This window comes from Mastacembelus armatus, chromosome 22 (genome assembly GCF_900324485.2).
Source record: "Mastacembelus armatus chromosome 22, fMasArm1.2, whole genome shotgun sequence".
Classification (NCBI taxonomy): domain Eukaryota; kingdom Metazoa; phylum Chordata; class Actinopteri; order Synbranchiformes; family Mastacembelidae; genus Mastacembelus; species Mastacembelus armatus.
Window position 1 is genome coordinate 20332659 of NC_046654.1, and position 144179 is coordinate 20476837.

The following is a 144179-nucleotide window of genomic DNA, read 5'->3' on the forward strand; positions in this document are numbered from 1 at the left end:
ACACCATGCATCATTGTTAATAATTCAATTACATATGATGGTTTATATACTACACTTTCTCTGTAAACAGGATTTTTGTTATTGTAATTGTAGAGTGTGAACTATCAAACATTTTGTGTAACACAATTGTATTTTTAGTGGAATATGATAAAGGATTCTTTGAAAAGGTAATTAGACACCATCTGATCATAGTGATGATAAATGTCTGTCAGAAGAATAAGAAGCTGCAACTTCTGACCCATCCTTTAATTGTAGTGTTGGCGGAACTGAGAATGAATGATATGGCATGGCATCATCCTCTTCTGCTCAGTCTCCTTCAGGGTTGGATGCCTACTTTTCTTATTTTTGGCAAGCAACACAAGGGCCAGCTTTTCTCACTTGCTTCATGCAAGTGGTGAGCAGCATTCCAGGCCCATTTTAATCAAAGCTATATGATTACTTTGGATCATTATCAGTAGATCATTATGTTGCAAGGTATCTGCATAACTAAAAAAATTGCCACATGCAAGAGTTATTTTACATTGCAGATATTGTGAGTGACTCTTAACAGCATATCTTTCATTGTTTTGTTAATGTATTATGCTTTCAGATGAAAATGCCAAATGCAGACACAGCAAAGGCTGTGGTTCTATAGTTGTTTTTTTCCATGGACCGGGGCATTATGAGTAAAAAACATTATCTTGGAGCAATAAAATGACTCATATTTTCAATGTTATTGTGAATAATCTTAATAAAGTTACATGTTATTAGAATGTCTGTCTACCAGAATGGACCAACCAATAACGTATTAAAAACTGTAAAAATGTTCTTTTCCATGCTTAAAAACCATGCATATACATAAAAACATGTTGTAGTTACAGATTGTTCCTGTCGAACAAAGAACACATTGGTGGTGACAGGGCAGCACAGCTCACATTATGCAGCTTTGTTATTATGGACATGTGGAATTATGGAAGACACTGATCAATTTGCTACATACATACATAAAGTCACAGAAAAAGCCCACACATGACAAACACCCAAACTGTGACAGTAGATTGCATCATGCTGTTCTTGCTGATATATCGCTTAATACACAAGCTCTAATCTTAGCATGAGGGTGAAGGAAACAGCACAGCAATAAATAGTGCTCAACATTATACACCAGATCTAGTGTTAATAGAGTTTAACTGCTGAAATGAAACTGCTCTGCACTGCAGACATTTTATTTGTGTTGTATTTGAGATAAGATAAACTTTATTAATCCCCAAAGGGATATTCAGAAATTAATTCAGATTTCTGCAATATGGTAATTCTGTTTGAATCTCTGTAAACAATAAAATAACATCTTGAGAAAATTTGCTGCAATTAGACATGCTCATTTTACTTTGCATCTTTAAACAGACAACTTGAGAGCATTACTTTGATTTGTGGATAAACTGGGAAACATGAGGTAAAGTGATTTCCCCTGATAACACAATGATCATGGGCAGCTTCACTATGGCTGGTTACTGAACAGTCATTTCAACTGGAGCTGTGTGTCTAGTTTAAGTGAATGACTGGATTGACTTGCAGTTTCCATTGCGATGCATGGTTTTTATAGTTCCCAGTACTCCCTTCAGCAACACATTGAGACGCTTTGGTATAACAACCACCCACCTAATCCCACCTAAAAGGTTGAACTTAATGTGAACCCACCTCTCTATGTTATAATGGTACAAAACAGACATCAGCAGCTACTGACACGCAGCAGATTTTTCTGCCCTTTCAAATTAGATGAACCGGAACAAAACACACAAAGTGTTGCTAAATGTACTGGACTTCTTACTTCTTGATAAATATACCTTATTATTTCTTTATGCAAGAATCTAGTGTTCTCTGGTGATTTGGATTTGGTGCTCTCACCACTCTGGCTAGTGTTTGATTCCCATCTGGGGGAAACCTATTTGGATGAGGAGGATGGCAGAGACAATTTCTACATATCACATCTTGGACAGAAACTGGTTGAACACCTTCCCTCTAGAGGGTGCTACAGAACTCTATATGCCAAAATAACCCTGTGCCATCACTGACCAGTTAATTAATCTATGTTTGGATAACAGAATACAGCAAATACCAGTGCAATAATTTGTAAATATAACAATACTTATCTCATAGCTCTTTCTGTACATAACATATTTATATTCATAGTATAGCTTCTTTCATCTCCTCTATTCTTATTTAAATTCATACATTTCTTGCTGACTACAAAGCACACTGAGAACTGCTATACCAGTCAAATTCCTTGAATGTCTAACATACTTGACCAATAAAGCAAATTCTGATGCTTATATGCGTTCTAGAGATCTATAAAATACAGAGTAATTTTAAAACATGCCATCTCAGAGCTGAGAGTGTTTTCATAGGAACAATCACTGATGACCTTCACACTAAGCAACCTTCTCACCTGTCGTTTTGCATCCTGGAATATTCAAATATGTCTGTATTGCAAGGGATCATAGGCACATTGTAGTGTTGTTTTCAGAAACAGTATTGTCAGTGTAAGTAGGGAAATAATTTTGTTCTGTGGCACACTACATTGCATTCATTTGCACTGGTGGTTTATTGTTCCTAAAGTGAACATGTAGATCAGGAAACTGAACCACAAACATAATACCCAATAACTGAATGACCTGACCAAGCAACAATTTAAAGAACAATGGTCAGGCAGTATAACACTGTACATTGTGCCATGTGATTTAACAGGAGACTGTATATTTCTGCAAAGGGTTTGTGCACTCTGCAGCTCATGTTGAAGGTGCAATCAAAGCATGAAAACATAAACAGCATGCATGGACATGATAATAAGGAAAACGTAACAGCTTTTTGTTTTAAAAATGAATCTTAACAGCTAAGTGTATTCTGTTGTTATATGAGGAGAATATTCAACATCCCAACAGTGTCAGTGAGTCATGTTTATCTGACTTGGTTTGATTGCTAATCACACCGGAATTGTTCTGTGATAACAATCACAGACTCTGAGTAGTCCTCTGAGGTGTAGTGTGCCTTTAGCAGACTGCTACAGCTATCTTTGTTTTTCTTTGTCATTCCAAACCTATGAGACTATAACCCATGAATGCATTCCAAAGAGCTGATTCTAGCTACCAGAGGAGTTGTACAAATCAGTTCTGGCTATTTTTAACATCTTGACATTGAGAATGTAGGCTGATCTGAACCCAGCTGCTCAGTGAGTCTCAAAAGGTGCCTGTCTGGCAAACTGATAAAATGTAACAGTTCCTCTGGGATTATTCTCTGTATTTGAACAAAATACCATATGAGTATCATACTTACTTGCCTGTTCAGAGAGTTAAGTTAGCCTTATTACACAAATTACCTCCCAAAGTGCACACACACCCAGAGCAGTGGGCAGTCATTGAGTGGTTGGGGGGCCTAGTGCCTTGCTCAAGGGTTTCACCTATTGAAGGTGGACAAGGTGCTGGCTACTCACTCTATCCCACCGACAATTCCTGCCAGACCTGAGACTCAAACCTGCAATTTTCAGGTTATAAATCCAACTCTCTAGCCATTAGGCCATGACTGCCCCCAAGAAGAAATTAGTATTCATTTGAGACTGTTTATCATTCTTTATGTTAGTCTGATTTTAAAGGTAATGTACGTGCCAATATTTGTCACATTATGGTTAGCTTTTGTGATAAAATGTGACCCTGATGATGTGGCAGGCAGGGTATGAACAGTATTTTGGCTTCACTTTGGCACGGTTTGAGGGTGTGATGATGTATCATCTATCTTTATCTACAACTTAACTTGAACCACAGGCCAAATAGCTCAGCAGACATCATCACATGTACACTGCAGTCCAGTCAGCAACATGTCCAATATGGCAACCAAAACAAAGTATCATGTGACGTGTGGTCCATTTCCATTATGCAGTTTTAGCACTGCCCGGCTCTACTCTACTTGACTCGGCTTTGGTCATTTTCCATTACAACTGGGTACCACCTCAACCTGGCCGTGGTTGTCACCAGGCACGGAAACGTCTGTACCTCCTTGTAGGACCATGGTTTTGTTTTGGTGTAGCATTAGTCATTTGCCTAACTAAAGACGATAAAAATGAAAAAACAATTGGTGACTTTTGCCAGTTTTTAAAAATGGCAGGATTCTTGTCAGACGCAGATGGACCAGGGGCAGACGTTGTGCTCATGACTCTTCTAGTGAAATGATTCCTTGGCCAATCAGTGCTCTGCAGTGTGCTGACTTCACATTTAATATCGGTTCAGGTCGCTTGGAACCAAGGAGGTATTAAAAAGGTAACCACTACGAGGTACTATCTCTTAATGGAAAACCCTACAGACCAGGTGGAGTCAAGTAGTGCTAGTGGAAAAGCGCCATTAATGATGTGGGTGAAAAACCTCTATTTGCTTAATGTTTTAGTGTTTCAACATCACTCACATTGTTGCATCTTTAGATTTATAAATGAAGCCAACTTTGCACACATCACATCATCAAATTATTCTATGAAAATACAGAGTAACGTCCAAGGAGGTAAAAACATCACTTATTTGAAATCCTTCAGAAATTCAATGGAATCATGGGTCTTAGGGTGCCACATAGAGTGCCTTTATCAGTTCACAGTGGTTCCTGATGTGGTACCAGGGACCCTTGTGAACATGCAAAGATACATACTTGAGGATCCTCTATTTTCAGCGCAATTTCTGGTTAGGTTTCCGTAAGTGTGTTTCAGGGGTCTTCAAAATTCAAAATACCTGAATAATCGCAGCACTCTTAGACAGTTCACCAATAAAACTGAGGTTTTACATTGAGGCATTGTTCAGCAATAAAACAGTTCGTCTGTGAAGTCAAACATCTCTACTGCCTCATCAAAGCAAGGCAGGGGTGGGGGTTGGCTCCATCGCCGTAAGAGCAGGGGGCATGACCGTCGATGTGAATGAGGACTAGGATGACGTCAGGAAGCCAATGTCAACAATGCAGCTCCTGGCGGAGAAAAGGCGTTACATCCGATGGCATACACACACAGACACATACACAGTGGACTCCTCTACCGCACACTGCCTGATGCCTACGGTCCGTCAGAAATGACCAGTTTGTCCGTCTGATGTCTGCAGAGATACAACACAAAATGTGGACTCTCTTATTTGTGAGGAGCTGAACCCAGACGAGAAGGAAAAGCGGGTAAGTCCCCGCTTTACAAAGATAATGAGCAACCATTTCGCCTTACTACGGCTGGATGAAACAAACTGTTACGTGAGCCTCTTGTCAGTCTTGTTTCTGCCAATTTGTCTGCCTACGTATTATTCCTGACTGTGTGCCTGTGGAGTGCCTGCTGGTGTTCGGGCAGGTTAAGGAGGGTTGCTGGTTTGGTCGGCGGCGTGCCTTTAGCTAGGCTTTGCTCCGAAATGTGTTTACTCCACAAACGTGCCCATAGGGCCTATTACATGGGGAAAGTAAGTTACGTGACTAACAGAGTACGTGTGCATGGACTTTTTGGCAAACCTATTAGATTTTCCAACATCAACTGAAAAAACACTACAAAAAGGACCAGTTAACTCTAAGACCAATGTAGGCCATTAGAAAGGATGAACCGTGACAGGAGCTGACTGATGATGTATGTCCGCGGTGTGGCGTGTCAGTGAACGAGCCTGTTTGTGGTGACATTGTGACAGACCACACGCACCACTTAACGTTAATTCGACGCGGAAGTTGCCGCTCTACATATTCTCGGCTATTAACTAAACACCACCCGAACGCTTAATGAGACAAATACTGCCACAACTGGGGCACGCGCTGCTGTCATGCGGGGGGAAGGTAGGAGCTGCAGAGGGACAAAGGAGACAGCGCCTCCTTATTCCCGCCCTCAGCTCCCAAAACAGTCTGTTGAGTAAGCACACACACCGCGGAGTACAGGATGTTTTTACGGACCTTCTCCTGTCTCAGCACCTCTACATCCCTCTATGTCTCAGAATGAGCCGTACGACTGCCATTCGTCCATATTACGCTACTAGTCTTCTTTCAATGTAATAAAATAAATGTAAGACTTGGTAGTATTTTGCTATTCAGATAGTAACCTTTCATTTATCTGTTGCCTACTGTTAAGATAATATGACAAGAGTTAGTGGTTGTTTTGTAGCCATAACTTGTTTAATTCATCGTGGACATGCCTTTTTGTGAACAGATCATCTCTGTTATGCTTTCATCTCTCTCCACCTCATTTATATCACTATCCCAATGGAAGTAGCATCCAAGTATTTGCAGCCAGCCTGCTTGTAATGGGATGGAATGACTGTGTGTGCACTCCTCTATCTCATGGTTTACATAAAGTTCAGCTGTATGGAACATGTGAGAGGTGACTGAGGGCAATGAAATTGAAACCACCACCATTCCAGCTGCAGACAATTCTTGAGCAAAGGCTAATGAATTATTTCTCCACTATTAATATTGGGCATATTAGGTGAAAATGCAGAATTATTAAAGGAACACTTCAGTTATCAAGGTCTCTCTGGGGTCGATACTGGCCATTTTGTGAAAAGTTATATTATGTATCCTATGGAGAAAATAGCTCTAATAAGGTCATCAGGGTAATATTGGCTTGGGCTTGGAGACTTTAGAAACATATTTACCTGGCTGAGCAGGTCAGGCAAAAGATGTTCTTGAAATGATTATTGGTAGGGTAAGATATAGCATTTTCAATCCACACCAAGGACTAAACATCAGAAGATTTTGACCATTAGTGCTCAGAGTTTTAAAAAATCTCTTGCAAGTGCCCAAATTTTATGGAACTGCTGCTGCCACTGGATGGTTCTAGATTACGTTTTTAAGAATTTAAAAACAAAACAATTAGCTAACAGTTTAGTCTGAAGCTGGCACGAGAGTATGCATGTGCATGGTAATCAGGGAATGTCCCTCTGGGGACTGTAATTATCTTTACCAAGTTTCATTGCAACTGACCAGTAGTTGTTGAATACGTTATTCTAGATAGGTAGGTGGGTTGTGGCACAGAAATCAGTTGTTTACAAGTGAGTTTGAATAAGGTAATTAGAACATGTTTATAGACAGGAAAAACACTGAATTTGGAGATGCTGTGTGCATCTGCAGTATCTGGATTAGTATTGCTAAATTAAAGGACAGTTGGTGGTTTGCATCCTGTAAGGAGTGTGAAATTGGTTTTCTATGGTCTGTGAGGAGGTGAAAATAGCTTTTTTTCATCTAGCTATTCTCACCACTATATCAAACATGGAAAGGTAACCAAGAAATGAATCAAATCAATAAAACCTGATCTGTTGGTGACCTGAGCACTCGAACCTTGGTTGAGTGACAATTAGGCAAATATTTGGCTTTTTTTTTCTTGACAAAGAGTTTGAACTAATTTAATATATGAATTGCTGATGACTAATTTTTAGATTCACTACTCAGTTATGATGGTCCATATCACATACGCAAACGAGAGAAGATGAAGTCATGAAAAGTGAAGCACAGCATAGAACTGATTTTAATGAAAAATCTTTCTGGGGTCCTTAGTTTACACTGCTGTTCCTCATTCTTCTCTTGGCCAGTGAAATAAACAGTCTTGTATAATGGATTTTTTTATTCCTCAGTTTAGGAATTCTAAATAAATAAGTCTTGGTGTGAGAGATCTAAGCCAACCCTCACCCCAGAAACATAAAGCTCTGTAATTATCCAGGTTCCTTTAAACTCATAAAGGCTCTACAAATACTAAAACTTGTTACAAGTTGTTAAAAAATCTCTGTGGTCCATGAAAAGAGCTTGTTTTCCCCTTTCAAAGTGTTATTTTTTCTGCTGCTGTGGAACTGACAGGCAACTGATACATAATTGACACAGCAGCCTGGTGTATTTGTGCACATATGTGCAGGTGAAAGGAGCTGTTCAATAGCAAACTTGTGTCTGTGTGTATACATTTTTCCAACAGTGTGAGGACTGAAATCTGTTTACACTTTAACGTCTGTACATTTGTTCTTGCTACATGTCTACTTTTATCACCTTTGCCTCAGCGGTCTATCATTCTGGAGGATGGGTGTGAAACAACATTCTGTCTCATTCTCATTTATTTATCATGTGATAGGCTTCACTCACTTACTAATTCTTGGATTAAGCTCAGAAATAGTACCTCATGAATTACTTTGATATTATGAATTTGGGTTTTTACACTACATTAGGAGTATTCATGTAGCGAATGTTGGGATTTAAAATTTTTTTTTTTTCATTTAAATGTACTAGTTTGAGTTTTTCCATTTAAAGGTTCAGTGTATAAAATCTATCAGCATCTAGTGGTGAGATTACAGAATGCAACCTTCTGAGTGTCCCTCACACCCCACCCTCTGTTTCCAGAAACATGGGAGGGTACAGTGTCATCACTTTTAAAACAAAGCACGATTTTTTGTGTAAAACCAGTATTTATTTTGTCCCTTCAGGGCCACTGTATAAACTTGGTGACACAACATGGCTGTTGTGTCTGTCTCACCTGTCACCTCTCTTCACAGATACATAAATAAAACAACCTGAAACTCAGTGAATAGTTGCCTCAAAGACATGAGAAATACAGTGGGTACGGAAAGTATTCAGACCCCTTTAAATTTTTCACTCTTTGTGTCATTGCAGCTTATGACTTATGACCATGTGATATTTCAGTTTTTCTTTTTTAATAAATTTGCAAAAAATTCTACATTTCTGTTTTTTTTCTGTCAAGATGGGGTGCTGAGTGTACATTAATGAGAAATAAAATGAACTTTTTTGATTTTGGCAAATGGCTGCAATGACACAAAGAGTGAAAAATTTAAAGGGGTCTGAATACTTTCCGTACCCACTGTATATGTATAGAAAGCTTGAAATGTCTACTTTTAAATGAAACAATACAAGTTCAAAACAAATAATCTCTTTTTATGTAATCCGTATGAAAGTAAGGAGCGGTATGGTTTCTCCTGTCTCACCTCATTATAGCTAATGTGATCTCCCCTCGCACTGAGCGCACTGTTCATATGGAAATAATCGGAGGTGAGCCAGGTAATTATGTACACGCCCCCGAAAAATCGCATAAAACGTCAAGCTTCATCATAGAATTTACTGTCCAGAACCGAAGAAGCACTTCAGATGGTCCTGGACAGCAATGAAGACTTTAGTTTCTCATCAGAGGAAAAACGCGACTCAGATGACAAACATTTGCATTTGAAGAGCGACTGGACCCAGTGGAAGATATAATTCCTGATGAGTAATTCCCTCTCAGCCACATTGCTGATTGAAAGGGTGGTTATGCAGCTCATTTTGTGGACCTTTGTCTTCTCAGGTGAATCACATGATTATTCATGATCATGCACGCCTTCTTGCATATGCCCTTTCTACAAAAAAAAAGGCCTTAGAAAAGTCTCATCAGTGTATTGTTTTCTGTAAATGAGTGAACAAGATGATTTTCACATCATTTTGAAGCAAAAACTCTAGGCTACAAGATCCAGTTCTCAAAAGTGTTGTGAACCAATATTCTGTTTGTGTTTTATGGTCTTATTTCAGTGACTTAAAAATTTTAGTTTTTCACTAACCATGCATTTCTCAAAAACACAATCATGTATAAACATGCTTCTCACATATTATTGTAGCCCAGTTTGTGCTGATTACAGTCAGACTTTAGCCATTAATATGTTTAAAAGCAACTGAAAAAAGCACAAATGTTAGGGCATGCCAAAACTTGTCCTGGGCCCCAAAACCCCCTCAGACCCCAGAGGGTTAATAAAAGAAATGCAAAAGAGCATTAAACCCCTTTTAAACATAAGCCCAATTCCATTATTAGCAAGCACTTGGCAACAGTGAAGAGGAAAAACTCCCTTTTATCAAAAAAAAAAAACTCCAGCAGAACCAGGCTCAGTTTGGGCGGCCACCTGCCTCGACCGGTTGGGGTGAGTGGATAGAGGAGAGAGAAAAGAACAGCAGCAATAAACAACAAATTTTATTCTATTTGCATTTTTATTATTTAATAGTTTTCAAGAGTGTCTGTAGGTAACTTAGCTACCGTGACCAAGGAATTTCCTGAGTTTATCTAATCTAATCTCATCTAAATAGACACTGCAGGTTGGTGGGGCCAGTAACTGCACATCAGAAATATACAGCTCCAGGACCAGGTACACCTGCAGAAGGTACAGAGAGAGAGAGAGAACAAACTACAGGAGAGAGAAGGTACAAAGTTTGTGACATAGTGGTGGCATATACACATGAAGGGGACAGGACAGGGACAGGGCAGGAAGAGAAGGATAGGAAGAGAACAGAGAAGGAGGGAGAGAAGAGGAGAGAGCAGCTCAGTGCACCGATCGGGGGTCCTCAGGCAGTCTAGGCCTATAGCAGCATAATGAAGAGTTGGTTCAGGTCACCTGAGCCAGCCCTAACTATAAGTTTTATCAGAAAGGAAAGTCTAACCTTATAAGTATAAAGGGTGTCTGTCTGGTTTCCACAGGAGAGAAGACTGATAGCTAAAGGCTATTTTACTTTTAGAAACTCTGGGAACCACATTGGGATGATATGGTACTATGAGGTCTTTAAGGTTTGAAGGAGCTTGAGCATGAAGGGATTTATATGTGAGGAGAAGGATCTTAAATTCTATTCTGGATTTTACAGGGAGCCAATGAAGAGAAGCTAATATAGGAGAAATATGATCTCTCTTGCTCGTTCCTGTCAGGACTCTGGCTGCAGCATTTAACTGGAGGTTTTTTATGGAGTTACTGGGATATCCGGATAGTAATGAGTTACAGTAATATAGCCTTGAGGTATTAAATACATGGACTGTTTTTCAGCATCATTTTGAGACAGGATGTTCCTAAATTTGGCAATATTGCGCAAGTGAAAGAAGACATCTCTAGAGATGATAACTCCAGGGTTTTTCACAGTAGTGCTGAAGGCCAGGGCTATGCCATCTAGAGTAGCTATAATTTCAGAAAAGCTGTTTCTGAGGTTTTTAGGCCCAAATACTTAAAAGTTTAAAAGTAGAAAGTTACTGGTCACCCAGGCCTTTATGTCCTTTAGACATGCCTGAAAATGTGGCTAACTGCTTTGTTTCATCATGTTTCATAGCTAGATACAGGCTGATTGTCATCTGAATAACAAAGGTAATTAATACAATGCTATGGAACTCCATTACTAACTTTTGTGTGCGTGGAAGGTTCATCATGAACATGAATAAATTGGAGTCTGTCTGATAAATACGTTTTAAAACAATTTAGCACTGTTGTTTTAATTCCAATCACATGCCTCAGTCTCTGTAATAAGATTCTGTGGCTGATAGTGTCAAATGCAGCACTAAGGTCTAGCAGGACAAGTACACAGATGAGTCCATTATCTGAGGCTAAGAGAAGTGTGTTGGTCACTATCAACAGTGCAGTTTCTGTACTATGATGTGCTCTAAATCCTGATTAAAAATCTGAAAATAGTTCATTTCTATGTCAGTGGTCTGATAGCTGCTTAGCAACAGCTTCAAGGATTTTAGAAATAAAGGGTAGGTTGGATATTGCTCTATAATTACCAAGGACTCCTGGATCAAGCCTAGGCTTTTTGAGTAATGGCTTGCTTACTGCAGTCTTAAAAGCCTGAGGCATGAAGCCTGTTACTAGTGATAAATAATAAAGATGAGCCAACTAATGGCAGGATGTCTTTGATCAGTGTAGTTGGGATGGGGTCTAAGAGACATGTTGATGATTAAGAGGAAGCAACTGCTGGCATGGGAGAGAAGCAGTTTAAACATAACTGAGGTCTTAAAAAATAATTCAAGAACTATTGTAGAAGATTCAACTGCGGCAGCTACAGGTAGCTGATGAATTTCATCTCTAATAGTTGTGATCTTATTTGTAAAGAAACTCATAAAGTCATCACTGCTGAGAGCTAATGGAACACTGGGCTCAACAGAGCTGTGACTTTTTGTCTGCCTGGCTAGGGTGCTGAAAAGAAACCTGGGATTGTTCTTACATGAAAACATGAAAATTCATCAAAACAGTTCCACTCACTTACCAATATATTAAGATGTGTCTGTCTATTATTAGATTACCTAAGTGGTACACAGCAAGTTGTATTTTCAGCACTATTTTTAAGATGATGTTGAGCATTGCAATATATTGCATTATATATTGGATACCATATCAAATCGCATCGTACCATACCACACTGTATCGAGGTACATATGATATTGTGACATCCTTAATGATATCCAACCCTAAATAATATGCAACTCTGGCTTTATAAGGAGCTTTTTTGTTATGCTATTGTTATGACTGTTTATCTAGGCTAGGTAAAAAGTTTGTAGAATGCCACTTCCTTTTGAGCCTTTGTGATACCTGCTTTAAAGTTACGTGAACTGTACCATGGAGCTGATCTCCTCTGATTCACTCATTTCTTTTTCAGAGGAGCCACAGTATCAAGCGCTTCATGCAGTGAGGCTACAGCACTGTCAACATGATCAATTTGGTAGGGAGTGGGATTGAGGCAGCTGCCCTCCACTGTGTTGGCACATGGCATAATAAAGATGGAATCATTTTCTTAAATTTATTATCAGCATTGTCAGATAAACACCTACTGTAGTGAAATTTTCTTCCAAACGCTGCATGATCCATTATTTTAAATTAAAAAGTTATTAAAGAATGGTCAGACAAAAGAGGATACTACCACAAATAATTGTTCAATTTCGATGACATATTTCAAAACAAGATCAAGGGTGTGATTAAAACAGTGCGTGGGTTTATTAACATGTTGAGAGAAACCAATTGAATCTAATACTGAATTAAATGCAGTGCTGAGACTATTATTTTCAACATCTACATGAATGTTAAAATCTCCCCCTATAATGACTTTATCTGAGTCAATGGCTCTAAGGAAACTGCAGAGAGGCATTTAAGACTAAGACTCTGCATCCCCGTCCCCATTCTGTATTGTCAAACTTTAGGTTGGCTAATAAACTCTGCCAGATTTCTAGATGAGATCCGCACCATCCAAATTTGGATGGATGCTGTCCCTCGCTATCAGACCAGGTTTTCCACAGAAAGTTGCCCAATTGTCTATGAAGCCCACATCATTGGACACTACTTAGACAGCTAGCGGTGGAATGACTGGTCACATTGCAGAGGGGTCCAGAGAAAACTATGTAGTCTGACATTGTTTTGGCAAAGTTACACACAGACTCAACCTCAATTCTAGTGACCTCTGATTGCCGTAACTGGGTGTCATTGCTGCCAATGTGAATAACAATCTTACCATATTTATGATTAGTTGGTTAGTTAGTTTATTGTCCCAAAAGGGGTTCAGATTCTGTATATGGGAAAAAAAACGCCATTACACATACATACATTGATACACATAATACACTGCAGCCAGCAGCTCAAATTTGACTTGATGTGGCTCTGGCCCCAGGAATGCATTTGACTATGGTCGCTGGAGTCTCTAACTTCAGATTTCTGATGTGGGGGAAAAATGTTTAGAAACGTGAACGAGCAGATGATGAACCGTGGGCTTTTGCTTAGCAGTATGTTTCCGTCAGACCGTCACTCAGGCTAATTCTCCAGGCTGCTCTGGAGCTGCCATCAGACAGCTAACAGGCCCTGGGCTAGATGGCTCCACACCCACTAATGGAGCTAGGCTAGCTGGCTTTTGATCAAAGATCCTCGTCTACAAAGCTACCAGGACATTACACTTATTACAGGTATCATAATAACTAAAAGAGACAGAGGAATAACTAAACATGTGACACATGAGAGAGAAACTCTCTGGCATAAAAACTCAACTGTGAGCTACGAAAAACTTTCTTCAATGCATTGCAATGTCATCTGGCAAGAATGTTGCTATCCAGGTGGAGATCAAAGCCAAATGGCGGTACTCTGCTAGAGCTATGCCCACTTTGGCTGATTTCACATTTGGCAAAATCTGCATTGCTCAAAAGGAACAGCAAATAGCTGTTTTTGTTCACTGTTTATGTTTTCGGGCTGGAAACATGAATGAAGACCCTCACATCATTAGACTCAGCAATAAACAACATACAGACAGAAACATGACTGTGTGTGGGTGCAAGCAAAAAATATAATAATAATGTTGCCCATCTTTCTGAGCCTTAACTTTATTAATTGGTATTGGGTCATTGCAAAAATCTTAAACTAATTTAAGGTTTTCTAAAAAGAGCATAATGTGCAAAGCTACTGCCACTTTTTGTGTTTTTGAACAGCTATTGTTTGGACTTCTGAGAGACACACTGGAATTTCTGATGAGACAATCTGTCCATAAGTACACCTTTGCATCCTCACCCTGTGGAGGATGTTACTGTAAATATTTTATATTAAACTTTGACAACACACCATTATTATCCAATTGCAATTTTCAATAAATAAAAAAATCTCAATCCATAGTACCAACAACAAATCCAGACATGTTTTATCCCCACTCCCAGCTCTAACAGCCCAGATTATTGCTGGGATTTCTTCTTTGTCTGGTGCATATCTTTGCCACAGATTTGAAAAACCTTCTTGCAGTGTTTGGTACAATCTGGAGGGCAGGAGGGGCACATGGTGAGATCACAGTCAGCTGCTCTGGCATTGCCTAAACTTGCATATTCCATGTATGGGTTGCAACAGTCATCTCATCTCTGCTTAGCTAATGCATAATATGTTTATCTCACAGGGAATGTTATCAGAGTATCTAATGGACAAGGTCAGGTGTTACACACTCAATATGACCCCTGACCGATTGTTATTGTATTTTGTTGCCAGAACATGCAGTAATTAAGGGAAGGCACTGAACAACTGGTACCCTAGACATAACTGCAAACAAAAATAAAAACTAGGATAGGATTCTAGAATTGAAAGAGATTAAACTGTTGTATTACAGAAAAAATAATTAACAGCTGGAAGAAATACCCATCACTCATCTGCATCCAGCTTTTAAAAATAGGATGTGCTTCTTTCTTCTTTCATATTTCTGTAAGATGAATATATTTGTTCTGAAAAAGTAAACATTTGAATGTATCCTCTTGCACACAAAACTGACAAACATTTTCACTATAATTTATAGGCAAAACAATTTGTTAAAACTGGGGAAAGAGAAAACATAGATTTCCATATTTCTGGATGGCAAGGGGTATGTAAAATGCAGCTACCTCTCCTACTGTCCAATGTGGAAAAAAAACTCCAGTCATTATCTCCAACTGATTACTTAAATTTGCCTTGGAATACCTTTGTCACACCTTAACAAAGCAGTATTATGGCAAAAATGTTTTCTGTTTCCTATTTAAACTAATTAATTGGGAATGCCTCAGTGCCCCCCCAGAAAAGCTGGAGGACACCAGGGAAAAGGAAGTCTGGGCATCCCTGCTTAGTCAATTGCCCCCACGAGTAATTTATAATAAGTAAATAATAAAAAGAAAAAAGTTAAAATATATAAAAAATAAATAGATTAAAATATAAAAAGGTGCAATATAAAAATTAAATCAGGCAAGGTAGAAGAGACACAAAAACTCAGGTGCAGGCTAATTATATGCCAGATTAAAAAGGTGTGTCTTTAACAAAGATTTAAAATGGAGAGGGGCAGGTTCTAATGTACAGAGGGAGGTCATTCCAAAATTTAGGGGTAGCAACGGAGAAGGCACAATCTTAATTTTTAGGCTCGACGGGGGAACTGACAATGGGGGTGGTGAGAGGCCACATATCTGAAATTAATTGTGAGACCATTAAGAGCTTTCAAAACAATCAGTATAATCTTAAAATCAATTATGTATTTGACTGGGAGCCAATGGAGTTTTTGTTTGTACCTGTTAAAAATTTTTTTACTAACTATGGCTAGACAGTTCTGGACAGTGGCCAGGGAGTTATCAGTTGCAGAGACCGGTAAATAAGCCTCAGTATCATCAGCGTACGAGTGGTAGCAAACATGATACTTTGCCAGAATTGAACTCAGGGTTGAGCATGTATAATGAAAATAATAAAGGACCTAATATTGAACCTTGGGGTTCTCCCAGTTAAATAAGAGGTGAACCATTTTAGTGCAGGTCTCTACAGACTGACAACATTGTGGAACTGTTTTACAAGAATGAGGTGGTCGATAGAATTGAATGCTGTACTGAGGTCAAGTAAAATGAAGTATGGCGCAGGAGCTGGAGTCCACTGTGAGAAGGACGTCATTATAAGCTTTTAACAGAGCAAGTTCAGTGCTTTGATGAGTGCGACTGAAATATATCCAGGATATTACTGATTAATAAGAGATGAGATCTGTAGGATCACTATCCTCTCTTGAACATTTCCTCAGGGTCCAGATTGGGCTTTTTTAGCAGAGGGTGCACAATAGCTTGTTTAAAACATTCTGGAACAACTCCAGTTGACAATGAAATATTTATAATTGCTAAAACCAAGGGATAAATGTAAGCAAAAACATCTTTGAAAAGCTGTGCAGGTAAAATGTCCAGCAGGCAACATGTGGCTTGGACAAATGAGACAGTGAAGTCTGTAAAGTGGCAGATTGCACTGAATATTTCAATGGTCAAAACCTGGGGGAGAGATTTGTGCTTTAATGTTCGCAATTTTATTTGTGAAGAAGTGTTTAAATGTCTCCTGTTTAAAGGATTTTGTTGAGTCAGCAAGGCCAAAGTGCAAAACTGGAGGGTGTAAAAGAGTGTTAATCGTCTGAAAGAGGAATTGGGCCTGATACACCACAATCAATGATCTCCTGAACTGAAAGTAAAACCAGATGATAAAACCAAATCTAAAATGTGACACTTCTGGTAAGTTAGACCAGGTATGGCGTGGGTAAAGCGTCTAATATATATAAAAACCCATTAACCATGGGTTTAGAGGGGCAGCATACATAAATACTAAAATCACCTAAACTAGTACTATATCACTACGAGAACACATAGAAGAGAGTGGATCAGAACATTCTTGGATAAAATTAGTGTTCAGTTTGGGACTCAGGTGCCCATACAATGGGTATTGGAAGGTCAGTTTTTAGAAGTTGCACCTCAAATGTTTGGTAGGGATCACAAGGTAAGAGTTTACATTTAAAACAGTACTTAAGTATGGTGGCTATGCCCTCTCCATGGCCAGAGGACCTTGGGGAGTTGAGGAAGCTGCAGGATGGTGGACAGAGGTCAAGGAATGGAGATAAGTTACCAACATTACGCAAAGTCTCTGTGATAAATAAAAAGTCCAAATTATAAGTAATGAAAATGTCATTTAAAACATGGGTCTTGTTCAGTACACACCTGGAGTTCAGGAGGGCAAATTTAAGTACCACATATCATAAGTATATGATATGTGGTACTGATGACATTTAGATTGACATCTCTATAGAGACTGGGTGGATTAGCACTAACAGATCGGACTGTGGTTTTAGCTAGTAGAGGTCAATAAGACCGATGAATGGGAATGGGCTTTTAAGATTCTAAAGGGTTTCTGTCTGGTAAGTGGGTTAATTCCAATGAATGCATGAATCTATGGAGATTTATTCTTTGCAGCTAGCCTGCTCCAGAGCAAGGTAACAATCATAGTAAGAATTATTCTATTAGAAATGATTTACAGTAAGAAATGTAATTCTAGCACTGAAATCACTTGTGCACATCTTCATATTCCCTGGCAACAGAAGACTCCTCCACATCAAGGAGTTCTTTATGAAGGATTGATAGTTAAGATAGTTAAAATAGATCTAATTATCATATTATAGGTTAGATAAAGTAGCTCATATGAAAATAGATAAAATAATAGATTAGATTAAATGGATACACATTTTTTTTATCTTTACAACTCCTGACCAAAACTGTAAAAACTTGTAAATATTCTATTACACCAGAGTACAATATGTTTCCACCCATCCATCCATCCATTTTCTATACCCGCTTTTCCTGGCTCAGGGTCACGGGGATCTGCTGGAGCCTATCCCAGCTCTCTCTCGGGTGGAAGGCAAGGGTACACCCTGGACAGGTCACCAGTCAATATGTTTCCCATTGATTTTATTATATTTTTCTATATTTTTATGACTATATTTAATTTTTTATATAATTATTGTATATGACTCTGTGGCCCTGCGATGGACTGGTGTCCTTTCTAGTGTGAACCCCTGCCTTTCAGCCAAAGAGAGCAGGTACAGGCTCCAGCAGATCCCCGTGACCCTGGTTATGAATAGGCAGGATGGATTATCGTATGTATCTAGAGATTGCGTAATGGCAACTGGACTTCTAGTTTTTAGGTCAAAACGTTTCACTACTCATTCAAGTAGCTTTATTAGTCTAAAAAAAAGCTGGTATGGAATCTCAAATTTATCCTTCAAGTTGGTTTCATTCCACCCCTAGCCCAGATAACCTCGTTAAGTGAACTATGTAAATGGTGTGGAGCGTAGACATGTAATGGGACACACCTGGGCAACAAAACACACCTGTCAGTCACATGTTCCAATACTTTTGCTCTCACGAAAAATGGGTGGATTCAAAGAAAAGGTGCAATCTTCTAAGTTGTGTATCAGATACAGATGTAAATACAAGCTGAAATGTTGATTTCTTGTCTCATATTCATCTTTTGATGTCAAACCCAAATGTTTTCAGTTTACAACAAAAATAAAGGAACTGAAATTATAACAGACAGACTTCTATGATAGATTAGGAGAGAAAAGTAAGAACTGTGTAAGCAGAAAAAAAAAAAGCTGTAGCATGACATTTTGGGCCTGAAACATACTTCACACAAGTACACAAACACAGATGCTTTGAGCTATACAAGACTGGTTTCCATGTCTAACCTGAAAAAACAGACTGTGCTGGGAACCCTCTACACCCCACTTCCACTGGAAACAGCCATGTTTGCCAGCCTTTCTCTTTACACTCCATTGCAAGGTCTTGGTTTTTTAGGCTCTTCCTCTCATGGGCCTCACCAAGGATAACCCTTTTGCCCTGCTCTGACCAGATGACTGTATCAGGCCTCAAGGTAATCTCGATAGGGTTGAAATTTAAACTCCTTTCCAGGTCTGTTATCATCTCTCGCCCTTGTGCGCCCTGACGGATGTTAACTCTAGTTTTCCTTGTAACAAGTGGCGGTTTCCCTGGCCGGATGAACTGCAATGGTGTTACTTGTAGATTGTGTGGTTGTTGTGGTCATGCCACCATCTGTACCTCCCCCAAGTGACGGCTGTGTGATATCCAGTCAGTATGTGGGCAAGTGTGCCTCTTTTCCAACACAGTTTCCATAGTGGGTCTTCCCTCAGGCCCCACCCCAATAGATTACCTGGAGATGGGAGTGTGAGACCTCAAGAGGAAGCTGTGGAATGGTTCCAGCCTCCAGAGTTCTATCGACGAGACTCTCCTTTCTGGGAGATGCCATGTGACCACAGCAGTTGCTCCCTCCACCTCTGCAGCTCCTTAACACCTCATTCTCTATGACTGCTCCCCATACCTCCACTTCTACAGCGACTCCCCCCATCATTATTACCTCTACGGCTGCTCTCTCCACCGTTATTACCTTTACAGCTGTTCCCTCCACCATTATTACCTCTGAGGCTGCCCCTTCCACATATTCAGTCTCCTCTGTCTCTCCAGCTGCCCCCCCCCCCCAACAAATCCCTTTGCCTTCTGTGCCTCTTGCCGCCTCACTTCTGCATGGACCATCTTTGCAGACATTGCCATTGATGTCTCTCAACTCCAAAGCGATTTCAGCCTTCAGAATTGCCATGTCTGATACCCACTTTCGGCCTATCCTTGTGGTTATTGAGCTGCCCTGATCTGATGTAGATCCCCACTGCTGTGAAGCTGGGAGGGATGCTGAGCCACTGCCTCAACTTTCCTCTCCACTTCCTTCACCACAGTCATTGGTATCTCATAGACTGTCAGTAGCCATATCAGCCTTGGTAGCAGCCCATGCTGATAAGTCCAAAACTTGAACTTGCAAGGGAGCCTTGACCTGTTGATCCTCTTCAGCCACTCCTGTGCCTATTTTTCAGTGGTGGTGATATTGGTCCAATAACTGAGGGTATCACATACCACTTTCACAGGCATTTGGTGGGGTTTTCCCATGTTGGAGGGATTGCTTAACCTTGGGCTTGGAGGTTGAATGCCTCGGTCAATTTCCCCTCCTTTATCATCATGCTTCATGCCTTCCTGGGCTTGAAGGCCACCCAAGTCTTCAGGACAATCATGAAACTGTTTTGCACATACATTGGGAGATGTTGCCCCCTTTGGACTGAGTTAGATCACCTGCACCATTTGTGCACTTTGATTATGTACACCGCTGAAAAATGTTTGGCCTGCCATTATAACATGTGTTTATGTACTTGTTTGAAGTATCTGTGTAGATTCTCAGTCGTCCAGGGGACGTTATCTAGAGGTTGAGTCATGGCAACTGGACTTTCAGATTTCAGTTTTTCCAATCACACAATAGTTCTCGGACACCACCCGAGAAAAAAGTTCTGCCCAGATGATGTGTCGAGAACAAGCTCCGAGAATTGTCAAAGCAGGGCTGCAAGAATTTTTTTTTTTCTCGCAGCCATCTAACGCTAGTGGCTACTCGACAAAATTACTATAAATATACACATATAAGTGTTTTTGCTATATAAGTCACAGGACAAGCCAGAGGATTTAAAAAAAAAAAGAAAAAGCGACTTATAGTTCGGAAAATACAGTATGTAAATTCCTGTATCATAGGACTATACACCCAGTAATACTACCATCTCTAGTTCCCTTTGATAATAACACTCATTCTCTAATAATGCACCCAATCTGAAATTTCTAAAAAAATATCACCATTGTGACTTGAACATGACAAACCAAAAACTACAGAAGAAGTTAATTTATCATATATTATTCCAATAAAAAAAAGATTGTCAGTCACAATGTGGTAATCTCGACAAACTAAAATAAGTGTTAAAAAAGCAACAAAGGTGACTGAGAATGTGGAGTGGAGAATTTACATAAAGGAGAAGAAATCCTGTAATAAACTCAACATGCTGTGCCCAAGAGGTTTATCTATGAATTAATAACAGGATATTAGAGCAGGATATTAGAGCAATAATACAATAATCCATCCATTATCCAGAGCAACAAAGGTGACTGAAGAAGTCTGAGAATTTATGTGGAATTAGGCATTCTGCGATTCGATTTTGATTTGGAGGCCCACGATTTGATTCAAGAATGCATTGTTTTTTAATCATATGTTTATATACAGTGGGTACGGAAAGTATTCAGACCCCTTTAAATTTTTCACTCTTTGTGTCATTGTAGCCATTTGCCAAAATCAAAAAAGTTCATTTTATTTCTCATTAATGTACACTCAGCACCCCATCTTGACAGAAAAAAACAGAAATGTAGAAATTTTTGCAAATTTATTAAAAAAGAAAAACTGAAATATCACATGGTCATAAATATTCAGACCCTTTGCAGTGACACTCATATTTAACTCACATGCTGTCCATTTCTTCTGATCCTCCTTGAGATGGTTCTGCTCCTTCATTGGAGTCCAGCTGTGTTTAGCACTCAAGGTTCCTAAGAGCACAGTGGCCTCCATAATCCTCAAATGGAAAAAGTTTGGGACGACCAGAACTCTTCCTAGACCTGGCCATCCAGCCAAACTGAGCAATCGTGGGAGAAGAGCCTTATCCATATGAAAATCTTGCTACTTTTAAAACATCTGCAGGAATGAGTGATGAGAATCAATTTATCATTTTTTAAAATATGATTTTATTAAAGTGACAAACTGCTTCACAATTACGTATGCAACTCTGCTTTTCAAAAAGTGCCAGTAACAGCTATTTATAAAATATAAATAAATAAGAACCTTTCTCGAACAAAAACTTTTGTTATGAGCAAGAAACCCTGGGACAAAACTTGCTGTCAGAACAAAACAGCAAAACAAGTACATATAATTTAGAGTGCTGGTATTGCTGTCTCAGCAAAAAAACAGGCGTTGTTGTATCTTGGCTCCAATGTGTGTACCATAGCATGGAACCACAGGTTTTCCACAGCTGAATACGGAGTATTTTGCAATAAATGTTGCAATTGATGTTATTTTCTTCGCTCTTTCTGAGTTCAGAGAAATAGTGGAGATTGCATCTCCTTTGACAGCAACTGGTTGCTTTTCATCCAGCTCAGGTAGGAAACATGGTGGAAAGGTGGTTTCTCATGATCGTTGTGTTGCCAAAAAATGTAATCTTCATCTGACACACCTTACAAACAGTGTGGCTCTAGTCCAGGTCCCGCTTTCCTTCTGATTCAGTTTGATAAAATCTGAAATGTCTTCAAACTGTAGCTTTTAATGAAGCATGCAGCGCTCGTATAGTTTTTGTCTGTACCACCATTTTCTCATGTAGTTCATATACATAAACATACGAGCCTAAATGTGCTTGTGCAGTAGCACATGCGTGTGGGCCATTTGTAGTCCGGTAGTGTCTGACTGGTGGACTTTATTCAAACAAATAATACAATTTTATCAACTTTTCCGCATTGATTCAGAATTGTTTTAAAGTGAAAGGTGATGCATCTAAAAAATTATAATTTTTCCCACCCCTAATAGTGAGTTGAGGCATTTTTAGACCAACAAAACAGTTGTCCAGTGATTCCTGGTGAATTTATTCAACTAGTTCAACCAGGACCTGGATTTCACTTCAGAGTTTGAGGCCAGCAGCACTAACTAGATGAGGTTTTTTTCTGCAGTTAGCTATATGCTGGCATTTAGTCTTTTGTGTTTTGCTGCACTGTGTATCCTTTTTTTTACTATTAACAAACACACTCAGGTTTAACCGTGAAGTGGTATGTAAGTAAATCAATACACTGCAATACTCCAATTCAGTTCATGAGCCATTGAGCTCCCTGTATTCAATTACTACTCTTTTATTATAGTTCTCCCATTGAGTAAACAGCTTATGGCAAATAATACACTATGAATATTAAATTATTACAATTTTAAATGAATGAAATTTCCATGTTCAGAGTTTAACTCATTCCTGTGTACAATTACATTTAAAGCCAAATTTGTGTTCTTTTCTGTCTTAAAATAACAGTTTTGCCTGTGTACTCACACATAATGTCAGTTTGTTTTATGTGTATACAGTAAAAGCTAGACCTGCTCCATGCTTTAGGAGCTACTGGGGGTAGACATCATCCACAGGAGTATTATCAGCTTGTGTGCTCTGAGGACTTAAGCACCCTGAAAGACCTTCTGAGGCTCAGTTTAAGTACACTTCCCTGCAGCTGGAAGCTTGACAACAGTATCATGACAGCACATATATTATATATAGCCCTGAACTCTGAGTTGATTAACAATGAGATGGGAAACTCTTTAAGTTTTCGGTTTCAGAAATGATCATGGTTAGTTCAACCAACGCTCATTTCATTAACTCTGAGTTAACCAAGGGCACAAGGACTATAAAAGCCACCATCAGTGGAACTCAGATACAGCTGAAACTTTTAGCAATAGGCTACAGAAGAAAAAGTGGTGTGAAAGTTAGACCAACAAAACAGTTGATATTTGTTTAGGTGCAATCCAATGAGCGAAAAGCACCTGGCAGCAAGTCAAAATGAAATATACAACAATCACAGGCCTACAAACAGGCAAGTTAAGTGTACTGTATGGACTCATTATATAATTTGTTTTAAGCATAATTGGCACATTAAAGAAATTAAACATTATTTAGTGGTTTTATGTCAACATGCAGTGGCCTTCATTCCAAACACAATGCAGTTCCAACACATATGTTAGAATTCACCCACAATCATCACGGTCCTCAGAATTTTATTTCATCTTTAATCTCGACACATCCCAACATTATTTTCGACATGCAAAATGAAATCTTCCCTTATGGTCTTAATACTCGATTGTATCTTGAGGTGGTGTGATTAACAGAATGACATGTAGGGTAAAAGCTGACAATATTGATGGGGAACGAGAAGGCAGAAGACACAGAATACTGAGGTCAGCTATTCAGGATCTATAGATTGTAACTTAGTAGCTGGTTAAGCCTGCATGTGTGCACATGTGCACGGACACACAAACACACTTCTAGATTTGTGAGGACACTCACCGACATAATGCAATACCTAGAGCCTTGCCCTAAGTTTAAACATCACTAAATGCCAAACCTCAGTCCTTACCCTAACCTTAACCTAAACCAGGAGTCTGGAAAAGTGAGAACTGGACTGCTTAAACTGGTCCTCACAATGTATGGCCATACAAGCATACATAGATACACAAACGCACACAGGCAGACATTGCTGTCCCCATTTTCTGTTAATACCAACACATATGTCTTCCAAGTTATATATGGTTGAGTGGCTGGCACTGACACTGCTGACATGACCTCAAAGGTCATTTATCAGGATCTCAGTGACCACAGTGCAAGTGAGAGCTTCTCCATAGCTGCTTTGTCAGTCATTGTTATTATAACATAACATAATTATAATTTATATAATTTATATTATAATAATAATAACTACAATATAATTTTAATTATATTTTTTAGATATTTTAATTGATTTATTTTATTTATAATACATTATATTTTATATTACATATATGTATATGTATGTGTATATATTATATTTTATTTCTAATTAATGTATTTTATTTTAATATATATTTTTTATATTAATAAATAATATGTATTGATGTAGTATATTAATCATAATTATTATATAACATAACAGTCATAGTCTGGAGGCTGTGGTAGAGAGGAGGATGGTGGACAAAATCAACTCCATATTGGATAATCCTGCCCACCCACTTCATGAGGAACTGTGGTGAATGGGAAGTTCATTCAGCCACAGACTAATTCCTCCTTAAGCCAAGACCGTGAGATTCAAGAAGTCTTTTGTGTCCACGGCCATAAGACTATAATTCCACCATATAAACAATAACGCACACACACACACAAACCCAAAAATACCCCTGCTGTAACAATTGAATTTTCCCTTAGGGATTAATAAAGTACTCTTCTTCTTCTTCTTCTTCTTCTTCTTATATAGGAGACACTGATGTCATGTAAGTATATTTCCGGAGCTTGGATAGTCCCAACCAAGGACTGTTAATGCAGCCAGGATTGTACTTGTATCTTTAGTTGTGAATGGTTTTGAGGAAATATCTTCCTGAGATGAAGTTTCAACTTAATTATTTGCATGACTTCTATCAGTTTGCATTGACAAGCAATCAGGAATTTTTCTGTAGATCGCATATGATTTGCCTTTTATTTTGTGTTTCTGCTTTAATGATTGGAAGAGGAAATGATCAGTCTCAGCTAAGCTAATTTATCTTTTAGCTCCCATCATAAAGATAATATATAGCACTTAAGACTTGTAATTGGTGTTAGCTGACATAACTAAGACAGAAATGGGCTGGTCTGACACACAGGTATTTCCATGAATGCCCTCTTCTTCTTGTTGAGGAGGCCTTTAATGTCCTTATTTATCCATGGCTTATTATTGTCTGCCTCCTGAACCCAGATGCCACAATCTCTACTTTGTCTCCAATGATGGAAACAGGGACTGGGGTCTTCCTGCTCCTCCTAAAGTCCACCACCAGTTCTCTGGTTTTCTTGATATTGCACTTTAGACAGTTGTTGTTACACCAATCAACAAAGCTTTTTATCAAGTGTCTGTATTCCTCATGTAACCCAGTGATAAAAAGAAATAGATAAAAACTAGTAAACACAAGTTCATTAGAACATTAGTATTAGTAAATAGTGTTAAAATATGGTAAAAACCTGTGAAGTAGCTGCATTGTGTTTTAGCAACATTATGAGCAACCAATGATGTTATTTAGTGTGTGATCTCATATTAACCAATAAGGTTAATTGTCCCGCCCTTGAGCCGGAACATCCGGTTTTGCGTGCCTTACGTGGTGTCAGACATTTACGAGCTTCATGCGGTCGAGACACACCGAGCCGGAGAATTTAGTGGACGGAAAAATTGAGCTGAAGGAAGGCTGTGAGCCAACCGAAGCTTGGAACCTACACCATTGTCTGTCTAGAACGTATTTGCCTTGCACTGGTCAGGTTTTTTTTTGTGTGTTTGGATCCAAATTGAAGCTACGCGGCACAGCGAAGGATGGACATCTCTCCAGTACTGGATGGCGAGCCCAGCCCAAGGACAAGAACACAGTGGTAGCTAATGACTAACCAGGTTACCGGACATTGGACTGAGAATACTTAACTGACTCTATCAAAAAGAAAAACAACAAAGGGACTGAATTTAGTAATTTTTTTTATTTTTTTTTGTTTACATGCGCGCTAACTCATGAGTGTTATTTTTGTTGAATGTTGGAATTTTATGTCAATTGAAATGACAACAGTAAAAGTCACAGTTATCCCCTCTGTGTGTTGACTGTTCCATTGCAGTTGCTCACCTTTCGGCTCCCACGAACCTAGATAAATCTGATTGGGCCCACAATCATTTCCTGGTATTGGGTTTATTGGGAAAAATAATTAGAAACACCATAGCACCCAGTTAAAGAGCGTAACAGACATTGAGTACACGCTGTCAAAAGCGGTTACACTCATCGTTATTATTATTGATGCATCCAATGATTGAAGAGTCATTAGAGAACTTTTGGAGGTGATAGGTTCCTGAGTCGTAGCGGAAGTCTGAGGTGTAGAGCGTAAACAGGAATGGTGCCAATACAGTTCCTTGAGGTGCACCAGTGCTGCTCATCACCACATCAGATATGCAACCATCTAAGCGAACAAACTGTGGCCGCCCAGTGAGGTAGTCGTTGATCCACTCCACCATGTCTGCGGGAACTTCCATATCCTGCATCTTCGCATTTAGCAGGTGAGGCTGAATAGTGTTGAAAGCACTTTAAAAGTCAAAGAACATGACTCTCACAGTGTTGCCCTGCCTTTCCGGATGGGAGTATGCTCTGTGCATTAAGAAGATGATGGCATCTTCCACTCCAATGTGTTCTTGATATGCAAACTGCAGGGGACACTTGAGACCTCAGGTGTTGCAGGACCAGTCTCTCAAACACTTTCATGACATGTGATGTTAGCGCTACTGGTCTGAAGTCACTAAGGGTACTGAGACAGATTCTTTTTGGTAATGGGACAATACAGGAAGTTTTCCATAACTTAGGCACCTTTTTGAGCCTCAGAGAGAGGTTGAAGAGTTTCTGAAAAACCTCTGCAAGCTGTCCAGCACACACCTTAAGTACTCTGGGACTGATCTCATCTGGTCCTTTTGCTTTGTTGGCCTTTAGTTTAGCTAGTTCCTTCCTCACCTGTTCTGTGGCAAAGGCTGGGCCTGTGTATTGTCTTGATGAGGAGTCAGGTGATGAGGGCAGGGGAGGAGTTGGAAGTGAGGTATACTTCAATGTTGTATGGCTGCTGATAGAGGAGATGGTATCAGTGGGCAATGGGGAGGCAGCATTGGCAGAGATGTTGGGTGGGGGGATGTGAAGAGACCCCAAGGCCTCAGCTAAGGTGGTGTAGGGAGGAGGGATGGTGTGTGAGGACAGTGGATCAGAGTAAGAAGCAGAGGTGGTGTCAAATATATTAAAGAACAGGTTAAGTTCATTAGCAAACTTTGAGTCTCCTTCCACAGCAGTGTGTGACTTCTTATAGCCAGTCATTATTTTCATCCCATTCCACACCTCTTTGATATTATTCTGTCTCAACTTGTGTGGTAGAAATTTCAACTTTGAGAGTTGCTAATTCTCAGAAAACAACCACAAGTGTGATGAATCATCTCAGGTTTAATCACGGGCCCGGAGAGGACGTCCTTGCAGGAATCCTCTGACTCTGTTTTACAACACCAGGTTTATATACTGTTGAAAGTTTCTCCTGAACTTTCCCCGAGTGTGTTGATGGAGGGTTAAGAAGAGACGGAGTGAAAGGTCAAAAGTTCACACACTATTTATTTTGGCATACAGAGATATCTCCAGAGACCAGCTCACCCGCAGGCGGTAGAGAGATCTGAAGCAATGCGGAAGTAACACAATAGAATACTGTTGACCACTGCCCACAGGTACTAGTACTTTTCCACTACTGGCCACCGCCTTAAGTTACCAGTACTTTCCATTCACAGTAGTCATTTGTAAGATGTGGCCACATTCCACAATTCCCCCTTTTGGGCTCTACTAAGAGCCCACCCAATTAAGCCAAGGTGAAATCCACACAATTGATTGTCTAAAATGCAAGTAGAAATTTTGATATCCCCCTTTTGATCTCCACTAGGAGATCACATTGTAGTGAGTTTCACCACATCATTCTCCTCCTGCTCGTCGTCCGTACCCGCAGACAACAAGGGCATCAGGACCTTAGGGTCCTGTTTCTCAATGGTGGAGGAGATGAGGCGGACCACTAGGGAGTGCATACATGGAATGAAGCAACACCCATAGGCAACCAAAATACCCACAAAAACAGCAATAGAAACCAACAAAGACATAATAAGGTTCTTCCACTGACCAAACATACCAGTCATCCATTCTTCCAAGGGATTGTCAATACCAGAGTGCTCGTGCATAGTCTGAGAGAGGGTCCTCAAACCCTCTAAGGCTTTCGTGACCGACCCATCTGGAGCAGTGTTATTGGGAATGAAGGTACAGCACATGTCTCCGAACACTGCAGATACACCTCCCCTCTCGGCCAATACCATGTCCAGAGCCATACGATTTTGCACCGACATCAGTGAGGTTGGGCCTACCTGTTCAGCCAGCCCTTCCACTGCATCGCGAGTTAGATTAGCCAATCTAAGGACATTGTAGTGCACATAATTAATTCGGTCCACATTCTTATTGGGTGTAATTGGGAAGATTGCCGAGACAATTGGGATGTTTTCGAACCCAGTTGCAATTTGGTCCGCTAATTTATACTCATTGGGAACTCCGCGGGGTACACCAATGGCATCCATGTAGGTGGGAGAGCCCACCGACAGATCGAAATTTGGAGTGGTACTGGTGACGGATCGTCGGGCCAAAATATGACGTCTCCGGCGTGCAGTTAGTGAGGCGGCCCTTCCAACTTGTTCAGTCGACTTTAAACGATCCCCTACTAGCACTAAGGGAGCTCTAAGCCTTACCATGGCGCATGTTCCTGTGCTGGAAGCTGGAATACGGACTAGGAGACGATGTCCCCTACAGTAGTAATACAAACCTGCTCGGGCCCACTGTCCCAGCACCGAACCATTTAGTGTGCGGTTGCACTAGTGGGGTGGTATCCGCCCTAGTCCAATGGTTGGGGATGTGTGTAAGATGTTGAAGTATGTGTAAGAGCCATTACTTTGATCTGGAGTGAAAGGACCTGTCCTAGTGGCATTATCTACAGGCGGGAAGATGCTGGCCAAAGTGGTACAATTGGCCGGAGTGGCTTCCTGGGTCAGTCCTAGCATACACCGATAACCCCATTGGTCCTCTGGATACAGAGGTGCAGGTTCAGTGTGCAGGTGAGGTCGTGCTGCAGCACAGGCTACACAATTGCCAATATTTTGTTCTTTTGCATTTTGCGCGACCCACGATAGCCACAGGTTATCTTCAGAGTACCCTGTAGCCAATTCCACAATGTCCAATGGTTTGAGGGTGGAGTAATCTACAGTGACCACCTTGTCGTTTGAGGGTAGCCCTAAAGACTTTGGAGTGGCGACCACCGGGGTGTCGGTGGAAGTCACATGAGGGACTGGGTCTTGGAAATTGAGGTATCCCAATAAGTGCTGGGATCCCACAACCCTGTGTATTTGGTCATGTGTCCCCATTCGCATGGTCCCCCTGTGTGTTTACGCCCTCTGGCCTCACAGTCTTGGACTGAGGCTGGAGGTGCACATAAATATACATCATAACCTCGCCACTTCCATGGGCCGCCAAGGCAAGCTATTACTGAGCACAGATCGAAGTGGAAAAGTGTAGAGGCACCTCTAGTATAATTTAGAGTCAATTTGGCTTTACAAGGATATCCTTTCACGAAGTTGCGTCGTCCCCTGGATACCTCTGCATGGTCAGTGGAGAGATCAATCAATGTGAAACATAACACAGCAATCAGTGCCACAAGGGTAGTAAGGACCCCTAAAACTTTCCAGGGACCAAAAAACATTTTGCAAATATAATACTCCCTGAATCTCGGTGTAAGCAAACAAACCCAAAATTAGCAAACTCAACACACTGTCTACTAAAAATCTCTTCTGTTCTTCTGGTGCAGCTCAACCGAAGGTTGGAGGTTTGGCACACCCCTTGGCGGAGAGGGGCGCTACTTTCACCCCCTCCCTTCTGCTGCTCCGCTGCTGCTCTTCTTTCTTCATTATTGAGGGTAGACTGCCTCAATACCTGACCCATACTTCGGGGATTATTCTGCCCCTTTCTGAGGAGGGTGGTGGTTCACCTGGGGCACACTGAGACCAGTGATACCAGGTGTCTCCTTTCCCCTGTAGCCTGACGGCGTGCGATGTTCTCTCTGTGACTTCCTCTTGATGACCTTCAGAAGGACCCAATCGACTTCCGGTGCCGTCTGCTGCTTTCTACCCTCGTTGCTCGCCACCTGATGGAAGAAAGCTGAAACGAGAACTTGTAGAAGGTTAAAATAGGCCCTGGCTGACAAACCTTCTCCTTCTTTTATTCCCACAGGGCTTGTGGTGTGTGGCCCTGGGAATGGTCTGCCAGTCTGTAGTTCAAATGGTGTGAAACCTGTAGACTGGTTAACAGAACATCTAATAGACATGAGAGCAAGTGGTAAAGCATCAACCCAGTTCAATTTGGTCTGTGCACAGATTTTAGCCAATTTGGTCTTGACAGTTCTATTCATTCGTTCTACCTTCCCCTGGGACTGGGGATGATACACTGTCCCAAACCCATGTTTTAGACCCATCATTGCCTCTACCTCTTGTAGGTCTTGGTTTTTGAAGTGTGTCCCTTTATCTGATCTGATTTTCTCTGGGAACCCATGCATTGGAATGTATTGATTTATCAGACACTTGATCACCGTTTTACTGTCCTCTGTCTTAGCAGGCCAGGCTTCTGGCCACCCTGCAAAGGCGTCCACACACATCAATACATACCTGTGTCCTCGGACTATAGTACACATGTCTGTGAAGTCAATGATGATTTCCTTACCTGGTTTTGTGATTAAGGGATACCTACAGAGTTCAGGTCTGACTGTTGGCCTAACGTTGTATTGGGAGCAAATCTTGCACTCTCTAAGGAGCTCCTTCGCCATGTCCTGTAAGTAAGGATGCCACCATTGCTCCAAGTTTCTCATCATCTGGGCTGTTCCCACATGACTTACCCCATGGGCTTCCAACAAGGCAGTCCTCCTGATCCCGGGAGGCAGTATCGGGCGACCATCCGGTCCCCTCCACAGCCCTTCCACTTCAGTGGCTCCTCTTTCTTTCCATAGCGTTCTCTCCTGAGGGGATGTCCCCTTTTGTAATCTTTTGAGCTCCTCCATGTTAGGCTTGTCCCTGATTTCCTGTTCCACGTCCAATAGCATAAGTTTTACCTGATATCCAGCTGCTTCTTTTGCTGCCTGATCTGCAGCCTGGTTTCCCTTTGCTGTTGTACTGTTGGACTGGTCATGTCCTTTACACTTGATCACTGCCACTGCTGAGGGTTCCAGCAGTGCTTCGGCCAATTCTCTCATCTCCTTTTCATGTTTGATAGGTTGATTTGATGCTGTTAAGAATCCTGCTCTCAGCCATTGTCCTAGTTCCACATGAACTGCTCTTGCAGCATAGGCTGAGTCCGTGTAGATGTTAACTCTGTGTCCTTTTCCTAGTCTCAGGGCAGCAATGACCGCCATCACTTCTGCTCTTTGTGCTGACTGTTGACCTTCCAGCTTCTCTGCGACTGTCACACCGCGCTCCCCATATAAAAGAGGAAACTCAGCATGACCAAAAAGGGATGGTTTGAAGAAACAGCCCAGCAATCCGGAGTATGTACAAAAAGTGACATTTATTAACAAAACTAACAAAAGCAAACCAAATCCCAGGTTACAAAACAGGAAAAAAAGTGCCTTAAAATTGCAGCCTCACAGCAAGCTGTCCTTTCTTTCTTTCACCTATCCAGACTACCTGGCCTTAATACCTCACCTCCACTAGACCATACCAACTATACCGGTGTCCCTAGGGTGAGCTCGGTTACCTTTTACCTTCCCGTTACCTTCAATCCTAGCCAATATATCTCTCCCACCTATTACTCCATACAGCTACCACAAACAAACAGTGTGATGCCTACAACTCTCTTAGATGTATACATTCTAAATTTCCCTACAACTAAGCCCCCTACCTTAACTCAGCTACGATTGCCTACCGATGCACACCTGCCTCTAATTGGGCTAATTGCACCCCCTACCTTAACTCAACCACCATCCCACCTGACACTGCCCCAAGGGAAATTCCATTCCTCTCCACCAGGCCCTGCTCCTGAAAGTATAAAACACATAACTCAAACAATCACAAATAAATCCGTTAAACACAATTAACATTTAGGAACTCCCGGCCTAATGAAAAGGAGGTAACCTTTTCACAGCGACTCTTACCTGAAAGTCTTCTCCTATCCATTCCACCACAGTGTACGCTGCTTTCAGTCCCTCCTTCTCGTCCCTGAAGCAGCACCCATCTGTATACATTTCTCTTGCTTCTTCCAGTGGAGTGGCTTGCAGGTCTGGCTGTACTCTTTGCTCTTGTTGGACTCTTTCCACACACAGATGTGGTTGTCCTGATCCCATTCTATCGGCCATGTTGATGCCTTCATGGGTGTAAGAGATGTGTGGTTCCTCCAACACCTTGCTCAGCCTCTGTTGCCTGAGCGATGACAGGGTAAATGTTTGTGAATTGACATAGGCCACGACGCTGTGTGTTGTGAGGATTTAGAGCGCGTGTCCCATCACAATATGAGCAGTTTTCTGGATAATTTTTGCCACTGCAGTTGCGTGCTGTGTGCAAGCATGATGTCTTTTTTCTGTGGTGCCTAGCATCACACTGATGTACATTAGTATTCTTCTCTCTCCCCCTTTTTTCTGGAACAGGACGCCATTGGCCACGGCGGCCGTGACAGAAACATCTAAGAAGAATGGCAGAGTGTAGTCTGGTATGGCCAAATCTGCAGCTGTGGCTAGAGCTTGTTTGAGTCGAATGAAGTTCTGTTCTGCTTCAGTGTTCCAGTTCAGGGGAGCAGAGAGGTTTCTCAGGCCAGTTTCTTTGACCATCTGTCTCAATGAGCTGGTGAGATTGGTGTAGTCTGGTATATAGGAGCGGCTGTACCCCGTCAGTCCCAGGAAAGAAAGCATGTCTTTGACCAGCAGGGGCTTGGGGTGGTGCAGTACGGTGGATCTGTGGGCCAGAGACAGCCCTACACCTTTCTGAGAGATCAGGCGTCCCAAGAATGACACCTGTTTTCTGCACACTTGGAGTTTCTGTTTGCTGACCTTAAAACCACGTTCTGCCAGGGTCTGCAGCACGGACTATGTGGCCTGCAGACAGGCAGCAGTGGTTGGTGCTGCCAATAAGAGATCTTCTACATATTGAATCAGAGTGGTTTGGTCCGGTAGCTGGAAGGTAGATAAGGAATGTTTTAGCACCTGGTTAAAAATACCTGGTGAAAGAGCAAACCCCTGCGGCCCTCAGATCTTCCGCTAATGGTAGACAGAAGAAAGCTTTGGCCAAATCTATACACGTGAACCAGCTTTGCACCGGGTCAAGGTTGGCCAGAGCCACATATGGATTTGGAACTGGAACTGTGGGGGTAGTCAGAATATCATTGATGGCTCTCAAATCATGTGCCATGCGGTACTTACCAGTACCTTTCTTTTCCACCGGGAGAATGGGAGTGTTCCAAGCTGATTGTGAGGGTTCCATGACACCTGCCTTTAAGAGGCCCTCAATGGTGTCACGGATACCCTCTGCAGCCTGCTGCTTGTGTGGGTACTGATAGACCCACAGGGCTGGACCCCCACGTACCTTGAAAGTGACTGGCGCACAGTCAGTGAGTCCCACGTCCGTGGGTGACTGGGCCCAAAGTGATTCTGGCAGCTTGGCCAGCATATTGGCAGTCAAATGATGATCTGTCTTCTCCCTCCCATGATACCTGGAGACTGTGTGGTGTTCCAGCATAGCTGAATCAGTCGCCGTCAACTGAATACAGAATGTTTTGATGTTGGGAGCGTACAGTACCTGCGGGATAGGAGTGGGTCTCCAGTCGGTGTGAGCCAATGCTCGTTTCAGGATTCCCTCTAGTTCTTTGGCCTCATGGTTTGGGTGTAGGGCGAGAGATACATGTGGTGCACTGTCCTCTTCCATTCTGAACCAAGGTATTTGTGCCGGAAGCAGCTGCACTGCTGCCACAACCCCCTCTGGGGCCACATAAATGTTCTTGGTATCGACACTCCAGGAGTCTCCTTCAATCCGTTCAAACTCTTCCCTGTACCAATCGGTTTGGAGCCTATCATAGAAGAGGGTCACATGGAGATGGTCCGGGGGAGGAACATAGGGTTCGAGGAGCGAGATCCAAGGACGCCCCTTCTGGTAAGCAGACCAGATACCCTTCTGGTCATACCGATTCTGGGCATAGATTGGCCTCATCCTCCTCAGTGGGTTTCAACAGGAACTGTTTTCTTTCCCACGTAGGATGTCTAGCACATGGCAACTGCGTGACGTTCGGTAAGTTCACAGTCAGTCCTTCTTGGGAACAAAGAATAGTCGCCCCTAGTTTGATTAATAAGTCCCGGCCCAAGAGGTTGACAGGGGTGCCTTGAGAGTAGATGTAGGGGTGACGAACACACTGGTTACCCACTTGGGTGAGCAATGGAAGTGTCAGCGGCAGAGTCTGTTTCTCCCCCGAGAAGCCCATAACAGTAGTCTTCTGAGTCGACAGCGTGGATTTCCCCGTGGCGTTCAATGTGGAGCAGGTGGCTCCAGTGTCGACCAGGAATGACAGATCTGTGTGATTGACCCTTACGGACAGCAGAGGATCTGCCGTGGTGATGCTGCTGTCCGGGTCTCTCGGTGGGGTGTGTCATTCTTGATAGGACTCCTCCCAGGCGGCAGGAGGTGCCCAATCCATTACGGGCATGTTGTGTGCCGCTAGGCCTCCTCGCCCACGGTGAAAGTCAGCACCCTGTCCCCCTTGGGCTCGCCCTCGAGCAAAATATCCTCGGTAAGGACAGTTTTTGATCCAATGGTCTGTTCTGTCGCACAGGAAACACTGTGTTGAGCCTCCTCGTGGCGGACCTCTTCGTCCCCCGCGACCTCTCCACCCGTTGCCTCCCCTCGGAGCTCCCCTGTGTCCTCCTCTGTTCACCGGAGAGCGGTGATGCGGCTCCCAGGGTGGTATAGGGAACGGGTCAGGAGTGTCCTGAGCATCCATACCCCATTGCCACATTATCTTTTTTGTGTCGTCGTTTTTATCTTTCTTCTTCTCAGAGTTCACCCTTTGTCTGGCCTCTAAGAGTTGTAACTTTAAGAGCTGATTTTGGAGCTCCTGGTTTTGTTCCTCATCTTTTTGCATTTGTTGTTATATGCGAGTGAGGTGATGCAACAGATGTCTCTCCCACACCACAGAATCGGCCCCTTGTAAGTCTGGGTTATCACTTATTGCTGTCTTCACCTTCTCTGGGACCCCCTCCAACACCGCTTGTCTGTACCACTCCCTTTGGGGTCCTGGTTTGCCAGGATGGCACCCCGTCTGACGCACCCACAGCTCCTTACTTTGGTTCAAGAAGGTTCTAGGATTGTCTTTACTGTTCCAATTCAATTTAGGTACTGCTGCTGAGTTCGGTAGAGGGTATTTTTCTCGAATCACTCGGCTCAGGTCACCAGCCCACTGCGCAAAGGGCTCCTCATCTGGTCTACGGAGGGTTCCCGCTGCCCTCTCAATGTCACGGGCATCCATGCTAGTCAGACACCTCTGAATGACTGCTCTAAAATCTCCCAAAGCCAATCTTTGTCCTGCAGTCAGCCTATCCAATTTGCCAAGTCACAGTCCTCCCCCCTCAGCTACAGGGGGAAGTTGAGCCACCAAGGCCTAGACATCCCTAAGTCCATACGGCCGGTATTTGACCTGTCCTCCTGAGACCAGTAACGTTGCCTGCAGACTGGGCAGACCTTCTCCGTCGTCCTCTGGGTCCTCTAGATCCCTGCTCGGCGCGAAGTGCCTCGCTGTCAGTCCCCGCTCCTCTTCCCGGATGGAGTGTGCCGGTGAGGCTTTGGATTGTGTTTGTGGCCATGACCTTAACTTTTTCCGATACTCCTCCCTTGTTTCAGGACATCCCTTTCGGGTTCCCTTCTTGGCCTGATGTCCAGGAATTGGGAGACTGTGAAAGATCTGTTTTCCCTCTTTTGGTGGTTCTGGACGCCATGATCCCTCTGCCCGAAGCATAATGTTGCTTCCAATCGCCTCTCCTTGAGGTGTAAATTTCAATAGGATCTCGCGGTCTCCTTCTGGAGGGCCACTTTGTTTCAGCAGGCCACAGGCTTCCCACTCTGCTAAGGAGTCACCTCTTGCTTCCCCTTCCCTTCGAGCCCTGTCTTCAAACGGGTTGGTCTCCTCGGAGTGATCGGGGAGCTCGGGCGTAGTTCGTCCACTAGTGATCGAGGGCTCCGTAGTTTCCCCGTCACTCAGGTATCCTTTTGCGGCTGGAGTGGAAGACGGGGCCTGAGTCGTTTGGGGCACATCAGGCACGTGGAGCTCTCCCCCTCTGATGTCTAAGACCGGATACGTACTTGGTGTCGAGGGTGCTGTTGGGCTACTTACCGAATAAGGGGGTGGTTTCTTTTCTGAAGCGGGGCTCACTCCTTTTTTCCGCTCTGTGTTCTTGTGTAGGTGTTGTGTACTCTGCCACCACAGGGCAATATTGGTCCACTTGTTGGCTTCTGCCTCTTCCTCCTTAGCCTTTTGTTTAAATTTGATTTTGCTAAAGGTTGAGGCCTTCTCTCCCTCCTTCTTGGCTTCTTCTGCCCGATCCTTATGTTGTTGAGCCTTTTCCCAGATCCATGGAATCATGGCGTTGCGATCCTGTGGAGTCTTACCTTTTTCTTTGATCAAATCCAATAATCTATTTTTGTATTTCTCCATTTCCTCTTTAACATCCTTTCCACAACTTGTTAGTCTGCCTGCAGACAATGTCGATGCCACTTGTGTCTCCAGTTTTACCCATTTCTCAGCTGGGCCCGATCCATCATCCTTTATCTCGCGATCAGTGTCTCCAACCATGGTTTCAATGTTATGCTTCTCTGAACTGTAGTATTCTTCCGTTACTCCACCAGATGGAGCAATTTTCTACCTTCTATTGTACTACCTTCCGCCGCCACAAGGGGCAGCCACTTCTTCTGCACTCCTGTCTGGCTCCACCAGAGGGAGCCCAATTGTAGGTGGAGCCTTGTATTACTTACCTCACTCCTACTTCCTCTTCATTCCTCAGTCTGCTCGAGCTCTCAACCCGAACACTTTTCTCTTTTCACTTACCTCTCTCTGTCTCTCACACCAAATCTCAACCCATTATTCACGTTGTCCTTTTTACACACTCAAATACCACTTCTACACCCAGTCACAACCTCACTCTTACTCTTCTTTATACTTATATTATACTTTATTTACTTTATCAAACTTACTTTATTTATTTATTTAAGGTGACAATGTGTTTAGCAGCCGATCCAACATGGCACTGTCAATCTTAACTCAAGACCGATCTAACACGTTATAACTGCAATTCAACATGCAGTTGTATTTACCCTTTTATTCCAACTGGTATTTTATTTACTTGCAATCCAACATGCAATTTTATTTACTTGCAATCCAACATGCAATTTTTCGGGGTCTCCCAAGCTCCCCGGGTATTTCAACCCAGCTCATCCAGTCCCCTGTCGAGGACTGGTGGGATCCGCCACGACCAAGAGTTAAATACCTTGGTCCGCCGATCCAACACGGCACGGACTCACATTCCACAGTACACTTTTTAATATTTATGATATATTCATTACTTCAGGTTTTTATAATTTACCTTCCAGTCCGTCAGAATTTATTACCAGTCTGAAATGCACATCGACAATCCTCAATTTAGATTTGTTCAATTTAGCAGAATTTGAGTAACAGGTTTCTGCTTACCTTTAAGTCTGGCGCCGAGAGTGGATTGTCAATGTGTTCCTTCAGGCGGCCTGTCCAATTTCCTCCATCCCGGACGAGCCCCCAAAACTGTTGAAAGTTTCTCCTGAACTTTCCCCGAGTGCCTTGATGGAGGGTTAAGAAGAGACGGAGTGAAAGGTCAAAAGTTCACACACTGTTTATTTTGGCATACAGAGATATCTCCGGAGACCAGCTCACCCGCAGGCGGTAGAGAGATCTGAAGCAATGCGGAAGTAACACAATAGAATACTGTTGACCACTGCCCACAGGTACTAGTACTTTTCCACTACTGGCCACCGCCCTAAGTTACCAGTACTTTCCATCCACAGTAGTCATTTGTAAGATGTGGCCACATTCCACAATACACTTTGACAAGAAAGGGGTGGACTAATCTTGAACAGACTTTGTTTGTTCAGGTACTATCTTCAGTCTTCTTACCATCAAAGAAACAAATTGTTGACAGTTATTTACAACCTTCTACCCTAAAACACTAAACCAATAAACAGATAACCACATACCATGAATGGGTCAAGCAAACATTCAACCCCCACATTGGTTTAAGTCTCTTCCTTGTCTCTTGCCATGAACGCCCTCTTCTTCTTGTTGAGGAGGCCTTTAATGTCCTTATTTATCCATGGCTTATTATTGGAGAAACAATGAACTTTTTGGGATGGAACAACATTGTCCTCACAGAAGTGGATGTAGTCTGTGATGCAGTGAGAGATGCCTTCGATGTCCTCACCATGAGCATCCATAAAAAGGTCCCAGTTTGTAACCCTGAAGCACTCCTGCAGGGCTTCCTCAGGATCCTTTGACCAAACTCTCACATACCTCTTGGTAGCAGACTGTTGTCTTACTACGGGCTTGTATGTTGGTACTAAATATATTAAGTTGTGGTCTGATCCACCAAGTGGGGGGAGCGCTGAAGAGCTGTATGCCTCCTTCACATTGGCATAAAGGAGATCAAGAATCTTATTTTCTCATGTTGCACATACTGTTTGAAGTTGGTCAGAGTTCCCGAAATACTGACATGGTTAAAATCCCCATTAACCCTCTGGGGTCTGAGGGGGTTTTTGGGGCCTGGACAAATTTTGACATGTCCTGACTTTTGTGCTTTTTTCAGTGTTTTTCAAACATATTAATGTCTAAAGTCTGATAACACTGTAATCAGCACAAAATTCGCTACAATAATAGAGTGGGTACGGAAAGTATTCAGACCCCTTTAAAATTTTCACTCTTTGTGTCATTGCAGCCATTTGCCAAAATCAAAAAAGTTCATTTTATTTCTCATTAATGTACACTCAGAACCCCATCTTGACAGAAAAAAACAGAAATGTAGAAATTTTTGCAAATTTATTAAAAAAGAAAAACTGAAATAATCAAAAGTCAAAAATCAAAAGTGATGATTTGTTTTCGACTTGAATTGTTTCACTCAAAAGAAAACATTTCAAGCTTTCTAGCCATATAATTCTTATTTTTATGAGCCAAGTATTCGCTGAGATTCTGGTTGTTTTATTTACGCGTCTGTGAAGAGAAATGGCAGAGACAGAAAAGTCCGAGAGCGCACCGTGTCGGCTTTCTTTATTTAAAAAAAGCACAACGTTTTGTTGTTATTATGATGGTATACCACTAAAACTAGACCCTTTACAGATTTGAATGATATACTTCTTTTATCTGTACGATCAGAAGTGACGGAGTAATTTAAGTTTGTTTCGGCCTTATCAGAAAAAGATGCGTCAAAACGCGCCGGCGCGTGGGGGGTTAATAGAGGGCTTTCTATTGACATTGCCTAAAAGAAGCATGTACAGGGTGAACAGAATCGGTCCTAACACAGAACCTTGTGGAACTCCCTAACTAACTTTTGTGCGCGTGGAAGGTTCATCATGGACATAAACAAACTGGAATCTGTCTGATAAATAGGATTGGAACCATTTTAATGCTGTTCCTCTGATACCAGTCACATGCTCCAGTCTCTGTAATAAGATGTTGTGGTCAATAGTGTCAAATGCAGCACTAAGGTCTAGGAGGACAAGTTCAGAAACAAATCCATTATCTGAGGCTAAGAGAAGATTGTTGGTAACTTTTAACAGTGCTGTTTCTGGACTACTGCTCTAAATCCTGATTGAAAATAGTTCATTCCTGTGTAAGTGGTCTGATAGCTGCTTAGGTTCATTCTTCTCCTTTCCAGCGCAAACCTCCACCTCTCTAGATTTTCCTCCACCTGCTCCCTGCTCTCACTACAGATGACAATGTCATCTGCAAACATCATGGTCCACAGAGATTCCTGTCTAACCTCATCTGTCAGCCTGTCCATCACCACAGCAAACAAGAAGGGGCTCAAAGCCGATCCTTGGTGCAGTCCCACCTCCACCTTGAACTCATCTGTCACCCCTACAGCACACCTCACCACTGTCTTACAGCTCTTATACATGTCCTGCACCACTCAAACATACTTCTCTGCCATTCTAGACTTCCTCATACAAAACCACAGCTCCTCTCTCGGCATGCTGTCCTACGCTTTTTCTCAAAGCAAATATTACATCTGCGGTACTCTTTCTTGGCATGAAACCATACTGCTGCTCACAAATGCTCACTTCTGACCTCAGCCTAGCATCCACTACTCTTTCCCATAACTTCATTGTGTGACTCATTTGCTTTATTCCTCTATAATTTCCACCACTCTGCATGTGTCCCTTGTTCTTAAAGATGGGCACCAGTACACTTCTTCTCCATTCCTCAGGCTTCCTCTCACTCTCCAAGAACTCCAAGTCTCCAAGTCAAAAACTTTACTGCCACCTCTCCTAAACACTTCCATACTTCCACACGTATGTCGTCAGGACCAACTGCCTTTCCACTCTTCATCCTCTTCAATGTGTTCCTCACTTCATCCTTACTGATCTTTGCTACTTCCTGCTCCACTACAGTCACCTCTTCTACTCTGTGCTCTCTAACATTTTCCTCATTCATCAACTCTTCAAAATATTCCTTCTATCTTTCTATCACACTTGTGGCACCTGTCAACACATTTCCTTCCCTGTCCTGAATCACCCTAACCTGCTGCACATCCTTCCCATCTCTGCCTCTCTGCCTCGCCAACCTGTACAAATCCACCTCTCCTTCCTTAGTGTCCAACCTATCATACAAATCCTCAGACGCCCTTTGTTTGGCCTTTGCCACCTCTACCTTCACTTTACGCTGCATCTCCCTTTACTCCTGTCTGTTCTCTTCTGTCCTCTGTGTTCCACTTCTTCTTAACTAACCTTTTCCTCTTAACACACTCCTGAACTTCCTCATTCCACCACCAAGTCTCCTTATCTGCTTTCCTCTTTCCAGATGACACACCAAGTACCCTCCTACCTGTCTCCCTAATCACTTTAGCTGTAGCTGTCCAGTCATCTGGAAGAACCTCCTGACCTCCCAGAGCCTGTTTCAGCTCCTCCTTGAAAGCGACACAACACTCTTCCTTTCTCAACTTCCACCATTTGGTTCTCTGCTCTGCCCTTGTCCTCTTCATCTTCCTCACCACCAGAGTCATCCTACACACCACCATCCTTTGCTGTCTGGCTACACTCTGTCCAGCCACTACTTTGCAGTCACTGATCTCTTTCAGGTTGAAACATCTGCACAAGATGTAATTAACTTTTGTGCTCCTGCCTCCATTCTTATATGTCACCCTATGCTGCTCCCTTTTCTGGAAAAATGTGTTCACTACAGCCATTTCCATCCTTTTTGCGAAGTCTACCACCATCTGTCCTTCTGCATTTCTGTCCTGCATACCAAACTTACCCATCATTTCCTCGTCACCTCTGTTTCCCTCACCAACATGTCAGTTGAAATCTGCCCCAATCACCACTCTCTCACCACTAGGGATACCCTGAATCACCTCATCCATCTCCCTCCAGAATTTCTCCTTCTCTTCTAACTCACATCCTACCTTTGGGGCATAACCACTGACAACATTCAACATCACACCTTCAACTTCCAGCTTCAGACTCATCACCCTATCTGACAGTCTCTTCACCTGCAGAACATTCCTAGCAAAATCCTCCTTCAAGATAACTCCTACTCCATTCCCCTTTCCATCCACACCATGATAAAACAGCTTGAACCCTGCTGCTAAGGCCTTGCTACCTTACCACCTGGTCTCCTGAACACACAAGATATCCACCTTTCTTCTCTTCATCATATCAGCCAACTCTCTAGTTTTCTCCTCTCCTTTTTTGACCAACAGTAGTCCAGTTTCCATTGGCAACCTGTAAGTCAACAGCACAAGTGGCAATCGTTGTTAACCCGGGCCGTGATTGATCCGGTATGGAAGTCATATTTGTGATTCACATGTTTGATTTAACTTAAAATTTTATGTCGGATGCCCTTCCTGACACGACCCTCTGCATTTACCCAGACTTGGGATCGGCACGTGAAGACACTGGATTATGCCCCTCTGTTGTTGCATTAAATTCACCAAGTCTAATAAAGATGAGTCTTTAAGCAGTCTAGTCGGGATTGGGTCTAAGAGACACATTGATGATTTAGATGAAGCAACTACAATGTAAATTCAGAGAGATCTCTGGGAGAGAAGCAGTCTAAACATAAGTTAAGTTATTACCCTTATTAGGGTCCCACAATTACATTACCACCCAAAGTGTACACACCCAGAGCAGCCATTGCTGCGGTGCCCAGGGAGCAGTTGGAGGTTTGGTGCCTTGCTCAGACGTAGTTTTGAAGATGGAGAGAGCACTGGCTATTCACTCTGCCCCACCAACAATTCCTGCCAGTCCTGATACTTGAATCCACAACTTTCAGCTTACAAGTCCGACTCTCTATCCATTAGGCCACGACTGCCACTGCTGAGAGCTAAGGGAGTACTAGGCTCAACAGAGCTGGGACTTTTTGTGAGTGCTGAAAAGAAATCTGGGCTTGTTCTTATTTTCCTCTATCAGTGAGGAATAGTATGCAGTTCTGGCTTTACAGAAAGCTTTTTTATATGTTAATAGACTGTTTTTCCAGGCTAGATAAAATTCCTCTAAATTTGTCGAACGCCACTTCCTTTCCAGCCTTCGTGATGCCTGCTTTAAGGTACGAATATGTGAACCATACCATGGGGCTAATCGCCTCTTATTCACTAACGTCTTTTTCAGAGGGGCCACAGTATCAGGCTACAGCACTGTCAACAACATGATCAATTTGGTAGGGAGTAGGATTGAGACAGCTGCTGTAAGCGTGTTCGTTTTCTGCAATGAGGACTCATCACAGTATCTCAATTTAGTAGATTTATTTGCATTGAAGAATCATCAGTATGTTCATGGACCTCTCCTTGTTCAGAAAGTCTTTCCAAAGAGAAGATCCTATCCTTAACATTATACAAACTTATATATGAAAATGTGTGACTATCTGATTGGTCTAGATTGGTGGGGAGTAACCATGGTTTTAGCTCTCTCTGTTGGTGCGCAGGCTAGTCCCAGCCTCTTGGCACTTTCTTCAGCCAGTCCCGTGCAAAAGTGCCCATCTGTGAAATCTTAAGAATTCTTTACTGACAGTTTCTAGGTACTCCTCATACTGAGGTCATCTGACTTGTAACGCATGTTTACTAAGACAACGTGTTCCTGGATGTAGCCACTTCTGCCTCTCTATCTCTGTTCCTATTTACTCTATGCTGCACTCAGGGTCACTTTCTTTTGCAAGCAGTTGATACAGAGCATATAATAACTTCTAATCCCTACACTGCCCTCCACTGTGTTGGTACATGGCATAGATGTAATAAAGATGGAATCATTTTCTTAAACTGTTAACTATTAAATGGGTGGGTGGGTTTATTAACATTTTGAGTGAAACGAATTGAATCTAATACTGAATTAAATGCAGTGCTGAGACTATTATTTTCAACATCTACATGAATGTTACAATCTCCCAGTCTGGAAATTCAGTTAAAAATTCTGAGGTCCACAGGTCCACAATGACAAGTAGAACTGGTTTTTGGTGTTTTCCAGTTTGGATCTGAGATGTTAAGAGTGAGGCTCTCAAATGAGTTATAACTGTTCTGAGGATGAAAGTTTAATAATAAGTTTGAGTGGAAGATTGCAGCTACTCCTCCACCTCGACCTGTGGTTCAAGTCTCAGGTCCGGCAGGAATTGTCGGTGGCAGAGTGAATAGCCAGTGCCCTGTCCACCTTCAATACCACAGCTGAGACCCTTGAGCAAGGCACTGGACCCCCAACTGCTCCCCGGGTGCCGCAGCATTGGCTGCCCACTGCTCCGGGTGTGTGTGTTCACTGCTGTGTGTGCGCACTTGGGTGGGTTAAATGCAGAGCACAAATTCCAAGCATGGGTCACCATACTTGTCACTTTCTCTTTCACATATTCATCCTGCTGCAGCCAGGTTTCAGTAACGCAGAGTAAGTCAATTTGGTGATCAGTTATCAAATCATTTACTAATATTTAATAATCCACTGTTTTTCTGTTCAATAAGAGGAGTGGTTTTAATTTTTATGAATAACTCCTCTTCTGTTAACTTCTAATTTATTTGATTTATATGTTCGAGGGGCAGACACAGTCTCTATGTGGTTTGAGAGGGATGACAGCTCTAAGGAAACTGCAGAGAGTCTCTGCATCCCGGTCCCCACTCTGGATTGTCAGACTTTAGGTTGGCTAATAAACTTGGCCAGATTTCTAGAGATGAGAGAGTGGCCCAATTGTCTATGAAGTCCACATCGTTTGGTGGACACCACCTAGACAGCCAGCGACAGAACGACGACATGCAGCTAAACATCTTCATCCTCTTCAACGCCTTGCCCTAACAGGGTTGGGTAGCTGGCTTTGGTTCAAAGGTGCAGAGCCGCGCTTCCAAATCAGTGATCCTCGCCTCCAAAGCTAGCAGAACCTTACACTTATTACAAGTATCATTATCACAAAAGGAGGCAGAGGAATAACTAAACGTGGCACACCAAGCACGAAAGAGAGAGGGAGAAAAGCCATATTGCTAGCTAGCTAAGCTAACTGGTAGGCTAACGAGCGCCAAGTCTGCAAATAGCAATAAAAACCGGTCAAAATAGAAAGGTACTTGACTAGTACTGGAATCTGTAGCGGTTAATGAATTGTTTGGAGAGTTTAGTTAGTTTTTAGGTGTGTTAGACTAAAGCTAGTCTGTTGCTGATCTGTAGACCAACACAGAAAAAGGTAGAGACCATCCTGGAATACACTGACCATCTACTTCACAACATCCTGATGGAGCAGAGAAGCAGCTGCGGTGGACGACTCACTGTGCAGGCAAAGACACCTGACTACTGACTTTTCTCACTACTGACTGACTAATTAACTACAAGACTACGTGAATTTCCCTTTGGGAATCAATGAAGTTTATCTTATTTTTATCTTATACTAACTCACATGTGCAGCAATTGCATTTATATCAATCAACTAACTTTAATTTACCCTAACTGAATTTTGGTGACTTCTCCATTTAACAAATACACTTTCACACCTGTTCATACTTACACTCATGCACACACTACATATAAGCACCACTCAATATCCCACAGACACCATCAAATGAAAGTAAGACATAATCAGGGCAGAGGAGAAGGCAGAAATCGGTGGAGGAAAGTAGGGCATACATTGAAACTGTAGACCCACACACACAGAGTGGAATTAGTGAATTGTTAGTGGATGTTAATTAATATGTGTGTGCAGCAACTCTGGGGGAAGATCCCTGCTTGGTCTTGGGTTCTGTTGCTCCTGTGATGAATAATTTACTGGTTGATTCTACTCTGCCTCTTGGGATAGACTGTTTGGGATGTATTTGTGTATGTGTGTGTGAATTTTTGGCAACCTTTGCTCTTCTCTCGCTGTCTCAAGGGTTTTAATTGCCTTAGTTGTGTTTGTTTGATGGTTCTGCTGGGTTAAATGTAGACTAACAAATCCACTGAAGGGTAAATTGCAGTGCGGACAGCTGCATAATGGGAAATACTGGCAGTGCCACTTGAACAGGAGAAAAGTCCTGCTGCTTTGTGCCTGTTGACTGTGAATGAGAGCTGTATTTAGTCATTGCAAACAGTTTGTAGTGGACAAGCCTGCAATATATTGTGTACTATGGTGATACAGTGCAGTTCAACACATCATCATTAGGCTCGAGCCCCCACCGAAGGTGACGGCAAGGGATTATTACAACTGCTCAGTGGGCCAGGAGTGACTAACCGGGTCAGAGTCACTAACAAACCACTAAACACTGACCGTGACCCCACCATGACGTAGGGATGCGCAAGAGCTTTCAGAAAATATATATATTGCGGGTGTCATGGAAATGGTTATATTGTTATTGTTAGGATTATTATTATTATTATTCATGTTCCATAACGACCTTGGCGGGCAAGGGCCGTTCATTGCTGTTTGCGGCTATATTCACTGTTTATAATTTCATAAACATCATATGATGGCATACTCCCACTGCACCCTTTATGTAGCATATAGTATTCCTATGTTTATCATTTGTTACACGCCTAAAACATTTGCATATATTTTGTAGAACTGGCTAAACAGTAAATGATGAATGGTGTCATATGTGCCCAGTTACATTCTAAAGATGTTTGCTGTTTGTCTCCTCTCCTTCGATACAAATTTTACACTTTGGGGATTATGGATATGAGCTAAATGCCTTTCAGCTCAGTCTGCTACTGAAACATGCCAGCCGATCCTCACACGTATTAACACACAGACCCGAGAAGATGATGAAACCACTGGTAATGTCTTGTTTACCAAAGCCCCTCAACTGTGTTTTGAAAGGTTTAAACATTGTGAGAAGGGGAAAGGCAAAACATGGAGAAGCCTAGCTTTAAATGTCATAGACTTAGCTAATTCAATGAAAGAAAGTGAAAGAGGGAAATATGGAAAGTGACAAATGTTTACGCAATTTCCCAAAATAATTTCTGTATATTGCTATAGTGCTACAGTACTCACTCTAGAGGTGGCTCTCACATCTAATCATGTTCACAGGCATGTTTAGCTGTTAATGGAACAAACTGCACAATACTGTAATGACAGCACTTCTTGTCACCTTCACTGATTTTAAAACAGTCTTTCACTCATGAAATTATAGTTCTCCTGTTTCCTAACAAAGGTCTGTCCGCTTTGGTCAAGCACAAGATATGAAAAAGCTGTTGTCCAGATTTCTGCTACTCACTCTTCTTTTATATAGAATTATGCAATTTTAGTCATGCTACTTAATATCCAGGGCATCTATCAAGACAGCAGTCCATTCTTCCAGTGATATGCAGTATTTCTATAGGGTAATCTATAATCTAAGTACCTCAAGTGTATATCTGGTATTTAGTTTGTTGCATGTTATTATAGGCTTATTAGTTGATGTTTGGTGTAAATAAGTGTGATAACTGTGTTTATTTTCTTTTATTTAGGAAAAAGTGAACCTTGTGCATGTTTTTGGTTGTAATCACCTAGTCTACAGTATAGTGATTACAACTATACTATACTATATATTACTACAATAACATTACTATTTTGGTAATAGACAGAACAGACAGAAATGTTAGTGAATGCATGTATTTTACCTTTCTTTTGTTTCACCCTTCAGCATGGAATAGCTCAAAAAGTGGGTAAATATTACAAACACCATGAAAAGCAGTAGAAAACTGACTGAGCCTTAAGTGTTCCTGAGGGATAGCATGAGATGATCTACAATGCAGCAGTGATTGCCCTGTGGGCCATAAGGAGAGAAGCCAGCAAACTACTTCAGCAAGCCCCCAGTGCTGTTCTCTGTATATTCAAAAGCTATGAATCAGCAGAAAGCAGCCCCCTATATGCCTTCTAAAGCACACAGGCACACACACGTGCCCAGGGCTGATGAGACAGACAGACTGCATACTCAGCTGTCTGTGTCAGGGCTTTATGTACTACAGCAGTGAAATGAAACACATTGAAAAGCCTCTGGATAAAGCTGCCTGCAATCAAATGTAGAAGGCTACTCTATATCTATTGTATCCACTTCTTTATCTCTCTATAGAGCTACATGTGTATATAGACATTCACATATCTGACAGCATATTACAATTCAGTGCCATAACCCTGCAGTGAATAATTCACTCTCTTATGTCTTTTAACTGTTGAAATAGTTGAGACTCTGTCAGTGAGGTGCTGAAGTGTAAAGGCTTTGCTTTTCACTATGTAAGCTTAACATTCTGGTGGAGGAATGGTAGAATTGTTATGAAATATTATAATATCAAAGGTTCTTTTTTCTGTGACTGTTGGTCCAAAACCAAAAGATAATTATCTTTGGTCACAAGAATCATCACATCCCATCACAAGAAAAAGAAAAGCAACAAATCCTCAGCATGTTCAGCATTTTTGCTTGTTGAATTTACATCTACTGAATAATTGCCTAAGAGTCGGGGCTCTGTAGTATAGTAGTGCATGGCTTACAAGATATTAATCACTCTTTTTATTATTCACTTTTAAGACCCATAGATTTGTCTTTATATTTGTCTTTGTCTTTATGTCTTCCCAAATGCACTCAATATTTTTGGCTGTGTTATCACTGATGATTGGTAAGGGCCTGTCAACAGTTTCACTCCACTGCAAACGTTGCATGAAGTGATGGGGTAAACTGAAGATTGTGATTTATTCTGAATTTGAAGTCCACAGTGTTACATGCCAGAGTTTCGGTGAGAGGGAGTGGATGGTAACACATACAGACACTGAGAAATCTTTGCAGAGTCTACATTTGGTAGAATTTCTGAATTGGAACAATTGTTTCCTTTTAGCAGTCAATTTGTCACAATGAGAAGGTGGCTTTTACATTCTCCTTCAAAGAGTACACTTATTTAGGTAGCTGATGCAGTATAACTTCTTTCTGTCTTCCTTCTGTGCAGGCCGCTAGAGGGAGTTATGTCGACAGGCAAAGAGCAGGATGGTGAGGCCATGGTGCCCCTGTACGTCTACGAATCCAAGGTCCACTGTGCTAACGTACTGTTGAACCTGGAGGAGCAGCGGCGTCAGGGCATCCTTTGTGATGTGACCATACTTGTGGAGGGTAGGGAGGTGCGTGCACACAGGGCTGTCCTCGCTGCTAGTAGCCGTTACTTCCTGCAGGCTCTGCTGGGGCACAGCAGTGAAGTGGAGCCCATCATTAACCTGCCAGACAAGGTAAGAGACCACAATGAGAAGGGACAGAAGACCAAGAACACACTCACATACTTGCAGGTCAAAATGTAAATGTTATAGAAAGGGCAAACTTTTAATTTTTTTAGGGTTAGTGTTGTTATAGGAAATGCAAGTAATATGCAATATGACCCAGTATTTTTGAATCTTGGACCATACAAAGGATAAATATCAGAATATCTCAGACTCAGCTCCTTCAATTCTGACCATTTTGTGTGTGTGTGTGTGTGTGTGTGTGTGTGTGTGTGTGTGTGTGTGTGTGTGTGTGTGTGTGTGTGTGTGTGTGTGTGTGTGCGTGCGTGCGTGCGTGCGTGCGTGCGTGCATGCGTGCGTGTGTGTGTGTGTGTGGGCTAGACTGCAAAGTAAACCAGTAAGTACCATTAAGCCAGTATTGACTACTTTCAATTCAAATCTTTACACACCTGGTCGATTGCTTCATGAAGTGAGTGTGACTGCTTTAAGACAATCGAAAAAGCATATTCTTTGAACCCTGCTGATAAACAGTACATATGAGCAGATAATCACAGCTGCTAGAGTTCACTCAGAGCCACTTAATAAATAGGCCTGGACTGGCCTAAATATCCTGTACTATGTTTCACCCAGGTGGACTTGGTCCCACAGTCAGGTCTTCGTTCTTGAAAATGAAGTTAAAGCCTTTGATGTGTGATTGGCTACCAATGGAAATAAGCAGGATAGTTTGCATGGGAAGCTGGGGTGGGAGGATGCACTCAGCTTCACAAAAGTACTGAGCTTACTTGACCTTCGTTAGATGAAAACCACAGGTAAACTGCAGGGTTGACACAAACTTATATAAAAACATGTTGGGTATAAATATTAATGGCATTGCCCTGTTAGCTGCTGCTGCTTCTCTACACCAGCGGAGATGATCAGGGAATAGCTCCTGATCCCACTTGCTGGAATTAACATATAATGCCCCAGATCTGTCATACTGATTAATATGGCTCTGTAACTACCTATACCATAATAATTCACACCTCTACCACTTTACAAATGACTCCATGCCTTAGTGACATGGCTTGATTGTCTAAATCCTCGTTGTCTGTTTGCACATCCTTTCATGAATTAATGGGAATTATTGTGGCTCAGAGCTAAACAAATCTGGGTGTGAAATGTATGTTTTCTGGACTAAGGAAACTGTATTGCTGCAATAGTTTGAACATTTGGGAAAGTCCAATAAATCATTTTCAGGTGCTTTAGAATTATTTACCTTTGTGGAGACAATTATTAGAAGCTCTATATACTCATGATGTTAAGTAATAAATGAAATAAAGTTGTCTTCACTGACTGCTGAACTACTTATTCTTCCCTGCACTTTTAACTGGAAACAGGGATGCATTTGATTTTTTATATTGCAATTTGAATGTTGATGAAGATGATTATTACTTAACTGGTTTTATTTGAATAAAAGGAATAAAATCCATGCCATTGGTATATGCTAGTTTTTTTATTTTATTTTTTAATTTATTATTATTTTACCAGGAAGTCCTTTGCGATTGAATTTCTTTTATGAGGGAGACCTGGCCAAGATGCTCACTAGTGCAGAGTCCTAACAACAACAGACAACACAGAATGTGATAAATAGAATACTCTAAATAATAAATATGCAAATATGTTACCAGGGTAACATAAACAAGATATCATTATTTAATATGCATGTAATGTATATATTATATTTACAGTGCTAAATTGAAAAATGGCTTGCTAAAATGGAATTCGAATCAGAGGGTGTAATGATCACTGGTCTCATTGCACTGAAACAGCTGAGCCTCTCAGTGCCATTTGATGACAACAGCTATACAAATGGAAAATGTGTTTCATGAGAAAATCATGTTGCATAAATGGTGTAGAGCAGACACACCATTGTACAGTTATGACAGAAATAAACATTAAGAAATCAATCTCTACATCTTGTTAAAATGTGACACAACTGAATTAGAACAATAATGCAGTACAAAATTACATAAAATTCCCCTTGGGGATTAATCAATTTATCTTATCTTATTGTAAAGTTCTCTCTGCTACTGTGGGATCATCTGCCGCCTGTAATCCACACTATATAAACCCATTCTTCACCACCGGAACAATGGGGCTACTCCAAGCACGATGAGATTTTTTTGCTACTCCAATCTTCAACATGGACTCTAATTCTGCCTACCCTATTTTCCTTTTGTTCCCTGTACAGTTGGTACAACCGTGAACACGCCGTCAACCCCTGCTGTGTCTCAGTGTAGTGTTGTGTGAGCGGGCAGAGGAGAGAACACGATTGCAAAATGCTGCTGCATCGCGGCATCATCTGCTCTCTGGGCTGGTGAGAGATGGCCATGACAAATAACAGAGGTGTTTTTTGGAACCTCTGGCCCAAGCTCATCCGTCTTTCACCACGCTCACCAGAAAGACTGACTCCACCTCTCTCCATTTTTTCAGGAGGTTGAGGTGGTAGATCTGCGTGGCTCCACCTCTGTCCTACTGTGCAACCTGATAGTCCACATCTCTCACTCTGTGTGATCATGAAGGGTTCTTCTCACTTGGTGAGTAATTTTGAACTGGATGATGATAGCAATACCAACACCTTATCTCCAGGTGAAAATTGCCTAAGCTTCGTTCCCCTGTTGTACAGGCACTGTTGCCGCTGCTGGACCTGGAGCAAATGTTCATGTGAACTGAGCAACTGCATGTAATATTGCTCTCAGGCCCATCATGTTCCCTATGTGTGTAAGACATGAACGTAGTGTCCTGATCAGTCTCTCTTTCGGGATTCTTGCTAGATGTTTTATTTAACTTAAGAGTTATATCCAGAGGCTATTTTCCAAATTTAGTCATCCAATATCAGAGTGTCATTTTGATGGAAGACCAAGATGGCGGTCTTGCAAGGCTCAGTGTCTCTCCAGCTTTTGCAATTTTGCAGCAATTTTCCTGCTAATTTTGGGTCTGCTTGTTCAGAACAAGTTTGCTTTGACATCATACACCCAGCAGGATCTTTTGGATATCAGTCAACGACACTCCAACAGATTTATCACCAATCTTCAACTCATCCCTGAGATCTCCATAACACTGGAGGCTAGTAAGCACACTACCTGGCCGGGCGGAATTGTCCACAGGCGGCCTCGAGATCGTAAACAAAGGCGGGGGAAACGCAGATGGCTTAGCTAAAACGAACACTGCATCAGCTTTGTTCACCCAGCATTTTCCTCACTAATGTGCGGTCATTGGTAAACAAAACGGATGAAATAAGACTTCGCATCACCCACAGTAAGAGAATTTTGGACTGCAATGTCATGATCTTCACAGAAACATGGCTAAACAGTGGCGTACCTGACAATGTTATTGAGCTAGCAGGATGCCACACACGGGCATCCTGCAGACAGAACGGCAGATGACTCTGGTAAGACCAGAGGTGGAGGACTGTGCGTCAGCTTGGTGTACGAACTGCTCAGCTCACCTAGAATTTCTCATGGTTAAGTGTAGACCTTTTTTATGCCAAGAGTTCATTTCCACCATCATAATCACAATTTACATTCCCCCGGAACCTGCATTTTAATGTTAAATCCATTATTTGCTCCTGTTGTTCATTTTGAGGAGTACAGCAGTTTGATAAAAGCCTTCAGTGTTTGCACTCACAAAAACTGTCTCCAGCTAAACACCTCTAAAACCAAGGAAATTGTAGTGGATTTTCAAAGGTCTAAGCCCCCTTCTTATCCTGTCAACATCTGTGGTGAAGTGGTCCCAGCCTACAAATATCTAAACTCAAAAAAATAATCCAGCCTAAAACATTGACTTTATGTACATGTAAATTTTCCATGCAATTTAATAACATAAATTCAAGGTAAGGGGTCACATTTAATGCAATGTTTTTCCTTCATGTTGTGTTGATGTCAATAAATTATGTAACTTTGTCAGATAGGATTAAATTAAGTTAATGCAAACTTTCACATAATCCTTATGTGTTTGTTCAAATATTTGATGTAAAGGTAATGAGATCTTCTACATAAACCTTATGTGATTATTTACTTTGTGTATAGTTAAGGAGAACTTCTGCATAAACTTTATGTGATTATTCAAGTATTCTACATTAAAGCAATTTATGTTAAAATGGTTATTAAACATCCTGTAATAAATCCAAATGCAATACAAAGCACAGTTCAGAGAACTTTATTGCCAAGTCCAGCATAACATTACAAACATGACAGGCAAATAACAATTTGCAAAATTACAAAAATGTAAACATTTGTTCCATCTGCTACTCAAACTACAAATTATGCATCGGCAAGACATTCCACTGCCACGAAACCCGAGTAAAAGCTGTATGTTTTTGTATGGTTTTCCAGTGTACATTAAACCCATCAGTACTCAAGGAAATCAAAGGCCTAAGCTTTCTACTGTATTCAGTAATCTGTAGTAACAGATTTTTATCTTTATCTGAGAACTACACTGACCACGTAAAATGCAAATGTTAAAAATTCAACACCTTAAAACTTTAAGGAACACAAATTACATTAAACATTTACAATTAAGAGAAATACAAAACGGCTTGCAAGTATATTACACCAATCTGGAATACAGGCACAACATTCAGTTTTGTTCTGTACCGAAAACATCATTAAAAATAAAAAGCTTTCCAAGGTGTTAATACCATAAACAAAAATTAAGGTACAGTACACTTTCATTAGGCACACCCATAAACACCCCTTTAATCCAATTTAATACAACAGCCATAAATTCAAATTAATCAATTTAATTGAATACTAAACTTCTCACCTGTTGTACCCTAGAAATTACTGTAGCAAAACAGAGCGAGTGGTACAGGAATGAAAAAAAGAAAAAACATTCCACAAATCACCCCTGTGCTGATATTAGTTCAAAAACATCTTTTACAGTAAAAGAAGAAATAAAGGAACACAAGTCATTCATCAGCCAATCACTCCATGAAAGCAGTTTTAGTTTTGCTTATTACTCTCCATCTATAACCAAGAGTTTGAAAGCAAAAAATGACCAGTGGAGGTGGCAACAAAACAAACTGCTCCACAAAAGCACATTCATTAGTGAGGGGGCTTCATTCAAGGTCATCAAAATGACAATGTCCAAAAAGCCAAAAAGAGTCCACCTCAACTGTCCTGCTCCCTGAAACATCTTTATTTTAAGTGTTTGAACCTTCGGAGACAGTTTTTTTGCCATCCAAATTCATCAGCACCTTCTGGAAGAACTCAAATGTGAATTTGAGTTCTGATGGGTAGCTTAGGTTGAGTGCATAAATCAAACCAAAAAGCATGATAACTCCACAGGAAATGCTTCTTAGGTTGTTTAGCAGTTCCACGCCCTCTATCACCACTCCAACATCCTCTGGCTGTTCGTCTTCATCTGCTCCTTCTTTAAGCATCACATAAAGACCCATTGTGGTCTGTGCGATTGCACCTTTGGCATCCTCAAAGTTGGCACTCTAAGGATTAAAAACACCATTTATACCAATTAATCCTGAGAGATCACAATAAAATGTCACTACTTACCAAGTACTCCTTGATGACAGTGTTGCTGTCCTCATTTAGGTAGGCGCACAGACTTTTAAGGATGCAGTCCCTCTTGAGTTCAATGTCATCACTCTGCTGTTGTAACTTAACTTGTTTTAACTTGCAATGCTTTAACAATTCATACCTGCTTACTACTGATTTGCCACACACTTTACATTCCCACACACCCATTCACATATTCTACCTAGAAAAGAAAAAACAAAAACACAAGATTTAGATGTAACTTAGCGAAGACTTGGATAATACAGAGCATACTAATGCAATCACATGTACTCACCTAAATTGAGAGGTTGCCCTTAGATGTGAACAATTTCTGAAAGACATTAACAAATATTACAATGTTAGCTCACAATAATTTGATATAATATTCCATTTGTTTCACAGAGTTGCGTATTTGCATGCACATGCTCCACTGAGCCAGTCTCACACACACACACACACACACACACATATATATATATATATATATATATATATATATATATATATATATATATACACTACGTGTATGTTTATCTTAATATGATGTGACTAATATCTGCTATTGTCCCTACCAAGGGCGTGGTTGATCCATGCTTAGCTAACACACAGAGCAAAGTAGAGGGGAGAGGCTGAGTGAGAGAAACGGAAGACAAAGGTGTTACGTGCAGCAAAAAAAATAGATAAATAAAAATAAAAAAAGACAAATGTCGATCCCCGAGTGAAAACCAGGAGAAAATATCTAACGCGCCACCACCCAACCTGCTGCCTACTACCGCCCCACCGCGGGCCATCACGACGGTCAAGTTGCTAGCTAATGATAAGCCATGTAACAGAGCTAACAGCTAGTGCATGGACAGACGCTGCCTGAGTGTCAGTAGCCTCATAAGCAGTATTCTCCACCGCAGACCTACGTTGCCAAAAAAAACATACATAAACAATGAGCCCGGGGTCGAAGTGGCGCTGTTAGCTATTGCTAAACTGATAGCAGGTGCCAGTAAGACAAGACAAAGCCGAAGTTACCTAGTTAACACTTGCCTAAATTCATCAACGTCTCAAACCTAGATGCCACATCAGTCATATTCGTCTTTGTGAACCGAAAGTGTAATTTAAGGTAACAGAGAGCAAAAAACTGAACTTACCTTATCACTTGCCACTTGAAAAGTCGACCATAGGAGAGTTCCCGCTAAAGATGTTTCCTTTTGATTTTGCGCATGCGCAGTATTCCTCTTCATCTTGACCTGTTGCTGCCCCCTACCACATAGCCTTATTTAGCTCTATTCAAATAAAGAGTATTTGATCTGTTTGCATTCAGCTTATACACAAGTAAATTTACTTTATGTTTATTTAAATGAACGAATAAACAATTGATATTGTATATTTCAGTTAGATTTTACTTAAAAATATTGTTTATTGTTTATCAGGGCCATTAATCATTTTTTTGAGTGTAGGCATTATACTGCAGTCTGCTGCGGAGGTAGCATAAAGCAGAAGGATACAAGGAGGCTGGACAAAGTGGTGCAAAAAGCTGGTTCAGTGACTGGATTGAGGCTGGACTCACTGGAGGCTGTGGTGGAGAGATGTACACAGAAAAAGGTAGAGACCATGCTGGAATACACTGACCACCCCCTTCACAACATCCTGATGGGCTCTGACTGACTACTTTTACCACTTAGAACTTGTTGCTATTGTACGTCAAGACTACCTAAATTTCCCTTCCCCTTAATATAGTTTATCTCATCTCATCTCTTATAGTGGCAAATGCCAACAGATTGACTTTGCGTCAGCTACTAAGTAACAGCTAAATAAAAGTAACCTTAAAACACAAAAAGTGTATTTTTTAATGTATGTAAAAAAATAAACAATGCGATGGAAGAATGGACATGAAGTAATTACTGTCTTAATGCAAAGTCTTATTGAAGGACCTGCAGTACCTACCTGTGGAATATTTCTGGCTCAAAAATTGATTTATCTGTTTATCTGTTGTACTACCTTATTAAGAAGACTCTTAGTGTATACGTTTATTGAGTAGTGTTATCTGATTTAACTTCTTCTCTCATGCTATACCCCCTACTACAGTCAAAATGAATGACTGCTGCTTCAGATCATTTTTAGAACAAATGAACAAATAAACTATTTTCTCCAACAACACCTGTAACAATAGTGACAATGCAGTGAATATGGTGACAGCTGTAGCTTCAAAATGCTTACAGTGGGTACGGAAAGTATTCAGACCCCTTTAAATTTTTCACTCTTTGTGTCATTGCAGCTATTTGCCAAAATCAAAAAAGTTCATTTTATTTCTCATTAATGTACACTCAGCACCCCATCTTGACAGAAAAAAACAGAAATGTAGAAATTTTTGCAAATTTATTAAAAAAGAAAAACTGAAATGTCACATTGGTCATAAGTATTCAGACCCTGTGCTCAGTATTGAGTAGAAGCACCCTTGTGAGCTAGTACAGCCATGAGTCTTCTTGGGAATGATGCAACAAGTTTTTCACACCTGGATTTGGGGATCCTCTGCCATTCTTCCTTGCAGATCCTCTCCAGTTCTGTCAGGTTGGATGGTGAACGTTGGTGGACAGCCATTTTCAGGTCTCTCCAGAGATGCTCAATTGGGTTTAGGTCAGGGCTCTGGCTGGGCCAGTCAAGAACGGTCACAGAGTTGTTCCGAAGCCACTCCTTTGTTATTTTAGCTGTGAGCTTAGGGTCATTTTCCTGTTGAAAGGTGAACCTTCGGCCCAGTCTGAGGTCCTGAGCACTCTGGAAGAGGTTTTCTTCCAGGATATCTCTGTACTTGGCCGCATTCATCTTTCCTTCAATTGCAACCAGTCGTCCTGTCCCTGCAGCTGAAAAACACCCCCACAACAGGATGCTCCCACCACCATGTTTCACTGTAGGGATTGTATTGGGCAGGTGATGAGCAGTGCCTGGTTTTCTCCACACATACCGCTTAGAATTAATGCCAAAAAGTGCAATCTTGGTCTCATCAGACGAGAGAATCTTATTTCTCATAGTCTGGGAGTCCTTCATGTGTTTTTTGGCAAACTCTATGCCGGCTTTCATGTGTCTTGCACTGAGGAGAGGCTTCCGTTGGGCCACTCTGCCATAAACCCCCGACTGGTGGAGGGCTGCAGTGATAGTTGACTTTGTGGAACTTTCTCCCATCTCCCTACTGCATCTCTGGAGCTCAGCCACAGTGATCTTTGGGTTCTTCTTTACCTCTCTCACCAAGGCTCTTCTCCCACAATTGCTCAGTTTGGCTGGACGGCCAGGTCTAGGAAGAGTTCTGGTCATCCCAAACTTTTTCCATTTGAGGATTATGATAAGAGCACAGTGGCCTCCACTGAATCTTGAGTGCTGCAGAAATTCTTTTGTAACCTTGGCCAGATCTGTGCCTTGCCACAGTTCTGTCTCTGAGCTCCTTGGGCAGTTCCTTCGACCTCATGATTCTCATTTGCTCTGACATGCACTGTGAGCTGTAAGGTCTTATATAGACAGGTGTGTGCCTTTCCTAATCAAGTCCAATCAGTTTAATTAAACACAGCTGGACTCCAATGAAGGAGCAGAACCATCTCAAGGAGGATCAGAAGAAATGGACAGCATGTGAGTTAAATATGTGTCACTGCAAAGGGTCTGAATACTTATGAGCATGTGATATTTCAGTTTTTCTTTTTTAATAAATTTGCAAAAATTTCTACATTTCTGTTTTTTTCTGTCAAGATGGGGTGCTGAGTGTACATTAATGAGAAATAAAATGAACATTTTTGATTTTGGCAAATGGCTGCAATGACACAAAGAGTAAAAAATTTAAAGGGGTCTGAATACTTTCCGTACCCACTGTAGAAGATATACAAAATAAAAGTGCAGGACAAAAAATGAGACTAAAATGGGGTGGCTGTGGCTCAGGAGGTAGAGTAGGTTGACCATGACCTAGAGGGTTGGTGGTTTGGTTTTTGGCTTGCCTGGTCCACAGGCCAAAGTGTCCTGGGGCAAGACACTGAACCCCAAGTTGCCCCTGGTGGCTGTTCCACCGGTATATGAATGTGTGAGCGAGTGGGTGAATGGACAAATAGTGTAAAAGTGTTTTGAGTACACTTGAGTGTAGAAAAGTGCTATAGAAGTATAAGACCATTTACCATTTAAAATACCAATGACCCAAACTAAGTTAATTATCTTGCGTATTTGTTTACTTATATCAGATGAAATTTGATAAAAAGATAAATAAGGTGCCAGAAGGAACACTGAGGGACACAGTGTTCATAGGGACACAGAAAAGAGGAAATGACTGCAGTTAGTCAGATTATGAAAACAATATTTCTATTTGGGGAAAAAAAGAGAAACCTTCTAGTGTATCACATGAGTCTGTTGCTGTACTGATGGAATTGTTGCTGTAGAAATGCACATTAAATTTCATTACATGGTTAAATTTGTGGAGCAGCACGGTGGCTTACAGCAAGAAGGTCCTGGGTTCGCAACTCGCCAGGGGCCTTTCTGTGTGGAGTTTGCATGTTCTCCCTGTGCTTGCGTGGGTTTACTCCAGGTACTCTGGTTTCCTCCCACAGTCCAAAAACATGTATGTCAGGTTGATTGGTGACTCTAAATTGCCCATAGCAGTGAGTGTGAGTGTGTGAGGTTGTTTGTCTTTATGTGGCCCTGTGATGGACTGGTGACCTGTCCAGGGTGTGTCATGGAAATTTCTTTAAGTCTGAGAGTTGCTAATTCTCAGAGACAACCACAAGTGTGATGAATCATCTCAGGTTTAATCACGGGCCCGGAGAGGATGTCCTTGCAGAAATCCTCTGACTCTGTGTTACAGAATCAGGTTTATATATCTTTGAAAAGAAAGGGGTGGACTAATCTTGAACAGACCCCACATGTTTGTTCAGGTATCTATCTTCAGCCTTCTTTCATCAAAGAAAACAGATTGTTAAGTAAATATTCAAGTGACCCTTTGACCTAGTGTAAAACCTCCACAGGTGCACCCCTGCCTTTCACCCAAAGATAGCTGGGATAGGCTCCGGCAGATCCCTGTGATCCTGGTTAGGAATAAGCAGGCATAGATGATGGATGGATGGTTAAATTTGCCATGTGAACCAAGGTACACCCAGGTATCCTTGGAAACTGTTAATTAGACGTCTGGTTATGTTTAGATTTTTGTCTGCTCAGAGCTATAGAATAAACAGTTTGTGCATGACACAAGTTTTCTCTGTAATTGATTTTTTTCTAATCTCCTCTACAGGTCACAGCTAAAGGTTTTGCTCCACTGCTCCAGTTTGCCTACACAGCCAAGCTGGTTTTAAGCCGTGAGAACATCCATGAAGTCATCCTTTGTGCTGAGTTCCTAGGTATTCACAATTTGGAGGACTCTTGCTTCAGGTTTCTTCAAACCCAACTACAGAATGACAGCCAGCGCGCCACTAATGGAAAGGTGGAATATGATGATTACATTATGGCCAGGGAAACATTTTTTTCAGAGGCAATATCCCTTGATGTTTCTTTAGAGACAAGGCAGGAGACAAATCAAATTGCAAGCACTGCGCCACTTCCCACTGACCTTACTCAGTGTCCTAAATACAAGACGTGTCAGTACCAGATCTGTGACAACAAGCACAATGGAGAAAACCATCATGGCAGTGATTATGTCATTTTGACCAATCATACCTCAGTGAGCCCTGTGAGCTCACAAGTTAAAGAAACCAGTACTGTTCCACAACCTTTGCTTATACCCTCCAGAATCAAAGAGGAACCACTTGTGTTTGAAGAAGAGGAAGGAAAGAATGGCTGCAACCCAAAATTCTGTACTGAGGAGGTACTAGAGATGGAACTAGAAGTGGAAGGAGTTCCATTAGCAGATGAACACTCTCCCAGCCAAGGTTCACCCTCTTCCTGTCTGCACTCGTACTTCCAGAAAGGTGGTCTGGATCTCGGCAGTGTGCCCAGCACCACCATCCACCAGCTATTCACCAACAGCCTGTCCTTGAACCATCACAGGGGAGTGGTCAAAGACAGGGAAAAGGTGGAATCTCTGGGTCAGGAGGACCTCAAGACAGGCATTGCAGATGTTATACCGGCAGTGCTGACTGGCATTGACAGGAACCTAGAAAGGACAGTATCCAAAGCTTCCTCCTCTAAACATCAAGGGGAGTTAGACAGACGCAGTGTCATTTTCTCTTCAGCAGCAAGTGAGCAACAAATGGTGGTCCATTCTTACATGGATGAGAAGTTTAGAGGAACAGCATCAACCATGCTTCAGGCAGAATCTCCTTTCTCTGATCAGTCATGCATCACTACTAGTTGCCCTGTTCTCATCAAGTCATTAACCCACTCCCCTTCCACCTCTCGAACCCAGACTTTTGACTCACATTCCTCATTCTCATACACAGACACAGGCAGTGGTAGCTCACCCTCAAGCTTGCCTCAGTTTGAGTTCTCCTCATCCCCGCGCTCAGACTCCTTTTCTCAACTGTCTCACTGCCTGGCTGGGGTGGTGGAACAGAGGAGCCTCCACAGTGGAGAGGTGGTTTTCTCTCAGGGTTGCACCAAGATCAAAAGTGAACAGGGATTTGGAGCCAGCAACTCCAGTGACGAATCAGGCTCTTTCTCAGAAGGAGACAGTGAAAGTGGCGCATCCAGAGCCTCTGGTCCTGAGGTAAGTATGGCCCTCTATTATACTTTCATGTCCAAAATATTCCTATGTAAGGATCAAGGTAAATAAATATACTCTTTTGTGGCATGATAACATATACTGTAGCAAAACTAGTGGAACAGTACCAGTAGACTACTGTAAAGTCATGAGACACTGGTTTACAAGGAGAAAGCATTGGAAATAAAAGTAGCTAAAGTTTACCAGAATTGGGTCACTAATAAAGGAAAATTAAGTGCAGAATGTTAATTGCTTCGGTTTTGAAAATACAGCTTCAGATCAAAATGGCATCAAATTAGGAAGGGGCATGTGCGATTATGCTCCATAACCTTGTGCTTTGCAAAATGTGATATAGCAATGAGAATAGTGCCACAGCAGTCATTATATATGTAGCTTCTTATTAATGCCAATAAACTTTTACAATACTTTTACAATAACTTTTCATGCGATTTTTCACACAGTTGTGGGTGCCTTGGTCCCACTGCTGTGTAGCTTCCCAGATTACACAGATTTACAACTTTAAAGCTTATAAAATACAATGTGAATAATATCAGATAATTAAGAATACAAGCTCTAACTTCAGATTAAACAACAAGGTTCCATCTTTATTGAGTATCTAAGCGGTGCTTTTTGGCTTGCACACTGGCAGGACCCAGATTACTGCAGATTACTGCTGATATGTCAAAAGGGCATTATTAAGACAAATGGACTCTACAGAGCAGAAACTGTTTTGGTAAAACTGGCAGCTCAGAGATAAACAGCACCCTTTAATGAGTACCTATTCTCACATTTGCGCTTTTGACACACAAAAAAACAGCTATTTGGTTATAAAGTTTGTATTATCTTGTATTATTCATCATACGTTTATAAGCTTCCATATGGTATAACAACTGTTGCTCTGTCCTAATTGCCTGAGAATTGAAACCTAGAAGACAAAGTGGATGACCACACCCACACCTGGACCAGTTATTCATGAAAATCAATTTGCTAATAAAAAAACAATAAATGACAATAAATAATCTTTAGGATCAAAGTGAAGATACATTGCTAAACTTTCATGTGGTACCATTTGCATTGATCTACCATGATTTGTCATGAAGGTATGAGGCATCATGATCATGAGACACCCTCCCCTGCCTTGTAGGCAAAAATACTCGCCTGTGTATATATAATTATAAATCTTTAATGTGAAATATCTTGAAAACCTTAGCCAACCAGCACCTTCATCACCAGTTTTCTAATTCACTTAATGCAAATGTGAAAGAATTAAGACATTTTGTCGGTTGATAAGTTCCTCAGTGACAAGTGAGATCAGTAAATTGATTCATTAATATTAGTTCATTAGCAGTTATCCCAAGATAGCTATCATTAGCTACAGATCATACTAGACCATGTAATTGGCCACAGGTTTATATACATTATATAGATATAAAATACCTATTATTCTCAGTGAATGAAGCCCTGCATACCTTGCTGAGTTCATCAGACTCAAAAAGCACCCTGCTACACTACAAGGGATTTTTGAAAAGTGATCTACTTTATGCAAATGTCTTTTAAGGGTGAGCAACGGTCAGGTGAGAGCTGATCTAGCAATCATGTTGGAAAACAACTGTCCAGTCACAGCAGGGACACTAAATTACATGCTCAGCACACACTCAGAACTACAGATTCCAGATACTGTCAGCTATTTTGTATCCATATGTGTGAAGGCTCTACCAGCAAATACCTGAGTAGAGCAATGGTGCATTCTATTTGTCTTATTTCCTTCTTAAAAGAGTAAGAGTGGGTAATACAGGAACATGTCCCCATTGCCCAGCTACTTTTGAGTGACTGTTATTGTGTTACATTCTTACTGGCCAGCTACTTTTCCCAGTGGTGCCAAAAAGTGTCTGCTGATTACAGCCAGCGGGAGCGCTTAGAGCCTGTTAAATGTGACACTGGCCCATTCAGCTGATTTTATCGGCATCAAACCATAATAAAGTTTGAAAATAGACACTGCATCTGTTCCTGTGGTAGTACAAAGCTAGGTCTTTGTAAAACTTGCATTTTTGACAAAATTGTACATGAATAATCGTAATCGTATGTGTACAATCTTCTGTCACAGCTCCTGGATGTAGGGCACAGTCTGTGATTATCTGCAACATTTGTCTGTGACATATGTCAGTTTCTTTATGCTGTTGCATACTGTTTTACTCAGTTTCAGACAGTTGCACAAGCCAAACATTTAACCATGTTATTCATGTAAAACTATTAATGTCCATAGCTTATGCATTGTGTATATGGCCTTTTACATTTGGACACTACACTATAATGATAATGATGTGGGCTAGATGTAAAATAAAAAAGAAAGCTTTTGAAATGATTGCACTGACTTTTCATTTTCTTGCTGTAGATTATAAACCATCCAGGAACTTTGTGTCAATTTAATTATCTGTAAACAACCAGTATAACTATTAAAATACAGTATTATCCTTGCCATAAAGTAATTATAGCTAATATGTTGGTACTGAAATTAGTTTGAGCCAGGCAGGTTTGGACAGCTCTTTCCCTTAAAAAATAAAATTATCGCACTGTCAATTGATGAAGGAGTAGGACACGTCTTCAGATAGCTTTGTCAGCCTAAATGTAAAGTGCTAATCAGGTCCAGCAACCAAGCTTGAAAGTTGGTTGCAGGTCCTCTACATGACCTTAGAAATATTTTTTTTTTCAGTAATAAGGCAATAAGAAAGAATAGGGATATATGGGTGTAGATAATTAATGAATGTCTGACCCTAAATGTATAAGTCATCGATACAACGGCTCCCCAGGTCAGAGAAAGTGGAATCTAATTTAGATGGAGTGAAGGAGAGACTCCTTGCAATAAGTAGAAAAAGGGATAATGATTTGAATGCAAAGGGAGATTTTGTTTCCAGGTACAAATTTGATTATATATGATAGGACTGTATATGAAATTTTGTCGATGGGGGTTGGTGATAGCAACATGGCGGCAGGGGAGTAAGTATGGCAGTCTTCCTGTTCTGTGATGTCAAAAACTCAAGGTAAAAATTGAACCATTTGAAGACATAGGCCCAGTAATACATGATGAAATTTGGAAAAGATAGGCATCCTTTCAGTTTAGGTTTAACTGTTTCTTGCCTTTTCTAGTTCTGTAATTCCATAGGCAGCATAGGCTGAAAGGCAGTATAATTAAGTTTATCCTTATAAAAAATATATTTTTTAAGAATACAGGGATATTTTGAAATCCCTGTAGTATGTAATCCAAAACTGAATTTTACCTTTAAGTTAATCTAGTAGAAAAGTTGAAAGTTAGCCTGTATGAGGAAGGAGAATTGTCTATTAACTTCTATCCCTAAATAGGTGAACTTTTCTTCTGATATTTTAAAAGGAAATCGCATCAGAGTTGTTTGAGGAAAAGGGTGTACCGGCATCAATACACGTTTATTCCAGTTGATGCGATAGCCTGAAAATTGACCACACAAATACATCTTTTCAAGAATAGATGGTATGGAGTTATCTGGTTTTATGTATGAAAGGATGTCGTTTGCATATAAGGAAATTTTGCTCAATGCGCTTTTAGTCTGACATATATTTGGGGATCTAATCCTGAGCAAGTGGCTTAATGGTGAGTGCAAATATTAGTGCAGACAGTGGACAACCCTGTCTTGTTCCTAGACCAAGCATGACATTCTTATGTCTAACTATTTTCTGTGTTGTTGACACGTACTTCACAAAACACAATAATTCCTATAACACTTTAGTTTCATGCTCCACAGATGGAGCTGGTTCTGTGATGGTAAAGAATAAAGGCTTCAACAACCGTTTGAAAGAGAAAGTGCCCCACTGCCTGGTGTTTCACTGCATGACACACAAACAAGCACTAACCACAAAACACCTCTGTGAGGAACTGAATAAAACCTTAAATACTGGTACGAATTGTGTACTTTATTAAAGCTCGTCCAGTCAACAAATAAGCTGTGTGAGGATGAGACATACCAGACACTTCTCCATACTGAGGTGTGCTGGAGACATTGGATGCCTTTTTTGCATAAAGTAGAATACAGATAGAGTAACTAGAGAATGGGGATATGCAGCCATTTCTGTCATTAAGAGAGCAATCATAAAGAAAGTTATCTGAGGCTCTGATCTCTGACCCACCACAAGGAGCAACTTCAGGAGGAGATGAAATCTTGGTTTTCAGACATAAGTGTATCATGTCACAAGCGATTCATTGGTGATGGACCCTTTTCTTGCAAAAGAGTAGAATGTGTTATCTTCACACTGAAGATGACCTCATGGATATTAAGTTGAATTCCCTCTTGAAGAGATTCTTTGATGAACATGGATACATGTGGTTTTGGCTTGTGAAAGGATCATTGCTTCAAGACTTGCACATCACCAACCACCAGATTCATCTTGCCGTTCAGAACCACATACCTTTCTTCCAGAGACTGCTTTCAGTGCTCTGCTCACCATCAAAACAAAGGCAAACAAACAACAACCTTGTTGTGCAAAATGACTTTTATTTGGCGGTTACCAACATCACATCTGGCATCCCATCACTGACTCAAGAATTAAAAGCCCAAAGCTCTCATTGAAAGTCAACCTTTTTGTAGCCTATGTATGAAAGTGAACCAGTTCATGTGTGAAGGTCATATAAATGTAAGGAAAACTGGCTGATACATTACAGTAGTCACAGGAAATATGTTCAGAAAATGATGCTCACTGTATCTGGGTCACTGGTCAGTGATTGGGTTCAACGAACATGTAACATTTTTTGTTCTGTAATGTTGTTATGTATTGAATATAATATGAATATAGAGAAAAAAAAGAAAAGTACTACTTTATTTTTCCTCAGTAATAGTGTTTGTCAGGGAGGGAGAGGTTGGGGGTCATCAACATATCAACTGGTAAAACAGTGGTCACTTAGGGAAAAAGGTTGGGAACCACTGCTCTAGACAGTTGAAATGATGTAAAGAGATTCTGATTTGTGCGTATTTGTGCTTTGGGGTTTGTATACAGAAGCTTTATCGAATTTATAAACCTGTCACCAAGATTAAATCGCACAAACGCTTCAGACACGTATACCCACTCATTATACGCTTGTTCTGCATCAACTGTCAGAATTGCTAGCTCATTATGAGTTAGTGTACAAAATGTTGAATAGACAGTGTAGATTAGACATTGAACTTCTGTTGGGTATGAAAACAGTTTGATCGATATGTATCAGTGTGCTCATTAAAGGGTTCAGTCTGTTGGCAAGACATTTTGCATACATTTTACCATCTATATTTAAAAGAGAAATTGGGCAGTATAAGCCCACATTTAGTGCATCTTTTCCTTTTTTTTTTTTGGATTACTCTGATTGTTGCTTCAGTTAATGTTGGTGGTAATGTGCCATCGAATTGGGCCTGCATATATACAGTATTTCACAGAAATGAGTACACCCCTCACATTTTTGTAAATAGTTTATCATATCTTTTCATGTGACAACACTGAAGAAATGACACTTTGCTACAATGTAAAGTAGTGAGTGTGCAGCTTGTATAACAGTGTAAATTTGCTGTCCCCTCAAAATAACTCAACACACAGCCATTAATGTCTAAACCACTGGCAACAAAAGTGAGTACACCCCTAAGTGAAAATGTCCAAATTGGGCCCAATTAGCCATTTTCCCTCACCGGTGTCATGTGACTCATTAGTATTACAAGGTCTCAGGTGTGAATGGGGAGCAGGTGTGTCAAATTTGGTGTTATTGCTCTCAGTCTCTAATACTGGTCACTGGAAGTTCAACATGGCACCTCATGGCAAAGAACTCTCAGAGGATCTAAAAAAAAGAATTATTGTTCTACATAAAGATGACCTAGACTATAAGAAGATTGCCAAGACCCAGAAACTGAGCTGCAGCACGGTGGCCAAGACCATACAGTGGTTTAACAGGACAGGTTCCACTCCGAACAGGCCTTGCCATGGTCGACCAAAGAAGTTGAGTGCGTCATAACCAGAGGTTGTCTTTGGGAAATAGACGTATGAGTGCTGCCAGCATTGCAGCAGAGGTTCAAGGGGTGGGGGTTAGCCTGTCAGTGCTCAAACCATACGCCACACACTGCATCAAATTGGTCTGCATGGCTGTCGTCCCAGAAGGAAGCCTCTTCTAAAGATGATGCACAAGAAAGCCCACAAACAGTTCGCTGAAGACAAGCAGACTAAGGACATGGATTACTAGAACCGTGTCCTGTGGTCTGATGAGATAAACTTATTTGGTTCAGATGGTGTCAAGCGTGTCTGGCGGCAACCAGGTGAGGAGTACAAAGAAAAGTGTGTCTTGCCTACAGTCAAGCATGGTTTTGGGAGTGTCATGGTCTGGTGCTGCATGAGTGCTGCTGGGTGGGGAGCTATAGTTCATTGAGGGAACCATGAATGCCAACATGTACTGTGACATAATGAAGCAGAGCATGACTGCTTCAGAGACTGCCATAGGGCAGTATTCCAGCATGATAACGACCCCAAACACACCTCCAAGATGACCACTGCCTTGCTAAAGACGCTGAAGGTAAAGGTGATGGACTGGCCAAGCATGTCTCCAGACCTAAACCTTATTGAGCATCTGTGGGGCATCCTCAAACGAAAGGTGGAGGAGTGCAAGGTCTCTAACATCCACCAGATCTGTGATGTCATCATGGAGGAGTGGAAGAGAATTCCAGTGGCAACCTGTGAAGCTCTGGTGAACTCCATGCCCAAGAGGGTAATGGCAGTGCTGGAAAATATTTCATTTTCACTTTCACAAATTTTCACTTAGGGGTGTACTCACTTTTGTTGCCAGCGGTTTAGACATTAATGGCTGTGTGTTGAGTTATTTTGAGGGGACAGCAAATTTATACTGTTATACAAGCTGTACACTCACTACTTTACATTGTAGCAAAGTGTCATTTCTTCAGTGTTGTCACAAGAAAAGATATAATAAATTATTCACAAAAATGTGAGGGGTGTACTCACTTCTGTGAGCTACTGTATTCTATAGAGATATGGTGTGAGGATCTTACTGATTTTTTTGTACAATTCGCTTGGAAGGCCGTCAGGGCCTGGTGCTTTCCCATTTTTGAGAGATGTAATGGCTTTTGAATTTCAATGGAGTGAATATCAGAGTTAAGAGTATTGAAGTCTTCTGTTATTCTGGACAGGTTGCACTAATCTAGAAATTTATTCATCAATACTACATTTTGACACATACAAACAAGTAAAACTGTAAAAACCTGGTCTTGATTTTTTTTTGGTTTAATCAACACATTTCCCTTGTTGCCTTTGTGTATTGTCTGATAAATAAAAAGGCTATGGCAATATTCTTTTTGAGAATTAGGTTAAGTTGATACTTGAAGATTGTTATTTTCCTGTGTAAATCAGGAGAGGGAGTAAGTGCATCTTCTCCATCTAACTGATTGAATTTGATTTTCTAATTCCTTAATTTGGGCTTCTTTTAATTTCTTCCTCTCTCAAATGAAATTACCCATCCTCTCAGGCAGACTTTAAAGTCCTCCCAAAAAACACATGGAGTAGGTTCTGGGGTGTCATTTGTATTAAAATATAGCTGAATTTGCATTTTTAAAAGCTCGCAGAACTCATTTTTGGTCAACAATTGATGGTTAGCATTAAAGAAACACATTAACTAAGCACAGAATCTTAGGTTACATCTTAAATTACAAAGTATCTGGACGAATGTTTTCTTTTCCTTTCTTTCTACTAGGTATTTCACTGACTTGATCGCTTATTTCAATTAATTCAGATAACCTAAATATCCAACAAGAAGGGCCTAGGTTCAAGCCTGTGACCAATTGGAGCTTTTCTGTGTGGAGTTTGCATGTTCTCCCCCTACCTTTGTGGGTTACGATAGATGAAGGCAAGTTGTCTTTGGGTGTGAAGGATAGACTAGTCTGTGATAGACTAGTGATCTGCCCAGGGTGTACCCTGCCTCTTGCCCAATGCCATCTGGGATTAACTCAAGCATTTCATCAGTGTAGATTATAAAATAATGATTTGCAGTAACAGAGAATTAAACTGCAAGTAACAATTATGAAAGTCATTCTGAGGTGTCTGATAAATAATGTAAAATAATAATAAAATAATAAATTTTATGGTGATGATTTTTTACTTACAGTTTAATGTAGGCTATATTATATTTGAGAACTGAAATGCCTGACAAATACCTGGACTCAATGACAAACATGATTATACATAATTAGATTAATATTTGTGCTGTGTTCCAATTTCTGCACTAGTACATGGTTGAGGATTTAAATGTGAGTATATGTTTTGAGGTGTTCTTGGTACTCATCATTGCCACACTAATGGACTATTAGTGGAACATGGAGATATTCTGATTTCTAAATCTGCCTCTTTGTCCACATAATCCAGTGTCACACTGTAAGCCCAGGTAAGTTGAATTTACTTAAAATATGTGTGAATGGTGTGTGGTGTAGTGGTTAGCGCACCTGACCATGACTATGGTGATACTGGTTCAAGTCCTAAACAAGGCATCTTGTTCCGCATGTCTGCCCTTGTTCTCCTTCCCACATTTCCTGTGATCTCTCTACTAGCAAAAAATGCTTTAAAGAAAAAAAAATTGAGGAAACTGGTTTCATTAAAAAAATTAAGCAATGCATAATAAGAAGTTTAGTGAATTGAACTTAAAAACTTGAAGGACTTAAAAACTTGAAGGGCTGCAATTATTTTAGGTTCAAAACACTAAATGCGAAGTTTATACAACTTAAAATATTTAATAATATCAAGTTCCCTGCACAATTATTACACTATAAAACTTAAGCTTAATTCATTAAACTCTAAGTTGTTTTAACTTAAAATATTTTGTCATTTTACCAAACCACTCCATTTATCTCAAGTTAAAGTGAAATTTTATTTCTATTTCATTTTTAATCATCAAACTAGAGCCATCACATGAAAACTCTGATTTGACAGAGTACATTCAGAATTCTCTGGTCATTGTGTAGGAACTCTGTAGACAAAAATACATGTTCTGAACAATGAAGGGAGCTCCTATTATAGTACCTGCTGAATCAAGCTGAAAGTGTTCATGCACTAGGGGTAGTTCAGGTGCAGGGCATACATCAGTCTGAAAAGGACACAGAAAGCCTGAGGCAGGTTGGACAGTTCATCTATCACCACACTCCCTTCCAAGATGATACCCACTCTGGATGGGTTGAGATGTTGAGAGTTTCTTGATCGACACATAGGATTCCAGCTGGAGTTTTAGTGTACAAGCCGTTCACAGTTGCATCCTAACATAGAAAAAGCACAAAAGGAGAGGACATAGTTATGCTAATTAAATAATGCTGTATTGTACCTCTATTGTACACCCTGGACAGGTCACCAGTCCATCGCAGGGCAACAGATAGACACACAGAGACAAATAACCACACAATTCAATTCATTTCAATTCAATTTAATTCAATTCAATTTTATTTGTATAGCACCAAATCACAATACAAATCATCTCAAGACACTTTACAAAAACTAAAAACCCAACAAATCCCTTATGAGCAAGCACTTGGGGACAGTGGAGAGGAAAATCTCCCTTTAACGGAAGAAAAACTATGGGCGATTTAGAGTTACCGATCAACTTAACATACATGTTTTTGGACTGTGGGAGGAATAAGGAGTACCTGGGGTAAACCCACACAAGCACAGGGAGAACATGCAAATTCCACACAGAAAGGCAGGGTTGCAAACCCAGGACCTTCTCACTGTGAGGCAGCAATGCTAACCACTCATCCACCGTGCTGGATAGTGGACATAACTAACAATATTTTCAGGTATTTATCAAATGTTTTCCACAATTTCTCCACAAATTTTGTAATTTTACTGCAAAAGTACTGGAAAGGACAAGAAGATACAACACAAGGGTAGAGTATAGAAGAGGAGAGATGAAAGAAGAACAGAGAGCAAAGTAGAGTGGAGGAAGGAATTTAAATGCAACAGGAAAGGAGAGGAACAATGACACATGGAAGAGAGGGAGTAGACTGATGCAGACAAATCATACCACACTTGTCTGACAGAAAGGTTCAGCCAAACTCTGGCCACTGAGGCCTTTCTTTCTCCTATACAGGACCGTCAGACTCGGAGAGAACCAGTCAAATGCATCACCGAGGACCTCCTGGAGATTTTTCCCCACCATCCTGTTGAACTAATAACAAACCTTGTTCTGCCCTTATTGTTACACCTGGGTGCGATTATGCAGACAGATAACTCCACGACAAGTGACAGGTGTATTGTCCCTTTATTTAGACATTATCCTTCACATGCGTATGGAGTAAAACTGAAAGAAATAAAAACATTTCCTGTCTCAGACACTTGAACATAAAATGTATGAAGACTATAGTTCTCCCATATAAACATAAATTAACAATCCAAAAGGTACATAACATGTGTAAAGTAACAAACATCTCTTAAACTTATGTAACTAACATCCAGCATCTCAATAACAGTAAAGGTGAGTTAAAAATACTCACAGGCAATGCTTTCCATGAGCAACAACAAAGGATTGAGCTGGATTCAGTTGTAGCAATTCTGAACTCTTATCAATCATACTGAACATGTGCTTTCTACTTCCTGTTTTTACCAACCTAAGCCCCTCCTGTTAACCCTCTGGGGTCGACGCACGCGCCGGCGTCTTTTGACGCATCTTTTCCTGATAAGGCCGAAAAAAACTTAAATTACTCCGTCAATTCTGATCGTACAGATAAACGAAGTATATCATTCAAATCTGTAAAGGGTCTAGTTTTAGTGGTATACCATCATAATAACAACAAAACGTGCTTTTTTTAGATAAAGAAAGCCGACAGGGTGCGCTCTCTGCCTTTTCTGTCTCTGCCATTTCTCTTCACAGACGCGTAAATAAAACAACCAGAATTATATGGCTAGAAAGCTTGAAATGTTTTCTTTTGAGTGAAACAATTCAAGTCAAAAACAAATCATCACTTTTTATTTAATCCGTATGAACGTAAGGTAATGCAGGTAATGCGGTCCCGCCTTGTACACTGTCCAAATCTCAGGTGAACCAGGTAAATATGTGCACACCCCCGAGAAATGACACAAAATATCAAACTTCATCATAGAATTTACTCACTTTTTTGGCGCGTTTGGATGATGGCGCGTTACGCACGTGATGAAGCACTTCTTGTATTCCACACAGAGACAAATAGTTTAGCTTGTCCTCAGAGTAAAATTTTAACTCAAATGAGGATCGTTTGGCTCCTCATTGTTTTGTATTGTGCTGCACTAATCCGTCCCATCTACATTGACTGAAAGGCTCATTATGTGCGTCTTTGTCTGGTCGTTCAGTGTGTCTTTTGTGTTCTCAGGTAAATCACATGACTATTCATCCTCAGACACACCCTCTTGCATATGGCCTTTCTGGACAAAAAGTGTCTTAGAAAATTTAAATCAGTGTATTGTTTACTGTGAATGTGTGAACAAGATGACATTCACAGTACTCTGAAGTAAACACTTTAGCCTACAACATGCAGGTCTCCAAAGTCTTGTGAACCAATGTTCTGTTTGTGTTTTATGGTCTTATTTCAGTGAGTAAAAAATTGTAGTTTTTCACTAACCATGCATACTAACCATGTTTTCTCAAAAACACAATAATGTATAAACTTGCTGCTCACATATTATTGTAGCCAATTTTGTGCTGATTACAGTGTTATTAGACTTTAGACATTAATATGTTTAAAAAACACTGAAAAAAAGCACAAATGTCAGGACATGTCAAAATTTGTCCAGGCCCCAAAAACCCCCTCAGACCCCAGAGGGTTAACTACGACAACACAAAGTTTTCAAACCTAGCAAACGTAACTCCACCTGCTGGCGAGGAATAATACTGTCCAGCACAAACCTAAAACATAACATGGCAAATTACGTATACGCCCATGGTCAAATTATCAAAATATGTGACCCTCAACACTACACTATTTGTGCCCACATAGTGTTAATCACTTCAAAATGATCATATTTACCCATTTTTAGCTACATGTTATATTTTCTTGTTTGTGCATTTGTGGTCCACATAGGTGTCTAATGAAATTCTGGAGGCTTAACATAATTATTCAGAGCAACATAAATGATCAAATACTTTATATAGACAGCTTGTTTCTTCTTTACTATCTGATTTTAAAAGATGTCCCTGTGCCCTTTTCACTGCACATTGCCAAATATGCTAAGGCTATTGGGAACACTGTGTGCAGTGTGTGAGTCATCTTTTAAAATACAAAGTAGTCAGAACAAAAATCCTCAACTGAAGATGCTACACTTAGAACACACAATGCTATAAATTCATGTTTTGTAAACACTCAGAACAGTCAAACAAACCTGGCCTTTTGTATAGAGAGAGGGCCATTGATTTACTGGCTGATGTCAGGCTTGTCTTGGACAACTTGTTTTCTTGGAAGAGCAAATGTCACATCCATTTCTTACTTGACAAGGGCTTCATTTGGCGTTGTCTCATTTCTTTGACAAAAACCTAACGAGCTAATTCCATGTTGTAATTGTAATGATATGAGCAATATGATTGGATTTCTCAGTTAAACTACTTCACTGTGAGATATATGGATGGCTCATGCACAGATGGATTTGGAGAACGTAGAGAGGAGTGGGAATGCACGGTTCATGGCATATGTGTAAAATACATGCGAGTCTTGGATAAAGATTATTCTCTTCAAGTACCCCAAGGTGTATTTATTCAAGAACCCACAACACAAACAAAACAGTAATCATCCAGCCCCTGTTGATATTCAGGTGGGAAGTTGATTTCCCCTTTTCTTGGCTTCTTGATGTCTTTTTTGGGAGGGTCAGCCTTTGTAGTGTACCATCCCGTTTATCACCATTGTACTATTTTTACAACGTTTCTACTAAGGCTTTTGCAAAAATCTTTCTTTTTTGGTTATGCATTAATTCCAAACATGGTTTCAACTAGTTTCTCTAGGATATCGTGTTTCAGTTCTTTTGTCATTTTGAGATAGATTCCATCTCAGAGATAAAACAAACGAAGTCTATACTCAACATCAACAGAAAACTTGGGAACTGCAAATACTTTTGGCCACAGAAGACTTTGATCAATTGAGGAGGTGGAAAGGATTTCTGCCTGGCTGCTTGTGTCACTACATGAGCAGTGTTTGGCTGAAACTCAATCATAGGGATGATTTTGATGGTTGGCTTCTCTGGGAGCTCAGTGAGATCTGTAAGGTTACACGGTTGTTAAATTCAGGATCTTGGTATTGTAATGCAAAGCTGCAGTTTGTTTGGAGAGTGCTTTTGAGCCATCTAAACAAATCTTAATGTGTTTCAGATTGTCATTGTCATTTTTCTCCCACAGAGACAATGACCCTCATCTAGGAAAACAAGAAACACAGCCTGCAGTGAGTAGCATGCCTACATGTTACTTGATTTCATGAATTCAGTTCAATTCAATTGAATTCATTTTTATTTGTATAGCGCCAAATCACAATACAATCATCTCAAGGCACTTTACAAAAAACAAAAACCCAACAAATCCCTTATGAGCAGCACTTGGCGACAGTGGAGAGGAAAAACTCCCTTTAACGGAAGAAAAAACCTCCAGCAGAACCAGGCTCAGTTTGGGCGGCCATCTGCCTCGACCGGTTGGGGTGAGTGGATAGAGCAGAGAGAAAAGAACAGCAACAATAAACAACAAATAGACACTGCAAGTTGGTGGGACCAGTAACTGCACATCAGCGATATACAGCTCCAGGACCAGGGACACCTGCAGACGGTACAGATGGTCCTCGGGCAGTCTAGGCCTATAGCAGCATAACTAAGACTCAGCAAACCCACATGATAGACAACAAAACTTGTTACGTCCAAATTTGGTTGCTGATCAGTAGTTTGGCTGTGAAGGCAGGCTAAGTGTATTTTTAGTGCATTGAGAGATTTAAATTTACATATGTCCTGATGTAAACATGGAAATGGTCCTGTTCTTGCATGTTCATGTTCTTGCAAACATCCACGCATGTTTTAGCCTATAATGTTTAAAAAACTGCTGTCTTTCTAGTTAAAAGTGAAACACATACATTTCCAAAGCATTTCTTCCTAGGACCTGCAACACAATAAAATTAAAACAAATAAGAAACAATGAATTTAAGCTAATTTATCACGACAATGTATCTGTATTTAATCTGTATTTTGCAAATTATTTCAAGCAGGATAACTTTAAGTCCATATTAATGTTTAGCAAATGTTCCTTTTTAATTAGCTACGTAATGTTACAGCATGGTCATGAATATGGTGGAGATGTGGCTGTGCATCACATGTGAAAAATGTCTTTCAAAGTGGTTGAATTTCAATTTTCAATTCAATTTTATTTGTATAGCGCCAGATCACAATACAAATCATCTCAAGGCACTTTACAAAAACTAAAACTAAAAACCCAACAATTCCCTTATGAGCAAGCACTTGGCGACAGTGGAGAGGAAAAACTCCCTTTAACGGAAGAAAAAACCTCCAGCAGAACCGGGCTCAGTTTGGGCGGCCATCTGCCTCGACCGGTTGGGGTGAGTGGATAGAGCAGAGAGAAAAGAACAGCAACAATAGACAACAAATAGACACTGCAGGTTGGTGGGACCAGTAACTGCACATCAGCGATATACAGCTCCAGAACCAGGGACACCTGCAGAACAGAGAGAGAGGGAGAGAGCACAAACTAGGGGAGAGAGAGAGCACAAGGTTAGTAACATTCAATGGTGGAATATGGAATATGGGGGGTTAGGGTAGGGGAGCTCAGTGCACCGATGGTCCTCGGGCAGTCTAGGCCTATAGCAGCATAACTAAGGGATGGTTCAGGGTTGCCTGAAGCCAGCCCTAACTATATGCTTTGTCAAAGAGGAAGGTTTTAAGTCTAGCCTTAAAAGTATAGAGAGTGTCTGCCTCCTGAACCCAGACTGGGAGCTGGTTCCACAGGAGAGGAGCTTGATAACTAAAGGCTCTGCCTCCCATTCTGCTTTTGGAACCTCTGGGAACCACAAGTAGACCTGCACTCTGAGAGCGAAGTGGTCTATTGGGATAATGAGGTCTTTAAGGTATGAAGGAGCTTGACCATGAAGGGATTTGTATGTGAGAAGAAGGATTTTAAATTATATTCTGTATTTTACAGGGAGCCAATGAAGAGAAGCCAATATAGGAGAAATATGATGTCTCTTGCTAGTTCCTGTCAGGACTCTGGCTGCGGCATTCTGGATTAATTGGAGGCTTTTTATGGAGATATTGGGACATCCAGATAGTAATGAGTTACAGTAATCTAGCCTTGAGGTAACAAATGCATGGACTAGTTTTTCTGCATCATTTTGAGACAGGATGTTCCTAATTTTGGAAATGTTGCGCAGGTGAAAGAATGCAGTTCTAGAGATTTGTTTTATGTGTGAGTTAAAGGACATGTCCTGGTCAAAAATAACTCCAAGGTTTTTACCGTCTAACGCATTTTGAAGCTGTTAAAGTAAGCACATTGGGAGAAATGCGCAGTTTTGTAGAATAGAATCTTGTTTTAATACTGTCTCTTAGTGTTCAGTGTGTGCATTATATATACTATATAGAGTATTACCTCTATGTGTTTGTGAGTGTGCGCATATGTGTATAAATGGGTGTATGGGCTGTCCCACTTCTATGCTGTGACCCAATTGTGTCACCCAGAGTGGTCACAGAGATACCCTAGGGTGCACAGTAGGCAGGTGTCCTGTTCATGTCCCCTCTACCATCTGCTAGTCCTGACCCTAGCTCTACCCATTCCAATTAGGCCAACCCACTTTTCATTTTACAATTTTGCTTTTCCTTCATTACTTAAGAACTACTAAACTTAGTACTAATATGAGTAAACATTTACTACATTTCAAATATGCACAGACAAAGTTAGTAGAAGTATCTGTGCTTGGAACAGTTAAGCATTTTGGGTGTCTGTGTTAAGCACAAAGCTGGACTCTGTATGCGATTACCCCACAGTAGTTTAAAGACTGCAATTAGTTAGAAATGGGATATAATATCATTAGTGCGCTGTACACAAACATAATAGTGATAGCACTTTCAACATCACTTTTGGAAAGGATCATGTTTACCAAGATGATCCATGGTGCTCATAAATCTTTGTTTCAAACATTTCTCTTTATCTTTTTTTGTCATTTTTGTCATGATTCAGCTCCTGTTTTGGACTTTTATTTTGTAGTTATTTCCTGTGGTTCCCTAGTTAGTCTTCGGTAACTCTAGCTTTGTTGCTCCGACACGTTTCGAATCACTTTGCTTCAGGAAGAGTGACACAAGTTCCGAAGACTTGATATCATTTCGCCATCACTATGTGTTACTCTGTTCAACCTCCTTGGCTTCATCCTGGATCCTGTGTTTGGTGTCTGCTGATCCTGTTTCCATGTGCGTCTTCTGTTTCAGTCTCCTTGTAAGTGACCACACTCCCTTCTGGTGTCCAGGCTCTTTATCCTCTTTTTCTCTGTGTCTCCTTGTTCCAGTTCTCCTGCCTCTCCTAGCCCCTGTGAGTGTCCTCGTTCCTGCTGTGTTTCCATGTGTTTCCTCTGCCCTCGTCTGTTTCCTAGTCCAACTCCTGTGTCTCGTGTTCCCAGAATTATCCTTTGTATATACCTGACTTGAGTTTTGATTTATTTGTTAAATAAAGTCTTTGTCTGCATCATTGGATTCAAATATGACAAAACATAAATAAATATAAATATCATTTATATACAAAACGTAACAATTTTAACCTGTGTGTTAAAAGATATGTCTAGTTTGGTTGAACTATATGTTCATCCATAATAAAATTCCTGCCATTATTAGCGTGGATCCATCCATTCATTATCTATACCTGCTTATTCCTAATTAGAGTCACAGGGATATGCTGGAGCCTATCCCAGCTCTCTTTGGGTGAAAGGCAGGGGTACACCCTGGACAGGTCACCACAACCTCAAACAACCTCAAACACTCACACTCACTCCTATGGGCAATTTAGAGTCACCAATTAACCTGACATACATGTTTTTGGACTGTTGAAGGAAACCGGATTACCTGGAGAAAACCCAATCAAGCACCGGGAGAACATGCAAACTCCACACAGAAAGGCCCCTGCTGGCTTTCGAACAAGGAACCTTCTTGCTATGAGGCAACAGGCCTAACCACTAAGCCCATTAGCGTGGATATTTAACATTATATTTTCTGCATATAATCCCACTGGTCAACGCAAATGGAAACTAAATGGAGAAACAAATGGAGAGAAAGAGCAACTGATGAGTATTTATAACTTTCCAAGGCTCACTTTGTCAATCCAACCATATTATGCTGAGAGTCATAGAGTTAAATATAGATGTGTGTGGAATAAAGGACAGGCAACATGTAAACAGACACACATTTGTTTTGCATTCCTTGTGGGGACTTTATGTTGACTTGCATTTGCTTCTAAGAGGTATACCCTAACATTACCTGTAAGCTAACCTAACCCTAAATTGGTGATTTACATTGTGGGGAACCGGCAACTGGTCTTCACATGCGCACACACCCACACACAGACGCACACAAACACATACGGCTCTTTATCCCTTTCCTCTGTTGCTAGGGAAGAGAATGATGTCATTGTAATATAGCAGCAGAAGAAAACAGCATGAGCTTCTGAGGGCAATGGGAGCACAGAGAGAAAGTCAACACAAGTTCTTCTTTCATCAATACTTTAATTAACATCACCAATCAAAATCAATTGACAATAGAAAACAAATAGAAAATAATGTTGGTTTATGCCAACAGCTGTAGCATAGGATTCAAGCAAACCAGAGAGAAAATGAAAGCAGACCTACACATACAAAGCTTATCCTGCAATTGCTTTGTACTTATAGATCAATGAGCAGCTACTGTCACCTAGTGGATTGTATAAAACATTGCTATCCATTTTGTAGCTTGGAAATGTTGAATGATCAATTTTAATGCATATTTTATTCTATAATTACACATTGTCAGCTGTGAATCAAAACATATATTCAAATTAATTAATAAGGGTTCCACTTATTAATTGGAGCTTCCCAAAACATCTCCTGGACTTTGTCAGCAAATTGAATGTTCTCATTTGTCATATATTTGGAACATAATCTAATTATGCAGCTTTGGTGAAATAATTAGACATTCATATTGATTAACAGATCAGAAAAATGAAATAAAATCCTGTTGTCCTTTTAGGTAAAGTTGCCCTTTCCTGTGGACCAGATCACCAACCTGCCACGCAATGACTTCCAGGTCCTCATCAAGTTGCACAAGTTAACTTCAGAGCAGCTGGAGTTTATTCATGACATCCGACGCCGCAGTAAAAACCGCATTGCTGCACAGCGCTGTCGGAAGAGAAAGTTGGACTGCATCCAGAACCTGGAGAGCGAGATCCGCAAACTGGTGTGATCATATAAGACACACTCACACACATCATTCAAATCAAAGCACAACAGCAACCTACTAGTAAACAGATAAAACATCAAAGTATTGTAACAGGTCTTAAAGTTTCAGTGTGTTGAAGAGTAACCTACTTTTGGTTTTTGTATGGTTATGATGCAGTACAACCTCTGGTGGCCATATTGGAAAAATGTATCTCTCAATCCCATTGTTTAACTGCAATTGCTTCTCAAACAGTTCCCCATCATTGTGTTGAAGTGAAAAGTGAAACAAAGTGCAGTAGGCATAGGTTTCCAACTGATAATGACATATTTATCAACTGTATCACCTACTGCACTTATTATAGTTGTATACACAATTTTTCTGTGACAAGAGCATTTATTGCTGACATTTGTCACAATGTCATCATGTTTCTAGATGAAGGTAATTAATCTAGAGAAAACATAACAATAGCTGACATGGTTATCGTTTACTTAAAACTACTTGGTAATGCTTGGAAAGGCTGTGTTGATGGTGATGTGTACCCCTCTTAAGTAAACTCTATGCATATGCACATTCTGGAGACAAGGGTAATTGGCAAGGTGAGGTGATGAACTGAAGTCAGATTGTAGAAATTAATTGTAAAAGGGACAATTAATGTATTGATACCTCACAAACGTTTCACTCAGTTCACTCCATATCATATATTAGATCAATGTTAGCATGAAGATCAAATCAAGAAGTTATTTACACTTATATTAAGTGATAATTGTTTTATAAAAACTTTCTTTAAAATCCAATTGAACTCATTAATCAAAGTTGGTTCTATATATTTAATCAGCACTGTCTCACCATCACTCCAGGAGTGCAGGAGGACGAGATGGCCTGACTGTATAAAATACAGGCTAGAATTAAGTATGCTACTATTACATAATTGCAGAGCTCGGTGTAAATAACTTTTTAAAATATTGTGTATATATCATGAAATGTCAAAGTCTGATAAGCCATTAATTATCACACTCTATAACCTTGTTATCAGTCCTAATTGTAATGATGCTTTTAACAAAACAGGCATACTTTCATCTTCAAATTGTTTTTAAAAGAGTAGAAAGATGTACTGTACCTTTTGAAAAGACAATTTTTTTAAGTTCTGGCTCTGTATGCTCTGTCTCACTGACACAGTTGACAGCAGCAGAATAATATTGCCACTCACACTGCTTCTTTTTATTAGCTGTGGCCACCAAACAACATCATTTTTCAGGCCTCTACTTCCTAAAGAGGTTTCTATATCTCAGTGTGAAAAGACATTTCTTTTCTCACGTTACCACAGTCCCTAATAACAAAATAATCTGCTTGCCAGATTCGTTAATACACAGATCAGCATGTATAAAATGCTTTGCATTGACTATTTGTGGTTAAAAATGGCCGTGTATGGGTCAGGATATGAAGCTGATTTATGTGTGCACAGTTCAATATAATCTGTGATTTATAAAGGATCATTGCTTACAGGTTGGCATGCACACGGTTTTCGAAATCTGAATATTTTTTGGTGTACGCCCTTTTGTGTGCACATACACTTTCAATAAGGATCCTACACAGTTTTATAAATGAGATACATTTATAATAGGGATTTCTCTATATTAGCACAGTGACCAAAGGCAGTGTATTTGTACATACAGTACAGGGTGTACGTGTATTTCTATGGTTAAGTTTATGTATACTTGTAAAATTGTACAGTATTTCCACCATACTGACCTGATGATGTGTTATGAACTCAGGTGTGCGAGAAGGAGAAGCTGCTGAGTGAACGCAACCAGCTGAAGGTTTGCATGTCTGAACTGTGGCAGAACCTCTCCTTCCTCTCCCATCAAGTATGTCAGAAGGTGCAGGACAGCCAGTCACCTCCTGTCTCTGCCAGCATCGACCTCACATCTGACCCATCATCACCTTCTTCTGACAAGGGCTCACCCAAGCCTGGATCACATCTGCCACAGCATAGTGAGGCTGTATGTTTACCTAATGTAAGTGTAAGTCAGGGGGGGCTGGAGGATAGGCAATGTAGCGTAGAAGTGTCACATCTGAGGCAGGAGAACTCAGAGTGTCTACTGGTGCTTGGATCACTTGAGGAAATATGTAGCCCCACTGTAACGGTGGATTTCTGTCAGGAGATGACTGAGAAATGCACAACAGAGGAACAGAGAAGACAGGACTGTCCTTAGAATCTGTTGGCAAACAGTTTGGTCTATGACACACTCGTCTATATCTTGGTTTTTTTTTTTCTTTTTTACATGGATAACACAAATGTTGTCTTATCAGCAATACTGTTCAAAAGCTATTTTTGGACTGGTGTAAAACAGAAGCACTGGCAGCTTTCTCTCTCCTTGTCTTTCTTTCATCCTGACTCCTCCTTCCTGTCAGCTTCCCTGCTTTTCACATGCAGCATTGGAGGTTAAACTCAGGAATTTCACGGAATGTTCAGCAATGTTAACACGTACATGCACTTTACTTTAGAGTCCTGTCTTTTTTTCTCTCTCTCTCTTGGCTGCTCTTGTTAAGTGTCACCACAGCGGATCAGTTAATCCACAAAATTCATTTGGCACAAGTCTAAGGGCCCCTGGTCTACCACAAGGGTTTCCCTTCCAAGTTCTAACCAGGCCCAGTCCTGCTTAGCTTTTAAGATCAGACGGGATTGCGCACTCACAGAACAGTATTAGGGTCCTGTGTAGTCATCCCAATAATTTGTTATACACAGTTAGTTGATTTGTAGTGAATAAACTATTGATAACGCTTCTTTTTACAGTCCCCTAATTACTAAGAATTTACTTGGTAAATAAAGGGAAACTTACAGTATGTGATGGATAACTACCATCTGTAACAAGTAGGTAAATACAGTGTAACTACAAATGAAATACTAAGAAAAACTTCCATTGTTATCCATCAAGTACCTTTCAGTTGTAAGTGGATTATGTTGGTAATAACTCAGATATATTTATACTAAGTAAAACAACAATTTACTAGGTAAGTGAGCTGAAACTGGACTGTAAAAGAAACAGATCTTTAATTGAAAGATATTGCATAGAACTTCAGTTAAATGTTCTTAGAGTGTAAACACGTAAAGAGCCAGAACCCTTCAAAACACTCTTTTAACAAAGTATGCTGCCGCACAAACGCAAAGTGCAATTGTGTTCCTATTGTGTGTGCCATGACTCCTTGTGTGTGCAGAACTGAGCTGAAGTCAGAATGTGGTTAGTCTGTTAGCATAATGGCTGGGGGAATTTTCTGTTCAGATTTTAGTTTTGGTCTCAAATTCAATTCAATTCAATTCAATTTTATTTGTATAGTGCCAGATCACAATACAAATCATCTTAAGGCACTTTACAAAAACAAAAAAACCAGTAAATCCCTTATGAGCAAGCACTTGGCGACAGTGGAGAGGAAAAACTCCCTTTAACGGAAGAAAAAACCTCCAGCAGAACCGGGCTCAGTTTGGGCGGCCATCTGCCTTGACCGGTTGGGGTGAGGTGGGATCAAACTGGGCAACATCACTTTAACAATAATAATAACGACATTAACGAAATTGTGTTCGGACATTATTCCATCATGGTTACTCCCATTGTTAGCATTGTACTATTACATTTGAATAACCTTCCATTAAGTATTTGTTGTGTTTCTCTTGTGTAACATCAGCATTTTTTGACCTTGGCTACAGTAATAATGGCCTGAAGGATACTATGTGAACATGGCAGAAGACTATGTCACTGTGCTGAGAAAGAGTTATATTCTATAATAGGAGATATGTTACTTACGTCAACTTTAGATGTGTTGTTAGACATAAATGTTCTGTGGTGACAGAGTAGCTGTTTGCCACTATTTCCTCATTCTATTTCTGTACATAACACAAAGATGTTGGATTAATATCCTTCTTCATACTTTGCTCTAAAAAGGAAAACAAAGCTATATTTCCCAGAATGTTACTCTAATCCATTTAACACATCGTGTACTGTGTGCTGTACTTTTCAAGTGATCCCATAATTGAGTGACAACAGGACTTTAAAGTAAAATGTTACCAAAGGTGTGTATTTGTAAATAAACTCTTATTATGCAAAGTGGTTTTTGTCAAAATCCACTTTTACTTTTTTGTATTCAGATGTATGTTTCTACATATTTCTCTTCTGCCCTTTTTCATCTGTGATGAGACAGAACTCCGTTACAATGTCAAAGCACTGCCCAGAACCTCCAAAAGGTGATACCTGGCATTGAATATGAGTAAATGCATTGTGACACTGACATTTAAAAATCATTTCCAAAATTGATCACCATAATAGTGCCAGTTTTCTGCCAACCATTTTCCAAAGCATGCTATAGTGTTTGCAGCATGGTGGATTGGTGGTTAGCACTGTTGCATCACAGTAAGAAGGTTCCTTGTTCAAAAGCCAGCAGGGGCCTTTCTGTGTGGAGTTTGCATGTTCTTCTGGTGCTTACGTGGGTTTTCTCCAGGTACTCGTTTCCTCCAACAATCCAAAAACATGTATGTCAGGTTGATTGGTGACTCTAAATTGCCCATAGGAGTGAGTGTGAGTGTGTGAGGTTGTTTGTCTCTATGTGGCCCTGTGATGTACCCCTGCCTTTCACCCAAAGATAGCTGGTATAGGCTCCAGCAGATCCCTGTGACCCTAGTTGGGAATAGGTGGGTATAGATAATGGATGGAATTAGTGATGCTATAGTGTTTTTCATTCATTTTAGTTTGGTCATGGAAACAAAGTCCATTTGACCCAATTGTCTTAGAACCTCTACTCCATTTCTGTACAATTATGGCCCTCTCCAGGAACTCTCCCCAGAAGTTGCATTTTTATGTTTTTTTTTTTTTTTTAATTAATTATACAGGTCTTTCTATATAGAGGGTTACCCGAAATTGTAACAGGCAGTTGACTTGAAAGAACTTGAAAAAATAAAACAAAATTGCAAATGAATGAAATTAGGATGTTAGGAATAATGTTATATAGATGATGGATTTCTTATCACAAGTAATTCACAGTTGTTTTATGTACTGTGTCATTATAGTGGAGAGTGAAATGAATGGCAACCAATAGCTGCTTTGAAGATAGAAGAACCATTTTCAAAAACACTGTTATACCTTGGAAAATGGACGGTAGTAATTTAAAGTACACAAGATCCATGTTGAATGGGCTCAAATTTAAACACACTGCTCACTCAAACAACACCTTAAACAAATCATAAGTGCTCTTTTTGACCCATTTTATCGTCTTATAAATATTAAGAATTTAATGTGTATAATGGTAATCATGTATTTAGCTGCAATGTTCTTGTATTGTACATATAATATAGATATCCCTATTAGAAATATTTGGTACACGGTTTGTTGAGGTAGGACACCTACATTTTGAAATTCATATATCATATGTACACGTGTTCAAACAGTAAGCAAACTGATCAATTCCTACTTATGAATCAGTATCCCTAATAGCGTACTAAATGAAGTGCAAAGCTCCTAACACTGCCATGTAATTGGGAGCTGCCAAATTCATCTGCTATTGAAAAGTTGATAGTGGGGCACATGGCAGGGGTGAGTGCTGTTGTTGTCTGTTTTCTCGCTGCCAAAAACCACATTTGCCCCACACTGGAACATTTCTGTGGCGTCTGAATACTGCACATGTTTGGGCTTCTTCTGTCCATCAGGGTTAGAATTAAGTCAAACAGAAAGCTCACACCTGCTCCTTGCCCATCCCATGATAGCCTTAAGAGATTCAAATTAGCTGAAATTAAAAATTAAAGACAAATCTGCTCCCACTCAACTGATCCCACCCATGATACTACTACAGGACACCCTCACACTGCACAATGATAATCTTTTAGAATGTACACTGAAGAACACTGTGTAGCTGATTTTCATAGACTTTAATGTGTTAATGTTTATTTATTTATTTGGATCTTTGTTAGGGATGGGGTGGGGTGTGTAAGGAATTGCATTGATGTACAATTTATGTTGTTACCTTTTCTTGGAACTAATCTGTTAATGGTTGTATTTTTTTATTGTTGACAATTTTATGAAAAAGTCTTGATTTACAAGTCACACATGTCATATTTTCTTTTAACCGGGGGTATGTTTACAGTTTTGTGTATCACCTGTTCTCTTACTGTTTTAAAAACATATACTGTAAAACCTGATCATTTATTTGAATAGAGAAACTGATAATAGCTCCTTTTTTCATTTACTTAAGTTAGAAGTGTTAATGACAGTGAAAAAACAGGAAATCTGAGTGCAGCTACAGTCTCTTGTCTTAAAGGTTACAGAGGCCAAAATATCTGATAAGGGAAAGGCATTTAACCAGTAAAAATTACACTGCAGCTTTAAGAAACTGCATTGCAACAAAGTATCATAAATCATGGACATGGCCCATTGTGTATTTGTCTGAGATTAATGATAAAAACAAAACACTAAAACCTTCTCCTCTGGAAATATAGACCACTAAAGTGGTAAATATGAAATAAATAAATAAATAAATAAATACAATGTAACATGTAAGGAAACACTACCAATTAAGTCCTGCTATCCATGGTCATGGGGGAGCTGGAGCCAATGCCAGCGGACTTTGGCTGAAAGGCCAACCCTGGACAGATCTGGATAGAGCTGACAGAGAGAGTAACACAAACACTCACATTCACACCTACAGGAAATTTAAGATCACAAATCAACCTGACCAGCACATGTTTGGATTGTGGGAGGTAGCCAGGGCACCCACAGAAAAACTACACACAAAAAGGCCATGGTCAGCTGGTAGGTTCGAAGAACCTTCCTACTGTGTTAACCACTGCACACCCATATATTCATTCAAGATTATTTGTTCAATAACATTGTATTTATTTATTTAATATTGACTACTTTTAGAGTGTGCCCTTGGAATATATCATAAAAGAGGAGCAATCAGATGAGTTTCTGCAATTAAACTAAGAAAAAGAAGGTAGACATAAATTTTAAAATGAGGCATCATATCATTTTGTAGCATTTAATCCATTCTAGACTGTGTGTCTAGCGAGTTAAGAAAGTATCAAAATATTTGAATATTATTGCAATTTTTGTACCATATTCCATTTTGCAGAACATAAGATGAATAAATGCCATGAAATGATTCTGAGCCTCATTTTGACTTCTTAACTTTATCAAGCTTTTCCCTCCCTGCAAACAAAACATGCTGTTGGTTTAATGGAAGGCTGCACTTCAGATATCTAAAACACTGAAGGTATTTTCTCTTCACTTTTCAGAAATCCATATTTGAAAAGTCAGGCTACAACATGGACACTGCACAATATCCCTCAGGTATGCAACAAGATTAGACCAAAAATTGTAGAATTTAGAACAGCGGGTACTTGTCAGAACTTAGAGGGTGAAAAAACAGAAGTTTGAGAAAATAATCAAATATGGAATATATAAATCATCATAAAACATTATGAAATTATGACTTTTCTTGCAAATTTCTCAGAATATCTAGAGGATGAGTCATGGCAACTGGACTTCTAGTTTTTAGTTAAAATGTTTCACTATTCATCCACACAGCTTTGTCAGTCTGATGGAAAGCTGGTAAGGAATCTCATAGTTATCATTCAACTATGTAAATGGGAAAAGAGTCATTAGAGCCACACTCCTGACTTGGTTTCACTTCACTGAATAGGCTCGTTAGGTAAACAAAAGAAGTGAGCTCAGGCGAGGGTCATTAGGATCTAATGTTAGACTTGTGACCCCTCTGATTCACCATCTGGCTGCAGAGTCTGTCTTCCCAGTTACATAGTTCACCTAATGAGCCTATTGGGCTAGGGGTGGAATAAAACCAACCTGAAGGATAAATTACAGTTTCCATACCAGCTTTCTCTTAGACTGATGAAGCTACTTGGATGAGTAGTGAAACATTTCCACCTAAAAGTCTAGGTCTAGACTAGGACTCCAGTTGCCATGACTCAACCTCTAGGTAACTTCATCTTGTTGACTAAGAATCTTTAGAGACATTTCTCAGTAAATTTCAGGACTCAGTGGTTCTAATCCTCTTACATATACACACAACAGTAACTGAATGAGTATCTAGCAGTATTGAATGACTCATCTGTAAAATAAATGCAATTTTAAATACAGTTAAAGGATCACACCAATGTTTTTTCATGTTTTAGTCCACTAACTGCAAATTCCATACAATAATATTCTAGTTTCCTTAAGCCCATTCTTTAAAGCACTCTAAATCTCAGAGTTACCTTGTGACATGGTTTCATTTCATTTCAGTACAAAAATACACTGAAGACTTGAAGCTTGCATGAGTTAGGTAATCCATTGCATGCTTTTATGTTGCCAGAGTTACATTATTGCTGTGTGGCAATGCAATGCAGAATTTTCAGATCAATGTGCACTTACTACTCCATCACTGTGCCATGAAAACAAGACTCTGACAATGGTAAGAGCTGACACGTTGTTCACTGGAATAGATTAGGTAACAGAGGCATGTTTTGACCATCTCCAAGTTGATTTTCACACTGTGTATGAACAATAGCTGCCTGGCTGACATTCAGAAACTTACTATTTGGAAAATGATAATGGTAATGTAAGTACTGCAAAAACCACTGATATAGTCCTTTAATTGCATTTAGAAAATTGTGTAGTTACTGTCATATTGTGTTTCTATAGGGGAGCGCCTAGAGTCTGCATGTTTTCAAAGCAACAGGTGCACCTTTCTCCATGCCACTGTGGCACATATAACAACCATACAGTCAATGCTGCCATTTTAATGTGATATAAGACTAGTCATATCAAGGAGGTTGGGGCTGATCTACTATTCTAATAAAAAGGATAGTATATTGTTGTATTTTCCTTCTCTGAAGGCAGTAATAATCCGGGCCCAGCAGTTACTGTCTAAAGCCTGAGCAGTGGTTATCAGGGAAGAGTTTCCTTAGATGAATTATAATATTTTGGAATGACATGGCTTTAATTTGTTATTACAATCCATTGTAGCAGACTAAAGGAAGTAGTTATTCAATCCAAACTGTTTACAGAAAGTTTTAACTGGGGCCACATAGGTTTTTGAGGTTTTTTTTTTTGTTTTGTTTGTTTGTTTTTTAAAAAAAACCTCTGCTAGACAGTCTCTTAACACTTATCTACCTGGATCCATATACCTCTTATTATAGGTAAAGACTGTATGATAGACATGTAGACATTTCTGTGGCATATTTTCTATCTAACTTTTTACAGTGGTTACATGATTGTATTTGTAGATTTTAGTGAGCCTTTTTCATGTGTCCTTTTATTGAGTACTTGAAACATGACTGTTATATATATTTATTTAAATCTAGGAATTTTTAACCAACTTGTGTTATTAGTTTTTTTGTAAATATTGTGCAACATGTCATGTTTTGTTTATTTGATATGAAAATGGTTTTAAAGAAAATAATGTCATTGTGTTTAGGCAATTTTTGTTGGGAAATAAAACAAAAAGCATGACAATTGTGCAGTTTGTTGTTTGTGTGTGGACTTTGACGACACACAAGCATTTAATCTGAATATAATATAAAGTACCCATGAAATTACTTTATATAAATGGTTATACACAGATGCCCACAGATGCCGTTGACTTTGAAAAAAAAAAGGTTTATAAAGTCCAGGTGACAGAAGCAAACAGATCATCTGATGAATATACTCCACAATTCATTTTGTTGCTTCTGAACAAATCCTAAAAATTTAGCCAAGACACAAAGAAGTCCATATTTTGAGAAAGATACAATTCTTTTCCCACACGTAGAGGTTCTGAAGTGCTTCAAATCCAAAACATACTGGGCTTTGCCTCATCATGGCTGACTTTTTGACTGACTTTGGCTTGAGCAGTGGTTCAGTGTTGATGGCTGGATTATTGATAGCGCTTCTGTGGAACACAGCTCCTATGGCTGTGATGTTAGCCTCATCTCTTCACTTCTTCATGATAGAGGAGATATCCAGAAACATACTCTGAGAAAGACAAAAAGACTGCTTGAATAGATGAGTAACTGGCATTAAGTAAAGAAAGTGCTCCTTAATTAGTGTACCTAACAGTCTTTCACAAACATATTTCAGTAAAACTAAGTACATCCTTGAACTAACAAAAAGACTGAATATATTTCTCACATCTATTACATTCAAAATTAGGCGCATTACAATTAGAGTGAATTTGATGCACATAGTCACTGGTCAATTGTTGATGAGGTAGTACTGTTAGTATTGTAAATAAATATAAAACCAAATATAAGATGTATAGCACAGCAGATGTCATGAAGAAAAACAAAAAAAGATGTAGGTACAGATTAACTGATTTATAATCAGAACATTAACACTTTTAATCTAGCTACACTTTAACATGTTAATGAGAGAACACAATGTAGAGATAAAAGTTCAAAGATAACATTGCCACTAATCTCCACTATTGTGTTAGACTCCTTTTAAGCAAATGTGAAATGTTAAATATATATGTTTAGTGCTATTTTTGGTTCCTATTTAATTGTGAGCATGACTTATTGATTCATGTAAACAGTTTATTAATTATGATCTGTAACATGTAAATAATATAGAATGTAATTATACATTATTATTTATTATTTAAATTGATGTTTAAATGTCTATTACATTATATTAAATTAATAATAGAATATTTATTAAAATCCAGGGCTGTAGCTAGAAGATTTGGGGCCCCCTGAAAAAATATTGATGTGGGCTCCCACCCGGTAACAGAAAAAAATGACAGTACCCACCAGACAGCAGTAGACGGTACTATTCCCATGAAAATAAATCGGGCAGCGAAATGACAATAGGCTACATTAACCTGTCATAAAGAATGTCTTGATCAACTGCAGCTCTTCTGGCTTCCCTCTCCTTCTTTTGGTACCCTGATTTATGTTTTCGTTTCATTTTCAATTGGTCAGACAGTCTTCTTCTCTTCCAACAAGTTAATCTCTAACTTCAGTGGCCGCGTCAACACTGATAGGTCCTATTCACTAGCTAGGGTTTGTCACTGACTGAATAATTAATAAATACCTCGTATCGGACTAAACCATTTTTAGGGAGATGTGAAGAGCAGATATTTGGAAAACTTCTTTCATCAAATTGTATGTTTCTGTCATTTTCATTAAAATCTCTGGCATACAACTAACATAAATATTAGAATTATTCACAGAACACATACACAAATACTGTGTTTTTGCCATTTCTTAGTTCATTTAGTTGATGAAGAACTAAACTTTACAATTCTACCAGACTTTAATGCTACAGACACCAGTGCCAGATGAAACTCAGGTCTGGGTTAAACTGCTCCCAGAATATCAGGCATAACCTGTGCTTCAGTACTGTTAATAGCTGTGGCTGACATTCTAGGGTAGTGTGAACATTAGACAATTTCTGCTCTTTACTTGCCATTGACATTCTTCGGCCCCCAGCAGGTGGCATCATGGGCATGTCTCCCTGCAGGGAACCCAGTTCATCAGACTCCTCTGAGGTATGCAAGGAAGGGCTCGTGGAGCCACTGATGGAGGACAAGCTCTCAGATGGTGGCCTAATCATGAAGCTTGTCTTCCTGGGGTTGGGAATCAGGACCTCACTTCCTGTTGACTCCCTTCGCTCATCATCAAGGTCCCTGATAGTGCTAGGCCTTAAATTGCTACTGGACAGCAGAGCTTCTAAGTGGCTGGGCTGAGGGTGTATGCCCTCATGGATGTCCTCATGATGGCTTGCACTTGCCTGGACATTGGGCACAGCAGAAGTCCAGGGTGGATGGTGGTCCACCATGGCTGTGTGGACCTCCTGACCTTCAAGGGTATAGGAGGTTTGAATAGTACAGTTCTGGCCAGACAGGGGTGGCATTTTAATTTGGGGGCAGATATAGCTCATCTGACTGTGTCCCAGATGAGCCAAACTGTTGTGTCTCGGTACATCCTGATTGGCTTTGAGCCCAGTGCTATAATGAAGAGGCTTTATGTCTGCCTCTTGAATTACTTTGAAGGTCTGAGTCAAAGGCCCATTATGTGGTGATAAATTGCTCATTACACAAAGGTGTGGTAGAGATTCCTTCTTCTTGGACTTGTAAATCAAACTGTCATCTTCTGTGTACCTCTCTCCATACAGCGTCTGTTTGATTTTCCTGACACCCAGATGGGATATTTCTAGAATGTTGAGGAAAAGTGACACACCAGCAATGGCGATCATAAACACCATGAAGATGGTCTTCTCTGTGGGCCTTGAGATGTAACAGTCTACACTGTTGGGGCAAGGCAGCCTCTCACACTTATAGAGCGGTTCCAATTGTACGCCATAGAGTATATACTGGCCCAGGATGAAGCAGATCTCCACCAGAGAACGTGTAAGGATATGGATGATATAGGTTCGCAACAGAGAGCCTCGGAGAGGAGCTTTCTTGACCTTCCTCTGCTCATCTAGCCTTCTCAGCTCCCGCTCCATGCGCTTATGTTCATCCAATGCCAATTCAGCCTCATCCAGCTCCTCCTTCAATTGGGCCCGTCTGCGGTGGCGCTCCTTCTCCAGTGCCCGGATGCAGTAGAGGGCATGGCCCATGTAGACCAGCGAGGGTGCAGACACAAAAATGACCTGAAGGACCCAGAAGCGAATGAGGGAGATTGGGAAGGCACGGTCATAGCAGACTGCCTTGCAGCCTGGCTGGTCAGTATTGCAGACAAACTCAGACTGTTCATCATCCCATACATCCTCAGCTGCTGCTCCTAGGATTAGCATGCGAAAAATGAAGAGTATGGTAAGCCAGATCTTTCCCACAATGGTGGAATGAATGTGGACCTCTTCCAGGATGCTGCCCAGCAGGTTCCAGTCACCCATAGTCAGCTTCTCTCCACTTCACTGCCACATGTTCTCAAACTGTAGAAACAGAGCATATACAGCATTAGCTCTAAAGAACCAAAACTACAAAAACATTTATTGAAACCATTTGGGCTCAGTTCTGTTAAATGTGATAGCACCATTTAGGTGATAAGAAAAAATAAATCCATTGAGGAAAGAAACAAGTAGTCAGTATGTGTACAAATGTTTTAGGACAAACCACAAAGTTTGGATGTAGTAGTGCATATTTACAACAGACAGTTTGTGTTGTAATTTTAATTTTACATTCAGTTTCTCTTTTAAATAAATTAAGTTAACCTGGGCAATTCCAAGAAAATATAACATAGGAGGACATGAGTACATTTGTTGTTTTTGGACAACAGTGGAGCTCTGTGGAAGAGAGAAATGAGATACTGTATATCAGACTAATGATATTAGGCACATTTAGAAAATGTCGCCATTGTGACATGGTTAGCTGAAGAAAAACTTGAAAGCTGCTTTGATTTCACGATTGTAGCAACCACTGACATTATAATGAGTGGTGAACTCCTAGAATCATATGGGTTTATTCTCTGACTGAAGGGTATAGTTGTCTCTCATGTTGTGTACAGCCTACATATGTTTAAATATGTTATCAAAACACTGCTGGCAAAACTATTTTATTAGACCCTGGTGTAAAGTCATCATCCACTGTCACCTAAAATCAAAATCACCTAAATGATGGTATACAAAATAAAGTTGAGCCATGCTGTGTTACAGAATTTCCAAATTCAACTTGTGGTGGACGTCTTGCTGGACACTCCTAAGTGCTGCACACTTAGCAGAATGACATAACAACAAATGATTCCATTTAATGAATAAATAATTTTGCCAACACTTACATATCACTTGTATGGGTGCCCTCCTTGCCTCTTGATGCATTTCATCATGTTTATATAGTCTTCCTAGGAATGGACCTGTGTCTGTATGGCTACCCCATGGAGGTGTTTGGAAGTCTTCTTGAACTGGTCCCAAAGTCCATTCCACATCCCTGCACTCTACCCTGTCCTTGTCTTTCTGCGTATCATTGTGTGCTATGGCTGTCTCTGTGTTAGAAGTGCTCTCCCGTGTTACATGCTGGGTTCACAGGATGTGAGCATTGATCGCCTCTTGACGGGACAATGCTTCCTGCCTCCCCTTCCCTTTACCCATGTGAGCAGTGCCAAATCCAACCAGTGCCATCAATATCACCCTGTCTGACAGAGTGAGCTGATATCTGTTTATGGTTAGTTTTTCACACTGGACCTGCTTCTGGTGCCCTTAACATAAAGAAGTAACTGAGCCAACAGATAGGCCTTAACATTTAAGCTGAACTCACTTATCACATGTTGGAAAGGTGTTTTAGTGGCTTAGCCATCTTGCACACAGCTTGTCGGGGGTTATTCATGCATTTTTATTTCACTGCACCTTACTTTATTTTATTTTACCAATGCTGCTTATTTAGGTCACTTAATATATGTTATATGTTACTCGACATGTCTATGCTCTTATGTATGCACCATCTCACCAAAACAAATTCCTTATAATGTGAACCCCTCACTTATTTGACAATAAACCTGTTTCTGATTCTGATTCTGATGCATGACTGCTGGCATCCCTGCTGTATAAGTTCAATTTTCAATGGCCTTAATTTGGAATAAATAGAAATTGTGAAAAAGCAACCAAATCAGTTATTCATATTTCTTAAAGAGTGAGATGAGAATATTGATACCAATCTAATGTCTTTGTGTTAACTATTGAGACAGAGCGAGGACAAGGATAGCCTAGCTTATCATTAAGTACTAGCCCTAACCATCTGGCATTCATTGCCAGATACAGTATTGACTACAGGTTCTGGTTTTGGTCTCTGTACAGGAAGCAGGTAGCAATCATGGAAATGTCACTCTGACAGTGCATACTACACTGACTGTTATTTGCTAATAATTTCTTGTAGGATAAAGGCACATCAGTAGATTTTTAAACTTATATATAACAGATTTTTGTTGTTTTGTTTCTATTGAGCTTTTAAGAATATAATAGTCATTGTTGCAATTACAGCTTATTTAGCTTAATTAATGCATAGGTGAGGGCTGGATTGATTGATTGATTGGCTTTCTCTTCATCATACTGGGCCAGTACAATACCCCTATTGGTGCAGATACTATCAAACTCAAACTTAATTTTACCTGAACTTGTAAACAAGACACTAAGATATGGGCAGCTTCCCACTTACCTTTTCTGACAGTGAACCCAGATTTGGAGGTGCTAACTTGCATTCCAGTTGATTCACACAAAGTTGCAAACTGCCCCTGTGTATACCAAGGGTTATGGTCTGGTGAAATCAATAACACCACATCATCTGCAGAGAGTCAGTTCCTAGGTCCCCAAACCAGACCCTCTCCTCCTCCAGGCTGTGCCTTGAGATCCTGTTGATAAAAATCACATACAGGAGACGTTGACCTGACAAAGACAACCCAAAAAGATCAGATCAGGCCAACAAATACTGGAAACTTATGAGACTTCTTGCTGAGAATATAGACACAACCTGCATTCTGGTTACATAAGCACTGGATGGCATGTAACAACAGCCCCAGTACCCCTTATACCTGCAGTAAGCCTCTTCTCCCATCACCCCTCCAGCAGACTGACTTGTTCCACTGTTCCATGGACTGCTTGAATCCCACATTGCTCCTCTTTGATCTAAGGTTCACCAAACCATATTTAACACTACACATTCTCCTTTGATCTGTTGTCAATACAAAAATATTGACTAGACATGAGCAAACTTTAACTTCCTTTACAATTATGTGAAGTGATATTGTGCTATTATATGGAGATATTTTAGCTTCTTCTTCTTTAGTTGTTTTTTCCTACATCTGTTGTAAATGTCTTTCCACCTTTAGATGACTCTTAATTAATTCACAAGCCTTTTCTGCAGTACACACATCATTTCTATTGTGTATGGTTACTGAGCAGACAGTAGTTTAGGCCAGAATGCACTGCCGTATGTCAAAGAAAAAAAGTGAAAGTGAAATGACATATACATGAGTTTTTAGCTTCCTCCAAAGGAGGCCCACAAACCCCTCCCTCAGCGCTCAAAGTAAAGCAGTAAAACATATTACTGGTTTGATTTGAGAGCCCTGGTGTTTGGCTGCATAAAATGACCAGCTGTGCCTGGAGGGCCTTTAATTAGGTTTCCATAGCGCTCTGACAGAGTCAATGGAGCATTGATTTGATTTTCCCTTCAGATGCTACTGCTCCGGTCACTGAGGCCAAATGCCAGATGTCACACCAGGATCATTGGGTTACACAACCAAGAGCTGCTTTATCAAGAGCCCCACCCAACAAACTGACCGACAGTTGAAAGGTGAGGGTGGGACTTGTGTGTGACACAATTCAATTCAATTCAATTTATTTCGAAAGCATTGAGTCATTTCTACCATACAATCATCTCAAGACACAACAAAAGACCCAACAAATCCGTTATAAGCAGCACTTGGCAACAGTGGAGAGGAAAAACTCCCTTTAACGGAAGAAAAAACCTCCAGCAGAACCAGGCTCAGTTTGGGCGGCCATCTGCCCCGACCGGTTGGGGTGAGTGGATAGAGGAGAGAGAAAAGAACAGCAACAATAAACAAGAAATAGACACTGCAGGTTAGGTTGGGGCCATTAACTGCACATCAGCGAAATACAGCTCCAGGACCAGGAACACCTGCAGAAGGTACAGAGAGAGAGGACAGAAAGAGATTTAGTGGGAGAGCACAAACTAGGGGAGAGAGAAGGCAAATGACTGTAGCAAGCCTGCTTCTGGGTTTGAAGCCATATAGGAAGTAGTCATTGGGTCCAACAAGCCCTGGCTCCTATTGAAAAATCAGTGCCATTACTAAGTCACTATTGTTGCCACAGTAATCACTGTGGCTTTGTTGTCTTTGTTTGAACATGCTCTTAATATTCCTATTTTTTAAAAGTTGATATATGCTATCTCGTAATACAAGATATTAAGGTAAATAACTGACCAATCAGGTGCCTCCTGCTGCTGTTATTTTTATTTTGAGTGCATTTCTTCTAATAAAAACTATTTTGGTTTGCTTATTTGTTTTATTTTTTTTTCTCTATAAGTTTTTACAGCCTATAGGTTAAGTCAGTAAGTTCAAGACCATTTATTAAATGTTCTTCGTTCAATTTTTTAAAAAAAAACCATGGCTTGTTCAGCATTTAATTGTTGTAACAGCCCTTCAAGGAACAAAAGCAGGAATACCAAAATAAAATTAAATGAGAGTAAATGTCTTTAATTATGGTTTAGTATTTATATATATTTTTTGTTACAGATTTTTCAAAATTACTTTTAAACTTGACTTTTTAATAAACAGAATCTAAGCAGTAAAAATGTTAGAAATTAAAATAGACAGGAAGAGGCGTTTAGATCTAGGCACAGGAGAATTTAATTCAATTCAGTTCAGGACTTTTTTTCTTCTGTTAAAGGGAGTTTTTCCTCTCCACTGTCACCAAGTGCTTGCTCATAAGGGATTTGTTGGGTTTTTGTGTTTTTTATAAAGTGCCTTGAGATGATTATATTGTGATTTGGTGCTATACAAATAAAACTGAATTGAATTACAGTATCTCACAGAAGTGAGGACACTCCTCACATTTTTGTAAATAATTTATTATAACTTTTCATGTGACAACACTGAAGAAATGACACTTTGCTACAATGTAAAGTGGTGAGTGTACAGCTTGTATAACAGTATAAATTTGCTGTCCCCTCAAAATAACTCAACACACAGCCATTAATGTCTAAACCACTGGCAACAAAAGTGAGTACACCCCTAAGTGAAAATGTCCAAATTGGGCCCAAAGTGTCAATATTTTGTGTGACCACCATTATTTTCCAGCACTGCCATAACCCTCTTGGGCATGGAGTTCACCAGAGCTTCACAGGTTGCCACTGGAATCCTCTTCCACACCTCCATGACGACATCACAGAGCTGGTGGATGTTAGAGACCTTGCACTCCTCCACCTTCCATTTGAGGATGCCCCACAGATGCTCAATAGGGTTTAGGTCTGGAGAGATGCTTGGCCAGTCCATCACCTTTACCCTCAGCTTCTTTAGCAAGGCAGTGGTCATCTTGGAGGTGTGTTTGGGGTCGTTCATCATCGATCATGCTGGAATACTGCCCTGTGGCCCAGTCTCCGAAGGGAGGGGATCATGCTCTGTTTCATTATGTCACAGTACGTGTTGGCATTCATGGTTCCCTCAAAGAACTGTAGCTCCCCAGTGCCGGCAGCACTCATGCAGCCCCAGACCATGACACTCCCACCACCATGCTTGACTGTAGGCAAGACACACTTTTCTTTGTACTCCTCACCTGGTTGCCGCCAGACACACTTGACACCATCTGAACCAATGTAAGCTTATCTTGGTCTCATCATACCACAGGACACGGTTCTAGTAATCCATGTCCTTAGTCTGCTTGTCTTCAGCAAACTGTTTGCGGGCTTTCTTGTGCATCATCTTTAGAAGAGTCTTCCTTCTGGGACGACAGCCATGCAGACCAATTTGATGCATTGTGCGGCATTTGGTCTGAGCACTGACAGGCTGACCCCCCAAGCAATGCTTGAACCTCTGCAGCAATACTGGCAGCACTCATACATCTATTTCCCAAAGGCAACCTCTGGATATGACACTGAGCACGTGCACTCAACGTCTTTGGTGGCAGAAGGACATTTTTGTAAGTAACTATTTTTTTTTTTTGTCTTAGAGCTACTGCCTACTCCATCTCTTGTTTGTATAAATTCCAAGTTGTGGCCTAGGAAGCAGACAAAATCAGATTGACCATCAAAATGCAATATATTGCATTGCATTATAATACCACTGCCATATAGTGTTTTTAGCCCCTTACTGCCTAAATTTATTTACATCCATTCATTTTCTTTCACTTATCTGGGGCCAGGTCATAGCTGTCATAGCAGCAATCCCCGAACCTGGTGGTGGACACTGGGGGTAAAGGATACCATCAAGCTGGAGAAGGAGTCTTATCGAGTCTGGCTGGCTTGTGGAACTCCTGACGCAGCTGACGAGTACCAGCATGCGGTGGCGGAGGCAAAAACTCTGGTCTGGGAGGAGTTTGGTGAGGCCATGGAGGAGGACTATCGGTCGGCCTCGAGGCAAATTCTGACAAGCCGTCTGGCACCTCAGGAGGGGGAAGCAATGCTCTGCCAACACTATTGACAGTGGAGGTGGGGAGCTGCTGATCTCAACCGGGGATATTGTCGGATAGTGGAAGGAATACTTCGAGGACCTCCTCAACCCCTCTGACACGTCTTCCATAGAGGAAGCAGGGGCTAAGGAGTTGGAGGCTGATCCGCCTGTCACCCAAGGTGAAGTCACTGAGGTAATTCGGCAGCTCCTCAGTGGCAAGCCACCGGGGGTGGGGATGAAATTGGCCCCAAGTATCTCAAGTCTCTGGATGTTGTTGGGCTGTCATGGCTGACACGCCTCTGCAACATCGCATGGCGATCAGGGACAGTACCCCTGGACTGGCAGACCAGTCGTTTTTTAAGAAGGGGGACCAGAGGGTGCGTTCCAACCACAGGGGTATCAAACTCACACACAGCCTCTCTGGGAAGGTCTAATTTCCTTACAATCATAAAAAAAATTAATTATTTATTATGTATTTATTTAAATTATATAAATTTTAGACTTCCACTTTATTTTAGACCTCCACTGATCCCTGTGATCCTAAATAGGTATAAGTGGATGTAAATTTTTTTTATTTATTAAAACCGGAAACAGTTTGAAGCAAATTCACAGCCATAGTCTACAAGGGTTTAAATACTGTTACACTGCAGGTTGGTGGGGCCAATAACTGCACATCAGCGATATACAGACCAGGGACACCTGCAGAAGGAAAAGGGAGAGAACAGAGAGAGAGGGAGAGAGTACAAACTAGGGGAGAGAGAGAGCACAAGGTTAGTGACATTCAATGATGGAATATACAGTGGGTACGGAAAGTATTCAGACCCCTTTAAATTTTTCACTCTTTGTGTCATTGCAGCCATTTGCCAAAATCAAAAAAGTTCATTTTATTTCTCATTAATGTACACCCCATCTTGACAGAAAAAAACAGAAATGTAGAAATTTTTGCAAATTTATTAAAAAAGAAAAACTGAAATATCACATGGTCATAAGTATTCAGACCCTGTGCTCAGTATTGAGTAGAAGCACCCTTTTGAGCTAGTACAGCCATGAGTCTTCTTGGGAATGGTGCAACAAGTTTTTCACACCTGGATTTGGGGATCCTCTGCCGTTCTTCCTTGCAGATCCTCTCCAGTTCTGTCAGGTTGGATGGTGAACGTTGGTGGACAGCCATTTTCATGTCTCTCCAGAGATGCTCAATTGGGTTTAGGTCAGGGCTCTGGCTGGGCCAGTCAAGAATGGTCACAGAGTTGTTCCGAAGCCACTCCTTTGTTATTTTAGCTGTGTGCTTAGGTTCACTGTCCTGTTGAAAGGTGAACCTTCAGCCCAGTCTGAGGTCCTGAGCACTCTGGAAGAGGTTTTCTTCCAGGATATCTCTGTACATGGCCGCATTCAATTCAATTCAATTTCAATTCAATTTTATTTGTATAGCGCCAAATCACAATACAAATCATCTCAAGGCACTTTACAAAAACTAAAACTAAAAACCCAACAATTCCCTTATGAGCAAGCACTTGGCGACAGTGGAGAGGAAAAAACTCCCTTTAACGGAAGAAAAAAACCTCCAGCAGAACCGGGCTCAGTTTGGGCGGCCATCTGCCTCGACCGGTTGGGGTGAGTGGATAGAGCAGAGAGAAAAGAACAGCAACAATAAACAACAAATAGACACTGCAAGTTGGTGGGGCCAGTAACTGCACATCAGCGATAAACAGCTCCAGGACCAGGGACACCTGCAGAAGGTACAGAGAGAGAGAGAGAGAGAGAGAGGGAGGGAGAGAGCACAAACTAGGGGAGAGAGAGAGCACAAGGTTAGTAACATTCAATGGTGGAATATACATGAGGTGGGAGAGAGGGGGGTAGGGTAGGGGAGCTCAGTGCACCGATGGTCCTCGGGCAGTCTAGGCCTATAGCAGCATAACTAACTAAGGGATGGTTCAGGGTTGCCTGAAGCCAGCCCTAACTATAAGCTTTGTCAAAGAGGAAGGTTTTAAGTCTAGCCTTAAAAGTACAGAGAGTGTCTGCCTCCTGAACCCAGGCTGAGAGCTAGTTCCACAGGAGAGGAGCTTGATAGCTAAAGGCTCTGCCTCCCATTCTGCTTTTGAGAACTCTGGGAACCACAAGTAGGCCTGCACTCTGAGAGCGAAGTGGTCTATTGGGATAATATGGTACTATGAGGTCTTTAAGGTATGTAGGTAGGCAGTTCCTGTCAGGGTTCTGGCTGCAGCATTCTGGATTAACTGGAGGCTTTTTATGGAGATACTGGGACATCCAGATAGTAATGAGTTACAGTAATCTAGCCTTGAGGAAACAAACGCATGGACTAGTTTTTCTGCATTATTTTGAGACAGGATGTTCCTAATTTTGGAAATGTTGCGCAGGTGAAAGAAGGTAGTTCTAGAAATTTGTTTTATGTGTGAGTTAAAGGACATGTCCTGGTCAAAAAGAACTCCAAGGATTTTCACAGTAGTGCTGGAGGCCAGGGCTATGCCATCTAGAGTAGCTATAATTTTAGAAAAGTTATTTCTGAGGTTTTTGGCCCAAATACAGTAACTTCTGTTTTCTCTGAATTTAAAAGTAGAAAGTTACTGGTCAGCCAGGCTTTATGTCAGTTAGACACACTTGAAGTCTGGTTAACTGGTTTGTGTTAACAGGTTTCATAGATAGATACAGCTGAGTGTCATCTGCATAGCAGTGGTAATTAATACAGTGCTTCCTAATAACATTGCCTAAAGGAAGCATGTACAGGTTGAACAGAATTGGTCCTAGCACAGAGCTTTGTGGAACTCCATAACTAACTTTTGTGCCTGTGGAAGGTTCATCATGGACATGAACAAACTGGAATCTGTCCGATAAATAAGGTTGGAACCATTTTAATGCTGTTCCTCTGATACCAGTCACATGCTCCAATCTTTGTAATAAGATGTTGTGGTCAGTAGTAGGAAAAGTATAGAAACAAGTCCATTATCTGAGGCTAAGAGAAGACCGTTGGTGACTTTTAACAGGGCTGTTTCTGTACTATGATGTGCTCTAAATCTTCAAATAGTTCATTCCTGTGTAAGTGGTCTTATAGTTGCTTAGCAACAGTTTTTTCAAGAATTTTAGAAATAAATGGTAAGTTGGATATTGGTCTATAATTAGCCAAGAGTCCTGCATCAAGACTGCTTTTTGAGAAAGGGTTTGATTACTGCAGTCTTAAAGGCCTGTGGTACGTAGCCTGATACTAGAAATAAATTTTACCAAGTCTAATAAAGATGAGTTAATTAATGGCAGGGTGTCTTTAAGCAGTCTAGTTGGGATGGGGTCTAAGAGACACGTTGATGATTTCGATGAAGCAACTACTCGTGAATTCAGAGAGATCTATGGGAGAGAAGCAGTCTAAACATAACTGAGGTCTTATAGATGAGTCAAGAGCTAATGTAGTAGAAGATTAATTTATTGCAGCTATAGGAAGCATCTGATAAGAGTGAGGCTCTCAAATGAGTTATAACTGTTCTGAGGATGAAAGTTTAATAATAAGTTTCAGTGGAAGATTGCAGCTACTCCTCCACCTCGACCTGTGCTTCGAGGAACATGACAATTTTTATGACTGAGGGGGGTTGATTCATTTAGACTGACATATTCATCCTGTTGCAGCCAGGTTTCAGTAAGATAGAGAAAGTCAATTTGGTGATCAGTTATCAAATCATTTACTTACAAAGATTTAGATGAAAGAGACCTGATATTTAATAATCCACATCTGACTGTTCTGTTTTTCTGTTCAATAAAAGGAGTGGTCTCAACTTTTATTAGGTTTTTATGAATAACTCCTCTTGTGTTAACTTCTAATTTATTTGATTTATATGTTTGAGGGGCAGACACAATTTCTATGTGGTTTGAGGGGGGTGACGGCTCTAAGGAAACTGCACAGAGGCGTTTTAGACTGAGTCTCTGTGTCCCCACTGGAATGTCAAACTTTAGGTTGGCTAATAAACTCTGCCAGATTTCTAGAGATGACAGCTGCACCATCCAAAGTGGGATGGATGCCCTCGCTACCAGACCGGGTTTTCCCCAGAAAGTGGCCCAATTGCCTATGAAGCTCACATTGTTTGCTGGACACCACCTAGACAATTGTTTTCACCTGTGCCTGCTCTGCCCTTTCTCACTCTCCTTGTGTGTGTATATATACCTGCCCCGTTCCTTTCTCCAGTGCCGTGATTCATGTGACTTTTGTGATTCTCTTGTGATTTATTTGTGTCTCCTGTGATTCTGTCATGCTATTCCCACTTGTGTTCCTGCCTGCCTCGTCTCGTGCCTTCCTGTTCCTGACCCCGGTCTCTTCTCTTCTTTTCCTGCACACCTCCAGTTAAATTTTCCTCGTTTGTTTAAGTTTAAATAAAGTCTTTGAGTTGTTTTTGTCTGCTGAAGACATCTTCGTGAAACTGCAAAGTGAGCCTGAACTGAACAGTATATATATTATATGACAAATCTCTAAACTTCAGCTATTTAAGAAAAACTGTTATCTGTTAAAAGGGCAGCACAATGGCTTGGTGGTTAGCACTGTTGCATCAGAGCAAGTAGGGCCCAGCTTCGCAACCAGGGAAAGGGAACCATGAAAAGCTGTAATCCGGTTCGTTTTACGGTTGATTTCGCCATTTATTCAATAAAGTTTAACATAGCAAGCTTCTGTGAATCACATGAGGCCTCAATCAAACTTGTTTGTTACATTTCACAGTGTAACTAACCCTAAAACCAACAGAATTCACACCCTCAGAGGAAATCCCAGTCAGGGGGCATAGACTAAATTCTAATGACAGTAGAATCAGCCAGTCGCATTGTTTGTCAATGATGACTGTTGCATCTTGTAGCCAATGATGAGCCCTTTAAAACATTATACGACTCGTTATGATTGATGACGCATCAGTGGGCTTTAAAATGGCCCCCACTGCTACTGTAAGATGCCTTGACAATGCTGGGCAAGCAGCACTCGAAGCAAGAGGGGAGTCATATTTCACATTTTACAGTGCATCGATAGTAAACTGGAAAGCTTTTCCTTCAAACGACACCAAGGTCATCAATATAAATCTTAAAATGTAAGAACAACAGCTAATTTAATTGGGGTATGTATTTTTCAGTCGTGTGCCGATAAACGGGTGGGGTACCTAAAGGTTAACACACAGGTTAAAATTGTTACCTTTTGTATATAAATAAATTTATTTGAACCCAATGATACAGACAAAGATTTTATTTAACAAATAAATCAAAACTCAAGTCAGGTATATACAAAGGATAATTCTGGGAACATGAGAGTGGAGTTGGACTAGGAAACACGGAAGCAGACGAGAGCAGAGGAAACATATGGAAACACAGCAGGAACCTGGACACTCACAGGGGCTAGGAGAGGCAGGAAAACTGGAACAAGGAGACACAGAGCAAAAGAGGAAAAAGAGCCAGGACACCAGAAAGAAGTGTGCTCACTTACAGGGAGACTGAAACAGAAGCCTCACATGGAAACAGAATGAGAAGACACCAAACACAGGAACCAGGAGGAAGCCAAGGAGGTTGAACAGAGTAACACCTAGTGATGGCGAAATTATATCGTCTTTGAAACTTGTCACTCTGCCTGAAGCAAAGTGATTTGAAACATTGTGTCGGAGCTTGTATCAAAACACCACTTACCTGACTGATGACATCCGAAGCTTCAAAGTCATCACTGCTTCACTTTGCAAAAAGTTTTGAAGAATTTCATTGTTTTCAATGTTTCAATGCGTTTTATTGGCTCAGACCGTTTCAGTTAATTTCCTTGATTTGACAGCTTTGCTTTCTTTAGCACTACACAAGCTATATGAGATGCATCAATATTACTCAAAAATGTTGGGATGTGAGGATAGAGATTTGGAAAGTGTTGAAAAGAAAGATGTCATCCAAACACCATAATCAGTTACAAAGCTGCAGCAGGAAGGTTGTTGTTTGTACAGACTTTTGAACAAAAACATCAGCAAATTAAAATGACCACACAGTCTTTTCTGAACTTTTATTGCTGACATGGGATTGAAACGATTGTTGCTTCAGTCATGCTCTTGAGAGGGTGCCATGGGTTTAGTTGGCCACCAGATGTCACTGTTCTTAGACTGAAGACTTGAAGCTAGAGAGAGGAGCAGAGTGGATGGGATGGAAGACGGGTGACTACCCCCTCAATTTATGAACTTTCAATTGATTTAGTAACCTCAACTGTCTATGAAACTAAGTACTGTATGTTGATTTATAGACAGTACTGTAATTTTTAGTGTTGTGTACTTTAAGGAAGAATTGTTATTTTATGCTGCACCAAAAATGGATTGTTTTACATTAAACTTCACAGCATGCAACTTCTGAGTGTGTCATTGTTGCCCCCTCTGTCAATGAACAGGACAACATTTAGATTTTCTGTAGATTTATTTGCCCTTCAACTTCAAACTTCAACTCGAATGACAATGAACCACCGAACTCCTGTGTCTATCTCATCACAGCGCTCCCATTCATACACAGATTCTTTTGTTTGCTACGTCATCTCCTTTATCTTTCGTTAATACAAAATATCAACAATGAAAAAATTTAAGGAGGGAAAAAAATTATTATTCTATGAACGATAATTATTCTATGAAGGTAATTACTGTGAGGTCACTAGATCATCTTACAAATTAAGAATTGAAACCAACTTTATTCAAAAATATTTTTTTCTGCAGTTTTATATAATGTGACAACATTTGCAGCTAATTCATCCTGTGGTCAAGTCAAGTCAAGTCAAATTTAACACAACTTAGTTGACCAAAGTGCTGTACAAATCTATACTAGCTGCAAACATAAAAACAGGCAATAAAAACAGACAATAATGAAATAATAACTTAAAGCACAAATGGATCAATGTGTTAAATTCTGATCTATAAATAATTAATTCAATTCAATTCAATTCAATTTTATTTGTATAGCGCCAAATCACAATACAAATCATCTCAAGGCACTTTACAAAAACTAAAACTAAAACCCAACAATTCCCTTATGAGCAAGCACTTGGCGACAGTGGAGAGGAAAAACTCCCTTTAACGGAAGAAAAAACCTCCAGCAGAACCGGGCTCAGTTTGGGCGGCCATCTGCCTCAACTGGTTGGGGTGAGTGGATAGAGCAGAGAGAAAAGAACACCAACAATAAACAACAAATAGACACTGCAAGTTGGTGGGGCCAGTAACTGCACATCAGCGATATACAGCTCCAGGACCAGGGACACCTGCAGAAGATACAGAGAGAACAGAGATAGAGGGAAAGAGCACAAGGTTAGTAACATTCAATGGTGGAATATACATGAGGTGGGAGGAGAGAAGAGAGGGGAGGGGAAGGGAAAAGGGGGGGGGGGTTAGGGTAGGGAAGCTCAGTGCACCGATGGTCCTCGGGCAGTCTAGGCCTATAGCAGCATAACTAAGGGATGGTTCAGGGTTGCCTGAAGCCAGCCCTAACTATAAGCTTTGTCAAAGAGGAAGGTTTTAAGTCTAGCCTTAAAAGTATAGAGAGTGTCTGCCTCCTGAACCCAGGCTGGGAGCTGGTTCCACAGGAGAGGAGCTTGATAACTAAAGGCTCTGCCTCCCATTCTGCTTTTGGAAACTCTGGGAACCACAAGTAGACCTGCACTCTGAGAGCGAAGTGGTCTATTGGGATAATATGGTACTATGAGGTCTTTGAGGTATGAAGGAGCTTGATTATGAAGGGATTTTTTACGTGAGAAGAAGGATTTTAAATTCTATTCTATATTTTATAGGGAGCCAATGAAGAGAAGCCAATATAGGAGAAATATGATCTCTCTTGCTAGTTCCTGTCAGGACTCTGGCTGCGGCATTCTGGATTAATTGGAGGCTTTTTATGGAGATATTGGGACATCCAGATAGTAATGAGTTACAGTAATCTAGTCTTGAGGTAACAAATGCATGGACTAGTTTTTCTGCGTCATTTTGAGACAGGATGTTCCTAATTTTGGAAATGTTGCGCAAGTGAAAGAATGCAGTTCTAGAGATTTGTTTTATGTGTGAGTTAAAGGACATGTCCTGGTCAAAAAGAACTCCAAGGTTTTTTACAGTAGTGCTAGAGGCCAGGGTTATGCCATCTAGAGTAGCTATAATTTGAGAAAAGTTATTTCTGAGATTTTTTGGCCCAAATATAATGACTTCTGTTTTCTCCGAGTTTAAAAGTAGAAAGTTACTGGTCATCCAGGCCTTTATGTCAGTTAGACAGGCTTGAAGTCTGGTTAACTGGTTTGTGTTAACAGCTTTAATAGACAGATATAACTGAGTGTCATCTGCATAGCAGTGATAATTAATAGAGTGCTTCCTAATGACATATCCTAAAAGAAGCATGTACAGGGTGAACAGAATCGGTCCTGGCACAGAGCCTTGTGGAACTCCATAACTAACTTTTGTTCGTGTGGAAGATTCATCATGGACATGAACAAACTGGAATCTGTCCGATAAATAGGATTGGAACCACTTTAACGCTGTTCCTCTGATACCAATCACATGCTCCAGTCTCTGTAATAAGATGTTGTGGTCAATGGTGTCGAATGCTGCACTAAGGTCTAGGAGGACAAGTATTGAAACAAGTCCATTATCTGAGGCTAAGAGAAGATCGTTGGTAACTTTCAACAGTGCTGTTTCTGTACTATGATGTGCTCTAATTAGAATACATAGATCTAGGGGTATACACTAGATGTCATGAGACAGCAGGGACCCTGCCGTCTCCTCCCTTGTCCCTCCCTCTTTTCCCTCTCTCTCTCTGCTACCGCTTTCCCTCTGCTCTCAGGTAATGGGTACCAGCTGCGGGAGGCTGATTAGCGCAACTCTCAATCAACACACTCAGCCCATAAAAGCCCGGATCTTCTTCAGTCTCATCGCCAGTTCGTCCGTCTACTTACCCTGGTAGTTACGTACAGTCCGGCTTCGCACGATTAAGACAAATCAAGCTAATTACCTCTTCTCTTTGTTCCCAGGCTTCCAGTTCTCCTTCACCTGCCTGACCACCTCTTCGCTCCTGCCGGCTCGTCGGGCCCACTCCCCGGCCCGGGAGCCGCTCCCATCGCCAAGACTCCCCAACGCCGGAACCGGCCTCCAGGATCCCCCTCCCTCCGGAGCTCAAATCATTAAGAACTGAATAAAAGTTTATCGAGCGGTACCTGCTCTTGGGTCTCCAGTGTTTTTCTCCTCCCACACCTGACAGAACGAACTGGCCATCATGGACCCAGCGGACACCGCGTCAGGAACTCTCCCTTCGACCTCGGACCTACACCATGCCCTCCACAGCCAGCCTCTTACAGTTTCCCTAGATAACCAGCTAAGGGAGCGGCGGAGTGAGCGAGAGTCAGAGCTGGCATCCACGCGGAGACACTCGGACATGCCTACAGCCACCAGCCTCGGAGTTCCCCGGAGCCGGAGGAGCCGATGCAGCTGGGTCGCGCCCGGCTCACCCCCGCCGAGCGTCAGCGGCGTCTCCGCCAGGGGTACAGGCGAGTCCACTCCGGAACTCCACCCAGAACATTCGCTGGTTTCTACCAGCCTCAATTTCAATTGGAACTCAGTCCCACTCTCTCTCGGCCCTGATTGACTCTGGGGCCGATGACAATTTCTTAGACTTAGGCCTGGCCCACCGGCTCGGGGTGGCCCCGCAGCCCCTGGCGGAGTCGCTCCGAGTCGAGGCGCTAGACGGGCGGCTTCTCGCCAACGTCACACACACCACCGCGCCCCTCTCCTTACTCCTCTCGGGCAATCACCGGGAGGAGATTCAATTTAAGCTTATCTCTTCCCCAATCTCCCCGCTAGTCCTCGGTCGCCCGTGGCTAGTTTTGCACAACCCTCACATTGACTGGCGACAGCATAAAGTGACGGGGTGGAGCGCCCTCTGCCATGCCACTTGCTTGCGTTCCGCTCAACCCCCGGACGGGCCGGGTGGGGGCCCCTCCGAGCCCTTCCCGGACCTCGCCGGGGTCCCTGAGCTCTATCACGATCTCGCTGAGGTCTTCAGTAAGGATCGTGCCGTTTCCCTGCCTCCCCATCGCCCGTATGATTGTGCCATCGACTTCCTCCTGGGGTCTTCCTTGCCGTCTAGCCGGCTCTATAGTTTGTCCCGCCCCGAGAGGGAGTCGATGGAGAAATACATCCAGGAGTCCCTGGCGGCGGGCCTTATTCGACCGTCCTCCTCCCCGCTCGGATCAGGGTTCTTTTTCGTTGAAAAGAGGGATGGCTCTCTCCGCCCCTGCATTGACTATCGTAAGGTTAATGACATTACGGTAAAGAATCGCTACCCGTTGCCTCTGCTTACCTCCGCGTTTGATATCCTGCAGGGGGCGGTAATTTTTACCAAATTAGACTTGCGGAATGCCTACCACCTGGTCCAGGTCCGGGAGGGGGACGAGTGGAAGACGGCGTTCAAGACTCCTCTCGGGCACTTCGAATATCTCGTTATGCCTTTTGGGCTGACTAATGCCCCAGCCTACTTTCAGGCTCTCATAAACGACGTGCTCAGAGATTTCTTAAATCGTTTCGTTTTCGTGTACCTAGATGACATCCTCATCTTTTCCCGTTCCCTAGCTGAGCATCAGCACCATGTACGCGAGGTCCTCCAGCGCCTCCTCGAAAACCGTCTGTTTGTGAAGGCCGAGAAATGCGACTTCCACTGTTCGGAGGTCGCGTTCCTCGGCTATATCATTGAAGCCGGTAGGCTCCGCCCAGACCCTAGGAAGATTAAGGCGGTGGTGGACTGGCCGCGACCCGATAGCCGGCGGGAGCTCCAGCGGTTTCTCGGCTTTGCCAATTTTTACCGCAGGTTCATCAGAGACTATAGTACCCAAGCACAGCCTCTGACTCTCCTCACGTCCACCAAGGCTCCTTTCCGCTGGACCCCCCAAGCCGAGACAGCCTTCCGGGCCCTGAAGGCTCGGTTCACGACCGCCCCTATTCTAATTCAACCAGATCCCCAGCGCCAGTTCATTGTGGAGGTGGACGCCTCCGATGTGGGCGTCGGGGCGGTCCTTTCTCAGCGGTCCGAAGAGGACCAGAAGGTACACCCCTGCGCCTTCTTTTCGAAACGCCTGTCTTCCGCTGAGCAGAATTACGACGTAGGGAACCGGGAACTGCTAGCAATAAAACTAGCTTTAGAAGAATGGAGACATTGGTTAGAGGGAGCAGACAAGCCGTTTTTAGTCTGGACCGACCATAAAAATTTAGAATACCTACGGTCAGCCAAGAGACTCAACTCCCGTCAGGCTCGGTGGACTCTGTTTTTTAGCCGTTTTAATTTCACAGTAACCTTCCGTCCGGGTTCCCGTAACCGGAAGCCGGATGCCCTCTCACGGCAGTTTCCCCAGCCCCTCCGGGAGGCCCATGCCGAAACTATTCTTCCTGCCCGGAGGGTTGTCGGCGCCCTCACCTGGGATATAGAAACCCGGGTCAAGGAAGCACAAGGCCAGGAACCGGACCCTGGAGAAGGTCCCTCGAACTGTTTATTTGTCCCATCCACTGTACGTCCACAGGTGCTGCAATGGGCCCACGCCTCCCGGATCGCCTGCCATCCTAGGGTTACCAGGACCCGAATTCTCCTACGACAGCGCTTCTGGTGGCCCGCTATGGACTCGGACGTCCGAGAATTCGTGGCGGCTTGTTCTGTCTGTGCTCGGGGAAAGGCCTCCCATCAAAGAACTGCCGGACTGCTTCGACCCTTGCCTATTCCGTCCCGGCCCTGGTCCCACATTGCCATGGATTTTGTCACAGGGCTTCCTCCCTCTGAAGGTAACATAGTCATTCTCACAGTCACTGACCGCTTCTCAAAAGCTGTGCATTTTGTCTCTCTCCCCAAACTGCCCACAGCTCTCGAGACAGCTCGGCTCCTGACGGACCACGTTTTCCGCCTGCATGGAATTCCCCAGGACATTGTGTCGGACCGAGGGCCCCAATTCACCTCCCGAGTCTGGTCAGCCTTCTGTAAAGCCCTGGGAGCGTCGGTCAGCCTTTCCTCGGGGTTCCATCCCCAGACCAATGGCCAGTGTGAACGAGTTAACCAGGAGCTCGAGGCCGCCCTGCGCTGCCTGACCGCGGAGGACACCTCCTCTTGGTCTTCCTCTCTCCCCTGGGTTGAGTATGCACACAATTCCCAGTGGTCATCAGCCCTCGGCATGACCCCCTTCGAAGCTTCTCTGGGTTATCTTCCTCCCTTGTTCCCGTCCCAGGAGGCGGAGGCGTCAGTGCCGTCAGTCGCACACCATCTCCGGCGATGCAAACGCGCCTGGACCCGGGCCCGGGCGGCTCTACAACGCTCCTCGGCACAGAATAAACGCCTGGCGGACCGACGGAGAGCTCCTGCCCCGGATTATCAAGAGGGCCAGTCGGTGTGGCTTGCCACCAGAGACATCCCGCTACACTCCGACGCCAAGAAGCTCTCTCCGCGGTTCATCGGCCCGTTCCGGATATCCCGGGTGATCAACCCCGTCGCGGTTCGGCTGGCGCTACCTCCCACCATGAGGATCCACCCAGTCTTCCACGTCTCCCAGCTCAAGCCCGTCTCCTCCAGCGCCCTCCAGGCCCCGACCGCCACGCCCCCGCCCCCCCGCCTCATCGACGATGCCCCGGCCTACACTATCCGGCGGCTATTGGATGTTCGCCGCCGGGGTCGGGGACTTCAGTACCTGGTGGACTGGGAGGGGTACGGCCTGGAGGAACGCTCCTGGGTGGCCCGTTCTGGCATCCTGGACCCAGACCTGGTATGAGCTTTTCATCGCCGCAACCCGGACAAGCCTCGGGGACGCCGGGAGGCGCCCCGTGGGGGGGGGGGTCCTGTTATGAGACAGCAGGGACCCTGCCGTCTCCTCCCTTGTCCCTCCCTCTTTTCCCTCTCTCTCTCTGCTACCGGTTTCCCTCTGCTCTCAGGTAATGGGTACCAGCTGCGGGAGGCTGATTAGCGCAACTCTCAATCAACACACTCAGCCCATAAAAGCCCGGATCTTCTTCAGTCTCATCGCCAGTTCGTCCGTCTACTTACCCTGGTAGTTACGTACAGTCCGGCTTCGCACGATTAAGACAAATCAAGCTAATTACCTCTTCTCTTTGTTCCCAGGCTTCCAGTTCTCCTTCACCTGCCTGACCACCTCTTCGCTCCTGCCGGCTCGTCGGGCCCACTCCCCGGCCCGGGAGCCGCTCCCATCGCCAAGACTCCCCAACGCCGGAACCGGCCTCCAGGATCCCCCTCCCTCCGGAGCTCAAATCATTAAGAACTGAATAAAAGTTTATCGAGCGGTACCTGCTCTTGGGTCTCCAGTGTTTTTCTCCTCCCACACCTGACACTAGAATTGAGCAAAGACAATTTAGAATGCTTTTCTAAATACAATTATAAATACTTTTTTAAGTGTCCTGCAGGAAAACATACATAGGCTGCTTACAATTACATTTACAATGCTGCTTTTTATAGTGTTAGTAAGTCGATATATTTCTGATTTCACATCCAGTTCTCTTAAGTGGGACTTCCATCACATTGCATGTCTTGTGCATCAGAATCCTCACATAGATGTGAAGATATGCCAACATGACATCTGTGCAAAATGTTGCTGACACCTCCAGTTGTTAAGGTATTTTTTCATTAGTGGGCTCATTGGGACAGTCCATGATGAACTCCAATGTTCTGCTGCTATCTGTGTGTGAGTCATGGGATCATCATGCAAGATAAAGGATTGTGTGGTGGAGAATGCAAAGCCATGTGTACGCCAAGATTGTCTGTGTTTAAACAAAATAATCACTAATCTAAAAGAAGTTATTTGACATTTATCAGAGAAATTGTGTCTTAAAGACTGTCTTTCTAAAGCCCTTAGTGTGGGTTGTGATCAAAGTAAAAGACTGACCTCTATGAACTCGACCCTGATACTTCTCTGTGGCCTGCTGCCTTCTCAACGCCTGATCGTTGAATGTTTTGGACCGAAGTAATAATCCATGGTCAAAAGGCAAATCTTACATTGCCTCACATTGCTGTTTGGAACTGTCAAACCATTTCTCACCACTTTCCTCAGAATATCTGGTGGCTCAGGCAATTCCGGATTTGGAAACGGAGTGGTCTGCCCCACACCCATTTACCCACTAAAGGTTGTAAAAGGCTCACAAGTGGGAAATGCTCTGTAAACCAATGGAGGATTTTGAAAGAGGTGGTCTGCAGACACTAGAGTGATGAAGCCCCTTTTACCTGTGCTTCCTTCTGACGGAACACTGCAGTCCCAGCTGTTGGCCCACACTTCAAACATCCATCTTCTCCTTAACCGCTTATTCCACCTTCCACACTTATCCTCAGAGATTCAATAATAAGATATACAAGGTTTGCAAATGCTATCACTCGATGTTTCCCTAGAGCTACAGTTCTGGTCATACTGTTGAGTGGTCATCCACATTGGATCACGTGATACTTGGAGCTGACCGAGAAGCACTTCATTGACATTTTCGCTGCCCTGGCTGAACTGTTGACTAAATTCATGCTAATTTTAATCATTTTAACTCTGTACATTTAACATGAAATTTATTATTACTGTATTTATAATGTATATTTGAGATGTGTTCTGTTTAAAACTTGTACCAATATTTACATTTTTAATAGAAAAATAATATTTTAAAATATTTAATATGTTTAAAAGCAACTAAAAAAGCACAAATGTCAGGGCATGTCAAAACTTGTCCAGGGCCCCAAAACCCCCTCAGACCCCAGAGGGTTAAATCCAATCACTTAAATCAATACACGAATTACATAACAGGGCAAGTGCTCTTTGAATGGCATTCTTCTACCATTGCTAACCCCGGGCCCAAGGGTGGACCGAAAACTGTATTTGGGCTGTATTGCCAGATGTATTACCCACAATCGTCGGACAAATTTGAATAAAGTCTGACAAACTATATATCATTTGAAAGCAGAAAGTCTCACAATTCAAATGGTATAAAGCAATTTGGGATTGAATTATCACAGCAACTACAGTTTATTAATGTTTAACAAGAGTACAAATGCTGGAAAAATGCCACTTCCTACCTTCGCTGATGTGTACAGATCCACACATGTACTGAAACAGCAAGTGTTGCATATCATTTTTTTCGTTAGAATCCAGGGAACATAGTGCATCCATTTTTTAGTCCAAAAGGCATATAATCCCTGAGTAAATCCATAAAACCACCGTTCTCCTCATGAAAAGTTTTACTTCGGTTCGTTTTACGGTTGATTTCGCTGTTTATTCAATTTATTAATTCAATTCAATTCAGTTTTTATTTGTATAGCGCCAAATCACAATACAAATCATCTCAAGGCACTTTACAAAAACTAAAACTAAAAACCCAACAATTCCCTTATGAGCAAGCACTTGGCGACAGTGGAGAGGAAAAAACTCCCTTTAACGGAAGAAAAAAAAACCTCCAGCAGAACCGGGCTCAGTTTGGGCGGCCATCTGCCTCGACCGGTTGGGGTGAGTGGATAGAGCAGAGAGAAAAGAACAGCAACAATAAACAACAAATAGACACTGCAGGTTGGTGGGACCAGTAACTGCACATCAGCGATATACAGCCCCAGGACCAGGGACACCTGCAGAAGGTACAGAGAGAGAGAGAGGGAGGGAGAGAGCACAAACTAGGGGAGAGAGAGAGCACAAGGTTAGTAACATTCAATGGTGGAATATACATGAGGTGGGAGAGAAGAGGGGGGGGGGGGGTTAGGGTAGGGGAGCTCAGTGCACCGATGGTCCTCGGGCAGTCTAGGCCTATAGCAGCATAACTAACTAAGGGATGGTTCAGGGTTGCCTGAAGCCAGCCCTAACTATATGCTTTGTCAAAGAGGAAGGTTTTAAGTCTAGCCTTAAAAGTACAGAGAGTGTCTGCCTCCTGAACCCAGGCTGAGAGCTGGTTCCACAGGAGAGGAGCTTGATAGCTAAAGGCTCTGCCTCCCATTCTGCTTTTGAGAACTCTGGGAACCACAAGTAAACCTGCACTCTGAGAGCGAAGTGGTCTATTGGGATAATATGGTACTATGAGGTCTTTAAGGTATGAAGGAGCTTGATTATGAAGGGATTTGTATGTGAGAAGAAGGATTTTAAATTCTATTCTATATTTTACAGGGAGCCAATGAAGAGAAGCCAATATAGGAGAAATATGATCTCTCTTGCTAGTTCCTGTCAGGACTCTGGCTGCGGCATTCTGGATTAATTGGAGGCTTTTTATTAAGATATTAGGACATCCAGATAGTAATGAGTTACAGTAATCTAGCCTTGAGGAAACAAACGCATGGACTAGTTTTTCTGCATCATTTTGAGACAGGATGTTCCTAATTTTGGAAATGTTGCGCAGGTGAAAGAATGCAGTTCTAGAAATTTGTTTTATGTGTGAGTTAAAGGACATGTCCTGGTCAAAAATAACTCCAAGGTTTTTTACAGTAGTGCTGGAGGCCAGGGCTATGCCATCTAGAGTAGCTATAATTTTAGAAAAGTTATTTCTGAGATTTTTAGGCACAAATATAATGACTTCTGTTTTCTCCGAGTTTAAAAGTAAAAAGTTACTGGTCATCCAAGCCTTTATGTCAGTTAGACAGGCTTGAAGTCTGGTTAACTGGTTTGTGTTAACAGCTTTAATAGATAGATATAACTGAGTGTCATCCGCATAGCAGTGGTAATTAATAGAGTGCTTCCTAATGATATATCCTAAAGGAAGCATGTACAGGGTGAACAGAATCGGTCCTAGCACAGAACCTTGTGGAACTCCATAACTAACTTTTGTTCGTGTGGAAGGTTCATCATGGACATGAACAAACTGGAATCTGTCCGATAAATAGGATTGGAACCACTTTAACGCTGTTCCTCTGATACCAATCACATGCTCCAGTCTCTGTAATAAGATGTTGTGGTCAATGGTGTCGAATGCTGCACTAAGGTCTAGGAGGACAAGTATCGAAACAAGTCCATTATCTGAGGCTAAGAGAAGATCGTTGGTAACTTTCAACAGTGCTGTTTCTGTACTATGATGTGCTCTAAATCCTGATTGGAAATCTTCAAATAGTTCATTCCTGTGTAAGTGGTCTGATAGCTGCTTAGCAACAGCTTTTTCTAGGATTTTAGAAATAAATGGCAGGTTGGATATTGGTCTGTAATTAGCCAAGACACCTGGATCAAGACTAGGCTTTTTGAGTAAAGGTTTGATTACTGCAGTCTTAAAGGCCTGTGGTACGTAGCCTGATACTAGAGATAAGTTTACCAAGTCCAATAAAGATGAGTTCATTAATGGCAGGGTGCCTTTAAGCAGTCTAGTCGGGATGGGGTCCAAGAGACACGTTGATGATTTCGATGAAATGAAGCAACTACTGATGTAAATTCAGAGAGATCTATAGGAGAGAAGCAGTCTAAACATAACTGAGGTCCTACAGATGATTCAAGAGCTACTGTAGTAAAAGATTCATTTATTGCAGGTATAGGAAGCATCTGCTGAATTTTATCTCTAATAGTTGTGATTTTATTTGTAAAGAAACTCATAAATTCATCACTGCTGAGAGCTAAGGGAACACTGGGCTCAACGGAGCTGTGACTCAACGGAGCTGTGACTTAGATGGAATCATTTTCTTAAATTTATTAACAGCGTTGTCGGATAAACATCTGCTGTAGTGGAATTTTCTTCCAGACGCTGCATGATCCATCATTTTAAATTTGAAAGTTATTAAAGAATGATCTGACAAAACAGGATTTGGGGGAAAAATTATTAGATGTTCAATTTCGATGCCATAGGTCAGAACAAGATCAAGGGTGTGATTAAAACAGTGGGTGGGTTTATTAACGTTTTGAATGAAACCAATTGAATCTAATATAGAATTAAATGCAATGCTGAGGCTGTTATTTTCAACATCTACATGAATGTTAAAATCTCCCACTATAATGACTTTATCTGATCTAAGCACTAAATCAGACAGGAAGTCAGGGAATTCAGTTAAAAACTCTGAGTAAGGAACAGGTGGACGGTACAAAATGACAAGTAGAACTGGTTTTTGTGTTTTCCAGTTTGTATGTGAGAGACTAAGAGTGAGGCTCTCAAATGAGTTATAACTGTTCTGAGGATGAAAGTTTAATAATAAGTTTGACTGGAAGATTGCAGCTACTCCTCCACCTCGACCTGTGCTTCGAGGAACATGATAATTTTTATGACTGAGGGGGGTTGATTCATTCAGACTGACATATTCATCCTGCTGTAACCAGGTTTCAGTAAGATAAAGTAGGTCAATTTGGTGATCAGTTATCAAATCATTTACTAACAGAGATTTAGAAGAAAGGGACCTAATATTCAATAATCCACATTTGACAGTTCTGTTTTTCTGTTCAATAAGAGGAGTGGTCTTAATTTTTATTAAGTTTTTATGAATAACTCCTCTTCTGTTAACTTCTGATTTGTTTGATTTATATGTTCGAGGGGCAGACACAGTCTCTATGTGGTTTGAAGGGGGCGGCGGCTCTAAGGAAACTGCAGAGAAGCGTTTTAGACTGAGTCTCTGCATCCCGGTCCCCACCCTGGATTGTCAGGCTTTAGGTCGGCTAAGAAACTCGGCCAAATTCCTAGAGATGAGAGCTGCACCATTCAAAGTGGGATGGATGCCATCTCTCGCTATCAGACCGGGTTTTCCCCAGAAAGTGGCCCAATTGTCTATGAAGCCCACATCGTTTGCTGGACACCACCTAGACAGCCAGCGACGGAACGATGACATGCGGCTAAACATGTCATCGCTGGTCAGATTGGGGAGGGGTCCAGAGAAAACTACGGAGTCCGACATTAATTTAGCAAAGTTACACACCGACTCAACATTAATTTTAGTGACCTCCGATTGGCGTAATCGGGTGTCATTGCTGCCGACGTGAATAACAATTTTCCCATATTTACGATTAGCCTTAGCCAGCAGCTTCAGATTTGACTCGATGTCGCCCGCTCTGGCCCCAGGAATACATTTGACTATGGTCGCTGGTGTCTCTAGCTTCACGTTCCTGACTATGGAATCGCCAATTATCAGAGTCGGTTTCTCAGCGGGTGTGTCGCTGAGCGGGGAAAATCTATTAGAAACATGAACAGGCAGGTGATGAGCCGTGGGCTTCTGCTTAGGAGTATGTTTCCTTCGGACCGTCACCCAGGCTAATTCTCCGGGCTGCTCCGGAGCTGCCCTTGGACCACTAACAGACCCTGAGCTCATTAGCTCTACATCAGCTAACGGGACTAGGCTAGCTGGCTTTTGTTCGAAGGTGCGGAGCCGCGCTTCCAAATCAGTGATCCTCGCCTCCAAGGCTAACAGAACCTTACACTTAATACAGGTATCATTATCGCTAAAGGAGGCAGAGGAATAACTAAACATGTGGCACACCGAGCAAGAAAGAGAGAGAGAGGGAGAGGCCATGTTAGCAAGCTAACTAGCTAGCTAAGCTAACCGGTAGGCCAACGAGCGCTAAGTCAGGAAATAGCAACAAACACCGGTCAAAACAGAAAGGTACCCGACCAGCACCGGAATGCAGCAGCCAGTGAACCGTTCAAAGTCTAGCCGGTTCCCAGGTGTGCCAAACCACAGCTAGTCTGCCGCCAGTCTGCAGACGAACCACACAACACGACACGCCTGCAAGACAAAAGTGATTCGCTTACCCGGATGTTCAGCTACTCACCTCACCTTTTTCACTACAGCTACACATAGCAAGCTTCTGTGAAGCACATGAGCCCTCAATCAAACTTGTTTGTTACTTTTTGCAGTGTAAATAAGTACGAAAACCAATGGGAGTCATGACTCAGTGCAAAACCCACCGAGAGGGAGAGAACAACTTATAATGACAGTAAACTCAGACTGCTGTATGTTGTAGCCAATGAAAAGCCCTTTTCAACGATGTGTCATGCTGTATTGCAGGCGAAGGGGGGGGGGATTAAATGGCCTACACCGCTGCCGTACATTTTCCTGACAATACTGGGCATGCAGCGTACGCAGCTACGGGGGGAAGGGGAGTCATATTTCATATTTTACAGTGTGAAATAATAAACTGGAAAGCTTTTCCTTTAAATGACACCAAGATCATCAATATAACCCTTAAAATGTAAAGACAACAGCTAGTTTAATTTGGGTATGCATTGTTCGGCCGTGTGCAAAAAAAGGGGCAGGGTAGCTACCAGGTTTAAGGCTTCAACATAACTGCCATTGTACTAATATACAAAGCTACAATAGCATTTCTGGTATTTGGTAATAAACCCACAAATATGCCCATTTAGTGACAAATAAAACCAGCAAATGTCATATTGCATTTCATAAATGCATATAAATTTGAAGTGAATTTGCACTGAAGCCTAGTATACTGTATAAGTCATTCTGAACTATCTTCTATGTGCTTTCTGTTGAATCAGGGGATTGTCCATTATTTACGTCTTGTGTCACCCTCTGACTTCTCTCTCTTGCTCTCTCCCGGTTCCCTGTGTGTGTGTCTTGTCTGTGTTTGTGTGTCTGTGTTTGTGCAGTGGAGGAGATCAGGAGAATGAAATGCACCTGGGCCCAATTAACACCACCAGAGGGAACCCTCATATATCGCCGTTGATCATCTGTCAAGTTTCTTCTTCCTCTTTTCCTTCGTCACAGCGAATCATCCGCCTCCATTCAACTCTATCCTCTGTCTCTCAAGCACCAGTTTGTTTTTCCATGGTAGAGGATGTACCAGGAAATTTGATTTACAGCAGGCGTCAACATGCTGTACTGTAATGACGCGGCAGTCAGTGATATCAGCCAGGCACCATATGGGTATTTGTTTTGAGTTGATTTATGTATTACTTAGGCATGATAGTTGGATTTTTGCGTTAGCATTGTGATATGTGTTTATGGTCAAGTTATTTCAGGTAGATTGGTTCATTCATTGCCCTGTTATGTAAAAAATGTGGCTGTCACCGTCACAGAGAGAGACGTGTAGGGGAGGGACTTGGCAATATGGCCTTGCTTGTGAGAGCTGCATGGTTGATTGACCATGATGGTGCCGAGTATGGTCGCCCTGGTGTGTTGGTGTGTCCTGTTTTGTTTGTTTTTGTGATGGGCAAGTGAAGCCTCATGAAGCACTGAGGCTTTCCTGACAATTGTGCTGAAAAAGATTCAAAGCTTTGAGACTTCAGTGATGATGACATCTGGTGGACAACTGAAGCAATAGCAACCTCTAAAGAGCACGACTGAAGCACTGGCACTGTTTCAATCCCATGACAGCAATAAAAATTCAGACCTCTTGAGATCAAAATGATCCCAAACTTTAGAACGTCGCTTATTGGTGGGACTCGCCGTGAAACTTGCCAAAATACTCTCACTGTCCAAATCCTGAAGCAGAATGATGCATCTTATATAGCTGGTATGGCACCAAACCACTCAAATCTGCCAAACCTGTCAAGCTGTCATTGCCTCAGAATGCATTGAAACGCCATGAGCCAATGACACACACTGAAAGACTATGAGCCAATGAAAAGCTTTGAAACATTTTGAAGCAATGAAGCGCGAAGCGAAACAGTGATGAACGTCATCAGTCACGTGATACTGGTGTTTTGATACAAGCTCCGACACAGTGTTTCGAATCACTCCGCTTCAGGAAGAGTGACACAAGCTCCGAAGCCTCGGTATCATTTGCCCATCACTAGCGTAAACTTTGTATCTGCTTGCTCTTACACCAGAGAAGAGCTCTTAAAACACTAAACACTCAACCCCCACGGACTTACATCCAGTTTTTTTTTTTTTTTTTGGCTTCTGCTGCGGATTTACTTCATGTTTTGGTCAAAAAAGTGAAACGCAGTCGAAGACGAAAGCGTGCCGGCGCGCTAGTGCATCTATTCAATTCAATTCAATTCAATTTTATTTGTATAGCGCCAAATCACAATACAAATCATCTCAAGGCACTTTACAAAAACTAAAACTAAAAACCCAACAATTCCCTTATGAGCAAGCACTTGGCGACAGTGGAGAGGAAAAAACTCCCTTTAACGGAAGAAAAAAAACCTCCAGCAGAACCGGGCTCAGTTTGGGCGGCCATCTGCCTCGACCGGTTGGGGTGAGTGGATAGAGCAGAGAGAAAAGAACAGCAACAATAAACAACAAATAGACACTGCAAGTTGGTGGGGCCAGTAACTGCACATCAGCGATAAACAGCTCCAGGACCAGGGACACCTGCAGAAGGTACAGAGAGAGAGAGAGAGAGAGGGAGGGAGAGAGCACAAACTAGGGGAGAGAGAGAGCACAAGGTTAGTAACATCTACGACAACGGAGAATGCGCACACCGCTACGGGGATCTTCCTCTCCAACGTTCGCTCACTCTGCAAGAAAATTGATGAACTGGCACTGCTGATGAGAAGAAACAGCACATCAGATGCCCAACCAGAGAGGAAAACACGCTTGATCACTGTTACACCACAATAACTGGAGCATATCACGCAGTGCCCCGTGCTGCTCTTGGACTTTCTGACCACTTCATGATCCATCTGATTCCCGCATACAGACAGAGGCTGAAGCTATTCAAACCTGTGGTAAAAACATCTAGAAAATGGACTAGCCAGGCTGCGGATGAGCTTCGTGCATATTTGGACTCAACGGACTGGGATGTGTTCAGAGCAGCTACAGATGGTCTGGACAAGTACACAGACACTGTGACGTCATATATACAGGAATGTGAGGACAGTATTTTACCAACACGAAACAGGGTGAGTTACAATAATGACAAACCCTGGTTCACAGCTACACTCAGACAGCTGAGGCTACAGAAGTAATTGGCATTTAAAAGAGGGTACCAGTGTAAATTTCGTTGACGACACGTTTTTACTGACGAAAACGAGACGATAACTAAATAAAAATTAAGTGATGATGACGCAAACTATAATTAAAATATATTGACATTTTCGTTAACTAATAAAAACGAGACAAAAATGTGAGTGAGACGTTTTTGGAAAAGATCCAATCAGAATTAATCTTGTAAGACATGTAAGACGCACGCGCACATTTGAAAAGTAACTGATCCACCCGGCGACGCAGGATGCGCGAGTACACAACATCATCGTGCATACATCGGGTGTCTGTGTGACTATAATGAAATGGAAACAGCTGGGAGAAAACAGAAGATATATGGGTCAATGTCACGTTTGATGTCAAGACAATCAAGACTTTGTGTAAACCGTGGGGAGCAGTTTTTCTTTTAAATGTTTTGGAGTTGCACTTTTGCTTTAAAGAATGAAGAATGTCATATGCAAGTTATAAACAATGCATATATAATTTTTGGTCTTTTATGAAAAGGCCATATTCTATATGTTTAATAAAACTTGTTTTAATTTAATTTCAAGTTATTTTGTATATTACAATAGTTTAACTAAATTGCACTTAAATTAAACCCAATATATTTTTTATTCTAAAACTAGACTAAAACCACCCAGAAAACCGATCATCAAAGCCGCCCTCAACCCCCCCACATCTCCAGCCCTCTCAATCCTGGAGGAGGATGTAAACAGGATATTCAGGAAACTGAACCCCCGCAAGGCTCCCAGCCCACACGGTGTCTCCCCCTCCACCCTTAGACACTGTGCTGATGAGCTGACTCCTGTGTTCACAGACATCTTCAACACCTCACTGGAGTCATGTCACGTGCCAGTCTGCTTCAAATCCTCCACCACAGTCCCAGTTCCAAAAAAGCAGAGGATCACTGGTCTCAATGACTACAGACCTGTGGCCTTGACGTCTCAAGTCATGAAATCATTTGAACGACTGGTTCTTCCCCAACTCAAGACCATCATGGCACCCCTCCTAGACACCCTGCAGTTTGCCTACAGAGCTAACAGATCTGTAGACAACGCAATCAACTTGGCCCTGCACTACATCCTGCAGCATCTGGACTCCCCAGGAACCTATGCCAGTATCTTGTTTGTGGACTTCAGCTCTGCCGTCAATACAATCGCCCTGCTCTCCTTCAAGACATGCTGTCCCTGCTGAACGTGCCTGACTCCATCTGTCTGTGGATCACTGACTTCCTAACAGATAGGAGGCAGCACATGAGGCTAGGGAAGAATGTCTCAGACACCAGACCATCAGCACCAGAACCCTCCAAGGCTGTGTACTTTCCACTGTTCTTCTTCCTGTACACTAACTGTACTCCAGTACAGTAGACGAGCTGCTGAGTGTGTTGCTCTCTGGGTAAGCGAATCACTTTCGCTTGCAAGCTTGTCGTGTTGTATAGTTCGTCTACAGACTAGCAACAGACTAGCTATAGTTTAACACACCTAAAAACTAACTAAACAATTCATTAACTGCTACATTCCGGTACTAGTCAAGTACCTTTTTATTTTGACCGGTATTTATTGCTATTTCCTGACTTAGTGCTCGTTAGCCTACCGGTTAGCTTAGCTAGCTAGTTAGCTTAGCTAACATGGCCTCTCCCTCTCTCTCTCTTTCTTGCTCGGTGTGCCACATGTTTAGTTATTCCTCTGCCTCCTTTAGCGATAATGATACCTGTAATAAGTGTAAGGTTCTGTTAGCCTTGGAGGCGAGGATCACTGATTTGGAAGCGCGGCTCCGCACCTTCGAACAAAAGCCAGCTAGCCTAGCCCCGTTAGCTGGTGTGGAGCCACCGAGCTCAGGGTCTGTTAGCGGTCCAAGGGCAGCTCCGGAGCAGCCCGGAGAATTAGCCTGGGCGACGGTCCGACGGAAACGTACTCTTAAGCAGAAGCCCACGGCTCATCACCTGCCTGTTCACGTTTCTAACAGATTTTCCCCGCTCAGCGACACACCCGCTGAGAAACCGACTCTGATAATTGGTGATTCAATAGTCAGAAACGTGAAGCTAGAGACGCCAGCGACCATAGTCAAATGTTTCCTGGGGCCAGAGCGGGCGACATCGAGTCAAATCTGAAGCTGCTGGATGAGGCTAATCGTAAATATGGAAAAATTGTTATTCACGTCGGCAGCAATGACACCCGATTACGCCAATCGGAGGTCACTAAAATTAATGTCGGACTCCGTAGTTTTCTCTGGACCCCTCTCCAATCTGACCAGCGACGACGATGACATGTTTAGCCGCATGTCGTCGTTCCGTCGCTGGCTGTCTAGGTGGTGTCCAGCAAACGATGTGGGCTTCATAGACAATTGGGCCACTTTCTGGGGAAAACCCGGTCTGGTAGCGAGAGACGGCATCCATCCCACTTTGAATGGTGCAGCTCTCATCTCTAGAAATTTGGCAGAGTATATTAGCCAACCTAAAGCCTGACAATCCAGAGTGGCGACCGGGATGCAGAGACTCAGTCTAAAACGCCTCTCTACAGTTTCCTTAGAGCCGCCGCCCCCCTCAAACCACATAGAGATTGTGTCTGCCCCTCGAACATATAAATCAAATAAATCAGAAGTTAACAGAAGAGGAGTTATTCATAAAAACCATTCCTCTTATTGAACAGAAAAACAGAACTGTCAAATGTGGATTATTAAATATCAGGTCTCTTTCATCAAAATTTCTGTTAGTAAATGATTTGATAACTGATCACCAAATTGACCTACTTTATCTTACTGAAACCTGGCTACAGCAGGATGAATATGTCAGTCTGAATGAATCAACCCCCCTCAGTCATAAAAATTATCATGTTAGGAGTAGCTGCAATCTTCTACTCAAACTTATTATTAAACTTTAATTCTCAGAACAATTATAACTCATTTGAGAGCCTCACTCTTAGTCTCTCACATCCAAACTGGAAAACACAAAAACCAGTTCTACTTGTCATTGTGTACCGTCCATCTGTCCCTTACTCAGAGTTTTTAACTAAATTCCCTGACTTTCTGTCTGATTTAGTGCTTAGTTCAGATAAAGTCATTATAGTGGGAGATTTTAACATTCATGTAGACGTTGAAAATAACAGCCTCAGCATTGCATTTAATTCTATATTAGATTCAATTGGTTTCATTCAAAATGTTAATAAACCCACCCACTGTTTCAATCACACCCTTGATCTTGTTCTGACCTATGGCATCGAAATTGAACATCTAATAGTTTTTCCCCCAAATCCTGTTTTGTCAGATCATTCTTTAATAACCTTTGAATTTAAAATGATGGATCATGCAGCGTTTTGAGAGAAAATTCCACTACAGCAGATGTTTATCCGACAACACTGTTAATAGGAAATGATTCCATCTTTATTTACATCTATGCCAAGTATAAACATAGTGGAGGGCAGCTGCTTCAATCCCACTCCCTACCAAATTGATCATATTGTTGACAGCGCTGAAACGCTTGATTCTGTGGCCCCTCTGAAAAAGAAGTTAGTGAATCAGAGAGGACTAGCCCCATGGTATAATTTACATATTCGTACCTTAAAGCAGGCATCACAAAGGCTGGAAAGGTAGTGGACTTCCACAAACTTAGAGGAAATTTTTCTAGCCTGGAAAAACAGTCTACTAACATATAAAAAAGCTCTCCGTAAAGTCAGAACTGCATACTATTCATCACTAATAGAGGAAAATAAGAACAATCCCAGGTTTCTTTTCAGCACTGTAGCCAGGCTGACAAAAAGTCACAGCTCTGTTGAGCCCAGTGTTCCCTTAGCTCTCAGCAGTAATGAATTTATGAGTTTCTTTACAAATAAAATCACAACTATTAGAGATGAAATTCAGCAGGTGCTTCCTATACCTGCAATAAATGAATCTTCTACTATACTAGCTCTTGAATCATCTGTAGGACCTCATGTAGACCTCATTTATGTTTAGACTGCTTCTCTCCCAAAGATCTCTCTGAATTTACATCAGTAGTTGCTTCATTTCATCGAAATCATCAACGTGTCTCTGACCGCATCCCGACTAGACTGCTTAAAAACACCATGCCATTAACTAACTCATCTTTATTAGACTTGGTAAATTTATCTCTAGTATCAGGCTACATACCACAGGCCTTTAAGACTGCAGTAATCAAACCTTTACTCAAAAAGCCTAGTCTTGATCCAGGAGTCTTGGCTAATTATAGACCAATATCCAACCTGCCATTTATTTCTAAAATCCTAGAAAAAGCTGTTGCTAAGCAGCTATCAGACCACTTACAGAGGAATGAACTATTTGAAGATTTTCAACCAGGATTTAGAGCACATCATAATACAGAAACAGCACTGTTAAAAGTTACCAACGCTCTTTTCTTAGCCTCAGATAATGGACTTGTTTCTAGTGCTGGTGACTGGTATCAGAGGAACAGCGTTAAAATGGTTCCAATCCTATTTATCGGACAGATTCCAGTTTGATCATGTCCATGATGAACCTTCCACTCGAACAAAAGTTAGTTATGGAGTTCCACAAGGCTCTGTGCTAGGACCAATTCTGTTCACCCTGTACATGCTTCCTTTAGGCTATGTCATTAGGAAGCAGTCTATTAATTACCACTGCTATGCAGATGACACTCAGCTGTATCTATCTATTAACCCTCTGGGGTCTGAGGGGGTTTTGGGGGCTGGACAAATTTTGACATGTCCTGACATTTGTGCTTTTTTCAGTGTCTTTTAAACATATTAATGTCTAAAGTCTAATAACACTGTAATCAGCACAAAATTGGTTACAATAATATGTGAGCAGCAAGTTTATACATTGTGCTTTTGAGAAAAAAGTGTTTATGCATGGTTAGTGAAAAACTACAATTTTTTACTCACTGAAATAAGACCATAAAACACAAACAGAACATTGGTTCACAAGACTTTGGAGACCTGCATGTTGTAGGCTGAAGTGTTTACTTCAGAGTGCTGTGAATGTCATCTTGTTCACACATTCACAGTAAACAATACACTGATTTAAATTTTCTAAGACACTTTTTGTCCAGAAAGGCCATATGCAAGAGGGTGTGTCTGAGGATGAATAGTCATGTGATTTACCTGAGAACACAAAAGACGCACTGAACGACCAGACAAAGACGCGCATAATGAGCCTTTCAGTCAATGTAGATGGGAGGGGATTAGTGCAGCACAATACAAAACAATGAGGAGCCAAACGTTCCTCATTTGAGTTAAAGTCAGTGTTTTTACTCTGAGGACAAGCTAAAGTATGTCTCTGTGTGGAATATAAGAAGCGCTTCTTCACGTCCGTGACGCGCCATCATCCAAATGCACAGAAAAAGTGAGTAAATTCTATGATGAAGTTCGACGTTTTATGTCATTTCTCGGGGGTGTGCACATATTTACCTGGTTCACTTGAGATTATTTACCTGTGAACAGGGAACAGAGTACAAGGTGGGTCCACATTACCTGTAATGAGGTGAGACAGGAAAAAATGGACTTCTCCTTACGTCCATACGGATTAAATAAAAAGTGATGATTTGTTTTTGACTTGAATTCTTTCATTTAATAGAAAACATTTCAAGCTTTCTAGCCATATGATTCTTATTTTTATGAGGCAAGTATTCGCTGAGATTGTGGTTGTTTTATTTACGCGTCTGTGAAGAGAGATGGCAGAGACAAAAGGCAGAGAGCGCACCCTGTCGGCTTTCTTTATTTAAAAAAAGCACAACGTTTTGTTTTTATTACGATGGTATGCAACTAAAAGTAGACCCTTTACAGATTTGAATGATATATTTGTTTTATCTGTACGATCAGAATTGACGGAGTAATTTAAGTTTCTTTCGGCCTTATCAGGAAAAGATGCGTCAAAATGCGCCGGCGCGTGCATCGACCCCAGAGGGTTAAACGTGTTAACACAAACCAGTTAACCAGACTTCAAGTCTAACTGACATAAAGGCCTGGATGACCAGTAACTTTTTACTTTTAAACTCAGAGAAAACAGAAGTCATTGTATTTGGGCCAAAAAATCTCAGAAATAACTTTTCTCAAATTATAGCTACTCTAGATGGCATAGCCCTGGCCTCCAGCACTACTGTGAAAAACCTTGGAGTTATTTTTGACCAGGACATGTCCGTTAACTCACACATAAAACAAATCTCTAGAACTGCATTCTTTCACCTGCGCAACATTTCCAAAATTAGGAACATCCTGGCTCAAAATGATGCAGAAAAACTAGTCCATGCATTTGTTACCTCACGGCTAAATTACTGTAACTCATTACTATCTGGATGTCCTAATATCTTAATAAAAAGCCTCCAATTAATCCAGAATGCCGCAGCCAGAGTCCTGACAGGAACTAGCAAGAGAGATCATATTTCTCCTATATTGGCTTCTCTTCATTGGCTCCCTGTAAAATATAGAATAGAATTTAAAATCCTTCTTCTCACATACAAATCCCTTCATAATCAAGCTCCTTCATACCTTAAAGACCTCATAGTACCATATTATCCCAATAGACCACTTCGCTCTCAGAGTGCAGGTTTACTTGTGGTTCCCAGAGTTTCCAAAAGCAGAATGGGAGGCAGAGCCCTTTAGTTATCAAGCTCCTCTTCTGTGGAACCAGCTCCCAGCCTGGGTTCAGGAGGCAGACACTCTTTGTACTTTTAAGGCTATACCTTCCTCTTTGACAAAGCATATAGTCAGGGCTGGCTTCAGGCAACCCTGAACCATCCCTTAGTTATGCTGCTATAGGCTTAGACTGCCCAAGGACCATCGGTGCACTGAGCTCTACCCCCCCCCCCCCCCCCCCCCTTCCCCTCCCCTCTCTTCCTCTCCTCCCACCTCACATGTATATTCCACCATTGAATGTCACTAACCTTGTGCTCTCTCATTCCCCTAGTTTGTGCTCTCTCCCTCTCTCTCTGTTCTCTCTTTGTACCGTCTGCAGGTGTCCCTGGTCCTGGAGCTGTATTTCGCTGATGTGCAGTTACTGGTCCCACCAACCTGCAGTGTCTATTTGTTGTTTATTGTTGATGTTCTTTTTTCTCTGCTCTATCCACTCACCCCAACCGGTCGAGGTAGATGGCTGCCCAATCTGAGCCCGGTTCTGCTGGAGGTTTTTTCTTCCGTTAAAGGGAGTTTTTCCTCTCCACTGTCGCCAAGTGCTTGCTCATAAGGGAATTGTTGGGTTTTTAGTTTCAGTTTTTGTGAAGTGCCTTGAGATGATTTGTATTGTGATTTGGCGCTATACAAATAAAGTTGAATTGAATTGAATTGAATTAATTATATAATGTCAATTTTATATGAGTATAACTCAATGCTTATTTTGTTTTGTTAATTTATATTTTGGATATTTAAGAAGTTTTACTGTTTAAAAACTGGACAAACTTTTGTTTTATTTAAGGTTTAAAAATTAAATGTCAAAATTAAACATAGTTAAACTACAATATGTGTCTTGTAATTTTAAAGTACACTTTAGGTTAGTGACAGAATTAGGACATAAACCTGCCAGCAATAAGATATCCTGCCAGCAATAAGATATCCTGCCAGCAATAAGATATCAAGCAGCAGAATTTGTTGAAATATCAAAATTATAAATAATAAACAAACCACAAATGTTACTGTTTGATACAGAGGTAGAATGCAGAAGAACAGGAAAACTGTCAATGTTTAAACTTGTTCATATGATCATGTTTCTTATTCACTTTTAGAATTGGAATGCAAAAACGTCAGCATGTCCACATGCTCTGGGTTGAGGCTGGCTCTTTTTTTGCAAACTATGTAACCTGAAGCAGAGAACAGACGCTCAGATGGTGTTGAGGTGCCGGGGATACACAAGTAGGATTTAGCTAATTTGGCCAAGGTGGGGTATTTATCTTTATCTCTCCACCAAGCCAAAGGATTTATTTTTTCTTGTCTAGCGGCCTCTCAACAAAGTAATCCAGGACTTAATTTCTTATTTGAGTGTTGAGATCCTCCTTAGCTTTCTCCTCTGCTCTCTTCCTCACTGCTGCCTCCAGACTCAAGCGAGTCAAGCAAAGATGTTGAAGATTTAGCATCTGTTATTATGGCTGAGGTGGCTGTTTGCAGCGGCTGGTGCTGCTCCATCTCCTTTCCTGCTACAAGTGCTTCAGTTTGCACTTTAGCCTGTAGCCACATTTATAATTTGCTCAGGTGACAGAAATTTCAGTTTTCCGAACCTTGGGTCCAGAGCAGAGGAGAGAATTCCAGGATTATCTACCTGTTCAAAGAGTTGCCTCGCCAACATTACAGAGTGGTTGGATGAAATACCAGTCAAATTTGAAATCCCTTTTGAGAAAACTACTGCCATCGTACACGACAATGGTGCGAACACTGTGACTGCTGCAAAATTACTAGAGGAGAAACATGGGTGGACCAGTATACGCTGCACTGGCCACACCTTGCAGTTGGTGATTAATGCTGCTTTAAAGAACACAGCAACTGAAAGTGCTGCTGGAGCTGCAAGATGTCTTGTGGAGCACTTCAAAAAAAGTGAGCAAGCCTGAAGTAAGCTCAAAGAAAATCAGAAACAAATGGGCACACCTGAGCACAAGCTTGTTCAGAACATAAGTACCAGATGGAACAGTACATTCTATATGATTAACAGACTGATTGAGCAGAGGTGGCCTTTAACTGCTACTCTATCTGACCCATCCGTCACACATAGAGGTGTCTTGATTTGAAACCAGACCAGTGGAACCTGCTTGAAGACCTTTCCAGCCTTTTGAATGTGCAACTGTTTATGAGCGGGCAGGAATATGTAACAGTCTCCTCATTGCCTCCACTTGTGAGAGGGCTGTTGAAGTCAACTCAAGGTGCTGCCTTTAATTCAGCTCCACTGAAGTCCTTCCAAGCCACGGCAGTTGAGCAGCTTCAAAACAGATGCTGGCCGTTGGTTGAGGTATGTCTGTCTTCGACTGGCATTGTGGTAAGGCAAACAGACATCATCTTCCAGTTGTTCCCAATGTAATGGCATGTAATGGTATGTAATGGTATTAAAGGCATTCAGAGAAAACTGTTTCTGTAAACTGGCTGGCATGAAAAATCAGCGCATGGTCAAGGAGAGGGCTACAGCTTAGATGAATGAAACCTAAACAGAAAAAACTGAACAGAAAATCAATTGGTCTTAGAACAGAATTTTCTACAATAATAATAACGTGCCGCCAGAATGCTTACCTTTTGGGAGAATGGACATTAAACACTGACTAACATGGTGCCCTGTTCCAAACAAAATAGCAATGAGTGGTGACCTGTAAAGGACATACAGCAGAAATCACTAATTTCTCTAGTAGATACACAGCTCAACAGTGACACCAACTGATGTGTTTTGGCTTCTGCCTTAAGACCCCATAGCATACTGCAATAGCATACATATTCATCAAGCCTTTGACAGCAATATGAACAGCAGTCTTCATGGACACTAGCTATTTAACACTATGCCTGAGTGTAATAATGACTACCTCATGAATCATCATAAAAATAGATTTTTACAATTAAAGTAAAATTAGACATACTTCAATATATTTGTAGTATATTAAAATAATTAAAACTGATAATCGTCACACCACTATAAAGTAAATTGTTTGTATTTTAAATTGATGCTAAAATATTTTATCACAAGCTTTGAAATTTCAAGAAAAGTATGACCTAAAAAATGCTGCATCTGCTGTTTTCTAATGGCCTCCATCACTTTTTTTTCTGTTTTTGGTTAAATTGCATCTTATGTAACAATCCTAGATTGTGCTGCATACATTTTTTAGCATTCACTGAGATCTCTAAAAAAATTAATACCCAATTTTCGATTATTATATTATAATTTCTTATGAACTACATTTCACAAATGGCTAAAATTAAAACAGTGTTATAGCATAGTAAAATGTACCACAAGTTAGGTGATCATTCCAGTAATTCCAGAATTTATGTTAAATGTTGACCTTTCAATAGGATCTGTGGTGGGTGTCAGGCTGTGCCATCATTAACCTGCTGGGTGTCATGACAGATACAGAGCACACACTTACTTTTACCTGAATTATCTTTAACTTGACCTCTGCTAGTCAGAAAATGTCACCACTCTGACCTTGGCACAAGGCATCTCTAAAACTTATCCTCACCCAGGCACAGATCAGGTATTTGGTGACTTGACTTTGCTGAGGTTAAACAATGGCTGGCCCAACTAGCAAGGCAATTTCATCTGAGAGCCAGGCCCACTGTCCACCCACTGTTGCTTGGTTCCAGTTGTGTCACCAATAATCACAGAAAATTAACTGTCAGCAAAAGAAACTTTTTTATGTTTGAATTATGTACATTTTGTATAGTCTGCCAAAGAGACTAACTTGTGGTTTCTTTTAGAGATATCACCATCACGTTATGTCATCATAAAAAACAAAGACCACTTTTTAGATAATGTCACTGCAACAGTAACACTGACCTGTTATTCTGTTTCACAATCATGTCTGTCATAAAGTGCACCAAATATCTGGTTATCATTATTCTCATGTCATGTCTAATGTGCCAGACTGTTATCATCCTCTGCTTTGCAAGCATGCAGTTTTTCCTGTTGTTTGCAAAGTCTCTTCCTTAACTGGAGTAACAGTTTCAGAGGGAGTACAACAATAGTCCCTCTTCTCTGTGGTCTCTTCCACTGGGTCCTGGTTGTTAAGCAAAACATTCTTCTGCTTACTGAATAGAGTTAATAATAATAATGTTAACTTCCTCTTGTCCCTGCTAAGGTTGAAAACTCCTAAACCTCATATTCTTCTTTCCAAAGACAATGTGTGAATGTCAGCTGCACTGATGCATCTAGCAGCTTTGTCTTTCATTTAAACCCTGCAACTATTCATCTACCTCTTTAACTATTATCCAAAGGCCGCCATATTAAATGCCCCTGACATCCCTCTCAGCCTGTCTGTCCCTTGTTTCTTGCATCTGATTCTGATTCACTCATGTGTAATAGCTTGGGCACTGCTAAAATTTGAAGCCAACTGACGAAAGGCATTTTGTTCTTTTGCAAAAGGTACGGAGACAGACGAAGATGCACACTTTCCTCATGGATAACAAAGTTAATGATATTGTTAGTCATTTTCAGTTCACAGTTAGTCGCATCCATCACCTTCTTATATTTTCTATCTCAGACATAACTGTTGGTTAGTAAACTTAAATCTAACTTTAATGTAAACTTATTTAACTTTTAACTTAAATCTAACTTCTCAGTTCTATAAACCAACATGTCAAAGTTAATACTCATCCCTTTCCTGTATTTCTTGCCACCATCCTTTCTCATTTTAGTGAAACCCTTTTTTTTTCTTTTCTTCTTGGGTGCTAAGTCTCAAAGAACATTTAAAAATATTAGCAGTGCCCTGAGGGAGGCTGGGAGAGACAGGCATCATTTAATGGGGTGAATTTGATTGTAAACATGTTAATGTGTGCAGCTGCCAGACTAAAAGGGACTTCACACAATTACTGACATCAGCTTTGTGATCAAGTACAAAAATGTCTGTGTTGGCACCTGGTTTACTGACACCAAGTGCTCGGAGAAGGATTGATTAGACAGTTTTATAGTGTAAACAGTCTTGATCACCATAAACTCTTCTTTGAATAGCATTGGTTAATTGCTATTCAAACGAGAGTTGGTTAAATTTACATCACTATTCCCAAGCAGAGATATGAAACATATTTGATACATAAGGGTTTTAAGGCTACCGTGGAGCTAAGGTTGATATCGATAAGAGTTGGCCATTTTTTATTCGATATGGACAGGTCTTCCAGCCAATCAAGCAGCAGAAATTAACACACTGAGCATCTAGGCATAAGTTTATCTCGTTTATGGTTACCACTTGTTGAAGTGACGTGAGCCACTGAAGGTTGGAAAGGTAAAGTTCTCGGGGAGTTAAAGAAAGAAGTGAGTGAAACTGCTTCCGTGAATAACCAAAGCAGTGTTGAACATAAGATCACACCTCATTTGCCCTGTCAAGCCGGCGACATTGTTGACAAAATGGGACACGAGCCACCAGTGTGGAAAGGTTTTGGATTTTTTAAAACCAACATAGGGGAAATGAACCCAGTCTGAAAAATATGCAGGAAGTCAGTGTTAACAAAGATAGTTCATACAACTAACCTTTTTCATCATCCTAGAAGGTATCACCCATTTAAATGCACAGGACATCTCAGCCCTTAAGTCTCACCATTCACTACATAGATGAGGAGTGGGTTCTGCAGAGAAGATGCTTGCAAACATTATACCTTCCAGGGGATCACACTGGCAACATAATAAGCCAGGGGCTTATTATGTTGTCTTGGACCCTTATGGAAAAGCAACAGGTCTGCATCACAAGTGACAATGGCAAATATGATCAAAGCCTTTTCTTCAAAAGGCTGGACAAGACTGCAGTGTTTTGGTCACTAGCTGCATCTTGCAGTTGGTAGGTAATGAAGACATCTGATTTATAATTTCAAAAATCACATTTCCAACACTAAAAATATTTAGTAGTTACATATTTAGTATTTATAATGCTATGTTACAGAGAAGCAAACTTGACAAGTTGACTACATTAATAATGTAGTCAATATAATAGTAGTACATTGTCATTGTAAATATTGGGATGTTAATTTTGCACTATATATTGCAATACTCAACTTACAATGGACAAAGAGGATAGCTCAAGTATGTAGTCTAGATGTATCTTATTTCTTTTTTTCCCTTATTTTACAGAGGGGAGTCTTAAGGGACAAGCGGATTGAAAGGGCCACTGGTGTTTGCAGAAAGGTCGTTGGTTCCTTTTCATTTTCATGGAAAAAGAAAAAAACTTGCTGCCGCTCAAAAGGAATTGCAACTACCAAAACACAAACAAATAACAGGGTCACCTACCAGGTGGGGCTCCCGCATTACAATGGTGGCCCGAGTGTTGGAGCAGGACAAGGCTATTGCCAAGGTTTTATCCTCTGACAGAAAAACCGTAGCACCTAGCGCCATCATGGCAGGACATAAGAGGTCGTGGAGGTTGTCCACAAATCTCTGAAACCTCTTGTTGCATTTACTGATGCCCTGTCTGGTGAATATGTTAGTGTATCATATATAACACCTGTACTGCACCTCTTTAATGAGGAGGTTTTGAAGCCAGCAGAAGATGATGCAAACCTCATCAAACACATCAAGACTACTGTCACAACCTAAATGAAAAGTATGATGACACTGCCACAGATAATCTCCTCAACATTGCATCACTTGTTGATCCATGTTTTAAGACCCAGTACATCCAAGCTGACAAAACAGAGGCTGTGGAAACCAAAGTCATTGTCCAGATGGTCAGATCTTGGTCAGGTGGAAATAGCAGAAATGATAGATGAGATGATCTGTTTTTGGACTAAAAGAGCAGCAGGCTTCTGAGGCTGAACTCAGCAGTTACCTTTTGGTTCCATAGTTCAATTCAATTCAATTTTTAAATTCAATTTTATTTGTATAGCGCCAAATCACAATACAAATCATCTCAAGGCACTTTACAAAAACTAAAAACCCAACAAATCCCTTATGAGCAAGCACTTGGCACAATGGAGAGGAAAAACTCCCTTTAACGGAAGAAAAACCTCCAGCAGAACCAGGCTCAGTTTGGGCGGCCATCTGCCTTGACCGGTTAGGGTGAGTGGATAGAGGAGAGAGAAAAGAATAGCAACAATAAACAACAAATAGACACCGCAGGTTGGTGGGGGAAGTAACTGCACATCAGCGATATACAGCTCCAGGACCAGGGACACCTGCAGACGGTACAGAGAGAGAGAGGAAGAGAGGGAGAGAGCACAAACTAGGGGAGAGAGAGAGAGCAAAAGGTTAGTGACATTCAATGGTGGAATATACATGTGAGGAGGGAGGAGAGGAAGCGAGGGGAAGGGAAGGGAGTGTTAGGGTTAGGGTAGGGGAGCTCAGTGCACCGATGGTCCTCGGGCAGTCTAGGCCTATAGCAGCATAACTAAGGGATGGTTCAGGGTTACCTGAAACCAGCCCTAACTATACGCTTTGTTAAAGAGGAAGGTTTTAAGTCTACCCTTAAAAGTACAGAGAGTGTCTGCCTCCTGAACCCAGAATCTGCTGAATTTCATCTCTAATAGTTGTGATTTTATTTGTAAAGAAACTCATCACTGCTGAGAGCTAAGGGAACACTGGGCTCAACAGAGGTGTGACTTTTTGTTAGCCTGGCTACAGTGCTGAAAAGAAACCTGGGATTGTTCTTATTTTCCTCTATTAGTGATGAATAGTATGCAGTTCTGGCTTTACGGAGAGCTTTTTTTCCAGGCTAGAAAAATTTCCTCTAAATTTGTGGAACGTCACTTCCTTTCCAGCCTTCGTGATGCCTGCTTTAAGGTACGAATATATAAATTATACCATAGGGCTAATCTCCTCTGATACACTAACTTCTTTTTCAGAGGGGCCACAGTATCCATAGGTGCACAGCAAGACCAATCCCCTGGAATGGTGGAAGGGCCACTGTACAGCTTACCCTAGAGTGATCCTCCTTGCACAATGCTATTTGTGTATTCCTGCACAGTGCAGCTTTAAAACCAGATGCTTTAAAAACATTTACATTTTTTCTTTTTACTGTAATTGTACAACTTATACTTGCAAATAGTGCCCATAGACCAAACCTGGCAGAACTGTCGATTTGGTGTCTGAGCAATTCTATTAGTAGTATCTAAATAATGCTGACACACGTAAGTGGTGTGAAAATGTGCATGCATGAGTTCATATGAATGTGCATGAGCGGCCGTAAAGTGTGTGCTGTAAAGCAAGTGTCGTAAAATGTGTGACGTACGTGGGTGTTGCCAAGTTGTACACTTCTGCTATTGGCTATGCAGGGGTTTGCGGGTTGTTCTAAAGTTGTGTGTTGGATAAAAAGGTAGTTGTATTTTGGCCTCAGTTAAGCCTTGTGCACTGTTGGAAAACACTACCCTTTCGTTATATTCGGGATGAAAATATCCACTAAAATAAACTGCTGTAAAAATATATCAGATAAATATTTTTTTCAACTTTTTTTTGCATAAATCTATTAATCAACTTTAGTTCTGATCAAAACTACTAAATGTTAAAAAAATTTCCAGGATTTTAATGAGAAATAAAATGAATGAACTTTTTTGATTTTGGCAAATGGCAGCAATGACACAAAGAGTGAAAAATTTAAAGGGGTCTGAATACTTTCCGTACCCACTGTATATCATCCATGACCTCAAGACAAACAACGTGCTCGTAACTATGGCAGTCAATGGGGCGAAAACATCCACTAACAGTAAATCAGTCAGAAAGAATTCAAATTTGATGATGCAAAAAAACTAACAATGCATTAAAATCAGCGTTTTTACTAATCTTTGACATATCCAAGATCACTTTTTATATTGAAAATAAGTCATTTTGAGTTTTTTGCCCACAAATCCGTGACATCGCATATGAAATTGGTATTTAAAGAGTTAATGTACACTCAGCACCCCATCTTGACAGAAAAAAACAAATGTAGAAATTTTTGCAAATTTATTAAAAAAGAAAAACTGAAATATCACATGGACATAAGTATTCAGACCCTTTGCAGTGACACTCATATTTAACTCACATTCTGTCCATTTCTTCTGATCCTCCTTGAGATGGTTCTGCTCCTTCATTGGAGTCCAGCTGTGTTTAATTAAACTGATTGGACTTGATTAGGAAAGGCACACACCTGTCTATATAAGACCTTGCAGCTCACAGTGCATGTCAGAGCAAATGAGAATCATGAGGTTCGAAGGAACTGCCCAAGGAGCTCAGAGACAGAATTGTGGCAAGGCACAGATATGGCCAAGGTTACAAAAGAATTTCTGCAGCACTCAAGATTCAGTGGAGGCCACTGTGCTCTTATCATAATCCTCAAATGGAAAAAGTTTGGGATGACCAGAACTCTTCCTAGACCTGGCCGTCCAGCCAAACTGAGCAATTGTGGGAGAAGAGCCTTGGTGAGAGAGGTAAAGAAGAACCCAAAGATCACTGTGGCTGAGCTCCAGAGATGCAGTAGGGAGATGGGAGAAAGTTCCACAAAGTCAACTATCACTGCAGCCCTCCACCAGTCGGGGCATTATGGCAGAGTGGCCCGACGGAAGCCTCCCCTCAGTGCAAGACACATGAAAGCCTGCACAGAGTTTGCCAAAAAACACATGAAGGACTCCCAGACTATGAGAAATAAGATTCTCTGGTCTGATGAGACCAAGATTGAACTTTTTGGCGTTAATTCTAAGCAGTATGTGTGGAGAAAACCAGGCACTGCTCATCACCTGCCCAATACAATCCCTACAGTGAAACATGGTGGTGGGAGCATCATGTTGTGGGGGTGTTTTTCAGCTTCAGGGACAGGACGACTGGTTGCAATTGAAGGAAAGATGAATGCGGCCAAGTACAGAGATATCCTGGAAGAAAACCTCTTCCAGAGTGCTCAGGACCACAGGCTGGGCTGAAGGTTCACCTTTCAACAGGACAATGACCCTAAGCACACACCTAAAATAACAACGGAGTGGCTTCGGAACAACTCTGTGACCGTTCTTGACTGGCCCAGCCAGAGCCCTAACCTAAACCCAATTGAGCATCTCTGGAGAGACCTGAAAATGGCTGTCCACCAACGTTCACCCTCCAACCTGACAGAACTGGAGAGGATCTGCAAGGAAGAATGGCAGAGGATCCCCAAATCCAGGTGTGAAAAACTTGTTGCATCATTCCCAAGAAGACTTGTAATTTGCAAAAATTTCTACATTTCTGTTTTTTTCTGTCAAGATGGGGTGCTGAGTGTACATTAATGAGAAATAAAATGAACTTTTTTGATTTTGGCAAATGGCTGCAATGACACAAAGAGTGAAAAATTTAAAGGGGTCTGAATACTTTCCGTACCTACTGTAGGTATGTCAGGAGGTGGTGTGAGGTGCAGCACTCCTTTACATCATTGCAAAGCCAGATGGATAGAGACCAAATTAGCACTGCAGTATGAGAAAGTGTTCGTGGGAGCGGGCGGGTATGTGTATATGATTAAGTATTGTGAGGGGTGAGTTACGTTGTGTACTAGTTTTAGTGAGAACAAGTGCTAGGGTGTTGGCGGATCACACAGTCTTTCTCTCTGTGATCTGTCCTGGCCCTGCTGAGATAGTATATGTCACAGTGGTGTAGTGAAACAGGTCCTGTTTCCTCTGGTGTGCATAGGACTTTATTTTTATGAGTGTTTGTGAGGACAGGGAGAGCATAATAGCTACAAGGAGTCATGGCAAATGGAGTTTGCACCTGTACATGTGACTTATAGAGAATGCCAATTGTGGTTTAAAGACTGATATTATTATTCAGTGTGACTGGAGTATGGAGGACCAAACCTGCCATTATTAAAAATAATTGAAGAAGGAAATAAATGTGCTCTGCTTAAATAAAAAATAAATAAATAAATGTGCTTAATTTTAAAATCATTTTACTTTATTTTTTAAAAAAAGCAAGAAATGTAGAAATGAATAAACATTTCTCAAGAAATATGGATGTTTTGGTTAAAAATAAATATAAAAATATACATATATAGAAAAAGAAATTTATAAATAAATATATTTACAGTAATACGCTCATTTATTTTCTCATTTATTTATGTATTCACTTACAGAGATATTAATGTATTTACCTTTTGATTTACCTTTTCTTTATTTCAAAATGTATTTCTTTTTCATTGAGTGTATGTTAATGGAGGGGTGTGTCACTTTACAGTCATTGGTCAATCTGGATAAGAGCGCTCTGCTCGATTCTACTTGTCTAGCCCCTGGATCAATGCTAAAGCAATGCATCACGGCTATGCTAGCATTAGCTATGGGTACTCGACAGATAGTGAACCATTTAAGGCATCTTGCAGACAATTCAGCAAGTTTTACACCGGACCTCCTGCTGTTTCAAATTGATTTGCTTCTGGAAAACTTGATAAATTTATCTGAAAATACGAGCAGAGAAATAGACACAGTAGTTTTTGACAAACTGAATGAAACGTCCCAGAGACTGAACCTTGAGATCGAAGGGAATTCTGTGAGCAGTTTGGCTGGGCGCCCAGCATACAACATTTCTTTGGAAGCCATGCAGAATTACATCTCAGCCGGTGTAACAGTCTGAGACATTGCTCATCTGCTTGGAGTTGGTGAAAGAACTATCTACCGTCGAATGGCGGAGCATGGCATAAGGTAGGTGATAACATATGTCATCACTTTACATACAGGCCTACATAATTTTATTCGACTAGGTTTGTAGATAACTGTTAAAAATGGGTTGTGCCGCAAGCAGGGCATCTGAGATAATTAGACTCGGTGTACAATATGGCTGCCGATGTGGCGTTTCGCCCTTTCTGAACCTCACCTGACAGAGCTTTGCCAGGCCACAGTGGATGCTCTGTGATTCTCTTCTTCTCAAGGAGACATGCTGCACTGTTTACCTTAACTGGAGCAAAAGAAGGGATAACTTCGCCTATTAAGTAGCCGTGTGCCAATGTTTACGTTCGATTTGATGATCATTTATTTAGGTTTACAGTTCAGGTTTCATTCTCCTCGGTGCAATATTAACATGAATAGATAGCAGTTTATTTAAATTTACTGTACTCATTTGTTCGTACTGTAGACATACATCAGGGAAAAGTCACAGAATCACCAGAGCGACCAGCCAGGGCTCCGAGAGGTTCTGAAAGGCACAATGCCTCATTTCAGGTGGGCTGCTTGCCGTGTGACGCATTTCCAATAATTATACAGTGGTGTGAAAAAGTGTTGGCTCCCTTCATGATTTCTTTTTTTTTTTGCATGTTTTTAAATTAAGGTTTTTATTAGTAAGGGAAAACAAAATCCAAAACTACATGGCCCTTTGTGAAAAAGTGTTTGCCCCCCCTGTTAAAACATAACTTAACTGTGGTTTATCACACCTGAGTTCAATTCCTCTAGCCACACTCAGGCCTGATTACTGCCACACCTGTTCACAATCAAGAAATCACTTAAATAGGACCTGCCTGAAATAGATCGAAAGATCCTCAAAAGCTAGACATCATGCCGAGATTCAAAGAAAACAGATGATAAAGAAAGTAATTGAGATCTATCAGTCTGGAAAAGGTTATAAAGCCATTTCTAAAGCTTTGGGACTACAGCGAACCACAGTGAGAACCATTATCTATAAATGGCGAAAACATGGAACAGTGGAGAACCTTCCCAGGAGTGGCCGGCCGACCAAAATTACCCCAAGAGCGCAGCGACGACTCATCCAAGAGGTCACAAAAGACCCAACAACAACATCCAAAGAACTGCAGGCCTCACTTGCTTCAGTTAAGGTCACTGTTCATGACTCCACCATAAGATAGACACTGGGCAAAAATGGTCTGCAAGACGAAAACCACTGCTGAGCAAAAAAAACATAAAGGCTCGTCTCACTTTTTCCAGAAAACATCTTGATGATCCCCAAGACTTTTGGGAAAATACTCTGTGGACTGACGAGACAAAAGTTGAACATTTTGGAAGGTGTGTGTCCCATTACGCCTGGCATAAAAGTAAGACAGCATTTCAGAAAAAGAACATCATACCAACATGGTATGTAAATATGGTAAATATGGTGGCGGTAGTGTGATGGTCTGGGACTGTTTTGCTGCTTCAGGACCTGGAAGACTTGCTGTGATAAATGGAACCATGAATTCTGCTGTCTACGAAAAAATCCTGAAGGAGAATGTCTGGCCATCTGTTCGTGACTTCAAGCTGAAGCGAACTTGGGTTGTGCAGCAGGGCAATGATCCGAAACACACCAGCGAGTCCACTTCTGAATGGCTGAAGAAAAACAAAATGAAGACTTTTGAGTGGCCTAGTCAAAGTCCCGACCTGAATCCGATTGAGATACTGTGGCATGACCTTAAAAAGGTGGTTCATGCTTGAAAACCCTCCAATGTGGCTGAATTACAAAAATTCTGCAAAGATGAGTGGGCCAAAATTCCTCCACAGCACTGTAACTGACTCATTGCAAGTTATCGCAAACGCTTGATTGCAGTTGTTGCTGCTAAGGGTGGCCCAACCAGTTATTAGGTTTAGGGGGCAAACACCTTTTCACACAGGGCCATGTAGTTTTGGATTTTATTTTCCCTTAATAATAACAACCTTCATTTAAAACTGCATGATGTGTTTACTTGTGTTATCGTTGACTAATATTTATATTTGTTTGATGATCTGAAACATTAAAGTGGGACAAACATGCAAAAAAGTAAGAAAACAGGAAGGGGGCCAACACTTTTTCGCACCACTGTATATGTTTATGGAACTGCAAATGTATTCAGAGTTGTTGAAAATGAGCTATAAAGTTCGTTCAAACAGTTTCATAATTAAAACTTATTTGTAGGGTGTCTGATCTGAATAACGCCACTACTAATGATGTTCTGGATGCCACTGTTCACAAGATCCTCAGTTATCATCCAAATACAGGATATAAGATGATGATGGGTCATCTTAAGGCTCGAGGAATTCAAAGTAAGTCTTTAGTGTCATCTATCGCGGAAGCTGGAATTTTTTTTTTTTTTCACTTCGCTAAACCAACCATCAAAGTTAGCTGATCAACACTTGATATAACAGTGCATATTGTTAATCTGTGTTTGTGCAAAACATTCTCATATTTCTGCATGTTTTTTATTGCAGGACGATGTGTACAAGAATCCATGAAGCATGTAGACCCACATGGCATTAGAGTGCGTACTGTACAGCTCTGGACTTTGAGGCGCAGGAGATATTCAGTTCCAGCTCCCAACAGCCTAGTTTGATGGCAACCACAAACTATAGTAACTATAGTTCGTCTACAGACTAGCAACAGACTAGCTATAGTTTACCACACCTAAAAACCAACTAGCTAAACTCTAAACAATTCATTAACTGCTACATTCCGGTACAAATCAAGTACCTTTCTATTTTGACCGGTATTCATTGCTATTTCCTGACTTAGCGCTCATTAGCCTACCGGTTAGCTTAACTACCTGTAATAAGTGTAAGGTTCTGTTAGCCTTGGAGGCGAGGATCACTGATTTGGAAGCGTGGCTCCGCACCTTCGAACAAAAGCCAGCTAGCCTAGCCCCGTTAGCTGGTGTAGAGCTAATGAGCTCAGGGTCTGTTAGTGGTCCAAGGGCAGCTCCAGAGCAGCCCGGAGAATTAGCCTGGGCGACGGTCCGACGGAAACGTACTCCTAAGCAGAAGCCCACGGCTCATCACCTGCCTGTTCATGTTTCTAATAGATTTTCCCCGCTCAGCGACACACCCGCTGAGAAACCGACTCTGATAATTGGCGATTCCATAGTCAGGAACGTGAAAATAGAGACGCCAGCGTCCATAGTCAAATGTATTCCTGGGGCCAGAGCGGGCGACATCGAATCAAATCTGAAACTGCTGGCTAAGGCTAATCGTAAATATGGGAAAATTGTTATTCACTTCGGCAGCAATTACACCCGATTACGCCAATCGGAGGTCACTAAAATTAATGTTGAGTCGGTGTGTAACTTTGCTAAATTAATGTCAGACTCCGTAGTTTTCTCTGGACCCCTCCCCAATCTGACCAGCGATGACTTAGCCGCATGTCGTCGTTCCGTCGCTGGCTGTCTAGGTGGTGTCCAGCAAACGATGTGGGCTTCATAGACAATTGGGCCACTTTCTGGAGAAAACCCGGTCTGGTAGCGAGAGACGGCATCCATCCCACTTTGAATGGTGCAGCTCTCATCTCTAGAGTATATTTTTGGAGTATATTAGCCAACCTAAAGCCTGACAATCCAGAGTGGGGACCGGGACGCAGAGACTCAGTCTAAAACGCCTCTCTGCAGTTTCCTTCGAGCCGCCGCCCCCCTCAAACCACATAGAGAGGATTATTAAATATCAGGTCTCTTTCATCTAAATCTCTGTTAGTAAATGATTTGATAACTGATCACCAAATTGACCTACTTTATCTTACTGAAACCTGGTTACAGCAGGATGAATATGTCAGTCTGAATGAATCAACCCCCCTTAGTCATAAAAATTATCATGTTCCTCGAAGCACAGGTAGAGGTGGAGGAGTAGCTGCAATCTTCCACTCAAACTTATTATTAAACTTTCATCCTCAGAACAGTTATAACTCATTTGAGAGCCTCACTCTTAGTCTCTCGCATCCAAACTGGAAAACACAAAAACCAGTTCTACTTGTCATTGTGTACCGTCCACCTGTCCCTTACTCAGAGTTTTTAACTGAATTCCCTGACTTCCTGTCTGATTTAGTGCTTAGATCAGATAAAGTCATTATAGTGGGAGATTTTAACATTCATGTAGATGTTGAAAATAACAGCCTCAGCTTTGCATTTAATTCTATATTAGATTCAATTGGTTTCATTCAAAATGTTAATAAACCCACCCACTGTTTCAATCACACCCTTGATCTTGTTCTGACGCATGGCATCGAAATTGAACATCTAATAGCTTTTCCCCCAAATCCTGTTTTGTCAGATCATTCTTTAATAATTTTTGAATTTAAAATGATGGATCATGCAGCGTTGGGAAGAAAATTCCACTACA

The 144179-nt window shown here is 41.3% G+C and overlaps 2 protein-coding genes across 4 annotated transcripts; one reads left to right on the forward strand and one right to left on the reverse strand.

Annotated features, from left to right (window-relative positions):
• Positions 1–4841: 4841 nt before the first annotated feature.
• On the forward strand, positions 4842–83141 carry bach2a (BTB and CNC homology 1, basic leucine zipper transcription factor 2a). Of its 3 annotated transcripts, none has more exons than XM_026301592.1 (6): positions 49016–49151; positions 51370–51524; positions 51612–51715; positions 59934–61343; positions 79569–79775; positions 81530–83141. In XM_026301592.1, exons 3-6 carry the CDS (start codon positions 51695–51697, stop codon positions 81968–81970), a joined length of 2079 nt encoding a protein of 692 aa, XP_026157377.1. In that variant the 5' UTR covers positions 49016–49151; positions 51370–51524; positions 51612–51694; the 3' UTR covers positions 81971–83141. The 3 variants fall into 3 exon arrangements, with proteins under 3 accessions (XP_026157362.1, XP_026157377.1, XP_026157370.1); XM_026301585.1 differs by having other exon boundaries at positions 51370–51495; XM_026301577.1 differs by lacking the exons at positions 51370–51524; positions 51612–51715 and adding an exon at positions 4842–5169 and having other exon boundaries at positions 48878–49151.
• A 6569-nt stretch (positions 83142–89710) lies between these two features.
• gja10a (gap junction protein alpha 10 a) lies at positions 89711–92614 on the reverse strand. Its single transcript, XM_026302681.1, has 2 exons — positions 91184–92614; positions 89711–89749 (listed from the first exon to the last, which is right to left on the reverse strand). The coding sequence occupies exons 1-2, from the start codon at positions 92612–92614 to the stop codon at positions 89711–89713; spliced, it is 1470 nt and encodes a 489-aa protein (XP_026158466.1).
• Positions 92615–144179: the final 51565 nt, after the last annotated feature.

Coding starts and splice junctions, on each gene's coding strand:
- gja10a (XM_026302681.1), bottom strand. CDS start 92,614: ATGGGTGACTGGAACCTGCTGGGCAGCATCCTGGAAGAGGTCCACATT. Junction 89,750..91,183: donor GGGGCCGAAGAATGTCAATG/GCAAGTAAAGAG, acceptor TGTCTTTCTCAG/AGTATGTTTCTGGATATCTC.
- bach2a (XM_026301577.1), top strand. CDS start 48,894: ATGTCGACAGGCAAAGAGCAGGATGGTGAGGCCATGGTGCCCCTGTAC. Junction 61,344..79,568: donor CCAGAGCCTCTGGTCCTGAG/GTAAGTATGGCC, acceptor TTGTCCTTTTAG/GTAAAGTTGCCCTTTCCTGT. Junction 79,776..81,529: donor AGAGCGAGATCCGCAAACTG/GTGTGATCATAT, acceptor TTATGAACTCAG/GTGTGCGAGAAGGAGAAGCT.